At 37.4% G+C, this 144,179-nt stretch overlaps 1 protein-coding gene across 1 annotated transcript; it reads left to right on the top strand.

Annotated features, from left to right (window-relative positions):
* Positions 1-53,177: 53,177 nt before the first annotated feature.
* On the top strand, positions 53,178-114,344 carry LOC129364613 (E3 ubiquitin-protein ligase HECW1). Its single transcript, XM_055037371.1, has 30 exons — positions 53,178-53,267; positions 53,412-53,641; positions 61,947-62,268; positions 62,547-62,654; positions 63,797-63,891; positions 72,748-72,823; positions 73,406-73,575; positions 75,586-75,728; positions 75,863-75,963; positions 76,986-77,878; positions 79,180-79,741; positions 81,272-81,370; positions 82,479-82,632; positions 84,674-84,759; positions 85,285-85,391; positions 86,622-86,807; positions 93,636-93,770; positions 94,924-95,038; positions 96,731-96,827; positions 97,303-97,386; positions 97,941-98,047; positions 99,453-99,567; positions 99,663-99,776; positions 99,861-100,013; positions 100,740-100,838; positions 101,156-101,285; positions 102,896-103,042; positions 104,218-104,332; positions 110,565-110,763; positions 111,281-114,344. The coding sequence occupies exons 2-30, from the start codon at positions 53,612-53,614 to the stop codon at positions 111,390-111,392; spliced, it is 4,854 nt and encodes a 1,617-aa protein (XP_054893346.1). The 5' UTR covers positions 53,178-53,267; positions 53,412-53,611; the 3' UTR covers positions 111,393-114,344.
* Positions 114,345-144,179: the final 29,835 nt, after the last annotated feature.

The following is a 144,179-nucleotide window of genomic DNA, read 5'->3' as shown; positions in this document are numbered from 1 at the left end:
CCTCCAGTTTTCCTATCAGGCAAGCAGATTGTGGATGATGGAGTCAGCATGGGACTGACTCCATCATCCAGATGCTCCTGCACCTTCTCCACAACCCTGGAATGCAAGCCAGGAACTTGTTTCAGGATTTTGGTTAGGCCTGTGAAGAGGTTTTATTTGTATTAAATGATGTTTCTTTATGTGTCATATAAATGTAATGTTTTTTGAATCACAGTCAAGGTGTTTTTCTGTGCGGCTGGAAACGGTGTACAAACTAATGAAGCATGATGTGTCTACTGAAGTAAGTTTCCAGGGTTGTTGAACTTCCCCAGACAGTTATTTGGGAACTCGCTGTTTTTCCCGTGGCCTTCCCTGCATGGAGATAGAGTGTTTAGTTTTCACCTCCCATAGACAAAACAGTGAATGAGCATACAAGGTTCCGTATGTTTTCCTTTGTTTCTTTTGTTTGGTCTTTGAAGTTTGAGTCTCCGCCTTGGTAGTAAAGAGAGATGAATAAAGTAACTATGCAACTCTGGGTTCCTCAGAGCGGATCCTAATTTGTGCCTAATGCAGTATATTTCTTGCTCTCCGTCTGCAGATGTATTAAAGATTATTTTTGCTCCCTGACTTTTGTCTGGATCTCAGTCTCTGAATTGTGCACTTCACAGGCCTTTATCATCATCAACTCAGACAACTTCCTCAGAAGCTTCTTTACTAACAGGCAGCAGTTCAAGCAGAAGGACCATCACCACTTCTGGTTTGGCTCATCTACAAAGCACAGCAAACAAAAGCTCTTTAGAGATTCATCTGGGCTGGCATTTGCCTTCAGACTGCTCAAACCTTTACTTGACCTTCATCATAGGTCAAGTAAGCCACACCGCTATCAAAATTGTAAAGCATAACCCAAAGTTATATTGTATCTGTCACAATCACATTTCTTGTCTCAGTTTGTTTAGTGCATGTATGGCTCTAGGAACCCAACGATGTCCTAAATGTTTAATCTGCATTGCAGGCTGTCAGACATAAAGCCTCAGCAATCTGATGAGAGCAGCTGCATGAGCAAGCAGAACCACCTGAGAGGGAAATGTGCTAAATTTGCCACGGCTGGTTAGATAACAAGCCTAAAGGCTTTACAAGTGTGAGCTGAGGATTTTTTTTTTCTTTGAGCTAAACTTGACAAAAATGATATTGTGTGCTTCAATGTTTCATTACCAGACAGACTTCTGAACTATATGGGCCTTGAAACCAAAACTCTTTTGCATCACTAAAGAAGAAGCATTTTACTCACTAAATTTTTAGTATTATATTTTCATGTGTCATGTTAGATCAAAGGGACATTAGTCTTAGTTAAAGTCAAACTATACAAAAATGGGACATGTTTAACAAAATGAAGAGCTTTAATTTGACAGTCCACATGTCCAAAACTCCAAAGTTTCCTTTTTGATGAAGTTTACAATTAGACTGGTTATTCTAAACTATTTATGTTGCTATAGAATTAGCCTATAGCAGCATGTCTCTTACCATGTTTTCCTACTACTCTTTAATTTTGCATTATTAACTTTATGGTCTCATTGTGATTTGTCTCTTCATATAAGCTACATCTGTTCTGTTCAGCTGTGACATCTTCCTGGAGGCAGGCAACTGCTGAGCTACTGCTACCAACAACTTTGCCCTCTCCTTATAGAAATTGATCCACTTTGCCCTGTGTTTCAGTGTCCAATATTGTCTTTCTCCTAGACAAAGCTATTGATAAGCTTTTAGCACTTTTATGTACATTTTTCTCCCTTTCATCCTGTAGACTTCAAAACTGAATCTGACCTTCTGTCCATAGAGATGTTTCTCTAAATGAAGACACTAAAGGAGCTTCTACCCCTAATTACCTTTTTCTTACATATTTTAAAACTGCCATTATGTTGTGACAGTCTAAGATAATCTGTGAAAAGATCAATCTGCTCCACCTGTGCGTTGAGCTACTACCTTCATTTATTTAACCATTATTTTAGAAGGCTAAAAACCCACTGAGATAAAAAAAAAAACACTTTTTAAAGGGAATCATGGACAAGAGGCAACAACATATACAACACAAAAAATGTACAGATGAAAGAATATATCAAGCTAAAGCAAGTTCTTATCATTGAATCAGCCCGAAGAACTTTTAGTTTGGATGTGAAAACACTAAATGAGATAAATTCAGTCAGTCTAAATGAGGAGTCAGCAAAGTGAACAAAAGGCTTCTTATCCAGAATACTACTGCTATCTGAAGAAATGCACTGATCAGGAGTCATTGTGTACAAAAACAGGCAATAAGAGAAAGGTCTTAGTGCTGTTTTTTTTATTTGTTTTTTTGTAAAGGTTTTTGTTGGCTCTAGTGACCTTTATTTGAAAGAAGTTTGACAGGAAAGAGGGGGAAGACATGTGGCAAATGTCTCCAGGCCGGGAATGGAACCTGTGACTATCATAACAAGGACTAAGGCCTCCATATGTAGGCCGTGCTTTGCCCCAGTGTCACCACAGCACCGTGCTCTTAGCGCTGCTAATCATCCCTGTGTACGCACTACTCAATGTGCTAATGGTTTCTGCAGATCTCAAGTTTTCAGGGAGTTATTTCCAGTTGTCGTTTTTCTGAAACTTCCTATCTCACATTTACCAGCATATTTATGACACTGTGACATATTTTTCTTCCACTCCTCCCCTACCATCAGTCTCCTCCGGCCTTTCACCACCTCCGTGTTTGTTTAGGTGTGAGTTTTCCACCCCAGCTGACAGATGTGGAGGTGCTAACCGTCTCCATTTTCACACTCATCCGCTCTCATCTGCCAGGCCCTCGGGTGACACCGTGAGGCTCCACAGCCCCAGAGGCCCGCCTGCCACAACCATTCAACCATCAGCAATAGTTGGACCGAGACAATGCTTTGGTCTGCTACAGGAGGGCCGATGGAAAGCTGTTGGCCTTTGATTCAGTTAAGCTGGTTTCCTCAGCTTAGGCATAATTGGTGATTGGAGTTGAAAAACAAATTATTAACCATTTCAAAAAAACGAAGATTATGGTTTTGAATAAAAACATCAACCTGCTTTACTTTCTCCCCTTAATTAACCTGCATGAGAAGGTTTACAATGAAAAAGTTAAGTAAGTAAATTCAAAATTAATTTTAATGTTTTTTGTTTGTTTTGTTTTTTGTTAAATTGCAGAAAGAATGTTGGTAGATTAGACTGGGAGAGTGAACGTACAATCTTTATGTACAATTGAAACTTCAGCAATTGCAAAGGATCAATAAATGGATAATGTGAAGAGTTTTATTTGTATTAAATGATGTTCCTTTATGTATCATATAAATGTAATGTTTTTTGAATCATAGTCAAGGTGTTTTTCTGTGCAGCTGGAAACGGTGTACAAACTAATGAAACATGATGTGTCTACTGAAGTAAGTTTCCAGGGTTGTTGAACTTCCCCAGACAGTTATTTGGGAACTCGCTGTTTTTCCCGTGACCTTCCCTGCGTGGAGATAGAGTGTTTAGTTTTCACCTCCCGTAAACATTATAGTGAATGAGCATACAAGGTTTCGTATGTTTTCCTTTGTTTCTTTTGTTTGGTCTTTGAAGATTGAGTCTCCGCCTCGGTAGTAAAGAGAGATGAATAAAGTAACTATGCAACTCTGGGTTCCTCAGAGTGGATCCTAATTTGTGCCTAATGCAGTGTATTTCTTGCTCTCCGTCTGCAGATGTATTAAAGATTGTTTTTGCTCCCTGACTTTTGTCTGGACCTCAGTCTCTGAATTGTGCACTTCACAATAAAAATGGAGGGAACGCCCTACAAGGAAGAAAACCATCCAGTTAAAACTGTCAAAGCACAACAAGAATGACAGGCATGGAAGCTTGACGGGAAATCCGACTCTGGACTAAAGCAGTGAGAGAATCCAAAGTGATTGGGAGCTCAGGTTTCCAAAGTCCTTACTGCATATTCAGATGCAAACTCAACTGAAGAAGTACAATACATACAGTCAGCAGGCATGACTTATTGAACATTTCAACCATATTTTTTCAGATTACATTCATCCTTAACTCATAGTTTTTTGTTTTTTTTAAGTTGGCAAACCTCCTATATGTCTATCTTTTGGTGACCAGGACCAAGACTCCCCTGTTATTTCTTGTTATGGTAACATTTAAATTAGATTTAAGGAAATACAGAACTTATAGACATCAATGAACATGTTGGTTGAACAGAAACATGAGTTAGATGCCTAATTATAGAAGCAACAAACAGAAAATCTTTTGACTTTTGGTGACTTTCTATGTCCGTGTATGGGTGCGTGCACATGGGCGTGTGTGTTAAATGTATTTAGGTTGATGACGTGACCATTCTCCCCGCTTGAAGCGCCGTGTGATTCTGTTTTTTATGCCGTGTGTGACAGATGAAATTTTGCCGGCTGTGGAGCTAAATAGAATACTGATGAATGAAGTCTTTCTTACCCAGGTGTTTAATTTAGAATGTGAGTCAAAGCCGGTGACAGAGCACTAAATGAGCTATTTTACTGCTTTTTGTCTATAGCAACATGACTTCAAACCAGAATCTGAATTGCTCCCAATGAATCCAACTGAGGCAATAGGAAGGCTCTGAAAAGCATTCCCGTTTTTGCTTGGTGTTTGAAAATGAAATAGAAAATGTGATAGCAACACACACCATCACTCAGATGTAAGTGAACTGTAAGCACCGCTGCATCCAGTGGATATAATTAAAGGTTAATCCCTTCTATATTGTTTCCATATGCCTCAGCATCTCCATAATTGAACTTTCATTTTCCATAATTTTCTTATGTTAATAGGTTTTTAGTGTTTACAACTCCCTTTTTAAGCTGGTATTGCTTTGGTACAAGAAAAAAATATTTTGAGTTTGATTGCAAGCCATAACTGGAACACCTGGCTAATACCAAGATTTCTTCCTTTTTTGTTTTTCATGACTTAAAAAATGAATATGAAAAAAAAACTTATTTACAAAAATGCAAATTTCAGATTTCATTTGATGGACAGCTATGTAGCTATATCTTTTCATACATATTTGTGTCTGTTTTTGTCAGAACAACTTTAATTGTTATTAATCTACAATATAAATTACTTTTTAAGAGCTCTCCTCCATGAGTAATGGACAGAGTAATGGGGTGTTCAGTGCAGTAAGTCGTGTAGTAAACATCAGTGAGGCCACCATTTCCGTGATCTTCACTCAATTTGCCTGGAGACTCCTCCAGATATGTCAATACATCAGACAGCAACAAGTTTTCACCCTGCGGCTTCACAGTCAACATGTCACCATGTGCAACTTCTGGAAGTGCAACCCTGGTAGTGCAACTCTAGTGCATGCTTTTTGTAGGATTATTTTTCTTTCATATTATTGCTGTTTGTCACAAACCAGGAGTTTTTTCAGAGCTTTCAGATCAGCATGTCAGATTTCAAATAGCAAGTTCAAGGAGTATTAGCAACTGTTTGTTTGCTTCAATGCACATGATAGTTTTTTGTTGTTGTTGTGGTGGTGACTTTCAACCTGAACACTGAGGCAAAAGGCTTCTGGTCTAGCCTCTTGAAGCTCTTTCGTCCTTCCTTTGAAAATTTCAGTTCCAGATTCTTCATGTTTTTTTTCTAAACAGATGTAAAATTATATCCTTCTGACCTTCTGCCTGCTTTTGTTTCTTTTTCTAGCTATTTCTCATTATTGTAGTATATGTCAGACCTCCCTGGATTCTCTAAGAAGAGGTCGGTTTAAATGACAGCAAAGTTTTAGTTTTCACATAAATGGTAAAGCTTTTCCTCGTCACAAACTGACGTTTAAATTTCTCTTCTCCAAGAAATTATCCGTTTTAGTTTTGATTAAGAGTAATAGATCTGAAACTAAAGATGAGCAAATCCGGATCCTGTAAAGAAAACAGGGGAATAGCCCTTTATTCTGAGCGAATATGGAAGCTTCAAATCAAACATGCCAACTTCTGCTTTATTTCTCCATACTAACATATTATCTCACTCATTTGTTTTCTCATAAAGAAACAGTGCAAAAGACTTTAGTTGCAGGAACATCCAGAAGTGATGCTGATAATAATCTCTAGACGTGAAGCATGAAGCATACAAAACGCTTTTGATTTTTAAAGAATAGTAATAGAAACGTACACGTTATTGTAAATGACTTTAAGAGCTGGTATACAGATGGAAAAGATGAGTATTTTATTACCTTCCTAATATTGCTATTTATTTTCCTGGAGTGACACTCTTGACTTTGACATTTGACTATAGAACCACAGTATTATTCTGCAAAGGTCCAGAAATATCATCAGTTTGACAAGAGTTTCACAGCTGAATTTAAAGTGATTCATTCCTTTACTTGCTGACTGCTTTACGCCACTCAAGTACAATTCTCTTCTAAGGCATAAATAGTAGGAGAACCCACCCACCATGAATGTTTGGCCCTTTAACTTACATTCTTGGATTCCCTTTTTCATACTCACGACCTAGAAAGGTAGAATGGTTGCCAATTAACCCAATCACTTCCAAATACCACTAAACATGTGTAACCTCTTTAGATTGTGATCGTTGAGAAGCAGTTCTGCTCTCCTGACTTGGAATATCTGGCGGTGAAATGCAGACCCTTCAAGTTGGTGAGAGAACTCTCGTCCATTGTGATCGTGGCCGTCTACATACCACCGCGGGCTAATGCTAAGTTAGCATTAGAGGAGCTGTACTGCCTGATCAGCGGGCAGATGAACTCCAACCCGAGGCGGCCATGATTGTGGCGGGACTTTAACCACGTGGAACTGAAGGCTGTCCCAAATTCCACAAGTTCATAAACTTTCCCACCAGAGACATAACATTTTGGATCAGGTCTACTGCAATACCCCCGGAGCCTACAAGGCTGTAGCAGGTCCACATCTGGGCATGTCTGACCACATCTCAGTGGAGCTGATTCCTGTCTACAAGCCTCTGGCCTGCAGAACTAAGCCGACCACCAGAATAGTTCAGGTCTGGACTGAGGAGGCCTCCTCTGCACTTCAGGACTGCTTTGAGCACACAGACTGGAGTGTGTTCAGGACGGAGCAGACTTGGAGGAATACTCATCGTCCGTTTCTGTCCTATATTCAGTTCTGCACTGATGCTGTCCTCCTGTTAAGACCATAAAGTGTTTCCAAACCAGAAACCATGGCTGGATAGCACAGTACGGGCCCTGCTGAAAGCCCGGGATGCTGCCTACAGATCTGGAGACAGGTTGGCTTATAGCAGGGCCCGGTCGGAACTAAAAAAGGAATTAAGCAGGCCAAGCTCCAGTACAAACAGCGGATTGAGGAACACTTCATCAACAACAACCCCAGTAGCATGTGGAGAGGCATCAGGACCATGACAGACTACAAACACAGCACTCAGCTGACCAGCTGCGACCCCACCCTGCCTGACACCTTAAACAGCTTCTTTGCCCACTTTGACACGGTGGGCAGCAGAGAAGCTGTACATCGACCCCGACTGGAAGAGCAGTACCAGCCTCTCGTCCTGCAGCAGCACCAGGTGACGTCCACCCTGAGGAGGATCAACACCCGCAAAGCTACAGGACCGGACAAGGTGTCAGGCCAGACGCTGAAAACATGCGCCGACCAGCTGGCAGGAGTGTTTCTGGACATTTTCAATCTGTCCCTGCAGTTCACCATGGTTCCTGAGTGTCTCATGTCTTCCACCATCATCCCTGTACCGAAGAAGACGACCATCACCAGCCTGAACGATTACCGGCCCATCGCTCTGACCCCGGTGATCATGAAGTGCTTTGAGAGGATTCTTCTGAGGTACATCAGACACTTCATCCCTGCAGACCTGGACAGCCTTCAGTTCGCCTACAGAGCAAACCGGTCAACAGAGGATGCTGTCTCCATCACTCTGCACACAGCCCTGACCCATCTGCAGCATCCCAACACTTACGTCAGGATGCTATTTGTAGACTTCAGCTCAGCATTTAACACCGTCATTCCAGACAAGCTGGTGCTGAAGCTACTCAAGGTGGGGCTGCCTGCTTCACTGTGCCACTGGATCAGAGACTTCCTCACCAACAGGCCTCAGGTGGTGAGAATAGGTGGCTCAACATCGTCCCCACTGGTCCTCAACACAGGCACGCCACAGGGCTGTGTGCTCAGCCCAGCTCTCTTCACCCTGTTTACACACGACTGCGTTGCCATCCACCCCACCAACACAGTCGTCAAGTTTGCGGACGACACAACAGTAGTGGGTCTCATTTCAGACAACAACGAGACCCACTACAGAGAGGAGATTCTGCAGCTCACTCAGTGGTGTTCAGCCAATAACTTGGTGCTGAACACAGGGAAGACCAAGGAGGTCATCGTGGACTACAGAAGGTCCAGGAGGACGGGTCACACTCCCCTTCTCATAGATGGAGAAGAGGTGGAGCGTGTGGACAACATCAAGTTCCTGGGCCTCCACATCACCTCTGACCTCTCCTGGAATACAAACACCTCCCACCTGGTGAAGAAAGCACAACAAAGGCTCTTCTTCCTCAGGAAACTGAGACGGGCTGGACTTTCCTCACGGCTGCTCGTGAACTTTTACAGGGCGACAATCGAGAGCGTCCTCTGCCTCAACGTGACTGTGTGGTACGGTAGCTGCACAGCACTGGAGAGGAAACAACTGACACGGGTGGTGAGAACAGCACAAGGCATTGTGGGATGCCCCCTCCCGGACCTGGACTCTATTTACATGGGCCGGGTCAAGAAGAGAGCTGGATCCATAGCCATGGATTCCAGCCACCCGGGCCACAGACTGTTTGTGCCGCTGCCATCAGGCAAGCGGTTCAGGAATATACGGACTACAACAAACAGACTGAGAAACAGTTTCTTCCCCACAGCCGTCAGAGCCATTACTCCCTGCCGCCCCCTCCCACACATATCATAACCTCACATACACCCCCCCTCCCCCACACAGCCATATTGTTCTGCACTTGCACTGTCACATCATCTGCACTTTACCATAAGTGGACCTGCTGCTTCTTCTTTGGTGTGGTTGAGTGCCTTTAGTTAATTTTAGTTGTATATATTATTATTATTATTGTGTGTTTGTTTATTTAATATTGTATATTTTGACTTTTTGCACGGGAGTTGCAATAGAAATTTCGTTGAATCCTGTTCAATGACAATAAATGCTATTCTATTCTATTCTATTCTGCATTGTGTGAATAAGGAGCTAGGAGACACGATGAGATGAAAGAAAGTCTATCTGTACGAAACAGATTATGGACTAATATGGGCTAATCAGGAACCATGTTCAGCAGCTTACAAGGAATAATATTTCATGGTAGCATCAACCTAACAGAACATTTTACTGGAGCGTTAAACTCAATGAACCTATCTGGCGCCCATCACTCATGAACTAGCAACGAGATGTCTGTATTTACTATATTTAACACTGCCAACCACTGTTTCAACCATTATACATTACATGTACATTAAGGAGTTACACACGACTCGTGTTTTACCAAACTTCTGAATCTAAGTCAATTGGAACCTTAAAATGTACAGGGAAAAATTTATTCCCAACTCGTATTAGTTCAAAATGAGGCTTTACTCTTCCATAATTTTGTAATTCTATAATTAACTTGAAGATTCTTATTTTCCAATTTTTTTGTCTGGACATCACTTAAGCGGAGGATTAACAGCTTTTCAAAGCAGTTGGTAGCTGAAATTTGCTATGCTGCTCACTACCGCCCAGCCTTTATTTATCATTTCGACATGAAATTAGATCAGAGAACACAGCCTACCATTTATTCTGCTGCTGAAACCAACATTTCTTTAGCTATGTGAGGCAGGTGGAGATGGGGTGAAAGCAGTGAAGTGTAATTACTCTTTAAAAAGGCAGGTTAATGCACCCAAAGCCATCTGACAAGAACTCACACCTGTTCAAACGTTTAAAATCCATGTTCAATCAGAACAACTTTATTTTTGAAAAAAAAAATAATGATATTCACCTTTTTATTAGTATTTCACACAACATAATAGCAATTCCAACATTTAGACACCAACAAGGTTTAAACACCAACATTCTGTGTGAGAAAGTTTAACTTTCCAGCATTAGAAAACATTCCCTTTAGAAGTGATGAAAATCTGCATACTGTTCTCCTATGCAACACAGCTGTCTGTTTCTAGTCAAAATGCAATGTCTTCTGGGGCGGCGAGAGTGGGCTTACAAAGGATATTAGTTGTCATTACTATTGACTGCTATTGACTGATTCTTCTTTGTAATACAAATCAAAGGTTAATTTGATAATTATTTTTGTACATGTAGGTCAATTATGAATTTGAAGAAACTTAGCAGGAAAGTCTGGTTTGGTTAAGCTACAGACAATGATGAACAAAGGTTGCTGTTTTATTCACAACATGTAAATGTCTAGTTTGAGTCATTAGAGTGGATTCATACAAGGTTGGAGTATTTAAGGTGAAATGGGTCAGTTTGTTTGAACCAGTGTTATCCTTTACATGTATCGTGGCCCAAAACCTACTGTCAGTCTGAATGGGCAAAGAGTCATGAATGACTACACACACATATCTCCTTGATTCTGGGGAATTAGCTGTTCATTCCACTGATTAGACTGATAAAAATTTAGCATAAGTTCTCCTAAGAACATAGTAAAGATTTTATTTTATGCATTCACGGTGGATTTATCGCCATGTATTTTAATAGTTACAGCCGCCCCTGCAGTTTTTCAATTACAACTCTCCTTTAACGACACTGCAGTAAAGCACTCCTGTGAAGTGCTTGTTAAGCATGACTTAAGAGTCTTACTGTTGTTGCAATGCCAGTCCTTCAGTGACGAACTCAACAGAGAAAACAGCAGAGACAAGGTAAAGGACTGAAAGAATTTATCCAGAATGGAGGTCAGCAGGGAAGATTGTTCCACTGATGTTAAAGTTTGCTTCTGTCCAGTTAGAGATTGCCAATATTTTAGACAGAGTAAAGCAACTCAATCAGTAACAAACACGTTTTTGTGAAGTGAGCTTGGATAGAAATTCTACAAAGCAAAACTTAAGTGGATGGATTGTCCTGGATAAATAACATAACATATGCCAGCCTATTAAGATATTCATCTTCATTCTCTGGGCTTTCATAAGATGTATAAGATAATATGATTAACTTTTTATTTCCAAAACTGAAGTCAAGCCCTTTAGCCCAATCAACATCCAGTTTGATCACTTTAATCAGCTGATCGTACCTTGATATAAAATATTTTGCTTCAGTATTTTTTTAAAGCACTTTTGTCAGACACTGTGAAGAATTACGGACATATTTTGGAAAGTACATGAAAGGAATTTCAAATGGCTAAAAAGTCCTTGATTGATATTCCAGAGTTGTTATCGACAGAGGAAGCTTTCTGGAGAAGGATGAGGCACTTTCTCTGTGACTGTTTATCTATGTGGTTGTAGCGTGATAAAACAAAAATGTGAATACAAATGTCTCTAATACCCCATGTTGACAGTTCAGAGTCAATAGAATTTACCAGGGTAAAAACCAACATTTAACTGCTTGTTGGCCATTACTGAATTCATCTACAACCACCACACTTCCAGCATGTTGTAAGTATATCACTAATGCCTGTTTGTGCCTTTTGCCACAATCTAGTGGTTGGAACCAAATGTATGTCAAATTAAAAATGGTTTGAATACAGAATAAATGAATACATATTTATTCTGTCTGCTATAGTGATACTACTAATCTCTGCTTGAGTTAAAATGAGTTTAATATTTACTATATCTTTGTAATGCATTTAGTCAGTATGCAAATAAAATGTTAATGCCCTTTGGTGTCTTTGATGTTCCAGTAAGCTTACTTGTTAAAGAAACTTGTGAGGGAAGCCACATTTTCCAGCACAGTTTCTTTAATAATTAGGCCTCACTGTTACTTTCCTTTCTCTGCCCATCAGAAAACGGACCACCATGACTTATGCTAAAGGGAAGTAAAATTTTCTCATAACTCATATAATCCAAGTATTTCCATAGAGTCGTTGTGGATGAGGATGCTGTGGGCAGAAAATGTCTCCAGTAACAGTCAGTCTTGCAGCAAATTTATAGAGGCCTCTGACAGAAGCCTGTCGCTGTGCTGAATATTAACAGTTTAGCTTCCAGACTGCAGACTATACTTCAACATGTGCTGGATGACATCATCAAGCACATGATAGTATGCACATGATAGTGTGCTTGATGATGCATGGTTAGAAAGTCGGACAGAGAGATGTTGAAGTTGGGAATTTGATCAATGGAAGAGCTGGTTTTAATCTCCTCCTTCTCTCTCTGCTATTTGTTCCTGCTCCTTATCCAGGAAGCCTCCTTTTCAACTCAAGTATTATTTGAGCTTTTGAGATGGTAATCAGCTCCTTCCAGTTTCCTAAGAATTGTTACTTTTGGACAAAATTAAGAGGGATAAAGCCAATAGCAAAACCAGAGAAAAATTGTTCAAACATGCTGCTCCAACATGCTGCTACATTTCTAGAAAAGCGGTATTTAAAATGTAAAAGAATGGAATTAAATGAGTTTATTTTGTTTGTTTGTTTTGGCAAAGCATCCGATCAGTTCTGTTCTGCTTTGCAGGATTTTTCATTAATCTTTGGGTTTCCACTGAACAAAGTGAATCAAGGATGTTGTGAATATGGGAAAGACTCAGCAAATACATTTCTCCTATTCAAGCCTCAGGGAAGGCTTCAGGCTGAGAAGCAGTGGCAAAACTGCAGTGGTGGAACAGCTGTTGTCACTTCCTGTCTGCTTTCCTTGCACTCTCACTAACATGAACCATCTCATAGATTCCCAAATATTATCTATCCTTTGAAATATACACACTGGTATTAAAAGCTATGCTGTTTTGGAGATCTGGAGTTGTGCAAAACAAAGAACAATAGTAAAAGAAATCTGAAAGTTGTTTTTTTTGTTGTTTTCTTTTAGTAGAAAGTGGTCTTAAACGAGTGAAGAAATACTTCAGCCTCTCTAACAGGGCACACAGGGAGAGCAGTTAGCCAGCTGAATCAATATTAAAGCTTTATGCCTCAGGAGAAGAGTAAGGAGAGGCTTGCAGAAGGAGGAATGAGAAGATGGACGAAGAGCTTTTGGTGATTCATCATGGGCAGATGCTTTTCCTGGCATGAATGACTTTTAAGGGCTTCCCTCTGCTTAGCTGCTTGGGAAAGCACAGCAGCTGTCGGAGCGGAGTTTCCAATCGACACTTCTCTTGTAAGGTGTGTGTGCGTGTGTTTGCGTCAGTGTGTGAGGGAGCAAGAGAGTCCTCTACATCATGGTGATCTCTGTTCTCATGAAATCTGCTCACTTCAGCATTTGTTATTGAAGCAGAAAAGTTTTATAAAGCACCTGAAATTGGTTGTTTAAAATGAGGCTAACTTTGAGTTTCCCTGCAATGTTTTATAATTACCTTGTGCCAGTGAATCGTATCTATTTAACCTCTATCAGTAGAAATCCATTAGCTGTGGCTTAACAATTCACTTCCCATCACTTACTTCCAGCCTGTAATTTATTGGATGTTGTTTCCCATCAGCAGCTTCTCAGATAATGAGCTGCTGCTCATATTGGCTGCAGTCCTGAAGTGACTCTGTACTCTATCTGAAAGCTTCTATATGTTCTGTTGTTTCACACCATAACACTGATGTTCAAATCAAACACCTCAGAAAATACAAACTATATTATTGATTAAATAATTAGAAGAAAAATTATTGTATCATTTTTGTTTTAATCTATTCTCTAAAACAGCCATCTATCTCAATGATATGACCATCTGAGTGGTTTTGATTTTCAAAAGTGTGCAAAAGCAGCACATTTGACCTATTTGGTGTGATGGCGTGATGGATGGCTATCCATCATGCCAAGGATTTATATAATTGCATATTTATATTTTAAAAAATCTCTCACATGCACACACAAAGTGGGAGATAACTGGCATATTGGCACTACAAAATTGTGAAGAAAATACAGAATATTATATGTAATTGTGGTGGGATGGTGTTTCACCCTCCTCACTCTGCATACCAGGTGCAACAAGAAGTGCACTGTTGATTGGTGGGCGGGGCAGGTGCCTTTATAGCCAGGCAGGCCGCTGCAAGGTGCGTGTGTCTTTGTCTCCTCTGCTACATGCTGGCTGACTGAGTGGCCTGTGGTTTTGATCGGCTTACTGGAAATCCATTGTTTGCTGGCGTGGCATTGGCGGTTGCAGCTGGAGATTGTTGCGGCGTGTGGCTTCCATCTAGTCCTCACTTGTTGGTCCGCTTCCTCTCCGGGAAACTGTGCTTCCACTCCTGGGCACCAATTGCTGTGGGCATTGCAGCGCTTTGGACGCTCTGCTGTCTTGTCCTGTCAGTGTGGCGTGAGCAGTTCAGAACGGAACCTGCTGCTATTTTGGATATGTGGGCGTGACTCCTTCGGCCCTGTTGTGAGCGGCTTCTGAAATCGGACATCAGCAATTATTCCATTGTTTGAAGTGTTTTGTTTGTTTGCAGTCTGTGCTTATTTGTTATTGGATTTATTATTTTTTTGTTTTCTTTTGTTGCATGGCATGTTTTGTTTGTTCATTTATTTCTTTTGGAATGATTTAATTTGTCTTTATTTCAGAGAATCCCTTCCCCTTCCAGGGACCAAGTAGTACGCCTGAAATGTGTCTTTAAAAAAGAGAAGTGTTTTAAAGAAATTGTTTAATAAACTATTATATTTTAATCAGTGTTCTGGTGCGTCCTATAAATAAAAGGAACCCCGCCCCTCGGTCGGGTCACATAATGTAATATCTTACAATCTTACAATCATTGAAATATTTTTTTTTTTTGAAGATTAGTTGATCAGATATTTGACATTACATTTTACTTATCAACCACAAGCCTTTATGCCCCTAACTATTCATTATCTGCTGCTGCTCCAGCATGAGGCTAGTATGAACTCCTACTGGAGGAAAAGAAAGGCTCTGCAGGAAGTTGCAATGTTGTGATTGCATCGCTTGTAAATTTTGTGTGAACTTGCAATGTTCTCTACTCCATGCACTGTAAAATGTAATAAGTTCACTTTACTTAAAAAAAGGTTAGGAAACCGATTGTCTCAAAATCTCCAAATAAAGTAGCTAATTCATTTTAAGGTGTTATAGCTATAAATAACTATGTTCAGACAACTCAGATAATGTCAGTAAACCTGAGTGCCATTAACTCAAAATCATTAATTGGGTTAACTGTAAAATGTTCATTCAGACAACTCATGTAATGGCAGTAAACTTGAATATAGGTAACTCAAAATCATTAGTAAGGTTGACTATAAAATGTCAATTATGACTACTTCAATGTGTGAGTTACGTCAGTTAGGCAGTACTCATAAAAATAAGTTATGCTTACACGTTACAGCGTTCACATTACTTGCAAAATATCAGGAAACCGATTTCCTTGATATGTTCAAGTAAGAAGAACCAAAAGTGTTAAATTATTGAAACGAAGAGCCAACAGACAACAGTTTGAATGGAAAAAAATGTTTAATAATTAAACAAGTTTACCTTAAATACAGGCTTCTCAAGTGTCGTTACATACACACTAACCCAGAAACGTTTTCCATAAGCTTTTTTTCTAGGGGAGCCTTCAATCTAACATTGAATCCTTCAAATGGCCCACAGTCTTCAAAACGAATCAAAACGATTAAAAAAGAATCAAACAAGAAATAAAACTTATTTTTACAATAAGGGTAAAGGTATCAACGTTGATCCATAATGTCACATCACATTCATTCATTGCATCAGAAGATTTTTGAGTGATTGTATTTTTGGTTTTAGGGATTTATGTCCAAGTGAGAGAAGCACCCTTTGGATTAAGTCAAAGGTGTACTTCAGTTGTTCAGGGTACTCCAAATTCAGAGTATAAATAAGTCCAAAGAGCAAGCACATGGCATGCGGAAGATTTCCAAGGCCATTCATGACAAGACTTCCTTCCAAAATGATGAATGAAGACTCAAGGTGCAGTGAGTCAGGGGAGGCCAGCCTGTCCTCAGGAATGATTGTCAGGATCTCAATGATGGTGTGAGACACCCCCATTTAAGTTTGCTAAAAACCAGTGGAACTTACCATGACAAAACTTAGCTGCAGCAACCGCCGTATTGTTGACAGTTTGGTGCTTCTTTCAAACACTCATCAGTGGCCAACAGCGCATGTGCGTTCAATGAGAGCTGCCGAATGATGCCGAGTTTTCTGCTAGTTTTGCAGTTGCAACTTGCTTACTCATAACTCCAAGTTCGGGTTACTTGCTGCTGATGAGTTTGATTACTTGTCTCAGTAGAAAGTTGTCTTTGCTAAGTTTAAGTTAGTATAGTCAACAGAGTAAGCTGGAATGAGTTAAGGTCACTTTTATTTTAGAGTAAGATATACTATTACATTTTACAGTGTGGGTGTACATTCCTGCGAGTGTTCAGGATCACTTCCTAACGATCGCAAAACGGAAATTCAAAAACATAAATCTGCAACAGACAGAATGTTCTATTTGGTGTTTGTACATCCTTTTTTTTGTGGGAAATGTTTTTGTTTCGGTTTTTTAGTGTTAATTTCGGATGCACTTGAAAGCAATCCTTGCTCTTTGCTCCCGGGGCTGTTGTTCATTGGTTGCCATGGCAACAAGTTTGCGTATGACGTTCAGATTTTATTCAGAGAAAAATAACGATACAATCAACCGTTTTTCTATTCATTTCACCATGACAAACTGCATTTTTTTTTTTCAGAGAACTTGGCGATATTCAGAGCAATCATCAAATAGGATGAACTATTTCATAAATAGGAGCCAAAGTTTGTTAAATTTTAAATCATAGCTCCTATTAAGTCCAATTAAATTATGAACAATTATAAAGAGAAATTGACTTTGTTCTCCCAGACCCAAAAAACGTTTTGCCTCTTTAATATTTGCTATATTGAAAACACGTCATATCTCATCTGCTACGTGTAATTCAACAGGACAAAAGGTTTTGTCAAACAACTGAGGGACAGCTGTAAAATCAGAATCTCATAATTGATAAATACAAAGTTTGTACTGACAAGGTTTCATTTGGTTTACACAGAAGTTACTCATTCTGTTTTTGAAATGTTTAATAACATTATGATTGTTATAGAATCTTATGTTGATGTGATAATTCTTCACAAAAATATTATTGAATTGTGAAATTGCTTTCAACTGTAGGCAAGCATTCAACAAATATAGAATATAAATTAGAATATGACTGAAAAGTTCCTTTGTCAGCAGTTCCATCACCAAGTGATCAGCAAGCAGAGAAAAGTACGATGCAACCCAATTATTGTTTAATATGCCCACACTGGCTTTTCACAGACAAGTGCTGTTCCATCTCCCCACTGAGATTTTGTCAAAAGTTTTGGAGGACAAAGTGAGAAGGCTTTCATCTATAAAATCCATCATGGGAAATTAAGTGATTACTGGACCACAAGTAAGCAATGTTTCAGAATGAAGTTAAGCTTCTTCAATCATTTATTGGTAATTCTTTATTCCAGTATGTGCTTAGGGAGATGTTTTAATCCTGAATGCAGTTTTATTTGGCTTCAAAACACAAATGAAAAATGGAAATGCAAGACTGTTTTACCAGAGAAATCAATGGCTAAGTGATTAACATTAGGACATAGCTTTGGGTTACACACACAAACTGTGTGTGTGGAACCTGGATCCCAAAAGAAGAAATACTGTTTGTATGTAAGGGGCGAGGTGTAGGACTCCAGTGTGAACTGAGTCTAGATAAGGATTACGCATCTACTGGTAATGGTTAGGTCTACTATTAGGTTACAGAAATGAATGAAAGTCAATGCAAGCTGCAAAGTGGCACAGTTGGTAGCAGTAAGAGGGTCCTGGATTTGATGACAGGCCCAGGGTCTTTCTGCATGGAATTTTCATGTTCTCCCTGTGCATGGTGGGTTCTCTCTGGGCACTCTGGGTCTGTCTGTCTAATTTCTCCCTCGATGTGAGTGTTTGTGTTATTGTTTGTCCTGTCTGTCTCTGTTTTGCCCTGCAATGGACTGGAGACCTGTCCAGGGTGACCCCGCCTCTCACCTGTTGACCGCTAGGGATAGGCACCAGCAGTCCTCAACACCCCAGTGGGTGTAGGAAAATGGATGGAGAAAAGTCAATCTGAAGTTATTGTAAAGGTAGAATATCTACTGAGTGTGTTGAGTTCGGCCTTCAGATGGGCATGAGTTAAGTCCATAAGCACAACCAATGTTAGAAAGTCAAACAAACCAAAGAACATCAGATGTGTTTGTCTTATTTTTCCTATTTTTAATATTGTCTAGTGGAACAGAGATGGTGGGAAAATATTAAATTTGCCATAAAAAATGGACTTGAATTGATACAGCATAAATTATATGTCAGAAGTTGCACATTATTTAGCACTGTTACTAATTCCAGACAAAGTTCAAGTCTCTGTAAGTTATTATTTTGTCTCTCTTCTTTTTGGTAAAAAGATATAAAGATATATATTTCTTAACAAGAAAATGTGCTATTTTCATGCATCAATTTTAGTGGTATGAGGATCACTAAAATTGAAAACCACGGCATGAGGACAACTCACATTGGATTGGGCTCATTCTGCCAGTGTAAAGATGCATGCACTTTGCCCCCTAGGGCCACCAAATTCTAGTTACATTTGTGAAATACAATTTGGGATAATTCATCATAAATACTGTTGGAACTAAGTAAATATGTAAAATGATCAAAGAAGGCATATGCATCTTTTTGCCTCACTGTCTGAAGTTGACCAAACTTGTCTTGTTTTAGGCCAGTTATAATTAGTTGTCTTTTCTGACAACTGATCTTCTGTTCCACATGTGATTTTTAAGCAAACTGTACAGATACCCCAATCTGTGATAATGCCATAATTGTGGAAAGATTGGACACATTAGGAAAGCTTGTCGGGCTAAAGTGCAAAAGAGTCATGAAAAAAGTGTGCCAAGCAGAGAGACAATGTATGTGACAGTTGAGGAAGACCCAGAAGAGGAGTTAGCCATTTTGACTGTTAGTGCTGAGGATGATGAAAGATATAAAGCAACATTTGAAGTAGACAATGTTGATTTGGAAATGGAAATTGACACGGGAGCAGCAAAAAGTGTCATTTCACATCCTACATACTTGAAGGAGTTCTCACACCTGCCTTTGCAGCCAGCTAAAGTGAAGCTCAAAGCTTACAATGGAGGACGTATTTGTGTTTTGGGGCAGCTTGTAGCAAAAGTTGTATATGAAAACCAAGCAGTGGATTTGCCACTGTTGGTTGTTAAAGGAAATGGTGCATCATTGTGTGGCAGAAACTGGCTGACAAAACTCCAGCTTAACTGGCAGCAAATTAAGTACGTAGGTGAGCCAACACGCCTATCACTCAATGAGCTTTTGGATACTTACAGTGATGTATTCAAGGAGGAGTTGGGCACATTGAAAGACATCAAAGCTGCCATCGTGGTCAAACCTGAGACTTTGCCCAAATTTTGTAAACACAGACCTCTTCCATTTGCAATGAAGGAAAAGGTGGAAAAAGAACTCGAACGACTGGAGAAGAGTAACATTATTACACCTGTGAGACACAGTGAGTGGGCAGCACCGATAGTGCCGGTGTTAAAGAAGGACACTTCTATTCACTTATGTGGGGATTACAAGGTGTCAGTGAACCAAGCCCTTGAAGCCGATACATACCCTCTGCCACGTTTGGAGGAAATACTGGCAACTCTCAGGTGGGGAAAGTACTTCTCTAAGATAGATCTGGCAGCAGCCTATCAACAAGTACTGTTGAATGAGGACTCCAAGAACTATCAATACTCATAAAGGACTGTTTGCTTACAACAGGCTTCCTTTTGGAATCACTACAGCTCCGTCAATTTTTCAGTGCATTATGGAAAACATAATGAAAGGGTTACCAGTGGTGGTCTACCTGGATGACTTGCTCATCACTGGACGCTCACAAGTGGAACATCTGAGCAACCTGGAGAAGGTCCTGCAACGCCTTCAGAAAAATGGCCTGCGAGTAAAACGTTGCAAGTGTGAGTTTAACAAGCCACAAATTGAATATCTGGGACACGTTCTGGATGAACATGGAGTCCACCCTTCAGAAGATAAGGTGAGGGCAATACAGGATGCTCCTGCTCCTACTAATGTGAAAGAACTGCAAGCGTTCCTGGGACTTGTTAACTATTATGGGAGATTTGTGCCAATGCAGAGCATGGCCCTAGCTCCACTTTACAAGTTACTGAAGGACAGTGTGTCTTGGAGATGGACTGCACCAGAGCAGGCAGCATTTGATAGATGCAAAGATCTGCTGACAAGTGATCGGGTGCTAGCGCACTATGACTCCAACCTACCAATCACTTTAGCATGTGATCCTTCTGCATATGGCATCGGTGCAGTTATACAGCACACAATGCCAAGTGGGGAGGAGCGGCCAATAGCATACGCTTCCCGAACACTGTCTCCAGCAGAAAAAAAGTACTCTCAAATAGAAAAAGAGGCTCTTGGACTGATTTATGGGGTAAAAACGTTTCACCAATACCTATGGGGCAGGCATTTCACCTTAGCAACGAACCATCGCCCCCTGCTGATGTTATTTGGTGAGCACAAGAACCTACCTACCGTAGCTGCAGCACACATTCAAAGGTGGGCTATCATATTGTCAGCATATGATTACCACATTGTTTTCAAAAAATCAGCAGAACACAGCAATGCAGATGGGCTCTCTCGCTGTCCTCTGCCAGAAACAAGTGACACTGGAACAGCATCAAGTTCAAAGGTAGTACACTCACTGCTAACTGAGCATTTTGAAAGAGCTCCACTAAATGCGACCCGAGTCGCTCAGGCCACACGCACAGACATGGACTTGTCAAAGGTTTACCAGTATGTCATGGAGGGCTGGCCTACTGTCACAGATGAGAGTTTGAAGGCTTATTACAACAAGAGAAATGAGCTTTCTACTGAGATGGGTTGTGTTTTGTGGGGAACCAGAGTGATTATACCCTTGAAAATGAGAAAGAGTGTATTAAATGAGATTCACTCTGGTCATCAAGGAATCATAAAATCCAAGGCCTTAGCTCGCAAATATGTCTGGTGGCCAAATCTGGATCATGACCTGGAACAGGTCTGCAAAACATGTGAAACATGTCAGCTGGAACAGAAGATGCCACAGCATGTTCCGCTGCATCCTTGGGAGTTCCCCGGTGAATCCTGGAAAAGACTGACTTTGCTGGACCTTTCCTCGACAGCATGTTCATGATTGTATTCATGATTCATGATTCATATTCAAAGTGGTTGGAGGTGTTTCGCATGCCACACATCACCTCGCAAGCCACGGTGACGAAACTGAAGAGACTGTTTGATTCATATGGACTTCCTGAACAAATAGTCACAGATAATGCCACCACTTTCACTTCTACTGAGTTTCAGACGTTTGTGACACAGACTGGCATTTTGCACACAACAAGTGCACCGGGACACCCTGCCACAAATGGTTTGGCTGAAAGATATGTGCAGACATTTAAAGGGGGCATGAAAAAGCTGGCCAACCGCTCATGTAGCATTGAGGACAAACTTTCATTGTTTATGCTATAGTAGTTGTTTTCTGCCCCAACACAACAGGTCAGTCCCCAGCAGAAATGTTTTTGCACAGACACATCCATACCAGACTGGATTTTCTCAAACCTAACACCAAGGAGACTGTTCGCAGGAAGCAGTATCGACAAAAAGCTCAACATGACTGCACAGCCGTGGACCGTTCCTTTTCTGTGGATGATGCTGTGTATCTTCGCAAAACAGGGGGAGGAGTTCACAAGTGGATACCTTATGACAGGTTGTAAGACAAACTGGCCCAGTCTCTTATGAAGTAAAAGAGCAGTACTCCAACACTTTGCACAGACGACATGGGGATCAGCTTCGTACCCAAGCTGTAGCTGAACCAAATATAGAGGAACCTGAACTATCGACACAAGAGCAAAGTGATATAAATGTTGCACCTGAACAAAGTGCTGTGGACTCTGGGGTGCATCCTCCTGTTTCCCCAGATCCTCCAGGCGTTCATCACGACCACGGAAGACGCAGAAACGTTATCTTGAATAGCCTTCTGTTTATCTAGGCATAACAGTTATGCATGTTAAGTTTTGTTATTATTCATGTCACATAAAGGTTACATCTGAGTTAGATGCACAGGTAAACAGATGGAGAAAATATCTTGATTACCATGTAAATGCATATTTGGGTCATTGTTTGGTTCTACATGAAACTGCACTTAAGCTGAAATAAGTGACCTTAGTTTATTTCAGTTAATGGAGATAAAAATGTTATTGTTATCTAAAAGGGGGATGATGTGGTGTATTTACCCCCATGGTTTACTAGAGTTGGTACAGTCCATTGTATTCAGCGAAGTACAAGTTCTGTCTCTATGGTTACCCTGAACATAGCACAACAATAAAGAGTAATGGACGTAGCTTGAGCCTCCTCTGGTTATTAAGACACTACAGTAGTGGTGGTTGTGCTCTGAGACTAACGTGGAGTTTTGTTGCAGTACCCAGAACTGGTGGACCAGTAGGGAGGCTCACTGTGCTTTTTGTTGTTGACACTAATTACAGAAATTCACCCAACTAGTCTCCGCTGTGTGCTGTACATGGGGGAAGAAGTCACATAAAGCAATGTCAAAATATATTCTTGACTTCGGTAGAACAGTAATTTTATGCATTTAATTATGCTGATCTTAGCAAATATGATCAGCCTGCAGAGTTTCAATTGTAGAGTTTAAAACTCTTTCAAATTTTTAACAGCTGGAGCATGCACATTTCAACTAGGGAGAACTTTATTAGATGAAATGTCACAAAATGTCACTGTCAACATTAACATCATATTTTAGTGTCAGGGTGAGTTAAACTAGAAGAAAAATATAGAAGGAAATTGACCATGCAGGGTGTATTCCCTTACACTGCAAATATCCTCATGTTCCTTAGCTTTGTGGATTCTGTAGACAGCACCTGCCTGCTGTCAGAAAACACTCAAGTAGCCATTTTAAAAAGAACATGCTAATTTATTTCACAATTTATGGTGTTTTACTTGTGTGGTGCACTGCATGTTCGATCAAAAGACATGTGTTCCATCTCCTTTTGCTCTTTCACAAAACTGAAGGAAATCATTTCCACTTCTCTTTGATACACAGCCTAAGATCACAAATATTTGGATATCTCGGAATTTGAAATTCTTAGAAGAGAACCACAGGAAAAAGGTGATAGTTCATACTTTACCTCAAAACGGTGGAGGACCATAAAAATAGAGACGTTGTCGACACATAATCTTATTATACTGAGTCAAAAACCTCATAAAAAGAGCTTCTTTGTCCAAAATCTGCTGTAGCTTCATCTTTTCAAACCTCACTGTAAAACCCAATAAGTTAACTCAAATCATTTAGGAAACTTGATGACACCAACTGAAATAAGTTTTGTAACTCGAACTATGTGATCATATAATAGAACTCAAACTAATTATGACACGGCAAATCAAATGCATATGTTTGGTATGGTCATATAGTAATACAGTGTAGTGAGAAAGCAGCTCCAGAAGGAACTTCTTCATCCACATCAGCAACCAGAGCAACTTTGCCTTCATCCTGAAATGTCCATAGTCTAAATTATTGATTCATAATATTAATGTCAAAGACAAGGTGAGAACAAATACATTTATTAGCTGCCTTTGACATTTTTAGTTGTTTTTATATTTAACTGATAACCTTTCTTTTCATCCCAATGGAGAAATTATTATAATCTTCAAGTATAATATTGCTTTGCCTAAGAAATTGAGCTTACTGGGACAAATCACTGATGGAGCACTGAATAGAAAAATATTCCCACCATGGAACTACCCTGATACAATGCATTTGTGGGTTTGCTTATCATCATCTTCAGAACACTCATGAATTAAGAGCGGCATTCAATCAGAAGCGGGATTCAGTCGTGCCCTAAGAGAACTTCTTCAAATTATCCGGACTCATTCTACTGATAATCTGTGTCATTTCCAGCATGATGGCGCTCCATGTCACAAGACAGAACTGATAAAGTGATTCAAAGGTCATAACATTGAAGTCTTGGACCTGTATATAGGAAGATAACCTCTGAAACCAACAGGCTATGATCAACTCCAAAACTGAAGGAAAAAGAGATATTACTCAAAATTTGACATAGAAGTTGCATTTGTGAAAAGGTAAGAGGCTTAGGGTTTGTTAAGAATTAAAAAGAGGAATAACTTGATTTAGCTCGTGAATTCATTCCTCTGATCCCGGATTCTTGTGCCTTAATATGCGCAGTGAGAAAGAGCAGTCATACGACATCAGACTTCAGATATTCAGAGTTTTATCTAGAGAAAATCAATGCAAACAATAAGCATCTCACCCAGAAATCCAAAAGTCCAAGACATGACAAAACAGAAACAGTTGCCCGAGTTGAAAGTAAAGACAGAAAGTACAGACAGAAAATGCATTTTTCTGGAAATTGCGAACTCGGGCAGAAAGCAATTCAAATTCTCTGTTGCAAACAAAAACTTTTATAAGACTGTGCCTTTCTCTAAATTTAAATATATGCATTAGGAAGTGTGTTTTTTCCTCAAGGGCCTTCCCATTGATTTTATTACCTCTGGGGCCTACTGAAACACCCAGCTCTTCTCGTACCAGCCTCCTGGCCAGACTGTGATTTACGGCGTGCATCTGGAGCGTTATCTCTGCCTCAAAATGATTCAACAAGAAAGTAGTTTGTATTTTTAAACAAGCTTGCACAAAATCTAATGCTAAATAATGACTATAAGTTTGGATCTAAGAAGTAACTAATTCAAAACATGCTTAAAGAAGTATATTTAATTCTAATATAGATAAAATTATTTATAAAAAGTTTTAAGATCCTAGTGAACTTTTGAACCACGCTAAGGAATTTGTTAATTGTCTGGCAGATAGATGCCCTGTCTAAAGAGATTTAAGGAAGTCTCAGTCTGTCTTTCTTTAAGATCCTCCCTGTATAATTCATGTAAAATTTTTAGAGTGGCCAGTTGTTTTAGTTTGGATCTTTATCTAAGTTTGTCTTAATGTAAAAGGTTAGCCTGTGTACTATTGTGCTACTTTAAAATTCTGTTTCAACAGGTTATTAATAGTGCATACTCATATAAATGTCACTGTAAGTGTCAGTGAAATAACTTATGTTATAACTTAGTTTAACTTAGTTTATTTCTGATAATTAGGATGATGTATTAAGTTTGGTTCAAGTTCGAGTTGTGTGGAATAATTGTATTTTATGTCGTGTCGAACTGTTTGTCGGGAGTTGTCGCGAGATTTTATGTATGCGAGACTGTGAGACTTAAAGAAAAAAAAAAGGAAAAGAGGAGCAGAAGCCTGAATAAAGCTACAGGTAGCAGCTTTGTGGTTATCAGGTATTTTCCAATTATGTTTGTAATTTTTGTTAATGTATCGATTATAGTGTTTTAATTATTTGATATTTCAATTTAGAGTGGACGATTGAGTTAAGATAATTGATTTGTGAAAGCCCTCCGAAGTGGCAGGCGGCCATGAGGTAATTTGTCAAAACACGTGTCACCTGTTTTTTGTAAGTGTGTCTATGTCTAAAGCTGTTTTTTATTTCTGTAGTTTTCACGGCGTTTAATAAAAGAGCCCGTCAAAAGAAAGCCGTGCCAGTGTGTCACTTTGGAGTTACAGTCACATTTAAACTTTACAAATGCTTTTAGTTTTTATTTAGTGTATCAAACATGCTGTGCTATGCCACAGCATGTTTTTTCTTTACATTCAAAGTAAAGAATGTAAAGTAAAGAAAAAAAAAACTCTGAGGACAGAGTAATTCCGACCACAACAAAACAGTAAGTTTCCATTATTTACAAAATTTTAAATAGTAAATGTGTCAAGAACTGCATTTTTGTACATTTAAATGTCAATCTTCTTTGTGAAATTAAAGTAGTGAGTTGTGCTGGATAATATTCTGTATTTTTTACTTTTACTTGTCATTTAGAAATCTGGTGGGTAAAGGCTGACTTCATTTTGACTCGTTCTTTCAAGGCAGGAACTGAGTCGTTACACTTTGAGAGCAGCAGTTTTTCCTGCAGTGAGAAGGAGCGAAATCTAGATTAATTTCCACTTCTATTAATACACAATTGTTCAGAGAAAATGGGGAGTGTGGGTGGTGAGGGCAGAATTAAATAGCAGCATGATGAACCAGAAGGAAAGAGAAGTCAGCGCCATGTCTTAATGGACTACAGTGATCTTTTCTTACCATGAAAAAGATATTTGCTACTTTTTTTGCACATGGCAGCCTGATTGCAGAGTGCAGATTAATCCAGTCTGAATGAGTCCTTCACATGTTTGTAAGTACTCCAGCTTCCTGAAAATGTACCTATGTTTAAGATATTTTCCATCTCTAATAATGACATATTCTGTATAATTTAACTGAAAAATACAAATCTGTTGGAGAGAAAGTTATGATGAAGTGTTCATCATAACATGGATGGATGGATCTCTGTGGCAGTCAAAACTTCAACAAGGCAGGACTTGAAATTTCAGCTGAAACAAATTTAAAGCATTGAATAGTTTATTGAGAATTTGAATGAGATCAACAGTTGGACTTAGGACAGATAAATTGGTTAGTGTCTTGAATACTCTTGATGTAGTCATGATCTCAAAAGGAAAACCACTAACCACAAAATCTTTGTGAAGCAGGTGGCACAGAGTCTCTGATCCTCAGTGAGACTATAGTGAGCAGGGGGTAGTGAGGGGCCGTGCCTGGGTCCACGTTGCTGTGAACTGGACTCTGCAGAGTGACAGACACTGGCCAACAGCAATAACACTGGTAACACACAGTGGGCTAATTACAGGTTTACCAAGATCAACATAAACCTTCAAACAGGAGATTGATGTTGTCTGAGAGCAGCAGGGATCAGTGATGTAACAGTGACATACAGCGGTGCAGTCTCTGCTCCAAAGTGGTTCAGGGCACTCGGATGAAGTTCTTATTTTCGAGCTGATGACCACGCATGAAATCCATAAATTCATCTGGTCATTAATTGAACTGGTCTTTCCAGCAAGCCAGCTGGCACGTCGGAAAGGAAACGGATGTGTGACGCAGGTCCACTCAGTAGGTTTGACCTTTGATGTGAGACAGCTTGTCTCACTGGGAACACAATCCTCACTAATAAAGCCCAGAGCTCTGTTATAATAATTGATGGCACACAGGATGGATGACTTTATTTAAACTGTTTTGCTATTCTCCCAGCTTGAATGGGCAAATAAAACTATGTACTGCACCTGCACATATTTTGTTGAAATTCCATATTTTTTCAGGCTCAAATTTACAAAGATTTGAGAGTTTAGCCCTGGTGTGTCTGAAGTTTGGCCCAGAATTTTTTGTGTGTGCCTTAAGCAGACTTCAACAATGGCCTGCCATGTCAGATGGTTGTTACAGAAAAACTAAATAAAATGTTAAGGTGCAGTTTTCACTTATGTGAGAGCTTTCAAAAGACATACTACACTAAATGCTACTTAAAATAGAAAATGTGCTAATATTTTTTTTTCCTTCTTATTGACTTTGAAAGTAAAAATTATTACAGGCAATACGTGATATAGAGGTAGAGCGTGTACTGTCTGGTAATTGTCAATAAAAGGCCACAAGTCCTCAAAATAACCACAAACACTATGTGCCTTTTAGTGAAATGATTCTTGGGCATACCAGTTCATTAAAACTGGCTAAGCAAATCAGTAAGGAGCCATTTCTAACATACACACAAAATGTAGATAGTGAATAAACCCAAAAAATATCAGACTTTCATGATGTTCAAGGGGAATTTAGAGATGGATGGATGGATGGATGGATGGATGGATGGATGGATGGATGGATGGATGGATGGATGGATGGATGGATGGATGGATGGATGGATGGATGGATGGATGGATGGATGGATGGATGGATGGATGATGGATGGATGGATGGATGGATGGATGGATGGATGGATGGATGGATGGATGGATGGATGGATGGATGGATGGATGGATGGATGGATGGATGGATGGATGGATGGATGGATGGATGGATGGATGGATGGATGGATGGATGGATGGATGGATGGATGGATGGATGGATGGATGGATGGATGGATGGATGGATGGATGGATGGATGGATGGATGGATGGATGGATGATGGATGGATGGATGGATGGATGGATGGATGGATGGATGGATGGATGGATGGATGGATGGATGGATGGATGGATGGATGGGATGGATGGATGGATGGATGGATGGATGGATGGATGGATGGATGGATGGATGGATGGATGGATGGATGGATGGATGGATGGATTGATTAGTGGCCTGATTGATTAGTGGCCTGATGAAATATTAGACAGGTGAACAACTACATAAAAGAAACAAACGTATTCATAGCCTCTTGGAAAAAATGTCTCAATTCAGCCCGCCACCTGACACACTCTCATTGCAGACATGTAATGTCTTCATTCAGTGAGGTAACAAATTCTGTGGTGCTTGTGGTTTCAACGTGGACCAAACCCCAGAGCAGATGCATACAATTTGTTAAAGCACATAAAAGATCAACAGACAGAGAGTGAAAGAGAGAGACCTGATGAAAATGAAAGAAAAATCAGAGGCACACTGATCATTAAATCAGCCTCTGAGCTGCAGTGTGGAGGCTGCAGATAGAAGAGCCAAATCAAACAGAATGTATTTCTGATCAGAGATAAAACTCTCCATATTAAGAGCTGAGTGACAGGCTCATCGCAGACTGAAGATCAAGGCCATGTTCAAAGGCAGAGCTGGTTCAGGGGCTGTTAATATTCACATTAAGAATTCCACACACAGAGGGGCTTATGTTTGACAACAAGATATGGAGCAGCGCAAGAAAGTTATCAGCCAGAGTGTCAGCGGGAGGGTGGCAAAACAAATCCTCAGCAAAAACAGAGCATCTCGTAGCAGACACTGTTAATATGCAGTCAATATAATCTGACAGCTTCCCCAGTTAATCCAGGTCAACAATTAGAGCACTGAACTTTTAATGAGGAGAATCAGCTGGAAGTGTTAAACTTGCATTATCAGCAGTTTACTGAAGACAGAAGAAGCTTAAACTGCCTGAAATGTTGAGCTGTTGAGATTTCTTCTGGAAGAAAAAATGATGGCAGAGTGTTGTGTATGGCGTGACTGTTTCACAGCTGGAATAACATATGTCTAATATTGTATCTCAAACATCTGAAAGTATTGTTCTTCTATTGCTCAATGGAGAATGCAGAGCTGTGAATCACAGACCACCTTGAACGCTAATAGGTTTCTTTGCATGGCGCTCATGCTAGCTGCAGCGTATGGCAAAAATATCTTAGACTACTTACAATCATTCTTGTCTGGTTTGTCACTCCGACAGCATTACCACTCAGGATATAAAATGCTCCACCAGCACAAATTTCATAATGCAAAGTCATTCTGACAGAAAAAATGCTCTTCATAGAGACAGTTCCCTCTAAACCATATGCATCCACGGAGGTATTTTTTTTGTGACTACTAAAACTTGGCCAGTCTTTGGGGGGTTTTTTAGCTCTGCAAACGATGCCTGAAACTAGATCTGTAAGTTCTGGCCTATGAGTCAGTTTAGGCTAAGTTTAGTGTGCCTGAAGTCATCGCTAGGTTAAGTTTGCCTAAACAAAGACGTGGAGAGACCGTCTTGTTTAGTTCCACTGATCAGCTTTCAACGACATGAAAAAACATATTTTTATCTCTGACTTTTGAACCACATGTTTATGTTGGCCAGACAGAAGTTAATCTTTCTCATGTTCTGTATGAAATACTCTGGGAGTCTATGTTGATGAAAAATATAACTGTTTCTTGAGACATGACTATTGTGATATCGGGTGATTCAATGAAATGTGCTTTGTTTCATATCTGGAATTATTTAATCATGTTTTGACTGCATAAAAAAGTAACAGACTAAGCCACATGCCTGTTCAGTGGATCATTGGGAATCTGAAATAAAGATGAACTCCTAGTGGACAAATAGAAGCAGCTTTGCTGGCCATCGTTTGCAGATGGACGGTTTTCAGGCATACAAGAAACATCTGAATATAAAGATTAATGTAAAGATGAATATAAAGATTCTCCTCGGAAGTTTTGCATGTTAAAAAGAATGCAATTAGTTGTTTTGTAAAACTAATTAAAATTTAGTAGCTAAAGTCCCTGTCCTTCTATATAACCATTTGTATCCCTAAGATAAAATCAGTTCTGCAATGTTGTATGGAATCCATAAATATGACTTGACCTAAAACACAGACTTTTCCCAATTCTGTCTTTTAAGCTCATGGTACAATCTTTTTATAATACTTTTAGCAGGGCATTCCACCCAGTCCAGACTGCTGGACACACCACGGCGACTTTTAGGCTGAATAATTCTCTTATAATAATTATATAATAATCTCTTATACTAATTCCAAATTCAGAAAGTCATGTCTCTTCTCTGGGTTTCAAGGTCTGCTCAAATTCCCAAATGAATAAACTTATGAGAGAACAGATATGACTGGGTTTTGTTGGAGTTATGCACTAGTATTATAACCTTGATGGTGTCAACTGTGAGGGTTTCGATTCACGCCTGTGCAAAGGAGCAGATGAATTATTGAAGGTAACATCCTAAAAACCACAACATGAATGAAAACAAAACTCCAACTTAAAACAAATGGAGATCTTCAATTAGCTTTTAGACAGAAAAAGAAGTCAAACTGAAATCTAGTTTATAACATAATGGAAGCCTGACTGAATTAAGAATTGTAGAAGCCAGTAGTAATTAAAAATAGGACTTCATATGAACTCATGGCCACTCAACATATCTTGTGTTTTTTGCTCAAGAAATTATCTAAGGAATTCAATTTCTGATCAAACAAAAAACAAAAGAAAAAACTTGTAAAGGGATCAAAGAATATAATGCTGGCAAATGCCATTATATTTATGCCACTTTTGAATAAACATGAAAAATGTTCTGAATGATCACATAAGGGAAATTGTTGTATCGGCTAAATTTATAGGTGCAGATGAAATGAGTAAATTGGCCAGGTTTGATTTAGATTTTTACCGCTGACTCACACAAAAGCAGCATCAAAAATAACCAGGAGGCTTTTCATTATGACTCGGAGAGATTTATTTCCAAAATACATAAACCACTTTTGAACAATAGTGAATGAAGTTCAGAGATATATGAAGCTAGTTTCCACTAGATATGAGGACAATATACTTTGCATTATATGTGAGCATCCAATATGGACAGATTCAATTCAAATGACCAAGAGTACCCATGGTAAATGCATGAAACAATAAATAAACTGAGTAATGACAAAAATATGCATTCAAAATTTGCATTCTGATATTCTGAATGTTAGCAACCTCTGCAGTTAGGATTAAAAGCCAGTGTTCAAGTCATCACCTCGGGATTAACTTATAATTCTCACACAGTAAACTGAATTACAATCACTACAAAGCTTATGAACAAATGCAACTTTCACTGACAGAAATTAATCATGATAGCATGAGAGAGTCCAAAAGAACAGTTAACCACTCGAGTAGTAGCAGTGCCTTTTCTCTTTAACAAAATGTTAAGTCTTGTGTTTGATTTTATTTTTTAATATTAAAAATTAATCTTTTCTAGTTTTAAATGGTTTGAAAACTAGAAATGTTATTTTAAAGCATCTACTCTATTGATGTAGATGTCTGTTGATAAATGTTAACAGGCTTTTACAATTTAAACTACAGCTCATTTTTCAGAAGACTAAAGTATGAGCTATACAGAAGCTTAAACTCATTGATGACTGTAATATCATCAATTACACTCTCAAAAGTGTTTTTGGCAAATATATGTTGACTGTATAGAGAAAAAGTTCAAGTGGTGTCGATACTTTTTTTGTAAATGTACAGTATTTCAGACTGAAATGTAATTAGTTGAGTATAGATTCCAAAACACTTTGTATGCACTCATTTGGTAGTTTTGTTTATCTTTTTCCAGCTTTATGTTTTAATTTTTGTGAAAAACAACTTAGATTTAGACTTATTAAGACAAGCCAAACTTGCCTTAATAAGGTTGGATTTTAGCGAAATTTACTCATTTGTATTATTTCTGGATTTTCCACACTTCTATTTGCAGTTTTATTTTGAGCAGTAAAGTATTATGATAGAAGGTTCTCTTCCTCATACTGAGGCACTGTCTGGAACTTTTGCTGATGAGTTGTTCAGCGAGAAGGGACGAGCAGGGTGGAAACCTGCCAGATAGATCAGAGAAGAAGATGCCTGTCACTTTTATGGCCATGTTGTGAGGAGTCATTGCTCTACTAAAAACAGAACTCTAAAGTTGTCAAAGACGAAATGTGGCTACTCAGAGAGTTTTACAGTAGGAGTATAACAGTGAGCACATAGAAACTTTCAGCCCACTGGTCCAGAAAGGAACACACCAGCTCTCTGGTCAGGGTTAGATTCTACTTACTCTGCAATCAACCCATCCAACCACAAAGATTCTAGTTTATTTTTCTTCAAAGTAACTTCAGAAACATATCTACCTGAAGTTGAGCTTGTGGAAGCTCTTTTCTGCTTCGACTAAAATTATCAAATGGATATTTCTGACAAAATTGTAATCTCTGTCACAGAGACTTCAGGGGGTTCTGACAGGCAACTAATCAAAACAACACGTACCTAAAACTTGTCCACTCTAAGCACAGAAGTCATTAAAATTAATTTGTTCCAACACAACGGTTGAACAAATGAATGGTGCAGTTATACATAAAGCATTTATTAAAACTGTGACTTTCTGCATTGTTTCATTGGCCATCCAGTTTGGGACAAGCTTTGTAATGTTCTGTCAATATGGAAGCTTGACTTTATGACATCAGCAGTACTGTTCAGTGCTGCCAAGAGCTGCTTTCTTGTCCCAATGGAAAAGAAGTTAGTTTAAGAAACTTAATTGAATTGCTTCAATTAGTAACAAGTAAATCAATTAAGCATATCCGACTTAATTTTTTAAGTTTCACCAACTCCAGTTATTATGTCTGTACAATTAAATTTACTAAGTTTATCTAATTCAAAATATTATGATCATCCAACTCGATTTATTAAGTTTTTAAAACAACCAAACAGAACCAGGAGGAAGGACTTAGCTCTGTCATTCAAATGCACTTGCTGCCAAATGTGCTAATGTTGCAATAGGACAATCTTCTTTCACTGGCTTTGAGGGAAAGCAGCACCACACAAGAATGTGATTGACAGCGCTAAGATCCTCCTTTTGCCTCTGACTGGTTGGTTGTTTCTAGTTAGCAGTGGGAGCACTGGGAGAAAGCAGAAAGCAGAAGAGCTCAATCCAGTAACATGGACATAAGCTGTTTTCAAAAATAAAAATACATTTTTTAAAAGACAGCAATTTGTTAATTAGTTTAATTTGTCTTAGTGTTTTGCTTTTATCATCAGGTATGTAATGAATCAGTTTCTACCTTAAGTAAATGTGTAGATGTTTTCTGTTTATCTATCCAGGAGTTATAATAACTATAATTCAGCTGCTGTCCAAGTTCTATGCTCTTAATCCGCACTGAAAATTCGCAAAGCTCTTTGTCAGAAAAGGATTAGAGTATTTTTCGGACAATAAGCCAATAATTTCTTTTTTCCAACGTTTTGAAAAATGCGGCCTGTGTGGCTTTTCTGTGAATTCTTCTTCAACCACTTGGGGGCTATTCAGCAGGAATTGAATTACTTGAAGTCAAAATTGGAAATCAAAGAAGAAAGTACTGATTTTCATTTAGAATAAGCACATACTAGCAGCAGGCACAACGGAAAAATGTTTTCAAACTCATCCCCCCACATCAAGGGATCAAGACGAAGAAGTTCATATGATGCAGCTTTTAAGTTGAAAGTTATCGGTCTGGCAGTACAGATCATTAACCGCTGCACGAAATCTCGGTGTGAACGAATTTATTGTTCAGCATTGGAGACCCAGGACTTCTTCCTTAATAGCAGATGTATTCAGGGAGGGCCCTCCAAAGCGGAATTTCGCGATTGGCCAATACTTACATGTGAAGTCCATTTCATCCCCTAATCTTATCTTCGTCAGCAAGGGTTTAAAAATCAGTCGCTCACCTCTTCTGCTCTACAGTGAGAGGTATGATTGACAGACCAGCCTACTAGGTCAGATCTGCACGTTTCCAGTTAACGATATTCACCCCACTGTTGCCAACTCAGTGATTTTCTGGCTATATTAACTTTTTAGACAAAAACATTTTTTATATCAGCCAAAATAAAATTTGCAGATTAGGCTTTTTAAAGATCAGTAACCAGGAATCGGCTAGAAAACTGTAATCAGTGCAGCCCTACACCTACACACATATTCTTGACATTTTTTGATTACATACATTTCTTTGAACCATTACTCCATTAGCTAACATTTTAATTTATAGCAGGTGAGTCTTTCTCCCCTGGAATGTGGATTGGTACTGGACTGATTATGTGTCTTCAAATGATTTTAACAGAAGTTTCACATAACTTTGAAGTTAATGTAAAAATAATGTTTGTTTCAGCCACAAAATGGTTACGCTCAACAGCAAACAACATATCCCCAAGTAGGCATAGAGTAACTCATTGATAGCAGCTATGTAGCCAGACATAAAAACATTTTGCTATACAATGTCAAAAATTGAAAGGTTTTAATTATTGTTATCAAAAGTTATCATTTTGAAGCCAAAAGTACCTCAGAAATATACAGAGCCAACCATGAGAATCAACTCATTTAAAGTTAAAACTCAGTTTTACACAAACACAGAGACCTTATCGTTGTCAGGTTCTGTGTTTTTCTGTGTTTAATTCTGAGTTTCTGTGTCATGAGTTCTCCTCGTTGTCCTGAGTCTTCCCCTTGATTGTTCCCAGGTGTGTCTTGTTCTCCTGATTACCCTAAGTGTATTTAGTCCCTCCTGTGTCCTTTGTTCCTCGTCGGGTCCTTGTCGTCGTCGTATTGTTGTCAGATTGTCGTAGTTGTTTTTTGTGCCGCCCTTAAGACCAGTTGCTACCGGTGTGAGCCCTGGCTTCTGCTCAGCCGTGCTGCCTGGCCGCGGACTACTGTTTGGACTGTTTTTCTGGACTATTTCATTAAAATTATTCACTATTCACATTACCTGGGTCTCCAGCGCTTGCCTCACCAACTCACCTCCACCACCACTCCTTGACAATCGTATATTTTTCGCTGTTGAACTGGACCGTTCCAGGTTGATATCAAACAAATTTTCTACTAGTAGCTTTGCAAATCTTTTACATTAAATGTAATTAATTACCAATACACATTAAACCAAACCTTTATATGCTCAGGAAGCAGCCCTCAGCTGTATCCTTGTGGAAAACCGAGAGCAGCGGAGATACCAGCGGCTTACAGCCCGGTGCTGCTTATATATGTATGTTTCCAGTTTTTTTTTTTAAGACTTTGAGTGCAGCTCTTACTGAGGTGCACTCTGTAGTCCGGAAATACAGTAGTTACATACACAATAAGTACCAAATAGGTATTCCTCTGAGTAAAACTGTCGACTTTTTTATGTCACAAACTTTTCATATCGATTGTTTACTGTCCAGCGAGTTTTCACTGTGATCATGGTGATCTGGATCAAAAGAAAAAGAAAAATCACTCGTCGAGGCTGTGCTGAATGTTGATTGAGCTGGGGGTGTTGCTACAACATCCACATCAACACAGTTCATTACATGCAATTTATTAGTGTCTGTATCTGTATGTGAAATTAGTAATCTTATTCAGAGATGGTGCAACATCTGACTAGACGGACCAACTTTCTTTTGGTGCTGTGGCTAAAACATCCTTTATGTGTATCTCGTGTTGGTCTTTTCTCTCTGAAAATCTTATGTACAGGGTTGAACTAAGGAACACTGTATGCTCTTCCATTTGGCCCTGCTTGGGCTCAACACTTCTCCCTGCGGGCAGCCATTTTTATAAAACATCCACATATTGTAGGACTAGTCTGGCAACAAAAACTGTGCCATATAGGTTTTAAGCAGATTTGGAGTTTTGGCCTAGATTTTAACAACACTACCACTACCTGACACCCTGAGGTTTTCCCCTACAGTTGATTTGCAAAGACAGGCTCAGTGTCCCAAGTTGCCTCTGAATGGAGGGCAGAATTGTTCTTGGGAATGTACTCCTAAAACCTTTCAAAGTTTCTAAACTGCAAAACATTATGTCACACCAAAAGGAATACACTAAACTGTGACAAGTTTACAGGTTTTGTCTTGAAACAGTTTCCAGTTTTTAAATGTATTGAAAAAAAATTACCATTATAAAAATGGTATTATCAGTAGTAGTTAAAATATATAGATTTCTAGTGGATATAAGATAGTCAGATGCCAATCAGGACATATCAAATATCTGTTTTTTATTCTGCATAAAAAAAGCAAATAGCATCAGACAGTCACCTAGACTTACTAGGTTTAAAAATAACCATATAATATAAATTTTAAAAAGTTTGAAGTGAAAATATTAGCCATTTTTTCATCCAAAATTTAACTGTAGTGCACAAAAAATATCCCACAATTCTATTTGTGAATTGGAAATTTTAAACTTCCACATAGATTTCAGAAAAGCTGTCATTTTTTCTGCTACAATTAGGGCCAGAAATATTTGGACAGTAACACAATATTTGTGAGTTGGGCTCTGCATGCCACCGCATTGGATTTGAAATGAAACCTCCACAACAGAATTCAAGTGCAGATTGTAACGTTTAATTTAAAGGGTTGAACAAAAATATGTGATAGAAAATGTAGGAATTGTACACATTTGTTTACAAACACTCCACATTTTAGGAGCTCAAAAGTAATTGGACATATAAACATAACCCAAACAAAAAAGTTTTTTCTCAATATTTTGTTGCGAATCCTTTGGAGGCAATCACTGCCTTAAGTCTGGAACCCATGGACATCACCAAACGCTGGGTTTCCTCCTTCTTAATGCTTTGCCAGGCCTTTACAGCCGCAGCCTTCAGGTCTTGCTTGTTAGTGGGTCTTTCCGTCTGAAGTCTGGATTTGAGCAAGTGAAATGCATGCTCAATTGGGTTAAGATCTGGTGTTTGACTTGGCCATTGCAGAATATTCCACCTTTTTGCTCTCATGAACTCCTGGGTAGCTTTGGCTGTATGCTTGGGGTCATTATCCATCTGTACTGTGAAGCGCCGTCCAATCAACTTTGCACCATTTGGCTGAATCTGGGCTGACAGTATCCGGTACACTTCAGAATTCATCCGGCTACTCTTGTCTGCTGTTATGTCATCAATAAACACAAGTGACCCAGTGCCATTGAAAGCCATGCATGCCCATGCCATCACGTTGCCTCCACCATGTTTTACAGAGGATGTGGTGTGCCTTGGATCATGTGCCGTTCCCCTTCTTCTCCAAACTTTTTTCTTCCCATCATTCTGGTACAGGTTGATCTTTGTCTCATCTGTCCATAGAATACTTTTCCAGAACTGGGCTGGCTTCTTGAGGTGTTTTGGGGCAAATTTAACTCTGGCCTGTCTATTTTTGGAATTGATGAATGGTTTGCATCTACATGTGAACCCTTTGTATTTGCTTTCATGGAGTCTTCTCTTTACTGTTGACTTAGAGACAGATACACCTACTTCTCTGAGAGTGTTCTGGACCTCAGTTGATGTTGTGAACGGGTCCTTCTTCACCAAAGAAAGTATGCGGCGATCATCCACCACCGTTGTCTTCCGTGGACGCCCAGGCCTTTTTGAGTTCCCAAGCTCACCAGTCAATTCCTTTTTCCTCAGAATGTACCAGACTGTTGATTTTGCTACTCCAAGCATGTCTGCTATCTCTCTGATGGATTTTTTCCTTTTTTTCAGCCTCAGGATGTTCTGCTTCACCTCAATTGAGAGCTCCTTTGACCGCATGTTGTCTGGTCACAGCAACAGCTTCCAAATGCAAAACCACACACCTGGAAACAACCCCAGACCTTTTAACTACTTACTTGATTACAGGTTAACGAGGGAAAGGCCTTTTGAGTTACTTGCAGCCTTTGGAGTCCATTGTCCAATTACTTTTGGCCTCTTGAAAAAGAGGAGGCTCTGCATTACAGAGCTATGATTCCTAAACCCTTTCTCCGATTTGGATGTGGAAACTCTCATATTGCAGCTGGGAGTGTGCTCTTTCAGCCCATATTATATATAAATTGTATTTCTGAACATATTTTTGTCAACAGCTAAAATAACAAAACCTGTGTCACTGTCCAAATATTTCTGGCCCTAACTGTATCTGTTCCCCTGGCTGACAGAATAAATTTAGAGGATCGATCCAAAATTTCTTCATAAAAAAATTGTTCCTGCTGCAGATCTTCAGTTTTGTTACAAGCACGCAGTGCTACTTGGATGTTGTGAGTCCCAAACTTGGTTGTAATGCAACTTTGGGATGCTTTGTTTTCCTGATGGTAAGTGGTACATTTTTGTTGAACTTCAGCCTTTCAACCCATAGATCTTGCTTTACCAACCTTTGTACAGGATGTCATGTGGTCTCAGTTCTTGGTTAGAAATGGAAACACTTTTTTCAAACACAGCTTTAAAAAGTATTAAGTACTCAGCCTCTTTTTCTCTACTACCTAAGTTTTAAATATCTCACAGAGCACAGTCATAAAATATATCAAATAAATTTTGCCATAAGCTATTTGGTAGACGCAGCAAATATGTGAAAGAAAGTGATGTCGTCAGATGAAACCAAAATCTCCAGCCTACATGCAAAATACTATGTGCACCAGAAAAAAAAAACTCACACTACACATCATACTGAATCCACCGTGACCATTGAAACAGGGAATTATCATTCACTGGGGATAGTGATGGTAAAATGAAACCTCGTGAAACAATGAAGCTTCCCAGCTCATTGCTTCACCCAAAGGTTAAATACTCTGTGATTCATTCATTTCTCACCAGTGACATCTGCTGTTGAAACTGTGGCAGCCTTGTCATTCAGATAGACATACTTAAAACATAGTAAAAGCAATATTGTCACAAGGTTTTTGTCAAACTCATGTTTTGTAACAGGAAAGTCAATTTATTTAACTAATCTTTTTTAATAATTACAATTTTTAATGATTTAAAAAAAATCTTTAATATCCTGGAGTATGTTGACTGTCAGTGGTTGTTTTCTTTTGTTGTCGACTGATTTGACAATAGACATTTGTTTAGTGTATTCAGAGTGAAATGCTTGTTGGGGCAGACCGTATTCTTTGAGTTTTGATTTGCTTCCTGAAAAACTAAAATTCTTCAAAAAATATATTTTTCTTGGATTCCTAGTTGGCTCTCTGATCCCTTATATTTTACTCATAAGGACAGAATTTTACTCTTCCAACAGCTTTGGTCTGTTTCTGCTTTGCAGAACAAAGAAATAGTGGAAATTTCAAGAAGGTGAGGATTTTGGAGGTGAAAGGGTTAATTACTTTTTTTTTATTTTTAAGAATCTTGTGAGTTATCATCTCGAAGTATTCCCAGATGTAATTTTTTTTTCTTGCTGGCTTCATTTCAGTCAAATTTATTTGCATAGCACATTTCAGCAGCAATGCAGTTTCAAAGTTCTTTACATGATAAAACCACACAAATATAGTCATAAAATACACCATAATCAACAATTGAGAAAACGGGTAACAAACATTACATTTTGATGATTGCCATTATCAAAATCATTAATACACATGAACCACATGAAGTTGGTCAAGGTTCCTTTTATTTCGACCACTGCTGAAATAAAAGAGATATTCCTCTGATGCGCAATCAAATACAATAAGCCGTGAAGCAGCACGGCTCATCAAGCTTTTATTTTGAAATCCGACACGCAAAATGAAGCCGGTCACATGACCCGTTCAATGTGAGGCATCGTTTGTTGCCAGTCACGTGGTTTTCTTGCCTCGCTTAGATGCTTCATCTGACCCTTTTTACTTGTTTCAAGCCTGGAAGCCTGGCTTCTGATGGCCCATCACTAACTGGGGATGTTCTTCTTTGGGACTGACCCAAAAGCTGAGCAGTGTGGATGAACAGAAATGGTTACAGGAAACCCTCTAAGAAAACCTGACAGATCACAAAACAGTGGAACGACATTCCACCTTCAAACAGAGCAACTATTCTAAACACATAGCTACTAAACATCCACAATTTTAAACTGAAAAATAATTTGAATCCTTAGCTGTATAAACCACAACATTCCATAAATGCTGAATACATGAGTACTTCACACTTTTTAGATTTGTACAGATAAAAATGTCAAAAAATTCATGTGTTCTTTTCTTGCGACTCCAGAATTATCCAGTGCTTTGTGTACATCTGTCCTTCAAATTCCAAAGAAAATTTGATTTATTAAAATTTTAATGTGAAAATGCAATAAAGTTTATGGGGGACAAGTATTTTTGAAAGACACCTTTAAAGTGATAATTATATCATCTCGTGGACCACCAAAAGTAGTAGTGTGATCAGGTAAGATGTCAACAAATTAGTTTGTTCAAACACATATTTTACATGAAAAGTGAGCAACACTACAAGGTATGTGCTTAAGCTATTCATTTGTCAAACATTATTGCTCCCCTTTCTGCACAACTTTCACCTACTTTTGTAAGGTGCACACTCAGTTTTTTTTTCTGTGCAATGAGGTGTTATTAGCATTCAGTTGCCCTCACTTCCAGCTTGACCTCCATCTAAATTGGTTTAGATAATATGAATAAACCAACTCTTTTTGTCCTATCTGTCTTTGTTGTAGGGCTTTAATCGTGTTTCCAGATCTCAGCAACTATTTTGGTGGGAACACAGCTGAAAGGATTGAAGGTCAGAACCACAAGGTTAAGCCTCCAATTGTAATAAATTGTCATTAGCCCTCTCTATCTGAGAAAAAGTTGCAGTGTTGCAGACAAAACTTCACATAACTTTCAAAGCCTGTGTGCTGTGGAGAAATGGTGCACATAAAGCTTTTAGTGTCTCCAGGGGAAGCTGTGTGAAGTCTGATAAATCTCCTTAGGCATTATTACTAGAGTCAGCTTTGGTTAAAGCTGAATACTGAATGCATGGGAGAGAGAAGACAATATGTTGGTATGGGGTAAGAAGTGGTAAGCTTACCAGAGCTGTGTTGCTGCAAGCATCAAGGATAGGTAGGTGCAAAGCTGGCACTTAGAAATAGTGCCAGCTTTGGCTGCTACAAATCAAATCCTAACTAGTAGTTGTGATACACTCCCAACAGCTCCTCACCTAAAGTCATTTTTGAATTAACTGCATTTGTGTACATTTTTATAGTTATAGTTCATTTGTCAATAGAGGAAATGTTGGCAATCTATCACAACTACTAGTGAGTATTTGGTTTGTAAAGGCCAAAGTTGGCACTATTTCCAAGTGCCAGCTTTGCACCCATTCAGAGTAGATCAAGGTTGCTAAGGTAAAAAAAAAAGGAAGATAAAATCTATAAGCTTCGAGCAAAGAAGTCTGAAGAGGTTAAACAAAATTAAATGGCTGGCTTACTGAGCAGAGGCCACAAAGTGTGAAGGCTACAAGTACAGAATGAGGGAGAGACGAAGATGAGTGACAACTTGCTTTATCTGCAGCAGATGAACACATGGCCTGTAGTCTGGGTCACACAGTCCTGCTGGGAGATGATCAGGAGGGAGACATGTACAGATGGAGTATGGTGTCTGTTTTCTTAAACAACATTTGGGAGCCCATGTGGTGCATGAGCAAACTGTCAGCATGCAGTGCCAGAAATACACAAAACTTACTCCAGAGGCACCAATGGACCTCGACCAACTCTAAAACTCATTTTTACAGTCGATCATCAATCCCACAAAATGAAATTGAGGATTTAAGTTTTAAATGTCAGTTCCTGTAAATTAAAAAAAAATAAGAAAAAGAAGCAGGTAAAAAATAAATACATAAAACTTTTTTTTAATCTTGTTGTCAAAAAATAAAAGAAACCTCATTCAGTCCTTTAGGTGTGTTTTCAGTGTTGCTTAACACCAGCATTTTTACCTGCTCCATTGTGACAAACAAGTGTCCAACCTGGCTTTATAATTGGCAGCAGTGTGGGATCCCGATATTGAAGGATGGTGTGTTTCATCCACCCACTGAGCAGTCACACATGCAGCAGGCATCACATGTCCAACTAACTGCTGCACTGGAGTTGGAATTCAGCAGCATGTACTGCATGTTTTTCAAATGAGATTTGAAAAAGTTAAAGAAGTCAATCTTCAGTTCAGCGCTGGCTATCTAGGTCTCATTCTGAAAAATATGCACACAACAAATAGCTGTGTATCCAATGCCATTGATTTAAATATTTGTCTTATCATCCAACAGTGAAACACACCAGAGGTTACTCACTTGTGCACTTCCTAGCAGAAACTTTTTTCCCAAATTTCTTGCGATAACTGTATGTGTTAACCCACTACAGAATTTTGATGTACCATGTGCTTATTAGACTCATGTACTTATCAGACTCAAAGTAACTCAGCTTTAAGTAAACACACACGCACACACACGCACACCCCCACACACACACACCCCCACACACACACACGCACACACCCCCGCCCCCCCCCCCACACACACACACCCCCACACACCCCCATACACACACGCACCCACGCACACACACACACACACACAGAAAAAGTCTCATGAAACCTAACCAGGTATATTATAGTTGGTAGACTGTGGTGATGAGCTCTCTGAGAAAAGAGAGGAGATGGAATCTACTTTTATCTAAACAAAGGCCGGTCTTCTGTCATTTTTGACTCCAGGTCAAAACCTCCAGTAAACCTACAGACAGCTGGACAGCAGCTCACTGTGGTGATCACAGCTCAATCAATCAATCAATCAATCAATTTTATTTGTTATCACATTTCAGCAGCAAGGTATTTCAAAGTGCTTTACATCATAACAAACACAAAAACACAAAGTCATGCAACATAGAATCAACAATTAATACATGATATAAAGTCAAGTGCCATCATTAAATTTGTAATTGCTGTAACAGATGTGAAGCAAAAAACATCCAGACTCTCTCACTATTATTCTCTTGTCCTACCAGGGAAAGAGTCTGTGAACCACTGATGTACTGTGAGAAAGATGCATTTCTCGCAGTTTCCAGTGCAGCTTTTGGATTCTGACCACTATCTGCTTTGTCCCATTCCAATTTACTGCGAAAAACTGAAACTGGTTAGGAAGTGGACAGTGGAGTGTAAAAAGTTGTTACAGGAGCTGTTTTTGAATCTGCAGCACTAACCTGATCAGACTTGCTGACACTGACATCTTTCATTTTTTGATTACTAGTGTGTGAGGACAAAGTTCCACATAACACAAAAATAAAGCATATAGTTCATTACGCAGCTTCCTCAACTTCCTCCTGTTGTAGCGGCTTATGTCCATGTTGGTCAGCTTTTAGCTGTGATTGGCTGCTTGTATAAACTTGCTTGACATGGTAAAAAAAAACAACTCTAGATCAGAGTAAAGAATCCAAACAGGACAGAGGAGCCATGCCTGCTGTTGGCACAGTTCTAGTCGTTTTATGGCGTGAGGTAAGTCTTATTGAAACAAGATAAGGTCAAAAAAAGTTGTCCTCTCTCCGAGCACCATGTTACTGTGTTACATGTGGAATGATCTTAAAGCGGAAGGCGCTTTGTGAATAACTGAGCTAAAATTCTCAGACAAACATTGGAATTTGAGGAGTTAACTGAGCATCACCACAAGATGACAGAAATAGAATCATTTCAGTAAGAAATGCTCAAATTTTTAGATAATTTAAGTCGAGTTTCAATGCCCATTTGTTCACCTGGCTTCATACAGATATCAACAAGAACCCTAAACCAGACACACCAAATAGCATTCTCAGTGGGGTTCAGTTCTATTGTGAAGCCTCACTGCTTTAGGAAACCTGATGTGCAACTTTGGAAAAATGTAATTACTTAGAAGATATTTTTATTGAAAAGGACACACTGAAAATATGAAAAACAATATTTCCCAAGAACCACCACTGAGAAACTGTTTTAGACCAATATCTATTTAGTGATTTATTTTCTTTTTTAGTTTTAATTAATGGTTTTGCTAGTTTGTCAAACATTGTCACCCTCTTTTGTGTAGTTGTGTGTCACCATTTAAAGAGTGAGCACTTTAAATGAGAATAAAACAAGTTAGTAAATCCTGCACCATGAAAGTGTGGGGAACAGCAGGAATAACTATTTTTGCACACTGATTGCTGCATAACTCATGAAAAAGAAATGTATGTAATTTTAGCTTTCAACCAAAAAGATTCACAAACTATGTTTTCAGCCAAGTTACCGCCTTGTCAAGGGAAGCCCAACTCATCTCAATGTTCACCATGCCTTCAGGGAGAAAGTACAAATAAGTCTAGCATGTTCGCACAAATGAGTCAGAGTATGCAAAGAAATTAACTTGGATGGAAAAACAAAAATTTTGAACAATTTATTTACACCAAAGCAAATAAGCAGTACTGGAAAACTAACTGGAATATTAGTCTGTAAAGAAAGTTCATGGTAATTGTGGCATACCACCCCATTTTAAGAACAACAATAAATATTTCGAATCACAGTAACAGAAACACTAAAAAAAATTAACTACTTATTTGCTGTTTTTCTGCTGGAATTGTATGAGCTGCAAACAAACAAAGTTTACTATACTTAACAGCATTATTTCATATTTTGAATACCAGTATGTTCTCCTATATTGCTGGAGTGTGTCTTCATAGTCTGAAAGTAAAACTTTTCTTAAATTTTCACCAATTACATTCAATAATGCCAGTGTCATGCTTTGTGTGATAAAGTTTACACAGGGAACTTATAAATTTAAATATAAAGCATTACTGACCTTAACATTCTAGCAAAAAAACTTCAGCTTCTCACTAAAGTCAAAAGAGATGTGGGAAAAAACATAAAACCTTCATTACTGCCGTGGCTTTTAGTGCAGAAAGATTTTATCGAGTGTACACTGTCATCAGTGATGTCAGTAACGCTTTACTCTAATCCGATCATTTTTTTCAGAAATGAATAATCTAATGCATTACTATTTCATATCCAGAAATCAGATTAAAGTTACTTATCCAAATCACTGTGCATTACTATTTTCTTCAGCAATGTAATGTATTTCCTCTCTGCAGAGTGACTGTAATTTCTATGCGACAGCAGGCACGCTGCGACAGAAACGTAAACAATGGAGGGAGCTAAATTAAAAAACAGGAACTATTCTGAGTTTCTATCATCAACTACAATTTTTATAAGTGATTTTGGCCTTGTTTTTTTCTAAAATCGCAGAGTAAGACAAGGTGTGGATAATAACAAACTGATTAAACAACCCAGACAACTTTCACAGATGCCTCCTCAGGTAGTACTTCCTGGTCTTCTCATAAAGCTGCTTGGTGTTGATTGTCCAGTTCAGCAACAGATAAAGATATTTGTAGATCTGCACAATCTCCACCTCCTCCCCTCCAAACAGAACCAGTCTGGACTGCCTCTGTCTCACCTGAAGTCAATGACAATCCATTTCTATTGTTGTTTTTTTTGTGGTAAAAAACAACAAAGTTCCTCACCAGGCTCCTGTACTCTTATTTTTCTTTGTCTGTGATGCAGCCAATGACGGCAGTGTCATCAGCGTACTTCTAGATATGACAGGTTACAAAGTTATTGATAGGTATTTGTGACTCTAAATAGAAGAACAAACAGACAACGCAAGTGAATTTTATGAACGCTTTTGCAAAAGGAGAGAACCCAGCAAACCACTGCTTCCAGCCGTTCACTGAGCGCTCTGAAGACCCTTTGTTAGGGCTTTCTCTTTTATTACAAAGTAGATAGTAGAAAAGGAATGTGGAGGGAGGCAGATAGGAGTATCCCGAAGATACAAGTGGCTGCAGCTTCAAGGTCTGTACACAGCTGCAGCTCCAAAGTCTAACAAGTATGAGAGCTTTTCTCAGGGATGTGAATAATAAATCTATTATTACCAATGTAAGAATGATAACAAAACATAATTATTCTAACAGTTATAACAGAAGTTTGAGGTGTATAAACTTAAGAGGCTGGGTGACAACACCGACTCCTGCGGAACTCCAGCATTACTGACCACAGTGTCAAAATGATGTTTTTCATCTGTCGACGTATATACGTGACCAGTCAGGGATCCAATCACTTTCTGGCATGTTTTTCCAGAACATGGCTTGATTTTTTTTGAGTATCAAGTCACTCAAAAAATTCAGGAAGAGAATCCTTTTCCAGGTGTGAGTGGGCACAAGTGATGGCATCCTCATAATAATAAAGTTACTATCTACTTGAGAAAAGGCCAATTTCTTCTGAGGAAGTGAATAAATTTCTCTTTTTGACCAATATTTACCAATTCTAGCCTTGATGTCTTTGAACAACTTTTGTCTTCAGCTTTCATTATACAGAATTTATCTAAAAAGGTAACAAAACCTACACAAACCCTTCAAAGAACTACAAAATTGTAAAAGTTGATCAATTCAAACAGCCAATCATAATGAACTCAGATTAAATAAACCAATATGTATTACTTAAAGTTAGCTTCAGTGTGTGGTGATTCTCTTTGTTTTAATACAAATGAAAAATATCAAAACTTTATAATAGAATGAGAACATGTGATCAGAATTTTGTCTTTTATATTTGCAAAAAACTATAACCAAACTGATGTGATTAATAAAGTATTTTTGAATGTGAATTTCATCTGGTTTCAAAATATGCTCAAGGCATAAGATAAGTAAATCTCAAAATGAGAATGAGTGACATACAAGTATTACAATGAAATTTTAATCCTTGTTTAATAACCATCTAAACATTTGCTCAAATGAGTTAGATCTGATATTCAGGGAACAGGTCTCATGCACTGGTTGGAATCTGAAAACTTACCACATTCAGCAGAATCAAACTTTACTGTCAGAATGTTACTGCACAAAAACAAGTCCTGACTTGGTGGAAACTGATTTATGACAAGTTAAACTTCTAACTGCTTTTAAAGTCGGAAAGCCCCCTGCACAGTTTTGCTTGGAGAGTGTTTTTTTTTTTTTTTTTTTTTTTTTGCTCATTTCTGTTTAGAAAAAGCAGTGGTAAATGCTGCTGGCACTGACTAACATATTAGTCAACATAAAGTAAATCATTTTTTCTACTTGCCATAGACATGATTACCTGTATGGTGCATGTATCAGCTTTCACAGCCTGATGAGCTGTTAACATCCCTGTAGTCTTATATTTAGTGCAGTGAATTAGTCAGGAATGTTGGGCCAAGGTTTATGACCTCATCAAGGGTTTTCTGTTCAAAGAAAAAAGTGTTTTCTTCATCTTTTGATTTTACTCATTACAACATTTATCTGTATAATTAGTGTAAATTTACAACTTTTTTCAGTAACGAGTAATCTAACGAGTTACTGTTAGTCTACAGGTACTTAACAAAATCATTTTCCTTTACTGTCTTCTTTTGTTATTTAATTTTATTTCCTCTACATGTTTTGTCGACTGACCGATGTCTTAATGCAATAGAAACCTAAACAATGGAGGGAGATGCGCATTTTGTTGGTGGAAAAACAGGAACTATTTTGAGTTTCTGTTGCCAAGTTCGATTATTATAAGCGGCTTTGGGCTTTTTGGGTTTTTGTTTTTGTTTGTTTATTTGTTTTTTTTTTGTTTGTTTGTTTTGTTTTTTAATTGCTTGCAGATTTAATGAGTTGCGGGTTTCGCCTTTTGGGGCTCGTTTTTGAACGTGAAGTTACTCATTTGGGCTTGGAAATCAGCAGAGACTCATAATAAACCTCAGAATTTGTCCGTCATCAAGGTAGTTTTAGTCAGACTCTTCCTGTCCATCATTTCCAAGATGATCTGTCCTGCTTCGTTGAGTTAATGTCAAGTTAATATATTACCTCTGAATGACGTCAAGCTTCGTGTCACGCTCCAGAAAACTGCAAACATCGAGACTAATATGAACAGCGCTATGAACGTGAAAACAGCCACGAATGAACCAGTCCGTAAAGTTGTGCAACTAAACGACATTATAATTATTTATATGAAGATAAGTGTCACAAATCTGTGCAGCCGTCTGAGCTGCGTAGCCGCAGGAGAAGCTCTGAGAGCTGCGCTGTCACAGCAAACTCAGGGCCAACGCACAACCTGGATGCTGGGCCGCAGAAGGGAGAGAGTGAGTGGGATCTAAAATCCTATTTATAGCATTCCAGACAATAGAAACACAAAAATAAGCACAAATTACAAAATGATTCTTCTGTACTGTTGTAACCATTAAACAATTTCCCCTTTAGTTCAACCTTACAAGTGGAGATATATTGTTGATGTTACTATTATGAAATAACTTGCAATTAAGTAGTGGCAAAGATCAATGTAATTTTCACAGGAGGTGGAGCGTTCGCACCACTATCGTTAGCAACTGCTGAAAGTATCTAAAAAAGTTACTTTTAATGTAACTTCCAATTCAAGAAATCAGTAATTTAACTAAGCTACTTTTCAAGGCTAAACAGTAATCTGCTTAAAGTTACTTTTTGAAAGTAACTTTTTGAAAGTTAGTGAACTACTGAACTCTATCTTCTGATGGAAAACATCTTAGTTTTAGTAACATCTTAGTTTTATTTATTAAAACTAAGATGCTGAAATCAGGGTTCTGCTAGATGGAAAGCTATAGTGAGGCTCAGCCTTCAGCTATTAGGTACAATTGTTGTAGTCAGCTGCAGATTTCACTAAGAGTTTTAGGAAACAAATACATACTGTGATGGACCAGTTCCTCCCTACCGCTGACAGCAAGACACATGCACATATGAACACACAAACGAAAACAGGTGCACAATTGTGTCCCTATTTGAACGATAGTTACAGCCACTTTACCCTACACATTCACCCTTTCCTTCTTGCATTCCATTTTACTCCAAACTTGTACACACACATTTTATGCTGTACCACCAGCAGTCAGAACCTTATCCCTATTGTAACTGGAAACAAAACCTTGAGAATGAATGCTGAAGATAAAATGTTGTTTTTTGTTTGCACCTGTTTAGTTTATCTATAGATAAAATGACTTTTTGATTGTTAGCCTGACAGTGGAGAGGGGCTATGAGATTATAAGAAGAGTTTCCCATATTAATGCTCACAATAGTGAGGACCAGACCATAACAGAGATGCTCATAACTGGGCTAGAACTGAACAACACATTAACAAATCAGAGTGAGATTTGATGTTGGAGAAAAGGCATTGTTCATTTACAATTCACATTAGCAAGAATATAAACAGCTGTACCTAATTATATGGCCAGTGAATGTATTACAAGAGCTATGTGATAGGATGGGGTTGGATATTTGGTATGGTATTTGGGAACACTATGAAGATTCATGCAAGTAACAGCATCTCATTGTTTAATCACATTTCTAGATTTTAATTTTTGGGTATTTTTTGTGGTCTCCCTTAAATTGTGTTTTCTGTTGTGGCTGCATTTTCTAAATTTTAATTGGTAGGTTTATAGCAGCTAATGCTAGAAACATGAGCATTAGCGATTGGCTGGAAAAAAGTAGAATGAATTTTGAAGTAATGTAACACTAGCACCAGAAATAATCACATTGTTTGTGGTGAACTGAGGTTCTGTCATTCTGCCATTAATGGTGTTTGGTATGAAGATGTTTGAGGCACTCAGTTCAAAACCTGTCAGTTTTGATGTGCTTGATGTGTTACTATCACATTGAATCCAAGGTTGAGAAATAAGACTAAGACAGAGAAGAAAGGTTGGTAAACAACAGGAATTTTTAGTTGATTGCAGCAGATGCTGTGCATTGCAGCCTCTGCCAGGAAAAACAAGTTAAACCAAGAGTGCAACTAGTGACACTTAAACACAGACACATTTCTCCTGCTTATGTAAATAGAAGACTGCGCACTGGTGTGAGAGAGAGAGATGGATAAACCCACATAATGTTACAGAGAGCATATGGGAAGCCTTGTCAATACTTCCAAAACAGCTGGGGAAGAATGAGCTGCAGTAATCTTACTGTGGAGTAGAATCACATTGCCCTCCAGTGGTAAGATTACATAACACAAGAAAGACTTCAGGGATTCCTTACCCCAGCTGAGAAACCTTCCTCCTTTTGTTGTTTTTTTTAATGTGCTGACATGACTTATGAGTAAAGATTTTAAGAACTGTTTGACCTTATACAGCTTAATTCCTTTTAAGCAATTAGATAAATTAAAGCCTGAATAGTTTTTGACCAAAACAGTAAAGATAATTGACATTGACATTGTGTGTCACTGTGCAATGTGCTTAAAAATAGATCCATTGTGTCCCTCAATATGTTTTAAAGAATACTGAAAAACAATGTATAACATTACTTGAGGCAACATTCTCAATCCATAGAGTCATCCTTGACTAACTATTGCAAGACCAAATGAGTAGAGTCGAAACTTGCTTAAAAGATCACAGCCAATGAGGTACTGACACTGGTTTGCCTGAACAGGCACTTGAACCCTGCACCCTCTAATACTCCACTGGCTGACCTACACAGGCTTCAATTGAAAGACCTTTCAGAAGTGACTGACAATCTGGTTGACACACAGTACTAACCTAGATTGTTAAGAGGTAGTTCTTTCTCTTAAAGAGGAAAAAAGAGGAAAGGCCTCACTACTCACTGTGTGTCAACGTGCTGAAGTAAAGATTGGCTTATAAACTTAACTGTTGATCTACTCAATATGTTTCAAAGAATTCCAAATAAATTGTACAACAATATGGTAGGCATTATTCCTTATCCATACAGCCAATATAACGTTGACACTGGTTTGCTTGAACAAGGTCTTGAACCCTGGACCCTCATATGATAAGTATGATGTTCTACTACCTGAGCATACAGTGTAGAAAAGCGGCGTGATACAGTGGAGTAAAGCAGAACCTGGTTTCACCATCACTAAACTGGATTGTTTCGGTTTTAATTCAGGTTTTTTTTTTTTTCACTTAGCGTCTGAAACTCTTCACGTTTTTGGGTGTTTTATGTTTTAATACCAGTTAACTTGTGGTAGAAGACGATTTTATCAAGATCATGACACCATGGAAACGCCAACATATTTACATATGTGTGGCCTAGGCATAAGATAAAAGGTTATGTTTAATGCTGCTGATAGCAATGCTGGCAGCTCCTTCATCCTGAAGGAGATCCATCCAGAAGGTTTTGTGCTGCTCACCACAAAGCATTGCTGATGATGGAGTTAGAGCAATGCTTTCAAATTAAGTTGCTAAGCTTCAGCTCCCTGATAAACTGATCATAACTCACCATCTTGGTTATGACCATTAGAAGGAAGTTATGTGTAGTTTGATGCTAATCAACCAAAAGGTAAAAGTTGAAGCCTTAAGACACCTCTCCTCATCTGCATAATGAGGCAGAAATGCAAAAGTTTTAGTATGGACAGTTTGTGAGGACATTTTTGTTCCATTGAGAGTGAAGATTGGAAGGACAGGATACAATGATTGTTTTATATATATATATATATATATATATATATATATATATATATATATATTATATATATATATATATATATATATATATATATATATATATATATATATATATTTTTTTTTTTTTTTTTTTTTTTTTTTTTTTAAATGGCATCAATAGAACTGGTAAGCATAATTTACACTAAGTATGAAGTTAATATCAAGCCTTTCATCATTCTTGCCCACTCTGGTGCATAGCATTACCAGTATTAGTACATCATGTATGCAGAGTTTGAGCCAAAAAAATGGCCTCTATTAATTTCAATCAATAGGTTAACTCTCTGTTTTGGTAACAAAAGAAAATCTAGGATTTTTTGCACCATTGAAAGCAAGTCTACAACATGCACATCTAAATTAACTCATGGCAGACAAAATGTTATGTCTGCCATAAAACAGGGGACAGAAAAATGTAAAAATACATATAAACAAAAGGATTTTCTAGGTAGGCGAGGAGGATTCATAATTAATAATAATGATAACAGAGATACAAATGTTTTTATTTTTGGGGGGAAAAATATTTTGCTGCATTCGTTGGAACCTTGGTGGTCCCTAATTACATATCAATCATAAAATCAGACACTGACAACTCCCAGAACCAGAATTGGGTGTGTTGCCTCAGGGCAACATTGTGCTTCAAGGGGTCTAAAACACTAAGACTTTCTAATGTGATTATGAGAAATGAAATACAAATCAATCAAAAGCTATATTCATAAAAAAAAAAACTTTTTTTAATTAACCAGACTCACCAAACATAAAATAAACCATTCACTTTCATTAATGAATGTTACATTTGAGAAAATTACTAAAACGAACACATGTTTTTGTACGTGTATTTTTAGTGAAGTTAGAATCACTAAGGATGTTGTCTTCAGTTTTTTTTTCCTATTATATGTAAAACATCGAGAAGGAATTGCTTGCTGATGTGAAAAAGAGTGTATATCACATTTCTTGTTGCTTTTAGTCAGTAATAAAATTTAAAAAATTGGCTGTGATAATTATTTTGTAATCAACTGCATATCAACGCACTAGATTATTGTCTGAAGAAAACTGTGCAATGTTGTCCTGAGGCAACAAACAAAAAAACACAGTTTTAGCATATAAATTATTTTTAAAATGTCTTGAAATGATCTTTAATGTTTATTTACATACGCACAGACATGACAATATTTTTAGTTATAGTTACCCAAAATTTAAACATTAAGATAACTTAGAAAAAGAAGGCAAGGTGTACCATCCAACTCTGCTTAATAAAAAGGTCACATGAACCTCAATACCTCTTTTTCTTAGACAAAGATATGTCTCATGCTACTTTAAATCATTCCCCCAAAAAATAAAATAAAGGAGCAACGTGAGGTACAGATATGTGGTTTGTTACCTGAGGGCAACGCCATGCCATAGAGGGTTAAAAACATAATTTGTTAGAACTAAGCGAAAACAGAAAACATAAATCTGAATGTGACATTATAAAATATGAGGTAAATTTCTCTATTTTAAAATTAACTTGTATATTTATATTGATTTATGCATTGCGCCATTTATATAATTCTGCTTTTTTTTGTTATCATGCCAGTCCCATTCCTCCGTATCTCCATGGAGACCGGGCAGCGTAAGCGAAGGTGCAAAAATAACGTTTTCTGATTGGCTTCAGGAAATTGATGCACAACTAAATCAAGGTGGACTCCTGGCAATATGACCGGAAGCTCATCCTTCAAAGTAATTTATCTATGTATATATCTTAAGCGCCACAAATTAGAAATAAATTACCCAAAAGTAATTACAGATTATTTATATTCATTATTTACTGCATAATACCAACAGTGAATAAAGTTACTTGTGTTTTGATTGCAATTTTGCCAGTAAACGGAAGTTGAGCGTTGCACTGTGTCTAGCTTCACTGCTGGTCCTCAGAAAGAGGAAAGGATGTGACTCGAGCCTCGGTCTCATGCCCATCGGTCCAGAAGCGACGTTGTTTGTGTTCCGTTCTACTTTCGATATGGAAGCTGGTGTAAATTAGCGCGAGCCTCCTCTCCTCCAGTCCTTCTCCTAACCATAGGAGGATGATCCACCGGCAGATTCTGTTATCCCAGGTAGGCTGTCTCCATTGTTGCTGTGTAATGTTGATGCTATAGCATCATGTCAGCCTATTATGTCTCAGCGTTCAGCAGCTGCGGCCCTGCTCTCCGTTAACCGCATACAGCCGCTATGTGCTGGGCGAAGGATGCTTTGTATCATGTCGTTATCAAGATATGCAACGGGATATTTTTCTATAGTAACATGTTTCACATATAGACAATTTATCACAAAAAATGACAAGTAAATAAAATTATATATTATAATCAGACTACTTATCGCAAGCCAAGTATGGTGTTCCTGTTGCTTATGGTTCAGCATTATACATTAGTTAGCATTATATCAAACCGCACAAAGTCACTGGATCTAACACCAGTCTTCTAGTGTGTGAGGCTGAGAACATACGAAGTTGTGTGTGAAATGTGGCTGAACGCAGGCGCACAGCTCAGTTCAGGTCCCGAATAGCGTCATGTTTTTCTCGCTGGAGATGCTGCCCTAGTTTCTCCTGATTTGAGACTTAAAGGGAAGTCTGGGGAGAGGCTTCCCCTTCCCTCTTCGTGTGGGGATTCCCATTGTCAAAATCCTGTGCTATAGTTTATCAATAGCAATAGTTTCTTCACTGTGTCCTGATACATTGTTAGTAGTAATTAGTGTCATGTTTATGCATTACATTTCAATGTGTGTAGCTTTTGTTAATGTGGAAAGTACATTTGTTTTAGTCCTACTTTTTTTCATCAGGCCATATTAAAGAAGATCTGAATTTTTAACAAATACTAAAATCATTTAAATTTAACCTTAAGTGTACAGAAACATACACCAGAGTCCATACTGTTATTGTTGTTTAAACAAACACAAGCCCAAAGGGAAAAGGTCTTATCTGAAAAGTAAGTCCACTATCTGTTCTCAAGTAAACTTTAACAGCAAAAGTAGGCGCCATTACTTAAATACACTTTTAATTAATTGTTTTTAATTGTTTAATTAATAGGATTTTTGATTAAATCCTAAAATTAATAAGCTAAAGAAGATGCAAAACATAGCATAAAGAAATTGTTAAGACCCTGACTTACCAATGATATACTAACGAACAAAAGTCTGAGAATAAAATGTTACAACAAATGAGTGAAGCAGAAGTAACTTAAAGTATTGAAAATGCAAAAGGCAACAACACTTTACTTTGGAAGCAATTTAATAAAATACAACCATATTAAGAAGCATTAGAAAACTTTCCATACATGGCATACATATTACAAATAGTGCTGTCATGGCAAATAAATGTTATTTCTTATGTTTGATGGTCAGTTGAAGAACTAAGCAGACATGGCATCACCTGAAGATATTAATTATCCTGACCAGAAGGCACCTGTTGTCTGTTTTTTAATTAAACCGGTTGAAGAGACAAATGTGCAAATAATCACAAATTTGTCTAACTCGAATTGTACTTATCACCTTAATTGCATCTTTCTAAACAAGTATATTAATGTTCTAAACTATTGACACATTTTGTCAGTTTGTCCATTAGTACTTCTAAATTGTCCTCAGGATGTACATAAGTTTTGTACCAATAATTTCAGAAGGAAGACAGAAAGACTATTACCGACCCACATCACTTCTACCTCCATTACCAAAAGTTATTGAGAAAATATTTGGTACACGGTTGACTGATCATTTGGAAGCCAATCAGCTAATTTCATAATCAAAACAATAAAGAGAAAACAAAGTTGTTTTAAATTAGACTTTACACATTACATTCCAAAACAGGCTGCCCTCCTGCATGTTTTGTTACTTTCTCACATATCATAATTACAACATGACAACATGAGCTCAGACCTTAGCCACAAACTATTTGGCTTCACTGTAATATCAAACAATAAAAGTTGTGGACAAAACGCCAATCTGATTTAATCACTACCGCATTCTTTAGAAACTTAAATTCCTTCTCTTTGAGAGCTTTAGTAATTTATAATTAATATTTAAATGCTTACACACATTTATTAAGCAAAATGCTATGAAGCTGTGAAGCTCCACTCTGCAGCACTTTGCTTTTTCATACAATTTTTTGCAAAATTTTTAAAATGATTTTGCATACTAGTTTAAGACAATATCTGAGTTTTAAATGTTCAGCTGTGTGAAAAGCTCCTCACTTAACAGTAACCAAATATGTACTCATTTGTGAGTTGCACTGAGTTGTTTGTATTTAGTTTCAGTATATTACTGATGTGTGATATTCTATGTTTATATGTACACACATATAAGCTGTAAGTTAGCTGTAGCTATAAAGTCTTTGCATAGCATCCTGCAGACTGTTTCATGCATTTGGCTGCATTTTCCTGACAAATACATAGTCAAACAAATAAAAAATCATAACTTTGTTTGAATTTATGTCAAACCATCAAAGCAGAAGATTTTACAGTTTACTAAGATGGGACATACATATTTCTTTAAATGCAATGCTTGACAAAGACATAAGCAAAATTGCTGCACATCAGTCTAGGAAGAATAACAAGGCCATTTCCTGACCTGTCTATCAATCTGCAGGCAGGGGAAATTATTTTCAGAACAATCATCAAAAACATTTACCAATCTTCCCAGTACTGGATTTTCAGAAAATCCATGATGAGACCAGAGTTTACATTGCTTACAGAGATACTGGAACAAGTAGACATGTGCTTCTTACAGTCACTTGGACTGAGACAGCCGGTTTGTCTGTATACAAAAATTTGGGGACATATTTTTATAGATTAGACTTTATGTAGACTATGTCCTTATGAAAACAGAAAAAAAAATACAAAAAAAAAACAGCAGATTCACTTAGATAGCTTAAATAGAACAGAATGCCCCAGTGAACGTTCATGCCTAAATTGAGTGAAATGTTTAGGTGGGAAACATTAATGAAATGAAACAGTGTTGGAAGGAAAAAAAACATCCAAGCTCATTTCATAATGAAATGAGAGCCACATAAAGTTAAACTAAAAGGAACTTAAGAGGTAGATGCAGACACAATTGACCTCAACAAGAAAACCTCCAACCAGATGGTCTATGGTGCTTTGCTGTTATTCAGGTAACTGTTGTGAAATAGTGTGCAGAACCATAATAGTAGAACTGACAGCTGAAGCAGTTTGTGGACTGGTGAGTAACTATTTTCACAACTTTAGAGCTAGATTGGGCCAGACCAACAGCATTTTTGGCAAAGTTGTTTGGTGGTGTTGGTTTGAACTTGTGGCAGAAGAATATGTTGGAGTGAATGTAAAAATGTGTTTAAAAGACAAATAGGAGGCTAAATATATTTGAAAAGAATAACAGTGAATGGAAAAGACAGGAGGTAAAATATTTGTACAAAGGCAATGTGTTGAAGACAGTAGCTCTCTCGTCCCTAAACTATCCACCTAAAAACAAGTTAAATTATTGAAATAAATAATTTAAAAGTAGTTTTTTATAAAGTGCAGCACCTAGTGGAATGGGAGACTAACGTGAAGATTGAGACTATTGGAACCTCAGAGGCCATGTAGAAAAGGTCTGCAGGTGTTTAAAGTTTTGCATATCAAAACTTTAAACACCTGCATTACCGCTATCCACAAAACAGGTATATCAACTCAGTCACTCTTTGTATTTACAAGTTTAGAAATGTACAGTAGGGAGGAATAGATAGATGCAAAAAGGTTTAGCAAGAGAAGAAGAATATTCCATAAATGCCATCTTAGTTCCAAGATGATTTGAAGATATCTGTTGTACTTAGAAATAAATATTATGACCCTTTAGGAAATAAATCAAACATAGCTGTTCTCAGAGCAGATGTACTCCTAATAATTATTTTTTGCAGGAACACAGAGCACGTGAACTCTCATCAATGTGCATAAAACCATGTGTTTGATGTTTTACGTTTTAAGCAGATGTTGTTGTTTTTTTGTAAATGTAAGTTGCTGTTTCTTTGTTCTCTATGTCTGTGACTCTTCTTTGTTGCTCTGCTTGCCCACCTGTGTTTCCACTCATTTTTGATAATTAATATTTTCATCTGAACCAGATTAAATCTGAAATTATTATGACAGTCCAACATGAGAAAGCACATGCTTGACTCTCACCTTCTCCTGCCACTGCTTTGTGTTCCTGTGTTTTGTAACACACCACCCTTCTCCTCCCGCTTCCCTTTAGGTTTTGGTCTGCTTTGAGTTACCTGGTCGTTATGCTGATGCAGCTTGGTAGTTTCAAGGTCAGTGTCCCCCTTTGTCCTCCCCTCTCACCAGCTGTTTTCTTTTTGAATCCACACAAGCCTAGTTTTTTTACAGCATTGTAAGACAGTGAAACTTCATGATAGAGTTCCTAAAACATGGGGCTATATTCTTAGTGTCCTTACAAGATGTTTCCATCAAACCCTAAACAGGCCTGCTTCAAAAATATTTTTTTTTTGCTGCTGAAAGTGACCGAGCCAGGACGTGACAGAAATTCCCATATTAGTGAACAGAAGTGGTTAACCCCATTGCTGAGTGTGGTTGTTCCTTTCCCAAGCACTGTAACGGTTCCTCTTCTTCTACTACTTCTGTTGTGATTGGCAAATAAAATAATAAAACATTACCGCTATCCACTGGAAAGAACCAATCAATTATGTGGAGCAAAAAAAAAAAAAAAAAATAATAATAATAATAAAAAAAAACACTTACACTATTATTCAACATACAGTCGTAAAAATAGCATGTGGTAGTTTTTACTTTTAAAGTCTTGTTCGCACAAGACTTTAGAACATTCTGCAGAGAAGTAACAATGGATGGAGCCATTTCCGATTCTACAGTTTATTCTCAATGCGAGCCAACAGCATTGTCACAGGATCACTCACAACATGAAGGAAGCTAATAAAAAGAAAGCTCAGCTCACTAGAACAGCCTTTATTGGAGCATTGACTGCAGCTTCTATAGAGATGACTGGTGGATGTGTAGTCAAAACATGGAGTGGTCTGATTATGATGTGATTTGCTTCAGTGTCACAGACTCCTTTCACCTTTCATAATCATAATATACAATCATTGATTACGTCAAGATTTACAGTGTCTGGCCTTTTCTGGTGCAAAATTATGACAGTTGTCTCACAAACTTTAGTCTTTTAAAGTTAAAAGAGTTGCCTCAGTTTTATCAGAGTGTTTTTAATTTGTGTGTTTTTTTTAAACTGCACAGATCAAAAATGCGTAACTCTCTGCATTGGCTTTTAAAAGAACTGTTAGTGTGTGGAGCAAGACTGACAGCACCGTATTGGGCCTTTCTGAGGATTTGTCCAGTTCTAGGACGGTGACCCTACAGCGGCTGGTCAGTTATTTGATTCAGGCGTGTGGACCAGGAGGGCATCACCAGAAAAGCGAGGTAACACTGTTTAGATAGTTTTTCTTGATGTTGAGCTGCAATCCTTGTCCATTTTGACCAATCAGTCAAGACTGGCAGGCTTGTGCCCTGAACCGGCTTTCTAACTGGAGCATCCCCTCACCTCATCGGGCTTCCAGCATGGTGACCTATCTCGCTTGTTCTGACTGTTTCATACATGGACGATCTGGTAATGATGATGTACCAGGATCAAAGAATTTTGTTTAATTTAATTTAATTTAATTTAGTTTGTTTATTTGAATAGGACAGTGCACATTGATCCATAATATTCACAAACAAAAATCTACTTAACACCTCATTGTATAAGTCATAGGACAGAAGACAGTAACCATAGTTCTGTTTACACAAGAAATAACAGACACAAGCAATCTAGAATAAGACCCTCAACAACAAGCAGTGGAAATTACTATGAATGAGTACATAACTGGTTTGCTTTTGACCAATGTTTCTTTTTTTAAATGATATAGTTATCACTTTCTGTGTCCATTCTATCAATGTGTGCCTCTGATAGATGCCACATTCTGTGCCACATTCTGACTAAACTGTGTTTTGCACCTCAGCATGTTGCAGTCTCTCCTGGTTTATGATCTTTACCGTAGTGAAAAGGGAATGGTTTCTTGTCAGTGGTTTTAATTGTCCTCTTGAAGAGAGATATGATGGATTTTAGTATACGTGCATGATTCCAAGATATTTACATTTGGGAGAGAGAGAGATATGAAATCTCTCTTTCTTTGTTAATGATAACACGTGGTTCCCGGCATTCTGCTTGATGATGAGAAACAAACATGCAGACAGCTATGCAGTTCTGTAGCAATCTAGCTGATTTCTAATCTGGCTTAGAAAACAGTGCGGCTGATGAGTCCAGAACTGTTACTTGTCATTTGAGGCACTTTGGAAATAACATAACTGACTAGTGTAGTAATTAAAAACCTGTTTTTATTGGCAGTGATTATTGGTGACTCACAGACATGTTTCATCAGAGTAATGGATGGAGTACATCTTCTGGTTTGAATTCTGTTGAATGTCTTGCATTTTCTATGGATTTCCTGTATTTACCACCCACAGTCCTAAAACATTTGCATAAAGATTGAATTATTGACACCATTGGTAAATTAACAAGATAATTAAAATAGCCCAAAATAAGGTGAAATGCATATTTCTATAAGTTACAGCCACATTTATTATTATTACTATTATTATTATTATTATTATTATTATTATTATTATTATTATTAGAAATTATTTGTTCCTGACACTTCATAAATACATTTTTATCCTTCTCAGCTTCTTTGTTGGTTAGGGTCACTCTTCAAGAATCAGCTATCGGCTGCTCATCTTACTGCTGCTTTCAATACTAGATGCTTCAGATGAAAACCCAGCTGACTTGATGACAACAACCATGTGCATTATTATAGCTTTTAGCTTCTATCAGCACATGTATTATGTATTATTAATGTGAAAGTTTTTATATAAAATGCATAGCTATATTTTGAAATTTAAAATGTTTTCCACTCTGCAATATTAGCAAATAAATGGCATCCCATTGGCTCTCTCCATTTAATTCATGGGGGAATTGAAGGCTGTTCTAGATGACATTGCCACTTTCCAAATAACAAAAACAATAGAAGTACAGCTAGCTGTGGATGACTGACAGACTGAATTAACACACATTTAACAGCTTGCTTTGCAGCTGCAGCTCACGCTTAAGTTGCTGAATCATTTATCTTCACACATTGGAGATGTTTTGGCTACCACAAACTCCCAACACTATGCCTGGACCCCAAAATGTAATCATGCAGAAAAGGCTAATTTGTATTGCATGCATGTCCTCTATTTAATACTAGCATGTAAAAATTACACTTTTGCCATCACAGTGTGACTAGTATTGCTTATAAAAATAATTAATTGGACTAAGAGCAAGTTTCAGCAACTCAGAGAGAATATAGTGTCATGAGTGGTGTGTTTGAAGCAGGATCAATAGGGGTATTGTCATATGTTTTATGATTGAAAGGTAAAAATGTAAGACAGCTGGGGACCAAAATGAAATGGAAACTATGGGATACAACAGCAGGAACAAGGCACGTGGAAGCCACCATGTAGAAGAGGGAGTAAGTTCTTTGGTCTGATGACACCAAAATGGAATTTGGCCATCAGATAAGATGGTATGCTTGGTGGACACCACACACTGTATGTCTCCACTGTAAAGCATGGCAGTGGAAGCACAACACAGTGGAGAAGCTTCTCGGCAGCAGACTCCGGAAGTCTTGTAAAGGTAGAAGGTGAAATGAATGCAGCGACATACAGGGAAATCCCACAATCATATTTGATAAGTGAAAGCAATACAAAGGGTAAAACATACCGGGAGGGGGGTTGCTTTTTACTTCCATTGTAAGGTTCGTCCATCTTCACATACTCTGACAAGGTTTTCTATCATCAGGTCTAACAATGTGGTTGGAATGTTCAGCGTGATGTGCACTGTCACCCTTCTGAAATCTAACGATCAAGCTGCAATTTCAGTTTTATGAGACTTGAGCTTCACAACGAAGAGTTTCCTGGTAACAGATTCCAGTGAGTCACATATAAATATACTGAGTTAACTACAAGCATGATTCTATTTACTAATTAAATTCCTCTGACAGCTAAACTGAACTTAATTTTCTAGTAACATTAAAGAATACCAATGAATACCTTGAATGAATACCAATGAACACTGCTTTTGTTCATTTGCTTGTTTGGAAAAAAAAAAAACTATTAAACCTTTTTGTTCCACTTTAGACTTCCATTAGATAACATTCAAATGAAATGAATTAAAACAGAACAAAAAGTGGTAGAGTTTAAGGGGTATTAAGCTGATGCTGGCAGCTGAAGTTATTGACTATGTAGTTAGTCAATGAGATTTCATGCATTAAAATACCAACAAAAGATCCAGTCAATATATCTTCTGCTCCATATATTTATGCAGAACTTGTACCAGAACCGGCTCCTGAGCCTGGCTGCTATGGCCTCCCCGACCCGCAGTGGGCAGCGTCGCCAGCGCTGCAAAGATGCAGCGCGTCACAGCTGTGGTCCAGACACGTATGCAATCAACGGTTTGAACCAGGAGCCCTTTATGGTGGGGTTACAGCGCTCCACTAGTGACACCGACCTGGTCTCACCCGACACCCGCTCCACACTCATCATCAGCTCTGCCCACTACACCATAGGCCAGACTGAAGATCTGCTCATCAAATGGGACATCAAGGAGGAAGTGGATGCTGGAGACTGGATTGGAATGTATCTTGTTGGTAAATTAGATATGATACTTATTTTTATTTCCACTATTTCCATTTATTTTGTTCTTATTTATCTATATATTTCCCAAACAATGCCATGGTTAAACTGGCTTGTTTTATTTTGCGTAGGAAATTGTTCCAAAATTCTAAAGACAAAAAATGTTAAAGCTCATAAAACTGTTCATATCTTAGTAAGTTCAGGTGGCATCTGGTGTACAAGAGGGAAAAAAAATGTAAACTGTGTTAGTGGCCGCTCAGTGTGTAATAATCGGTTTTCTTTCTCTTTCTAGATGAGACTCTTTCAGAGAACTTTCTTGATTACAAGAACCGAGGCATCAGTGGATCGCACAAGGGACAAATAGTTTGGAAAATTGATTCCAGCTCCAACTTTAGAAACTGTAAGACAGCTGTGATCCTCAAACTGCAGGTTTAATATTCATTTTCGTCTAGAGACTAGAGAGATGCAATAACAAAAGATGACTTAGAGAAGAAAATTACTGATTAGCATAGAATTTGGAAAGGAGACCAGATAATCATGGAGATATATTGTGGAAGGAGCCAATGGAGACCAATGAAATCAATTGGCTATTCTCTATGTATAGTAAGAAAGAAGTGGAGAAATTACCCGAAAACCAGTGAGCCTAACCAAATGAAAATGATAATAACGAAGGGAGCTATGAGGTGACAGAACACAACTAAAAGCAAGCTAGCAGATGGAAGGATGGAGGAAAAATAAACAGAACAGGAGAAGATTAGAACTAAACAAAGGAAAAATCCTGAAAAGAACACATCTAAGTCTAAATGCACAAATAAGAACCCTAACAGAGACAGGTACAGACGACTGCATTTGCTGTTGCCTGTCTGTTTGGAGTTCTGAGTTCATTTGTGTCAAAACAGTGCAATTAAATCCAAAAGTGATTTACCCATGAGACTAAGTTCTACAGTGACAAAGAACCCTCTACTAGCTGCTTCAGTTTAGGTGGCATCTGGTGTACTTTAGCCTAGACACCAAGGAGGTGTATAATTTATTAAAATGTATGCTTTCACTTGGTGAATTTATCAAGCATCATAGAAGTATTTAATTCTCATGCTAATGATGCTAAGCTATACCTATGTTTAAATTATGATAAATTCCACCAAAACAGCCACCGAAATTACAATGTTTGTGTTTACTGCTCATTAACCCAGATAAACAGAGGATTAATGAAGATTTTTCACAGCTCATGCAGTGCTGTTGGGGCAACTACTGTCCAAGTGTCAGAGTGTGTCTGGTGAAAACAGACAAAAAACCCCATAAAGCTTTACTGTGACCCTAATCTCTCCATGTTCCCCCAGAACTGGGTTTTCCCATTTGCACACAGTTTGCAAATATCTTTAAAGTAGCACAATCACTTCATTTTAATTTGAATATGCAGTTTTAACTCATTTTTCTGTTCATCATTTTTGTGTTTCTTCTGTCTTTTTTGTCACATATACAGACAGTATCAAGCAGAGACCAGTTCAAAAACATTAATGTCTTGTCATGTTTTTTGTCACACAGCTGAGACCCAGGTCTGCTTTAAGTACTACCACGGTGTGACTGGAGCGCTGAGGGCCACTACACCCAGTGTGACCATCAAGAAGGGCTGCCCATCTGTGAGACTTTTTCACCTCATTCCTTTTCATAAAGCGATGCATGTCCAAATTGGCTAGAAGCCAAGCTCCCTATAAACACTACAATAAAACAGTCAGACACATCTTTAAAGAATGTTATTTGACCTAAAATCAGCAGAGTGAAACTGTTAAAGCTGAAGTAGGTAATATTTATAAAATTAGCACTGGAGAGAGCAAAGGGGAGGGTGTGACACAAATGCATGATTGGCAGACCCTCCTCACATCTTTGATTGACTCTTTCTGACCAGGAAAGGAGTATTTCTGCAGGTGGCGGACCACAGGGAGGAGACAGGAGAGATCAATTTGATCATAGGTTATTTTTCTCATATTATACTGTCACGACATAGTGGCAGTTTTAATAAATGTTTTTTTTTAAAAATAACATTTTTGACTTCCGGTTTGCCATGCGGTCAGGGTAGACGTAGCAACGGACGGCTCCGGTAAAATCCAACCTTTTAATTAAACTCACCCCACAGAAAGCTAATTTTACGCCTCCAATTAATATAAAAACTTTTTGGCTAGTGTTTTGATTATATATCCACTAGTAATGGCCGGTAAGAGCATGAAAGGAAGTAAAAAGAGGACGCTAGCTTAACGCTAGAAGCTATCACCGCACTACTTCAGCAGCACGGTGAGGATCTGAAGTCTGAGTTCAGGTCCTCTGTCAACATGTTAAGCTCCAAGCTGGATCAGGTGCGCCAGGCCTTGGAAGAACAGGCTGAACGAGTCTCCTCTTTGGAGCTCGAGGCAGAGGATCTGGGCCAGCTGGTGGCTAGCCTCGAAGACTCGTGTGCTGCTCTCCGTGAAGACAATTCTAAGCTAAAGGACAAGGTGACTGACTTGGAGAGCCGCAGCAGACGACAGAACATCCGTATCCTCGGCCTACCCGAAGACACTGAAAGTGGGCGCCCTACTCATTTCTTCTCCAACCTTCTCTGCAAACTTTTTGGGAAAGAGGTGCTCCCGACCCCACCAGAGCTCGACAGAGCACACCGCTCTCTGGCAGCGAAGCGGCCCGCAGGACGTCCACCTCGCCCGGTGATCCTCCGCCTGCATCGGTACCTGGTCAAAGACCTCATCATCCGGGAAGCCAGGAGGAGAGGAAATTTCGACTACAAAGGTGCGTCTCTTCGTATTGTGGAGGACTACAGCCCTGACGTGCTGGCCCAGCGGGCAGAATATAAGGACGTCATGGCGGATCTCTACAAGCGGGGCCTGAGGCCGGCTCTTCTCTTCCCAGCCCGTCTTCGCATAACGCAGCCCAACGGTGTCAAGAAACTCCTCGGTTCGGTGGAAGAGGCTCAACAGTTCATCAAGAGGCTTCCAAAACCACAGGAAGTCCAATAAAGGAGCAACACTCTGCCGGGGGTTTACTCCAGAAACAGGGTGGGCTGCTTATCTCGGGGCACAGCAGGTACTGTAAATATAGCCTGTTGTCATTTAACCCTACTCATAATGGTGGTTTGGGGTCTGGCCACCGTTTAGCTGTTGCTGGACTTTATGAATGGAGGTGTAGCTTCATTAATACCTGTTTTGTTCTGTCCCAACAGTTTTCAAAGCCTTTTTTTAATACCACTCCCTGTGGTTACTTTAAGCCTTAAACTTTATTGCATTGCTATTTTTTTATAGTGTTCATGGAGGCCAGAAAAAGGTGTCTTCAAAATCTTTATCACTGTGGGGGGTCTACACCTACTCCATGCCTACTAGGAGCAGTGGTTAGTTTGCTATTGTTAAGTCTAGTTCTTATTCTGAGGTTGTTAGCTACTGGAAGATTGGGTCTTTGAGAATGTTAAGTTTGAAGAGCTTGCTGCCACATTGTTGTTTTTTTGTTTGGCAGCTGTTTAGGTTTGGGGGGAATGTTAAGAGGGAGGATAAGGTCACCATCAGAGGTCTTGCAGGTTACTGTAATTTTTTATTTTCTTTTTCATCTCTTTTGTTCCATCCTCTGCCTGCCATATTCTTATCGTACCCGTCAAAGTAAGGTAACACACAAACTTTGAAATCATGAGTCAACACTTGCAATTTTTAAGCTGGAATGTAAAAGGTTTAAACCACCCAGTCAAGAGAAGGAAGGTTTTTTCCCATATTAAACGATTTAAAACGGATGTGGCGTTTCTGCAGGAGACTCACATCAGGAGCTCAGACGGGGGTCGTCTCCTGACATGTTGGAAGGGACAATGTTTTCACTCCCATTTTCAGGTGAAGGCACGGGGGGTCTCTATACTGATCAGCCAGAATACTCCATTCGAGGCCGAATGTGGTAGCTGATAAACAAGGCAGATTTATTATAGTTTGTGGGAAACTGTACGACACCCTGGTCGCCTTGGTCAATGTTTACGCTCCTAATACAAATGATGAGAATTTTTTTAAACAACTATTTTCTTCCCTACCTGACCTTAATAAATATTCATTGGTCCTAGGGGGTGACTTTAACTGTTGGCTGGACCCAGTTTTGGACCGCTAGTCTCTTAAAAGTAATGTCATAAGCAAGTCTGCATCAGTCATCCAAACCTTTTTATCTGAATATGGGCTGTGTGATGTGTGGCGTACTTTAAATCCAGACAAGAGGGAGTTCTCCTACTTCTCACATGTACATAAAACTTATTCGAGAATTGATTATTTTATCACTGATACTAAATGGCTACAGCAGATCCGTTCCTGTGACTATCAAAGCATAGTTATTTCAGACCACGCCCCACTTACTTTGTCACTGTCCCTTCCTCACTTCCCCCTAAGAACTGGACCTTGGCGTTTCAATTCAACCCTGCTGTCGGATGAAAACTTTGTACAGTTTATTCAAGATGAGATACGTTTCTTTTTTGCTACAAACTCCTCCCAAGAGATCTCCAGTCTTGTGGTTTGGGATGCTTTTAAGGCCTATATCAGAGGCCAGATTATTGCCTATTCAGCAAAACTTAAAAAACAGTCCACCCATGAACAGAACAACCTAATTCAACAAATCAAAGAGATTGACATAAAATATGCTCTGAATCAGTGTCCTGAACTGTTTAGAAGACGTATTGAACTTAAAACAAGGCTTGACCTACTGACAACACACTCAGCTGAACGCCTGCTTTTACACAACAAATCCAAATTTTATGTGCATGGCGACAAACCCGATAAATTATTAGCAACCATGCTTAAGGGCTCGAGGGCAAAGCAAACTATTTCTAGAATTCGAAAACAAGATGGCAGTATAGTCACAGATCATTGTCAAATTAATGATGCATTTAGAAACTTTTATGAGGAGCTCTACAGCTCACAATCACAAACCAATCCTAACATGACTGATGATTTTCTAGCTAAACTACACATCCCTGTAATTTCACCAGAACTTAAGAACAGGTTAGATGAACCCATTTCCCAGGCAGAAGTCTCCCTAGCAATAGCTTCAATGCAATCTGGTAAATGCCCAGGACCGGACGGTCTTCCCTCAGAATTTTTCAAACAATTCTCAGACTTACTCTCAGTGCAGCTCAGCTCCACTCTTACTGATTGTTTTAAACACGGATCCCTCCCTCAATCATTTTACGAAGCTTGTATTACACTGATTTCAAAAAAAGGCAAAGATCCTGTGGAATGCGCCTCATATAGACCCATCTCTCTCCTAAATACAGATGCTAAAATTTTAGCCAAAATTATTTCCCGTAGACTTGAAACTGTTCTACCATCAATTATTTCTAAAGACCAAACAGGATTTGTTAAAGGTCGACACTCGTATTTAATGTTAGAGGTTGCTTAATATCATGTATTCCAGTGCCACAGATTCGGATGAGTGTGTTGTCTCCTTGGACGCTGAAAAAGCCTTTGACCGGGTTGAGTTTGACTATCTTTGCTGTTCTTAGTAGATTTGGCTTCGGAGGAAACTTCATTTCATGGATTAAACCATTATACCCGCAACCGTCTGCCGTGGTTCGTACCAATTTTCAGACTTCAAAACCATTTAAATTACAGAGAGGCACCCGGCAGGGCTGTCCTCTTAGCCCCCTGCTTTTTGATCTGGCTATAGAGCCCCTCGCCATTGCACTTAGGACCAGTAAAGAGATATCCGGCATTTGGAGGAATGACATGGAACATAGAGTGTCGCTTTATGCAGATGACCTTTTACTTTTTATTTCCAAACCATCAACCTCACTGCCTTTTGTTCTGGATGTATTAAGTCAATTTGGTCAGATTTCTGGATATAAGCTGAACCTTACCAAAAGTGAACTTTTTCCCATAGGTAATAAAGCTAATACGTCAGAGTTGTCAAATCTCCCGTTTAGAATCGAAAAACAAAAATTCACATACCTTGGCATCACAGTGACAAAAAAACATAAACATTTGTTCAAGGAGAATTTGATCCAACTGTTGAACCAAGTGAAGGGATCCCTTACAAAGTGGACGCCCTTTTCCATGTCCCTTGTGGGGCGTATTAACTCAATTAAAATGAATATACTACCCAAATTTTTATACCTCTTTCAGGCATTACCTATTTTTATTCCTGGTACTTTTTTTAATGAGCTAGACTCAACTTTTTTGTCCTTCATCTGGCGGGGTAAACGCCCAAGGCTCAATAAATTACAACTCCAAAAACCTAAACAACAGGGAGGGTTGCCTTCCCCAATTTCCGGTTTTATTACTGGGCCGCCAACCTTAGATGCTTAGTGTTTTGGTATTTTTGTCATAACCGGGTGGCTGTCCTGACTGAGTGGCTATGGAGCTGCGCAGTGGTAATGATATATCCATCCCGGCTGTGCTCTGTTCCCCACTTCCACTCTCTTCGTCTAAAACCATTTTAAACCCTGTAGTGAAACACTCACTGAAAATTTGGGGCCAGTTTAGAAAATACTTTAAACTCCATGATTTTTCCCTCCTAAGTCCAATTGCAATTAACCACCTTTTTAGGCCATCTGTTCAGGATGGGGTGTTCTTAGAGTGGCACCGGAAGGGGCTTACTCATTTTAAAGACCTTTTCATGGAGAAGAGTTTGGCATCCTTTGAGGAACTTGGCAATAAATATGGTTTACCTAAATCTCACTTTTTTAGATATTTGCAAACCAGAAACTTCATTCAGTCTCACTTATCAGGCTCAGTTTCCCTGCCAGAGGACACTTTATTGGAAACTATCTTATCATTGAACCCGACTCGTAAAGGTATGGTTCGTGGCTTATAGTAAAATGTTGAGTTTGACGGAGACCTCCTCATCTAATCTTAAAACTTCATGGGAAGAAGACTTGGATATTACTATACTGGATGACACATGGGACTCTATACTTAAACTAGTGAATACAACATCTTTGTGTGCACGCCATTGTCTCATTCAGTTCAAAATAGTACACAGAGCCCATCTTTCCAAAAGCAAACTATCTTGTTTTTGTCCAGAAGTCACCCCATACTGCGACAAATGCAAAACTGCCGTAGCCACACTGGTTCATATGTATTGGTCCTGCCCCGCTCTGGGTCACTTCTGGAAAGATGTCTTCCGTACGATGTCTGGTTTGGCCGGAGTGGTGGTGACACCTGGCCCTCTCTTGGCCCTTTTCGGTTTTAGTGGAAAGGAGTTGCCTTTATCGGCTTCTAAACGAAGGGCACTGGCATTTTGCTCACTGCTAGCGAGGCACACAGTTCTGACCAGGTGGAGGGGTGCTGCTCCTACTCATAAACAGTGGATATGTGACCTTATGTCATGTCTGAAACTGGAAAGAATTAGATGCTCTCTTCAAACACTCAACTGGTAAATTTGAAGAAACATGGGGGCCCTTTCTCAACTCTTTTCAAAATATGCAATGATGTTCCAGATCAATTAGGTAAACAAATTTTATCAAACTTTGTTCCATTCTTGACAGGGATGGGAATGTAGTGCATTGGCCTTCTGAGCAGTGACCTGGGTGGGCTGAATGGGATTAAGTTGAGGGATTAATTAAACTTTTTTTTTTTTTTTTTTTTGTTTTCTTTGTTTCTTGTTTTTTTTCCATATATTATTCTATGTAGGATAAACACTTCTTTGTATTCGCAAACTGTATGTATGAATGGAAAGAAAAAACCTAAATAAAAATACAGTGATTAAAAAACATTTTTATGAAAAGTTACTGCAGATTTAACTACACTTGAGGACTGTTGTCAGCTTAGATGCTAAAGAGAAACTTTCAGAAACTTCTTTGGGAATCAGAGAATAGATTTGGCTGAAACCCATAGTATTTAGTTGATGCTTGAACATCCATTAATGGCTGAGTACTAACTGTTCTTTAGATTACAGAGAGAGGCTTTTAATAAAAATAAAAGATTTGTTTGGTTTTTCATTTTAAACTATAGACATTTACACCATATTATCAAAAGTATTCCATCTGAAAGTAGATCAAATGTACTGCAATGTCAAATGTGACTTGACCAATGTATGTGGAAGTGTTTGGAACACCTCAATGCAGTAATTTGGTTTGGTGAATAAATAAGACAGAACTTTCACAGAGAGGCTAATTAGTAACTGATTTTAGAAATTTTTACAGTAAATTCTTGTTGTCCTGTTGTCCTTCAAAAGTTTCCCAGTCAATGAGAGAGTGTTTAGCAGACAATTGAATTTCCATGGTTGCCTTGGCATTGTGCTGCTGTGTGCCTCTGGAAAATGCTGATGGATCCAGAACCTGATCTCTTCTTTCTTCCTGGGAACAGAGAAATATAAATAACTGCAACTGAGGAGGCAGAAAAGACAGGGAGCGAGCAAGCACAGATAGTACCAATCAATCCTGTCAACCTAAGCCTTCCAGTTGTTTGGAGTCCAGGGGCAGACAGCACTGTCTCTTCCTCATCAAAAGATGAAGGAAGATCAGGTGAAATGTAACAGAGATTGAAGAACATTGATCCAGTCTGCTTGACGCTTATTGTGGTTGGTCAGAACCTGTCGGATGGATGGATGGATGGACGGACGGACGGACGGACAGACGGACGGATGGATGGATGGATGGAAAACAAGGATATGCTCATAGTTACTACAGGACTTACTCAAGATTTTCACTTATCCTGCTTTCTGAAACAGGAACCTGATGTCCAATGGCCGTTGTTGTGAATAACTATAAATGGTAAAAAGGTCTGTACTTGTAAAGCACTTTATCTAGGCCAGAGGATCCCAAACTGATTGACACCAAACTGCTTGACACTATATTTATGCATTCACACACTGATGGTGGTAAGCTTCTACATTGCAGCCACAAAAAATGCAAAATAATTGTGGGTGTCATTACTGTATAATTATTGACTAAATTAGTAATTTAATTCACAATTACCAAGTTAGCTGATTATCAGAAAAATAGTAGCCACATAGTTCAGTCTCAGTTATTGTTTAAGAATGCGTGACTGATGAGGTTTTGGTTTTCTAATAATAGATGGCAAGACACTACACATGTATGGAATAAACACAAACACTTTGTCTTCAACATACAAGAGTTTATTAACACAAAGAACTTAGAAATTAGCCCAATTTAGACATACACAAATAAAGCATTCATTAGCCCAGTGTCGTCTCTATGTGACTGGCAGAGAGAAATCCAGTCTGTTGCCTCAAAACAACTGTGTGTACCTTCTTTGGCTTTGTGCGATCATTTTCTCAGTACAGGACCTTTTCATTACAGGTTGTCTCTGAACAATGGGTTTTTATTTTGAGCACAGAAAAACAAGATTGTGAGATGATTTACTCAGATGAGGTGTTCCTTTCAAGATATATGAATTTATTACATTTGCACAGAACAAATCCAATGTCTTGTTAAGACATTCAGGAAGTCATTGAGATCCATCAGTCTGGAAAGGTCTACAAGGCCATTTCTAGACCTTTGGACTACAGTGAGTCATTATCACTGTACTGATAAAGTTTTGACAAATGGCCAAAACATGGAACAGTTGCAAACCTCCCTAAGAGTAGCTGGCCAACCAGAACTGTCTCAAGAGCTCAGTGACTACTCATTGAAGAGGTGACAAAAAAAACCTAAAACTGCAGGCTACACTTGCTTCAGGTAAGGTCAGCAGTTATGTCTCCACCAAAAGAGAGACTGGGGAAAAATGACTACATGACAAAGTTCCAGGAAGAAAACCATTGCTGAGCAAAAATTACTCTAAAGCTTATTCCAGTTTTTCCAGAACACATCTTGATTATTCTTAAGCAAGTTGGCAAAACTTTCCATGGACTGATCTTGTGTAAAAGTAACACCACATTGCAGAAGAAGAACATGGTGGTAGTCGTGCGATGGTCCAGAGCTGTGTTGCTGCTTCAGGACATGAAAGATCTGCGGTGATAAATCTAAGCAAATACCTGCAGTCTACCAAAAATCCTGATGTAGAACATCTGGCCAACAGTTGGTGACCTCAAGATGAAACTACCTTGGATTCTGCAGCAGGAAAATGGTCCAAAATACACCAGCAAGTCTTCCTGTCAATGGCTGAAGACAAACAAAATGAGGGAAACTGACATACAAGATCAACAACCACAAATCCATCCACATACATGCAACAAACAGTAAAAACACCAAAACTAAAATAAATTGTTTTGAAGGGGATTTTTTTTAGCTTTGATGAAATGTGCTATACAAATAAACTGGCAAAAGTTTTTTCACAGGACACTGACACGATATGGAGATGTTCAATTAAAGATGTTACATTTAAAAGGTAGATAGTGTTGATGTGTTTTTTTCTTGCTGTTTTTAGCAAGAATTTTTATTTTCTTGCTGTGTCCCACTTTCATTACTATTAAAGATTTATACATCAGGTATGAAAAGACAGAGCAGGTTTAGTGGAGCAGAAAGAACGGGCGTATGTTCTTGTTCTTCACATAAAGGAACAGATCTTAACTCTTCCCATTTTTTGTGTCTTAAGGTATTAAAGCCTGTGGTTAGCCCTGAAGTGAACCATGGACTGGGGAATAGGAGACTCATTAACTTTTCTCTGTCAGGTAGACTGCTAATGTTGTTTAAAGCCTGTTTTTCTCAACACAACATCCTCATCAGGCCTTTTCTTTTTTCTACAGCATGTATATTTTGAACAGTTGAAAATGTGAAAGGGGTTCCCCAAAATGTGTGTGGTTACATACACAGTAAAAGAAAACGTCTTTTACCAGCAGCTGTGGTTGCTAGTATTTTACTGCAGTAAACATGGCCATACTATATCAGACATTAGAGTTTGACACACTTTTATAACATAATTTGTGCAAAACAGGTGTATAAATACTTTTCTTAGAAACTGTACACTCTAAATACTTGTGTGTGACCCAGCTGTGTTTTCTATACCATACGTACTTAGACAGAAATCTTAAATTGAACTCTTGAGCAGAATCACACTAAACCTTATTGAAATCAAATTATGTCTTAATATTTCAATTGCAGATGAGCTCATACCAGTAAGTTCATAGAGCCTAATTGGCTGGTTTCTGGTCAGTTTGTGGCTGAACACAGTATGATCCTTCTTTTTCATTATATCATTACATCAAGAGATTGCCCCTCTTTGTTTCTCTGTCTGTCTGTGCCCAATGTGTCAGATGTCCAGGCTGTTGGACTGAAGAAAGGAATGTTCTTTAATCCAGACCCGTACCTGAAACTCTCCATCCAGCCTGGGAAGCACAGTATATTCCCCTCACTACCACACCATGGGCAGGAAAAACGCTCTAAAGTGGTGTGCAACACAGTCAACCCACAGTGGAGCTCAGAGGTTTGCACACACACGCACATGCCCTCATCTCTGACAGTGCTTAACATATATGTAAATCAAATGTGTTTAAACAGTAACGTTTTTAAATAGATGACTATGTAAACCAATGGCTAACTGGGACAAGGATTAAATCATAATGCAACAATCAATCAATCAAGTTTATTTGTACAGCATATTTTAGCAACAAGGCAGGTCAAAGTGTTTTACATAATAAGAATGCAAAAATACACAGGCATAGTAAACAACATACTATCTGCAGTTGAGAAAACCAGTAAACATTCCATTTTGATGAATGCATCACCACAATTATAACTATACAATAGGATGGTGAATGTTTTACTTACAATTCAAAAGCAACTTTAAACAGGTGTGATCTTAGTCCAGATTTCAAGGAGGTTCAGCTGTTTCTGAAAGTTTGTTTGAGGATTTGTGTTGCATAGAAGCTGAATGCTGCTACTCCACAGTTGGTTCTGGTTCTGGTGTTGCAGAGCAGAACCCGAACCAGAAGACCTGGGAGGTCTGGAAGGTTGATACAACAACAGCAGGGGCCTTGTGTATTAAGCATGTGTATGCACAAAAAATGTGCGGCACAACATTTTACGCAAAAGTCGGCAGGTATAAAAGTTAACTTTGCGTCACAGTTTGCGTAAATATACGCGCTCTTTTTCCCTGGATTGAAAAGATGCGGCAGCAAAGCAAACTTTTTCTGTGAACAATATCAAACTACAAAATGTCAAAACTCATCTTAATACACTAAAATCTGACTCCATTCTGTAATTTAGACCAAGAAACATCAAACTCGATGTTTCTATTAATTATTGTAATATTTTATTGTTTAAAAGTAAACAATGAAACTGAACATCTTTTCTCAGACAATAACATAACACATTGTTATGCTGTTCTCCATGCTGAGTTCTGGATATATGAGGTCAAAGAAGAGTCAGTAAATTGAATTCATAAATTCCATTTATTGATACCAAAATACAGATGGCCCTTTATGATCTGCTATTTTTAAGAGCTAACAGTCAAAATGGCATTCCACAAAAGTTTCCTTTGTCTCTCTGAGAGACACAGTCCTGGTCTGTCTTCCCTCATCCCAGCTCTCATTTACCTTTCCTATCATGTGATTTCCTTTAGGTTTAGCTTCGCTGTAGCTTATCTACTAGCTAAAAGAGATAGAAGGAAAACACAGCATTATTTATTCTCAACAACACACACAAAATAAAAAAAAATAAAACACAAAAATCTAAATAAAATAAAATGGTAATTTTCCTCACTTGTCTAAAAGATGTGCATAAGAAAATGAAATGCATCTGCGGGGTAATTTAATTTTCACAAAAAAACACGGTTGGATCAGCAGATTAACGCCAAAGAGGTTTGATTATTTTAAGGTGATCAAGGTATGTAGATCACTATGATCAATCAAGACAGAGGGGAAATAAGATGTGTGATATTCAACATTTTGGTCTGATTCAACATTTTAACCAAGCCCCAACAACCAAGGTCACACTCTGGACCTCGTTATCAGGAAGGGTGTGAATATTTCTGATGTCTTTGTAACCTATGTTGCCCTGTCAGATTATTTCACTGTTATCTTTCAAAGCACAATCAACCAATCAATAAAGTAATTTTGTGCACGTAAACATGACTACTGTCTCACACTTTACAAAGGGATTTTCTTTGGTATTTTTGTATCTCTGAACTGTTGAGCAGCTAAGAGTTCCACATCTACACATCTATTTTGGTAAAATACTGTACATTTAAACCAAACCTTTAGGTCCTTTTGTCCTAGTAACCTTCATTGCTTTGCAAAAATATTCATATATGTTGGAAGTTCAAATATTTTGCCATTCACAAACAGTATTTGTTGAATTTTCTTGTGATAGTTTGTAACTAACTTGTGGATAATCATTACCTGTACTCTTTTTGCAATAATACAAATCAAACTTAAAATACATTTGAAGTACCATGTTGTAGGCAGTGCACCAACACTCTCATTGTTCTAAACAGAGATTCAACTTTGTGTCTCTGCCCACTGATGTCCTGGAAATTGAGGTAAAGGACAAATTTGCCAAGAGTCGGCCAATCATCAAGCGTTTTCTGGGGAAGCTTTCTGTCCCTGTCCAGAGGCTGCTGGAAAAACACGCCATAGGGTAACATATAGCACTTCCCCCTGTTTAATGCTTTTTAATCTGAAGATAACGGTCGCGGCTTGCACATTATTGTTTATTTCAGTTTTCCATCTTTGTTTATCTCCAATACTCTTCTAATGTTTGTCTGTGCACAGAGATCGCGTGGTGAGTTACTCTCTGGGTCGCAGGTTGCCAACAGATCATGTTTGCGGCCAGCTGTTGTTCCGCTTTGAGCTGACCTCTTCGATTCATCCAGGTACACATCATCCAGCAGCAGGCAACATCTTTTAATCTTGTTTATAATTTAGTGTTGGGTTTCACTGAGACTTTAAAGTAAACAACAACCTTGCCTAACAATCCAGATTTGTGCGTAAGGGGTGTGTTTAAAAGCTGAGTCGTATAATTTTTACCAACAGCTAAAGTAGCATAGGTCACATAAACATTAGTTCCCACTACAAGAAAAGTATGAGGAGAACAGAGTATCAAACTATCATATATATAAAAAAGTGATCTAAAATAATTTATAATTGCTCCATGTCTCATTATAATCGGAGAGCAAAGCGTGCAGGTTTAACTTAGTCCCAAAAATCCTTGTGCATTCGTAACCTGATCTGTGCATAAATGCACCTTTGTGTTTGTGTACCAGGCGACTTGTGCATACTTATTTAAATTTCTAGGTGTAGAAGAAGGTTTGTGAGGTTATAGTTAAAAAGTTTGTGTGTAGAAATTTAACGTTTGCAGAAATTGTAATTTTGTGTGTGTGTACTTTCATTTTGTATTAATAATTTCTTCATATTTGTGACCACATATTTACAAGGACCCGAAATTATGCACAAATATTCTTTTTACGATACAACTATACAAAGTTACACACAAAGATGCTTATATGAGTTGGAAATTCAGTATTACTCACGCACATATATTGTTACAACACTCACAAGTATTTTGAGACTATTTTCATGCCGTAGGATGCTCACTCTATAATAAAGAAGCCTCAATCATAAAGAAGCCCCTCTAGTCTTGTTGGCGAAAATGAAATTTGCTGAGAGATTTTAAAACTGCAATTTCAAAACTGCAATTTCAACCGCACGTTGATTGGAAAGAAATTACCAATTCAATCAGTTATGCTGTCACTATCACAGAAGATGTTCCTGTACAACTATGCCACTTATAAAAGAGATCAAAGTATAATAGTGTATGATGAGCCAGATTATCGATGCAGCTCTGATTCATCAATGGCTAACTGTACATTTAATGAACTGTTGATTTTGCCTGCAGATGATGAGGAGGTTTCTTTGGTCATGGAGCCAGCTTGCAATGAGGTGGAAACCCCTGCTGAAGGGAACCATGCAGCTGATGCACCAGATGACGACACACTGAGTGTGAGGCTCGATATGCCAGATCTCCCTCTGGACGCCTCTCTGGACACCGACACCTCAACACCAGCAGCACAGAGCCAGGACATCCCTCTAACTGATCGCCAAGAAGACAGCGGGGCTGCAAAGATGGAACCAGGAAGAGTGGAGGAGCAGAGCACAATTAGGGATGAGACCTCGGCTTTACAGCCTGAGGGAGAGCCAGAGGATAGGGCCTCACCTGAACAGCAGGAGGGCAATGGAGAAGAGGAGCAGGGAGGGGAAACTGGCGAGGAGAGCAAAGAGGCTGAGGGTGCAGCCCACCCTGAGTTAGACTCAGACTGCCCTACAGAGGCAGAGACTAATGGAGGGGCCACTGGTGTTGCTGTATTGGCTACATCTGTGGAGGCAGCTCCATCACAGGAAGAATGTGTAGACTCTGCCACAGGAGCCTCACAGGAGCCCAGTGAGAAAGGAGAAAGCAGCTGTGAACCGTGCTCCTGCCAGTCTCTGTTCTCCAACTGCAACTTCCAAGCTCCGTCACGGCGTAAAGCTCGGCCCTGCTCCCTGCCCGTGTCAGAGCTGGAGACGGTGATCGCCTCGGCATGTGGGGAGCCAGAGACGCCAAGATCACACTACATCCGAATTCACCACCTCCTGCACAGCCTCCCATCAGCCATACCTCCCAGCCAGGAAGAGGAGGGGGAGGTCACCAACACCACTGTGGACTCTAATGCTACATCCCCAACCCTGAAGAGCTCCAAAGAGGAGGAAGAGGAGGAAGAAGAGGAGGACACAACACAGTCCCCATCTCAGGTGAAATTGAATGAAGTTATATTTAAAGGAGAGCTCAGGAAAGCAACATGCAAAAGCCCCTATTGGACTTCAGTGCTGGGGCCAGGCTGAGCATAAGAACAGCATGTGTTGTTATGTTGAGAGGGTGGAGTAGAAGATGGGAGGGAGGGGCTGCCCAAGTGAACGATGCTGCCACGTGGGGCATTGCGTCAGCCAAGGTTGCCATACTCTGGGAGGCAAAGGATAGTAGGTTCTAGTTGAGGGTAGGGGGATGTTTATATCTATTCATGCATTTGTAAGTAACCCCTCCTCCACCTCCTCCACCATGGTTCTTGTTAGGTGATAGAGTGTTTATCTACAGCCTCAGAAGAGCGCTGATTTAGGTCTATAGATGTCATAGGAAAGGGAACGTAATGGGAGCAGAGCATCTTGTTTACATAACATCACGCAGAATTTGAGATAGCCATCCATCTAAGGCTTACACAGGGGGAGCCAGTTCAGATAACAATCGTTTTGGGTCAGACTGGCTATGTTAATTTTCCATCTACCTTAAAGTTTCACTGATAAATCTCAGTGTTGACTCCCAAACAGCCAAATTTCTAGTTAGTCCAGCCGAGCCAAGCTTGTATCTTCACCAAAGTGTGTTCCTTCCTGCCAGCGAGTTTCAGGTGCCACAATTGGTCTGCGACTCTCAGCAAGAATCCCTTCCAGTTTGCAATTCTGCTGACAGTTTCTGAGTTTAAGTGTTCACATCATGGAACATTCCCTGGTAGCCTGGAAGCTTATCAATGGTCCCAGTAGTAATTTATCATATATCATACTAACTTTCTATTCTCTAGAATAAAATATTTTTGTAGTGTGGTTATAACTAAATAGTTAACTATCAAATCCAAAACGGAAAAATCCTATTTTATAGCTATCTCCAACATCCTTGGCTGACAATATGGACAGAGAGTCTTCCACTTCCCCCCGGGATCCATAATGTATCCAACAGCACGTGTCACGTTGGGGCAACAGGGCTCTCCTTTGGTGATTCTTCTTGTCAAGAAAATTAGATCAATTGTATTGAGAGATCAGCGTAATTTGCAATTTTGAACGTATGCAAAGAGAGACTCCAAAAGAAAGACAGCACAAGACACAGAGCAAAAGCAGGGCAATCAGGTAGAGAGAACAGAAAAAAAGTGTCTGCCTTCACCGAGAGCATAGTGCTTACATATATTATATGTAATGTGGTAACATGAAATTGTTCAAGCAGTACACCTAACTTCACAGTGTTTTCTTACACTGTGAAATAACTTCAGGCTCTGTTTCTGTTCATGTAGGTCCCAGAGTGTCCAGGGTCATTCTGCCGGCGCTCTCTGCCCCGTAGCCTTTCCATTGAGCGCCTGTCTGAGCTGAACCAGCTGCTGGAAGGTGAAGGAGGACGAGGAGGACATGCAGTAACAAGAAGGATCTCTCAATCCTGCTTAGATAGTGAAGAGGGGGATTCTAACCTTGAAGGAGGGCCCAGGATGTGTAGCAGGACCCATAGACCTCTGGGCGAGAACGAGTGTGAGTTCTGTGACACATCCTGCTACAGCACCTCCTGCTACAGTACCTCCTGCTACAGCACCTCCTGCTACAGCAATTCAGGTCACGAGGGGAGGGGCCGCTTTTGCAGCTACAACCGCCTGACATCACTGGACAGCAACCGGCTCTCCGGCAGCACAGTCTTCTCCTCCCAGGACGAAGAGGAAGATGAGGAGAGCGCCTTTGAGTCTGTTACCAACCCAGTCCAGAATAACTGTCAGGATCCTGTTGGGGACGGGGGAGAGAGGAGGACTGGAAGATGGAACGAGGCTAGAAGAGTGGAGCAGGGAGAGCCAGCAGAGTCCGGACCCATTGGTGAGACTTAACATGAGTTTCTTGTCACCTTTTTCTGCTTTATTCATGAATTTGGAGTCGATCAAGCTGTCTGAATTTGAATTAGAATAAAACAAAGGAGGGGACAGGTGAGTGATTTCATAGTGGCTGTTTCCCTGCAGATTGTAGTGAACAGCAGAACCTGTCAGCCTACTTTGTATCAAATCAAAATATAATACTAACTTTCTATTCTCTAGAATAAAATATTTTTGTAGTGTGGTTTACAGTTTTACACTGTAGATCAAGACAGTTTCTAAATTTGTAAATTGTGTGGACTTTGGCTGCTGGCAATATAAAGGCATTTTTCCATGGATTTTGCAATTTTTAAGATTTTTACAAGAAATTTCTCTGTCTCCTACTTTCCATAACTGTAAAAAATATTTCCAATTTATGTTTCTTAAGTTATGGTAACTCATTGAATATTCCATGGTAATATGTTTTCCAGTCTTTAATTGTTGGTATTTTACATTTTTTTTTTATAGTTTTTTACTGTGTACCTAGTTTCCAAGTGTATCCCCTGCAGAAAGTTGAAATATTAGCAAAGCTGGAGAGTAGTAGGAGAATGTTGCAGAGTGAGGAAGAATAGAGTGGTCATAATATCCTCTAATAGCCTAAGTAACAGCAGAGATAGTTCAGGATAGCCTTAGCCAGTCTAACTATTAGATTTATCAAAAGGGTTTAAGCCTAGTATTAAAATAATTCAGCGTGTCTGCCTCACATACTAAGACTGGGAACTGGTTCCACTGGAGAGGAGCCTAATAAAGGATCTGTTAATATTCTACTTTTGGAACTTCTACACTGGTAAACCTGCAGTCTGAGAGGAAACGGTTCTGTTAGTAACACTAACTGTTCAGTTTTTTGTGTGGGTTAGAAGTGGGGCTGTTAACACCACTGTACATCTAAGTTTGTTGCTTGAGAGTTCTTGTTCTGTTTCTGCTTGTGGTCATTCATCTTCTCCTCATTATTGGAAGACTTCTTGAGTGCTACAATCATCAGATTGCATGAATTACATGTATGAATTACATTCATCCGCTTGTATAATTGTTCCCATTTCCCCCAGTTTGAGTACTCTCATTCCCATACATACCCCTGGTCACATATCCTGCTAGAAATAATATTATTGGAGCTCTTGGAAAAACTAATAGTTTTAGTGGGCATTTTGTCACCATATTCAGTGATAATGGAGGAAGGAGTTTGTTGAGTTAAGATCTTCATGACTTCCAAAATACAGACCCGATCCATGTAGCAAATGCACCTCAGAGGTATTTTGAAGGGCAGTTTGTTACAACTTTGGATAATTTTGCAACTGCAATATGTATTTTCTTTAGGTGTTTGAGAGTAGCACTAAATATGCAGACCAAAAACGCATATCAAAACTGGACACATTTACATAATTGTAATAAACTTGTCGCACCTTTCATTAACAACATTGAACAAGAAAATATATAATATTTTAAATAACTAATTTATTAATAGTAATCCCCAACCATATGTCTCTCTGATGTCCTGTAGGCTCAGATCTCTCCCCTCCTGTTGGCCATCTTCCAGTACTGCGATCCAGTCATGACTCAAACCATTTTCCTGCTGCCACTGACCCAGCCTTACCTCCAAGTAAGAACCCAGAGCTCCCACTCTTAATCTGGAGTCTTATCCTAAATTCCTGGTATGCTGGAAAATGTGCCTGCTGCCTGTGTGTTTATCCCTCTCCATTTCCTCTGTGTTTCACTCTTTTTCCTTCTCATCATACATCCTCCTACAACAATGCAAATAGCTTCATTCTGCTCACTGCTTGGAAATTTTACTGGTCTTATTAAGGAGTTTGCAAATGTCTGGACCCTGAATTAAATGTGACCAAGAAAGCAAAACTGTAATGCAAAAGGACATTTGTCATTCAAGTCCATCTTAGTGGTGAAGTAACTTTGTGTACAGAATAACTCAGCTTGGGCGTGCTGTGGTGGCGTAGGGGTGAGGGTTTGCACAACCCGCAATGGAGGCCCCGGCGACATTTGCCATATCTCTTTCCTGTCAGCCTACTTTGAAAGAAATACGGGGCACTAGAGCCAACAAAACCTTAGAGAAAAAAAAAATACAAAAAAGAAGAACTCAGCTTATTGCTGTAAACATGTAGATTTATGTTTTGGTCCAGTCTTTGTAAAAGATTTTCTGCAGTGTTAATTTCAGTGGGCCCAACATTTCTCCTGCCAAGCACTTGAATCAGATTTCTAGCAGACAAATAGACTATTTAAACCTTCATTTTAACAGAAGCTGGAACTTTAAAGGAAGAAAGGCCAGAAACCAAATTGTTTCTGAATTTACAATATCTTTTTAGAATTAATATCAATAAATAATTAAATAAATCTTTGAAAACACAAATTTAAGCTTGAGATTTTAGCTCCATTTGGCAGGATGTCAGACTGAATTAACATTGTTCCTCAAAATCTCAAATAAATGCAACCTGTAACATAATCTGTTTCACTTAAAGCCAAGTTAGGATTAAGTTCTAATCCTAATTTAAAATTTAAAAACTTACAAAACTCTCAATCCAGAGTAGTCAAGTCATAATATTGAATCAGGGCTTTTCTGGTCGGTTGTCTTCAAAGTTTGTGATGTTTAGGAACAGCAGTGTTCCAGTCCAGCTCAGTGGAAAGAAATTCAGAACCAACAACTGGATTTCAATTAGGTTGGTTGTCTGCTTTCTCTGCCTTCTCTGTTGCCTCAGACTGGGAAGCTCGTGTTGACAGCCATGGCAGGGTCTTCTATGTCGATCATGTAAACAGGACCACAACTTGGCAGAGACCAAGTAATGGTGCCAAGTGCAACCATGGCTTCCCTCGCTCGGGTTCTACACAGCAAATGGAACAGCTCAACCGGAGGTACACTGGGCAAAATTTATGCTCTGTCCTGCTTAAATGATATGTGCGTTAACATATAAGATGACATCCTAAACTGTAGTAAGAAAAAAAGATTTTTAAGCCTGAGAGAAATTTTCACAAACTTTACTGCTTCATTGTAAATTTTTTTGTATGATGTTTTAAAGCAGGACTGTCAAACTCCAGCCCTCGAAAGTCAGTGTCCTGCAACTTTTAGATGTGTTTTTGCTGCATCACACCTGAATAAAATAATTAGGTCATTAGCAAGGCTCTGGAGATCTTGTCTACACAAGGAGGAGGTTATTAAGCCATTTCATTCCAGCGTTTTGTACCTGTGGCACATCTAAAAACTGCAGGATATTGGCCCTTGAGGACTGGAGTTTGACATCTGTGTTTTAAAGAGTTCTTTGAAAAAAAAACTTGAAGTAAATTTCTTGTGTTTTTATTATTATAATCTTGTGTTTTTCTGAAAAACACAAGATTATAATGGTTTGGCACCATTCTCATATCTCATATTTACAAGCATGAAAAACTGACCTGCAAAAAGAAATCCCTCAGGATGAATGGAATAACTCATGTCTATTGGCACAATCCCAAAATGTTAACACAAGGTTTAGACTATTTTCTTGTGTAGTTTATTTTGGGTGGTGGGAGGGATTGCACTGTATGTTTCTTAATTTTTATCTTTTTTTGTATGCCTGTTTAGCATAAAATTCTAATAAAATTTTTTGACAAAAATTCAAATAAAATTTGCCTCATTCTCACCCTTCTTCACAACAGATCAGTGTTGTGCCAGAATTTTCTGTGAACAATAAAACATTTTTGTCTATTATTTTCAACTTTTCCCATCTGAAATTTTACCTGATTGGATTTTTCTCTTTCTATATTATTTTCATATCATTTTTCATCACAAAAACAATCTCTATCTGTTTTGAATAAAATAGTTTATATCAATGAAATGATTGCTTATACAGAAAGATTGACTTGTAATTAAGAAGCAAACCCTTAGTCAGGAGACGACTTTACATAGCAGGTTGTTGCTCTGAGATTTGCTGTATGTGAGAGGCTGTAAAAATCACCTTGATTTAAAGCAGACCTCACAATATACTCAAAAGGGATCTGTCACAGGAATGATGTAAAATGTGGTACACCATTTAATTTGATAACAAAATAAATACCCAACCACTCAGTATAAAATTTGTTGATTTTTAGCAACAATGATTTATTCAAAAAAATCTGAATACTGAGAAATAATAATAATAAGAGTTAGATTTAAATCACTCAGTTTCTATCAGCAAAAAACCTAAATAATTAAATGTCCAAAAATCTCAGTTCTCTTTTAAAGAGAATAATGTCTGCAAAGGAGTTCCATATCCTCAAAAAAACAGAACAAAGCACTGGAAGTATTTCTCCGTTTTAATCCAAAGTCCCAATCCAAAATGAAAAATCCCAAATGTCAAAAACTCCCCAAAAAAGATAAGAAAAAAGAGTGGAACCACCAAAGATCCCAAAAAAGAAAAGTAAAGTCCTGATCTCATCGGGAACAACTTTATTTCCCCTCGGTCCTCTTGCACTGGGCGGTGTTTCCTGGGTGCTAGCTCCAATCCGATTTCTAAATGCACGATCTGCAGCCTGGTGCGAACTGTTTATTGTATTTTCTTAGATTTTTTTGAAAACTCGTTTATAAAAACGCACACGTCCCCTTTTGTATTTACTAATTTCAACCACAATTTTAAACAGTGAAAATACGGAATAATATTAACAATGAAAAAACAGCAACTGTTCTAGAAAACATTGTGATACATTTACTTTTTAATGTACTTATTCAGAAAAAAAACAAACATAATGGTTATGTTACAAGCCTACCATTTTTTCTCTGAAGTGCTAACCTCCACTTAGCTTCTGGTGTTTCTTATTTTAGGTGAACTGCCCAAAATGCTTTAACCCATTCCCACCCACCTGACTTTTGGTCCTTTAATTCATCCCTTCACAGTGTACATACCATTCTTTCTGCTTCTGACGTGAAGCTATGATTCTCTCATAGATACCAGAACATCCAGAGGACCATGGCCACAGAGGAGGATAGTGGGAGTCGGAGTTCAGACGGTGAATCAGAGCCTGCTCAGACAGGTACCTCTTTCACAAACCTGTTTCACCAGCAGCCTTGTACATTCTGCGACTCCTTCTCTCATTCTCTGTGCCGTAGCAACTGCCACACCAGCGTCTGTGCTGCTCGCTTCTCCTCTTAGGTCCACACTTGTACAAGGGTTTGCTTGATGAAACCCTTTGAAATTTAAAGTTTGAATCGCCAAAGCTAACTCGTTCAGAATTAACTAACCCGGATAGACATGAAGATCACTTGGCCTTTTGGAAGTTGAAACCAAAGCAACATTTAGTGCTTTTACTAACTTAAAATTAATTGTGTTTATTTCTAGCACAGCAGAAGTAAAGTGTCACTAAAGGAAAGTTGTCTTGAAGAATTATAACAACTGTCAGTTTTGGCTTCTACATCAGCAGAACTTTTGGGGTTAGAATTATTTTGGTTTGCTTATTGCTTACCAGAAACATGTACCAAACACAGTGCAGCCATCATTCTTGTTCATTACTAAAGAATAATAGTTCTCTTTTTTTTTTTTTTTTTTTTTTTTTTTGCAGCTCCTTCCTCCCCAGTCAATCATAAGAAGATCACATATCTCCTTCAGTCACCAGCTGTCAAGTTCATCTCACACCCTGAATTTTTCACTGTGTTGCACAGCAACTATGTGAGTACTTCTTACACACGCACACAGCTTTTTGTGGAAATGAAATGTACACCATCTTTGAACTTATCAACAGAGATATTCAGGCATAACTCACAACATCATGTTTGAAGAAAACTTAAACACATCCAGAGCACCTTAGGAATAGCTAATGCTCAAATTAGCTCCACTTGAAAAAGTAGAAGCCATGGCTATATTAACAAAAACAACTAGCAGTTAAAACTATTCCATCAGTAACTTCACATTTTTTGTCTTTGGATTAGTTTCCTTTAAGTAACTTTAGTCTTGAGGTAATTTTCCTCAACAAGCAGAAGATAATCATTAAGACTAGGTTAGTCTCGGTTTCTAACAGTGGTGTACCTTGTTGCTATTTGAAACAGTCAGTTGAATAAAGTTTGATATTCAACTGATATTCAACTCTGATATCCGAAACAGAGGATATCCGACGTTTATATTCATTAAGTAGACGTTTATATTCATGCTCTTTTTTGAAGTCTGTTTACTCAGCAAGTCTTTCCTCTCCGCATGTTTTTTTGTTTTTTTTTATAAATCTTAATGAGTAAGTGGCAAGTATGCAAGAAACAAATGAGTAATGCAGTAATACAGTTACAACAAACGATTAACATTGTTTGTTCATGAAGTAAGGTTGTTAATTAAACAAATACACCAAAAATTCACATGAATTGTTTTGAAAGCCTCACTTTCTCCAGCCATGATTCAGTGCAGCTAATTGTATTAATTTTGTACCCAGAATGCATTGTTTTGGCGAATATAGAGCTTTCACATTATCTTCTGCCAAATATCACATTAGTATTGACCCTAAGCAATGACTTCACTTAATCCCACAAGGCACCATGACTTTGTAAGTGAGGAACAGTGAAATCAACTAAATTAAAGAGATATTAGTTGGTTGTTTTTATGACACGACCCAGAGTGGGTCGTGTTCCAAAGAACATAACTTCACATACAAAATGATCAATAGTGTGTTTGCAGATCTAATGTTTATGATCAGTGCATTAGGGTTACAATAACTAACTAATTACTAGTTATCAGTGACCACCATTGTTTTGTTTTGGGGTTTTTTTGTTTTTGTTTTTTTCGCATGTCTACATCTTGATTTTACAAAACAAAAAACTATCTAACACAGGTAGTGATCACACAATTATAGAACTGGAAACATACAACTTTCCTTACAGTCACTTTCTTAGTATTTCTTACTGGTTTCCTCCATAGGCAGCTTACCGTATGTTCACCAGCAGCAGCTGTGTGAAGCACATGATCCTGAAGGTGCGTCGTGATGCCAGAAACTTTGAGCGCTATCAGCATAACAGGGACCTGGTGGTCTTCCTTAACAAGTTTGCAGACACACAGCTGGAGCTGCCAAGAGGCTGGGAAATCAAGACTGACCCACAAGGAAAGGTAGACCACCCCCTCTCAAATTTCAGATTTTTGCCTTTCTGTCACACTTTAATGTTTGAGACCATCAAACATTAAAGTACATTTCAAATCCAACAGCCATAACCCAAATGTAAAGCACTATTTTGTATTGATTTCATTTATTAAAGAAAAAATCTTCCTTACACTATGGGAAACAATGATTGCCTCCTTTGTTAAATTATTAATGGACTACAAAAAGCATGTTTGATGGGTTTTACAGAGCCTTGCAGCAAGAAGGTTTGAATCCCAGCCTGAGTCTTTCTGCATAGCTTTTGTATGTTCTGTCTGTGTACACAGGCTTCCCACAGAGTGTGTGTGTGTGTGTGTGTGTGTGTGTGTGTGTGTGTGTGTGTGTGTGTGTGGGGGTGTGTGTGTGTGTGTGTGTGTGTGCGTGTGTGCGTGTGTGTGTGTGTGTGTGTGTGTGTGTGTGTGTGTGTGTGTGTGTGTGTGTGTTCGCGTGTGTGTGTGCGTGTGCGTGTGGGTGTGTGTGCACTGTTGTGTATTTCTATATTCTGTGCCTTCATTATTGAGGTAGCTTATCAGAGCTATAGCCGCAAGGTGGAAGCAGCAGAAGCCAAACCCATAAAACCTTTGGGGTGTCATGGTTTGATGGACAGAGTACTTCAAAGACCTCCTCAAACCCAACAGCATATCAATAACTCTGAGTCCATTGAGGAAGCTAAGGACTTTGAGTTGGGCCTCCTGGATGCCTCTGTGGTCAGAGGCATCCAGGCCTTGCAGCAAGAAGGTTTGAATCCCAGCCTGAGTCTTTCTGCATAGCTTTTGTATGTTCTGTCTGTGTACACAGGCTTCCCACAGAGTGTGTGTGTGTGTGTGTGTGTTGTGTGTGTGTGTGTGTGTGTGTGTGTGTGTGTGTGTGTGTGTGTGTGTGTGTGTGTGGGGGTGTGTGTGTGTGTTCGCGTGTGTGTGTGCGTGTGCGTGGGTGGAGGCCAGAGGAAGACCCAACCTGGCCCAAGAGGCTGAGGAGAGTGTTTCTGACTTCCTCCTGAGGTTGCTACCTCTGTGACCCAAACATGTGTATCATCGAATGGGATGGGAGTCAAAGTCCCAGCTGCATGATATTTAAATCTAGTCTCGCACCACCAAAACTAAGGGAACACGTCTTGAAGCTGCATGGAGAAGGGGAAAAGTAAAAAAGTGTTTTGTGAATTCAAAACGACAAAAAAGAGATTAAATTTAAAAAAGTAAAAAATGAAGTTATTATAAATTTTAAAATTCTTTTAAAAAATCAAAATTTATGTTTAATTAATAAAATAGCAAAAAAAATAAATAAATACTTTAATATATTTCTGGGGGCTGAAATACTTCATTCACTCTCTACTCTCTCAGTCAGTAATTCCTCTTCTGAGAGGGGAGATGAGTGAATTGAGTTTCCTTTATCTGCTGGGATTTACCCAGTCCAGAACTCAAGTAAACTCTGTTTAAGCTGGTTTTGACAAGAGACTCGCCTGGTTTCTGATGATCTACATCCAGATGTCCTACCCTCTTCCCCCTGTGAATTAGCCAGACTGAGCAGCCTGCAGTCAACTAGTTTCACAGAGCACATGTGAAATGGTCGCTCCTTCTCTTTTTTTTACAACTTGCACTTGTTACCGAACCAGGTTAGTTTAAGTGACTCAGGCGAGTCCCAAGGATGTTGTTTTAGATTTGGGCTAACGCAACCTATAAAACATTTTCTACTTTTTCTTCCCCAGAATCAAACATCATAGCTATTTTACTACCATCACAGAACTTTGAGGTGACTCATGGATTGAATGTCCACAACATCTTTTAGATTTTCTTTATGCAAAATATTTTATTAGTAAAGCAATTTTGCAAGAATCAGTGCAGCTTAATTAAGTAGCATAAATAATGAAGTAAGTAAAATCAATCATCTGGCCTATCTTTCCCTAATGCTGATACTAAGAACTGTAAAGGGGACCTTTTGAGAGAGACGGGCGAAGTATGGTGTTTCAAACCACATAACTGGCTCGATGATGAAGAAGGTGTTGCAGCAGGAGGAGGAGGTTGATTGACGAAGGCAGGAATCTCTATTGGTCTGATGAGCTGTCATCTCTGCATCGATGGTGAGGTCACACAGGACTTTATCTTTGCCTTGATCTTCATCTTTGACTTGGTCTTCATCTTTTCCTTTGGGGTCTTCATCTTTGTCTTTGGGGTCTGAACCCAGCCGATGAGAGAAGTGCGATTTGAAGCCACGGTTGCGGTTGGTCCCCATGCGCAGGACAGTCTTCGGCTCTGTGGCCCCGGCTCTTCTTCAGCTGCAGAGTTCTTTGTCCATCTCGATCTTGGCTTGAAGCTGCCTGGAGGATCCAACCAAAGATTCCTCTTTTGCTCTGCCCTTATATAGCGTTTATCTACCCTTATGGTGTATTTGCATTGGCTAACACTGTTGCTGTGCCTGTTTGGCTGACTGCTTGGACAGATGATCTTATGTCCACCGCTGTCTTAGAGACATTATGTCCTGATGTCTTGGCTAATGTCTCAGGGTTGCTCAACATTCCTCCCTTTCTCTGTCCTTTCTCTGACACGTTTAAGTTGTTCAACAATCTATGTCCTAATAAGGCATTGGTCATCTCTGCTTTCTCGTTAGTCCTCATTTTACCCCTAACCTTTCACCTACTATCTACATCCAACACATCATCAGTAATCTTTAATAGCAGTTACACATTTTACACCATTTCAAGTTCAATGTCAAAGTCACATTCATAACCCTTTTAGTTTCTTTGATTTAGCATTAATTTATAATTTTATGATAACCACAACTTATTACTCTTATTATAATCACAATGTGAGTTATTACAGATGTTCTGAAAAGAAACCAATAATAATCTATTATTGTAATTATTTGATACCAAAGTTACAGTTACTTGTTTTACTTGTAAGTGTTTCCACAAATGTAAGTATTGTTATACGTAAACCAATATTAATATAATACTATACTTTAAATCTTATCTAATTACTCAAAATGTTTAGATTTCATTCTTTAAAACTTTCAAGCTTTGAAACAAGGAATAGTCTCACCTATTTTTATACATCTGCAAGCTGGAAATTTACTCCCTCTTTTTCCAGGAAACCTGCTCTTCCTGTCTTATCTCTCTCTCTGACTATGTTTTCTTATGGTTAGATAGAAAAAGGAAGTACAATTAAAGCTAAGTTTGCAGGAGACAAAAACAACACACACCACCAGATTTATTTAATTGAAGTTTAAGTCTACTGTTGGATCTAGATGTCACTTGTGTGATTAATTTTAAAGATAACTTTATTTATTCTTTCTTTCTTTACTTTATTCAACAGACTCATGGTCCACAAGATACACAACAACACAACATAAAAAACAAGAGAAAATGAAAAAATTAAATACAATAAGTAGTCATAAAAAATATAAATATAAATCTTATAGGAGACTTGTATACCAATGTTTCCAAAGAGCCGACTGGTATCTTAGCGCACTAACAGAAGGCTGTGAGAACATTACAAGAAGATTGTTCGGTGAGTTACCCAAACGACACATAAACTTGTTGTATCAGATTTCTTAAAAGGGCCTGAAATGTTCTGACATGTGCGTTACAGAACATTTGACTTGCACTGCTGAACTTGGGTTTCTTGATCAAAATTCTCAAAGAGTCATTATAAGCAACCTTAAGCTTCTGCATACTAGTTTTTTTAAATTTCCACCACAAAGGAGCTGTATACAAGGATGTACAGTAAGCTTTAAACAGGCTTATTTTTATCTCATCAGAGCACATATGAAATTTCCTCCCCAGAACGTTTGCCTGGGCGTATAACATGCGACACTGCCTATAGATGTCATCATCATCAGAGAGCTGGTCTGTGATGTAGTGACCCAGATACTTAGTTTTGGAACAAACATCTAACTTTTGCCCTGACAGAAAAAAATCAGGGAAACAGAGTTGTTTGTCAGCTTTAGTTCTACAAACTAGTACAACAGTTTTCTTAGCATTATACTGCACATCAAATCTCAACCCATAATCAGAGCAGATATTCAATAACTGCTGAAAACCAGCACTACTGGGTGAGAGAACAGCCATGTCATCAGCATACATAAAGTGATTGACCAAAGTATCACCAATCATACACCCGGTTTTACAGAGGTTCATTTCTTTTGATAGGTCATCCATATACAAGTTAAACAAGGCAGGTGAAAGAAGCCCACCCTGCCGCACACCATTACTAACACCAAAGGAAGCAGAGATGTTATTTCCCCATTTTACATGCATTTTCTGGTTAGAGTACTAGTAAACTAAAATTTGTATAATAATATCTGAAACACCTCTTTTTTTTTAATTTGTCAAATAACTTATTGTGATTAACACGATCAAAGGCCTTAGAGGCATCAACAAACCCAATTAACACAGATGAATTTTTCCTTAAGTATGTTCTTACAGCTTCTTTCAGGCCGTAAATACAGAAATCCGTTCCCAGCTTGGCTTTAAAACCAAATTGATTATCTGTTGTACTAATAAAACTGATTAAGCCGACCAAGCAAAATTTTTTCTAATACTTCAGATAACACACTAGCCAAAGCTATGGGTCTGTAGTTATCAAGGCTGCCAACCTTATTAGTTTTGTCCTTAATTACTGGCACAAGGGTAACAGTGCAGATACAGATAGTAAGGAATCAGGCAACTGCCCATGGGTCATAAACCCAGAAAAACACATTGCAAGCAGCACAGACACTTTTTGGTTAGCATATTTCAAATGTTCTGTTGCAATGCCATCAGAACCTGTTGCTTTATTCTCACACAAATTCACAATAGCCTGCTGAATTTCACTAGGGGTTATAACCACATCATTCTTAGCAATGTTTCCCAGTCCATAGGGTTCATTTTATACACAGTTAAATAAGGCAGAATAGTGCTGTCTCCATAGATCAGCTATATTATAAGCCCCAGATATGCCCTCTATGGTATTGGGGAGTAATGCAGCAGACCTGTTTAAGGCTCTAACATCATTCCAAAAGCCAGTGGTGTTATTACAAAGCAGTTTTTCAGCCATGGAGTCTGCTCTCATATTCTGTTCACATTTGGAGATCTATCGAATGGCATATTTAAACTTTGCACTGGTGAGTTTTTTATAATCTAAGATAGTCCCATGTCTTGGTTTACCTGCCTGTACCCACATTTTATATGCCTGTTTAGCTTCTGCACGGCATCCTGACACATGTTTATTCCAACCTGGCCTGATGCTATTAGTCCTTCTGTATGTAAGGTATGGTCTTGTGCTCTGGTACAAAGCATCCACAATGCCATCATACATAGTATGGAGGTCAGTACAGTGAGAAATATCACTGCAATTAACATCTGAGCACATAATAGCTGGAAGAGAAAGATTTATTTTACTCAAAAGATGATCAGTTTTCATATGATATACGAGCAAGTCATCTTTAGAGAGTGTGGACCAGTTAATTTTAACTGTAGGAGCACTATTTGCCCATGGGGAGACATGGGGAGATTTTTAATATCCAACATCATTAAAAATGGGACATGATCCGACATTGAATACTCATATAGGATTTCTAATGATTTTACAACAGCATGGGCATCAGCAGAGCTAATGCAATGGTCAAGCCATGACGTATGCCAAGCTTCACTTATATATGTATAGCTTTCTGCAGGTAGCAGGAGCTGACTGGACAATAATAAACTATTATCATCACAAAACTGATGCATATGTTTGGCAAATGAGGAATATTCATCAGATACATCTGCATTCATATCACCTACTACATACACAGAGGTAAAACAATGGACATCAATAAAAGAGCTCAAGAAAGCAAGTCTATTCAAATAAATGTCTTCATTCTGAGGACACTCATATGGTGTATAGACATTAATAATGATAAATTATTTGTTTTCGATTTTAAAATGAACAGCAATACACCAGTCAACACCAGTTCTGATGACATTTAAAACTTGATCCAGCTTTTTGTGCCATAGAATGGCTACTCCTCCTGCGATATGACCCCTCACTGTACCCATAGAAAGATCCACAGTAGATTCACCAGCTCCACAGAAACAATCATTAATACAGTTCAAACTTCCCAAGTCTTGTTTTGATAAAAACGTTTCTTGTAAACAAAGAACGTCACATTCTTGCAACAGTTTATCCACAACCAGACGTCGTGCTTTATCTCCAGCTGTATCACCGACACACAGTCCCCGGCAATTGTAAGAAATAACACGCTGTTACTGTTAAACTAAAATCTCCAGCATGGGGAAGTGGCATGGATTTTCTTGACAGGGGCCAAAATATTATTTGTGAGCCAGAATAAAGTAATGTTGTAATTTGTTGTGAGTTCATGCACTGTGTTGGTTTTGTTCTTTGAGCAAGGTGATGTTCATGCATGACTCATTTTGTGCACCAGTAAAAAAAAAAAGCATATGCCTATGTCTTGAATTTTGAAAAAAATAATCATATTTTATTTATCACTAAAGAAGGGTTCAGTGAATGTGTATATGAAACTGGTGGGTTCGGTATCTCAAAAAAGGTTAAGGACCACTGATTCAGATCGTCTTAGTGAACCAGCAGTTAAAATAGAATTGAAACTTCAGTGTTAAAATGTGTATTGAATATTATACATCTGCAGCTTTTCGGTGGCCTGAAATATATTATTCTAGTCAATAACATAAAGCAATGCAACCAACTTTGTTTGAAAGTGTCATATCCCAATCAGAACTTGTCTGTTCCAGCTTTGCTTGGTTTGTAACCTTTCGCATCATCTAGGAACAATTTCACTTGAAAGAAATCTGCCTTTTATTTTTCTAGTCTTTCTTTGTGGATCACAACAGTCGAGCCACGACCTTCATTGACCCTCGGATCCCACTGCAGAATGGTCGACTGCCAGGCCACCTGGCCCACAGACAGCATCTGCAGAGACTCCGTAGTTACAGTGCTGGAGAGGTACACAGCCAACACACGTCTCATCTGTCTGTGTATCTCAGTACCTCCTCCAGGAGAATCAACGTTATCAAAGGGGAAATGTAGCTCCTCCACTGTCTGCATAAACCAATGAAAAGATATGAGTTTACTTCACTAAATTAGGTTTACACAAGCAGCCTATCAGTAATGGTCACCTGGAGACAGACTCAATATGCCTTGTTGCTCTGATGTCCTTCAGGTGGTTCAGCAAAAAAATATTCTGACCCAGTCATGTGGTGACAGGCCACATGACCCCATATTGGGATTAGATGACTGCATCATAATCATTTCTTGAGGACTTTGATATTACTAGAACGTTTGAAGCAGGAAGGAACCTCTCCCAGCTAGGTGTAGTATATTGGAGGAGCAGTTTATCTACAGCTGAGAAAAAGGATCAATTTAGATCTGTTCATTAGGAAGTCCATCTCTATGTTAACTGTCAGACTATATAACCAACACTCAAACAATCTCAATAAGTCTATATGACTCTTCTGTTCTTTGCACATTGTGTTCGCGCACTTTTCTCGGTAACACTTTATGTGACGGGTTGTGAATAAGACTGTCATGACACCGTCAAAAACATGACATAACACTTGTCGTGAACATGAGTAAGTCTTTATGAATATTTATGACTGTTGTCATAAAGGGTCATTCGGTAAATTATGACACTTAATACAAAGTTGACATTATTCAAAATGTCTTTGTTATGACAACTTGTCATTAACCAAGATATCATGATATAAGTTTGTTATAAAAGTATTACTGATTAAACTTTAAAAAATTATGTAGCTCTATGTTATTAAAGCTAAAGTTTTATCAGTAATAAAACTTTACAGTCTTGTTCACAACTGACAAATAAAGTGTTACCCTTTTCTCATTTTTTGTAAATACCTTGTTGTTGTTGTTTTTATTGTGTGTGTTTTTTTTAAGATTGTAGGGTATGTTTTGAATTTACAGGTAGTTTAATTGGATGTAGCTAGAGTGTGAATTGAATGTGTTCAATTTCTAAAACAATTTTTGGTCCAACAAATCAAAGAAAAATGAGACTATGAAGCTGTTGAAGTGACTCTCCAGCTGCCACCAATCAGTGACCACCAGTCAGTGAACAGTGTTTCCTGTCTTGGTTTGTACTCAGGCCTCTGAAGTGTCCAGGAGTCGAGGGGCATCTCTGATGGATCGACCCGGTAACAGCCTGGTAGCGGCCATACGCAGTCATCATCAAACTGACCCAAAGCACCCGACTACTATCTGTAAGTGCTGACATAGCGTCTTGTCCTTGCCATGGAACCACAGAATACAATACAGTGGGGCAATAAAGTATTTATCCAGTTTTAACAAGCTGAAAAAGATGTCAAACAGCTGCCATTGACACAGGTAATGAGTAGAGAAGATATGAGGTCTGTGAGAGCAAGACGTCTTGCTTATTTGTGGATGACCAAATGCTCATTTTCCACAATAATTTACAAATAAATTCATTAAAAAGTCCTACAGTGTAATTTCCTGAATTGTTGCCTCTCATAGTTGAAATGTACCTATGATGAAAATTACAGACTTCTCTGAAATAGGAGAACTTTAGCAGCTGACTAAATACATTTCCCCCACTGTTCATGATGTACTACTGTATATCATATTTTGTAGAATTTCTTCTGGATTAGCTTTTTTCCTCCCTTAATTCAAATTATCAGATTTCAGAAGGTAACTTCATGGTTTCAAAATTATAAATTTATTTATTTGAAGATATATTTCTTTGCAAATAATAGAATCATTCCAACTTGTTAGTTTATGCATTGATCAACAATATTTGCTTCAATTTCACTCCTGTCCTGATTACTGACTAATGTGTATTATCAAGAAATATCTTAAAATAACCTATTTGACTGCAAATAGTGGATTAAAGAATGTAAACAAAAACAACCCTCATCCCCAATCTCACATTTGCCCAAAACGTTTATTGATGACCCCCAAAATTTTAATGAAAAGTATTCCGTAGTAGACTGATGGGACAAAACTGGAACTTTTTGAAAGTTGTAAATTTATGTATTCAGTTACATCTGGCATATAACTGAATGAATAAATAAATAATAATGACAAGGACAACTGTCAGAGGTGGTGAGGCAGATGCTGAGGACCCAGGTTGGAGTGAATGATGTTTGTTTAATGATGAAATAAATTACAAAAGCATATTAGCCAAAGTCCAGGCAGCACAGAATGAACGGAAGGCTATGGCTCAAAACTGGTCGCAACTTGTAACATTGGAGATGTGACAAAAGACTTGACAGCAAGACAGCTTGACACAACAGATTCGACAAGGACCCGACAAAGAACAAGGGAGACAGGTGGGTTTAAATCAGGGCTGGGCAATCCTGGTCTTCGAGGCCCTGTGTCCTGCAACCCTTAGATGTCTCCCTGGTTCAACACATTTGAATCCAATAGCTGAATCACCTCCTATGTGCAGTCATGTTCTCCAGAGTTCTGCTAATGACCTCATTATTTGATTCAGGTGTGTTGAAGTAGAGATACATCTCAAATTTGCAGGACACCGGCCCTCGAGGCCCTAGAGAGACAAGTGTAACTAATCAAGGGGTAGCTCGGACAACACAGAGTCCACAGAACAGAGAAACCTAAATACAGTCCAAATCCCCTGAGTGGCTCAAAAATACAGACATTAGATAGAACTTGTTAAAGTTTGGATTTAATTTTGACTGAGATGATGTGGGCTGAGGTTAGTCTGGTAAATCCTCTATTATGTGAATTCTAGCAATTGTAGAATCAAGAGTAAGCCAAAATTTATCCAGTGATATGAATAACTCATTGCTGGCTGTTGCAAACACTTGATGGCAACAATAAGGTTTGAAAACAAAACAAATATTAAATCAGGAAACATTTTTAACTGCAACGAATACCAGTTAGCAGTTTGTAAGTGCTGTGTGTATCTGTTATAGCTTACAATGACAAGATAGTGGCATTCCTGCGACAACCAAACATATTTGACATGCTACAGGAGCGCCAGCCCAGTCTAAGCAGAAACCATGCATTAAGGTAAGCATAGACAAAAAGGGAACTACATCTGCAAAGTAATACCAGAAAAATTTGAGTTGTTTCTATAGTGTAAAATCCAGTATTGTAAAATTTATTTAAATTCAGTTGCTTGAAATGAAGAAAAAATATTTTAGCTCCAACATAATTTTTTTACACAAATTTTAGCTACAATATGTGCAGCACTTAACACACAGATTTGATATTCTGTTAATGTTAAAATCCCATGTTGTTATTATGTCAATAGTGCTAATGAAGGATGCATGGTAACTGAACGTTATTAGGCTTTTGTAGTTAAGCAGATGAAGTATCCCAAATATAGTTCATATTTATTTCATATATAAAGTTGAACTACTGTATTGTATAAATAATGTATTATTATTATTATTATTATTATTATTATTATTATTATTATTATTATTATTATTATTATTATTATTATTATTATTATTATTATTGTTGTTTCTTTTTAATGTAGAGAAAAGGTGCACTACATCCGGACAGAAGGTACTCAGGGTGTGGAGAAGCTATCATGTGATGCAGACCTTGTAATTCTGCTGAGGTAAAACTTCATAGGTCACATTTGCAGAGCTGGTACAAGTCATCACCTGTTCACAGAATTGAACTAGAATGTTCGACCAGTGCTACATTAGACATTTTTAAAACTGCCCTCATTTCTAAATGAGCTTCTCATATTGGTTTTGCTCAGCCATGTATTTATTGCTCTTTCTGAACTACTGCACATTCAGGTTAGGACAGGAGGAGGTTGAAGTGCTCTCACAGAATCAGGAGCTCAAACCTTTCCCAAAGTATTTTGCTATTCAGAAGTGTTTCTATGGAACAAAGAGGTCAAGCACAACTTGACTCACAAGTTGGATCTTTTTTTTTTTTTTTTTTTTTTTTTTACTTCCACGTGTTTGACAACATTAGAAAGCTTAGAATCTGCACTTTATAGATTCATAAATAACTCAAAACACCCACAGGCAGACAATCACAATTTCAGAGAAAAACCTGCATCAGATAATAATAAAGCTGGACTATCACCTTTTATCAACTTGACCAATGTCCATACGACTTTTTGGAATAATTCATCTGCTTCTGCATTTGTCTTTGCAGTTTATATGAAGAGGAAATCATGTCTTACATTCCGCCTCACCCTGTCCATCCTGGGTTCAGCTTCTCCCCTCGCTGTTCACCCGCTTCCTCCCCACAAAGCTCTCCTGGTTGGTTTTTTATCTGTTCATGTATCCTATTGGAGGCCACAGCGCATTTGTGCGCTGATGGGAGATTCTAAAAAAGGAAATTGGGTCACAGCATCAAACTTTAGTTTATAATTGCTCTTCTTTCTTTGCTGTTCTATTGTCTTTGGAAAAAACATAAAGTGAAAAAGCTGTCAGCACAAACCAGGGCAAGATGAATGTAGGCTTTAATGTCAAACTACTGAGCCAATTGGCAGGGAAAAAGTCTTTCATGCTAAACTAACTCTGAACCCAACGTTGAAGATTGGGTGTACTGGGTGTATTGTCCTGACTCTGCAACAGGTCTACTGCACAATATTGAATAATTGTTTCATGCGGAGGCACAGACAAGACAGACAGAAAACCTCACGCCAGTTTAGATTTCAGGACAAACATGTTTGAAGTTCCTGGATGGATTTTCAGATGTGCGCAAAAAGGACAATTTCATTATATGAACACTTGAGTTTTGATAAATTAAGTATCTGGAAATATTTGGGATTCAACCACCAAACACACATTTATTTATATTTTGGTGACTTTGCCCACATAGTTTTCAACACAGATCAACAGAAAATTGCAAAGATATTTTCCTGTCTGATTTTAAAGTGCCTCACAACATACTATTACTGACTCAGTGGAAGAGACAAACAAATCCTGAAATATTTGCACTGCCACTTCATGGACTAGTAGTTTTATTTTATTTCTAAAACACTCATGTTGGAATTAAGATTATTTCCTCATTGAAAATGCAAAAATTAACTCAAAGGGTTAGAACTGAACAGATGTGGATCATTAGCAAACCAATAATCGGTAGGCTAACAAGAGGTAAAAGCTTCATTTGGGACCTGAAAGACAAATGACTAAAAATAGATTCACAATGCTAAAGTGTTGTCGTTCATTTGAGTTGTGTTCTCCTAGTAGAACTGGTTAACTGGTTGTGGAGGCTGTTTCCCATCCCTCTGCCAGAGAAGGGATGAATGTGCTCGTTGTTGAGCTTGCAACCTCAAACTAGGATCTGATTCCACAGGAGAGGAGCCTGATAACTGAAGGATCTGCCTCCCATTCTACTTTTAGAAGCTCTGGGAATCAGCAGTAAACCTGCAGCATGAGAGTAAAAAGCTGTTAAGAACATATGTACCAATCAGACATCTGCTGCACGATGGAGTTTGGTTATTCAGAGCTTCTGGGAAATAATTTCTTCAGGTTGGTATCTATAAGACACAATGATCATAGTCATGTCTACATCAGGTGTCAAACTAAATACAGATAGTACTACTAGCTAAGCTGGAATATCCCCAAACAGCATGGAGGTGTTGTTATGAAGAATGTAAAGCCTGAAAATCCTAAGTTATTCTTTAAGCGAGGTTTTTTTTTTAATGTACCCCTGCAGGTCTGCAGAGAGCCAGGGCCCCAGCTCCTTATCGCAGAGATTTTGAAGCCAAGCTGCGAAACTTCTACCGTAAACTAGAGGCTAAAGGCTATGGCCAGGGACCGGGCAAAATCAAGTAAGAACATACACTCATCAGCTTGTTGTGACCTCAAACTGAAGCTGAAATGCAATGGGATCAAAGGAAGTGCTGTGTTTGGTGTGTTCTCACAGACTGCTGATACGAAGAGAACACCTGCTGGAGGGAACCTTCAACCAAGTGATGGGGTATTCACGCAAAGAGCTGCAGAGGAACAAACTCTACGTCACTTTTTTAGGGGAAGAAGGGTACGCGTTGCTTCGCCACTCCATATAGCTCTGTTTATGTTTCTGAACTGAATATGAGGACGGCCTTTATCTTGTCATCTTTAGATTAGATTACAGTGGTCCATCCAGAGAATTCTTCTTCCTGCTCTCCCAGGAGCTCTTTAATCCATACTATGGTCTGTTTGAATACTCAGCCAATGACACATACACCGTTCAGATCAGCCCCATGTCAGCTTTTGTTGAGAACCATCTGGAATGGTAAGTAGAGATTTAACAAATTGGGATTTAGGTAACTAAAAACTTTCACTGACTGTGACTAACACCAATAATCGACAATGCAAAAGCATTCAAGGTTTTAATGTGACAAAACAAAGTCGTACATAATTTTGAAGTAGAATAAAAATCTTACACGGTTTTTGAACATTATGAATAAATTACACAAGCATTCATAGACCCCAAACTGTACTCCTTGTGTTAATACTGTGTCCTGTCTTGGTGCAAAACCTATTCCTATTAAGTTGGAACATTGTGTAAAAATAAAAACACAATATGATGATTTGAAAAGAATACTTTTTAACCTATATTCTATTGAATTCACTACAAAGACAAGATGTTTTATGTTCAAACAGATATACTTTGTTGATTTTGCAAATATTCTCTTATTTGGATTTTGGTTCATGCGACACAAAGCAGTATCATGTATCATTAACTTTCCACTCAAAACTGCACTACTGGTCTCTCACATAAAATTGCAATAAAATCCATTATAATCCATTATCCATTGTGGTTGTAACACAACAAAATGTGAAAACAATTGAAGTTAAACATTGATTGACAGTCCTCTAGAAAATGCATATATACATGACCAGTCAGATGTGATGTTGGTGTTTTACTCTGTAGCTTCCCTTCTTTATACTATGAGATTGTGATTATATGGATACAAAAACTTTTTCATTTCATCTAATGCATCTGTGTCTGGTTCAGGTTCCGTTTCAGTGGCCGTATTCTGGGCCTGGCTCTGATCCACCAGTATCTGCTGGATGCCTTCTTCACCAGACCCTTCTACAAGGCTCTGCTCAGACTGTCAGTACAACAACATGCATGTGTCATTTTCATTCAATACGTACCACATGTAAAAATATTTCCATTTTGACTATGTCGTAAACCCTCATGGTAGATTTGAAATTTGACCAAGTCATACATGTCAATTTTTTAAATCACTGATCTTTTAGAGCTTAAGGATTAAACTATTATTTTGCTATTATTATTATAGAAAGCTGAAAATGTGCCTCATTTGAACTTCCCTTCTTTCCAAGACCCCAACATGTATGTTATTCAGATAACCTGCCTGACCCCAGTGCAGCAATGTGGACTGTCAGATTGTGCTGTGTGTCTTGCAGGCCCACAGACCTCTCTGATCTGGAGTACCTGGATGAGGAGTTCCACCAGTCTCTCCAGTGGATGAAAGACAATGACATCACTGACATCTTGGACCTTACGTTCACTGTGAATGAGGAAGTTTTTGGCCAGGTTAGAACACTTCTGCCTGCATCAATTAAAATGTATTAATTGACTAAAATCAATTAAATGTATACACAAGATATATATATCTTTAAGATGTATATATTCTTAGTAGATATACATCTGTAATCATAGATGCTAATCAAGTAATTTTCTTAGTTTAATGAATTTATATGAACTTGGTGTGCACGGAAAGGTTGTGCTCACTTGAGACTTTTCCACTAAGGTACCTCTAACCAGTAAGGTCTCGATCCACGGCTGCCCGATTAATTTACCATTAGCAAATCCGGTGAGGCTCAGCCCAGCTATTCTCCGATTTCTGTGCCTACTTCAGGAGTAGAACTAGCAGCACTGAGCAGGGTATGGGACTGAAACCATTTGATTAACAGCTGACCGCACTGACTGATTGGCTCATGATTTATGTCACTGAAAACAGCAAACAACATTTAGCATTTAACAAGTCTAATTATTGACGGCATGTCAATAATGCTCAGTATGGAGTTTATTTATGAGATTAATCACAAGCACCGACAGGAACACATACTGTAGCATTTACAGTAGAATGACTGTGAATTAGCAGCGCTGCAATCCGGAAAGCGGCTCTTAATATGGACTGTAATAAAGAAGAGAGACACACTGCAGATGTGGTCAGTTTTCTGACATTGCTGCTGTTTTGCGTCAACAGTGTTAAACACTAGAACTACATAATATTAACTTATCAATAAATAAAGTTGATGCATGGCTATTGGCTGCTATCGGTTTATATCTTTTGACTGCATTACCAAAATCCAAAAGGCTGCACATTTTAAAGCGCCAGAAAATAATTATATGCACAGTAAAAAATAATCAACTGATCTGAGCATTTATCTTTATTATCTTTGGGTCAGCAATGAATTTCTATAAGAAATATTCCAAAGAAATAACATCTCAACATCTCTAATTAGTTCAGTCACTATTTGTGGTGGAAAATACATTTTTACATGGTTAATAATTAGCTGTTAGTTGTTAGTTGTTACTTTGTGACACTGAATCATTTATTGAAATGAGCGTGTTCAAATTAATGGCATATGTAATTTAATCTGTGACTGATCTGTCATTCATTGTGTGAACACCAGGTTCTAAACAGCTGGTGTTCAGCAAATGCAGCAAATGCACTGTAAAAAAGTACATTCTAAAGTGTCTTGGCACAAAAGTGAAGCAGTCTCTGAAACAGTGCTTATACAAGTAACTCAGTTCAGTCATTCCCACAAAAGCTAAAACTTTAAGCACTTTTCAGTTCAAACAAGTTTGAACAGCCATTACATTCATGTGTCCTCAATCTCTGTGTAATGGTAACAGTTTTATATTAGGCCCACAGACCTCTCTGTGGGTCAAAGCATTGGGAAGCGAAGTATTCCCAATGCTTTGATGTGAGTGTGAAATGTTATTTAATCACTATTTTAAAAACGCTGCTATTATGATGAGTACAGCTAACACACTCCTGATGGAATGAGGTCTTCAATGCAAAACTGCCTAAAAATAGGTGGATCTGTTGGAGGGGTACATATTGTTTGGTATTATATCTGGTTTAAATCAGTTTTCTAAACTCGCCTTTGGAAACTTTGTGGCTGTGTTGCTAGGTGACAGAGCGGGAGCTGAAGTCAGGTGGCTCCCACCTCCAGGTGACGGAGAAGAACAAGAAGGATTACATTGAGCGAATGGCAAAGTGGAGAGTGGAGAGGGGGGTGGTGCAGCAGACAGAGGCGCTGGTCAGAGGCTTCTATGAGGTGAGCATGAGTCACTAAAACAGCACAGCTCTAAACTAAAAGGACACACTGCAAAAACACACAATGCATAATATGTTTTTTTTTAACTATAAGATGGTAAACTAGACTAAACTTCTCCTGTTTTTATGTCAGGATACTTTTTCTGTTTGCTAAATGTCATAATATTGCAAAAGATAATGTTTGTGTCTGTCTTCAAATTCAAAAATCTATAAACACTGAGATAATTATTTTAGCCATATCAAGGAGAGTCCTGATTATGATTTGCTTCTTTCTCTCTGACTGGTCTTTCTGACAACGTTGGACTGTTTTTCCTCTTCAGCTAACAAAATATCTATATAAAGGTGTTGAATATTTTAATACAGTATATTTGGTAAGTATTTGATTTCAACTTGATAAATTTTTGCTGAGGACTACAACATTAAGGTTCTGTGGGAAACTATGCTTGGTTCATGATGCGTGTAAACCAGGTATGATGCGTGTAAACCAGGTTTACATATGATGCGTGGATAACATCGGTGTCTATTAAAATCAGGTCAGAACTTAAAACTGGGAGATTAAATACTGAGGGTGTGGAGAAAGTGACAAAGGAGCCAGAAAATCTAATCAGAGACAAATGAGAACAGAAGCGAGTTCCTGTCCTGTCTACTTGTGCATGTGAATCTAAAACTCATTTGTCTGTCTCTCTTCTTTTCCTATTTGAAAATGCTTAGAACCTGACAATCCTAAAACAATCCTGAGCACAATGGAATAAACTAAGTAACTGATCGACACTAAAATGATAAAAAAAAATTCCAAATGAAACTTCAAGTTCAAATGCCTGCAGATGTTACCAGAAATATAGTTACTGAGTAAATATTCTGAAAGAGTTAGAAACTCCATTTGAGCTTTTAAATATTGATAAAAGAATGGCATTTATCAAGTTGTTTTCTTCTGGATAAAAAATAAAATTGGTCTGTGCACATGATTTGGATTTAAAAATAACTAACTTTTTAGAGAAATTATTTGTCATCTGTGTGAGAGTGAGCTGTAATTTGATTATATTACATTAAAGGTGTAAACAAAAATAAATAAATACAATTTCAAAAGGGTTATCATTCACAACTAAACTTTGATCAGGAATGCGACACATTGATTCTAAAGCGCTCGGCTTACGCCACCGACTATCTCCTGCTCAGGTGGTGGACTCCAGGCTGGTGTCGGTGTTTGATGCGCGGGAGCTGGAGCTGGTCATTGCTGGGACAGTGGAGATCGATCTCAGTGACTGGAGGAGCAACACTGAGTACAGAGGAGGTCTGTGTCATCTGTTCAGTTTCATTCCCAGATTTCAGACAAGATACATGCAACTCAAGTCACATTCTTTTAGACCTAGACACACTCATTTGTTTGCTTTGTTTTTTGTGGTAAAAAGTAAGAACCCTGTTGTTTCAGAGACTGCTTCACTTTTGTGCCAAGACACTTTAGAATGTACTTTTTTACAGTGCATTTGCTGTATTTGCTGAACACCAGCTGTTTAGAACCTGGTGTTCACACAATGAATGACAGATCAGTCACAGATTAAATTACATATGCCATTAATTTGAACACGCTCATTTCAATAAATGATTCAGTGTCACAAAGTTATAGAAGTGTCTGACAACTAACAGCTAATTATTAACCATGTAAAAATGTATTTTCCACCACAAATAGTGACTGAACTAACTAGAAATGTTGAGATGTTATTTCTTTGGAATATTTCTTATAGAAATGCATTGCTCGCCCAAAGATAATAAAGATAAATGCTCAGATCAGTTGATTATTTTTTACTGTGCATATAATTATTGTCTGGCACTTTAAAATGTGCAAACTTTTGGATGCAACAAAAGTACATGGGCATATGTAAATGAATTTGATGTCTTTTTTTCACCAGTTATTGCTTTTATGACCATCAGTATAAACAAACAATAAAACTGGAACTTGTTTATAAAATAGCAAAGTAATTAAACTAAAACAACAAAATTAAACAAGAACAACAGAGTGGTATGAAAAATATAATATTCAACTGTAACAGAAACACAGGACAAAGATGGAACGGTGCTGAGCAGCATCACAAAAAATGATCGGTTTTAATATGAATCACACATAGATAACTTTGGTAAAAGTAGAAGAAAACAAAGTAAGAATCAGATATAAATAAAGACAGGATAATTTAAGCATGTTTCCTGATATTATTATCTGGTTTCCTTCTCTGCTGGTGTGTCTGCTATTGGGTGTATTGGGTGTAGAATATATTTTAATCAAATATTCAAAACAAGGGATCATTTTGAATTAATTTGTTTTTGACTGCCGAAGGAGGAACAGCTTATCCTGCTCTCTCTCGTCCTTACTGATAACTCTGCCTGTGAATTATTTTTTAATTTTAAGGCGACAGTTTTTTTTATAGTTATATTTACATTATTGACATCTTAACTGGATTTTTCCAAACCTAAGGACTGGGGGATTTTCTTACTTTTATTTTCACCTTACTTTTCTTTACCTCCAAGTTAAACCAGGGCAAAATGCCTCCGGCTGACCCCAAGGTCATGAGCAGTATTTTACAACGACTTCAGTTTATAGAAATGAAGATTAAACTACTGGAGGTGAACTTTGAGATCAACGCTACTTGTGGAAATGAAACAACTCTTCCTCAAATCAACGGAGAGGTCGTTGATGGTGGTCGTTGATGGTCGTTCCAGGGTGAGCTGCACCGGGCAGCTCACCCTGGAACGCTCTGGGTGCCAAGCCGAAACAGGAGTCTCGCACTGCGGATCCGATGAGACGATTATCAGGGAGAACCCCGCACCTGGACGAATCAGGGTGGCCGGCTCTGAGCCGAAACCCACCTTCAACTTCAACACCTGCTCCGCCAAAGAAAGACAAACAAGCAGCTGCAACCAAAACGCCTCCACCGACCCCACGGACAAAGCAACCCGCACAAGCCTCAAAACATTCTGACTCTGTGGGAATCCCACTGAAAAACAGATTTTCTGCACTCCAGCCTGAGCCTCTGAGTGAAACTTCGCCTTCAAACATCAACAGTGAGGCAAGACCAACACATTGATCCCCCAAAGCTCCCAAGGACAAAGCGACCACCAGGAAAACTAAAGGTAACCCAAAAGTGCTTGTTGTTGGAGATGAGGCAGTAAAGGGAATCAGTGATGTTTGCAATCCAAGGAAAACAAGAGTGATGTATTTTCCTGGTGACACTGTGTCTGATTTAACCAACAAACTGCTCTCTCTAACCACTGATCAGCCAGATATTCAGACTTTAGTTGTGCATGTTGGAGCCAACGATCTGGCAAAGCAAAAGTCTGAGATTCTGAAAAAGGACTTTAACATTCTTCTGGACACTATGGGAAAACTGAGAATGAAGTTATTTCTCAGTGGTCCAATTCCATCACCTCAATGGGGAGACGAAAAACACTCCAGGCTGCTCACGATCAACAAATGGCTGATTAAAACCTGCTCTACCAGCTCAGTGACCTTCATCGATAACCTCTGGATCTATTGGCAGCGCTTTCACCTTTTTGGAAGAGGAGGACGCAATCCTAATAAACATGGGATAAAGCTACTCGCTGCAAACCTTTTTTATTTTATCAACAAGGACAGCAACAGGATCATCGCGTCAGAAGAACAGGCTCAAGGATGTCTGACTAGGATGGAACGCTCCCCGGATCAGGAGCACGATATTCCAAAACAAGCTGATAAATCGACTGGAGACGGAGCGACTGCTTCCCTCGCTCCTTCCCCCCTCCCTCACTGCTCTTCCAATCATTCACAGGATTCAATGGATACCAATGAAGAAATGTCTTCCGGACCAGAGTTTCTTAAATTTACAGATGGAATGAATCAACAGGTTCGCCTCGGCACGTCTCTCATTAGTACTCACGTAGCAGACCTCACTACATTTAAGCAACCTGCCCCTTACTTCCCAGAGGATCCATCACTCTGCGTTTCTGAGGTCTGAGGCCGGGGACCAGATATTATCTTTACACCTGTCTCCATCCAGAATGTGTCTGGCCCCCGGGTTCTGCAGAACAGGACATTACCTGTCCGGATCACTACAAGAAAATTTACAAAAACCAGAAAATGAAATACAGCGGTCCTAATTCAAACCTCAGAGTGATCCCCTGCCTAAAGGAACCTCAGACTGAAAATCTTTTGGCCTCCAAGCCACTTAAAGTAGCTCTTTTAAATATCAGATCACTTTGTGCTAAAGCTCTGTTAATTAATGATTTCATCACTGAGTATAATGTTGATGTTATGTTTCTGACAGAAACATGGTTGAATGACGATAATGACCAAATTGTACTCATTGAATCAGCGCCTCCTGACTACAGTTTTTTAAGTGAGAATAGAAAACATAAAAAAGTAGGAGGCGTGGCTTCTATATTTAAAAATACCATAAACTGTAGTAAAATCTCTTTCGGTCATTTCACATCTTTTGAGTATCTTGGAATTCAGGTTAAAGGCTTCAAACGAACTTTGACACTAACTTTATACAAAACTCCAGCATATGTGGAAAATTTCTTTACTGACTTGAATGATCTTCTTTCTCTCATATGCATTGATTATGATTGTTTAATAATTGTTGGTGATTTTAACATTCATGTGGACAAACCCGAAAACAGAGGAGCAAAAAAGCTCTCTGATATTTTAGAAAATTTTGGTTTAACACAACATGTTAAACAAGCAACACACACTCAAGGACACACACTGGACCTGGTTATCAGTAAGGGTGAATATTTCCAATGTCTCTGTAATTGATGTCGCCCTGTCGGATCACTTTGCTGTTATCTTTGAAGGTTCTTTATTCTTTGACCCACTTGGACAAACAGCTACTGTCACAAACGTTCTTTCACAGAAAACACAGCAGAAACATTTAATCAAATCTACTCTTCCTCCTCACCCTTAAGCTGTAATGATGTAGATCAGTTGTTAGATGATTTTCAGTCTAAAGTTTCATATATCATTGATTCCATTGCCCCAATTAAAGTAAAGGTTTTGACTGGTAGAAAGAAATCTCCATGGAGAAATGCACAAATAGTTCGGTCTGCAAGACAAGTCTGCCGCAGGGCAGAACGACAATGGCGTAAAACTCAACTTCACGTTCATCACAACATCTACAAAGAAAAACTACGTAACTATCACTTAACACTAAAACATGGAAGGGAGGCTTTCTTTGCAGATGTCATAAACAAAAACATCAATAATGCTCGAACTTTATTTGCAACAGTTGACAGGCTCACAAACCCTCCTGTGACGTTACCACCTGAATTCCAATCTAATGTTGCCTGTAATAAGTTTTCTGATTTCTTTTCAGAGAAAATCCAAAAAATCAGAGGATTAATCTGCACATTAACTTCAAAGCCAGAACCATTGCTGTACCAAAACAAAACAAATACAGAAAAAATGACCCATTTTCAACTACTTAATTATAAAACTCTAGAAGAAATTATAAATCAATTAAGTTCAAGCTCCTGCTGTCTGGATGTCCTTCACACACATTTCTTTAAGAAAGTCCTGCCTGTTATTGCTACTGATCTGATCCAAATCGTAAACTCATCGCTTACATCAGGTGTTTTCCCCCAGGCCTTGAAAACAGCAGTCATCAAACCACTGTTAAAAAAGAACAACCTGGACAAATCACTATTGCAGAATTACAGGCCAATCTCAAACCTCCCATTCATCAGCAAAGTTATTGAAAAAACTGTGTGTAAACAATTAAATAGTTTCCTCATGATGACCAACTGCTTTGACACTTTCCAGTCTGGTTTTTGTGCTCACCACAGCACGGAGACTGCCCTCGTAAAAGTATTCAATGATATTCATATAAATACGGACTGTGGCAGAACCACGGTGCTGGTTCTGTTGGACCTCAGTGCAGCTTTTGACACTGTCGACCACGACATATTACTGAATCGACTTGAAAGTTGGGTTGGACTCTCTGGTTCGGTGCTCGACTGGTTTGAATCCTACATAAAGAACAGGGATTTCTTTGTTTCAATTGGAAACTTCTCATCAAAGAGGTCAAAGGTCACATGTGGGGTACCCCAAGGTTCAATCCTAGGAGCCCTCTTATTTAATATTTATATTCTCCCACTAGCTCAGGTCATAACAGGAAATAATAATAGCTACCACAACTATGCGGATGACACACAGCTCTACATTACGATGTCACCAGGTGACTCTGAACCCATCCAATCACTGAATAAATGCTTAGAGCAGATAAATGTGTGGATGTGCCAAAACTTTCTCCAACTGAACAAAAATAAAACTGAAGTCATTATTTTTGGACCTAAAGAGGAACGATCTAGAGTCAATGCACAGCTTCAGTTATTACAGCTAAAACCTAGCGATCAGGCCCGAAACCTGGGAGTAGTGTGGACTGGACGGACTTGAACCTCCAGAGCCACATAAAGACAGTAACAAAATCGGCCTTCTATCACCTGAAGAACATCTCCAGGATTAGAGGACTAATGTCTCAGCCAGATCTAGAGAAACTCATTCATGCGTTTGTCTGTAGTCGCATTGATTATTGCAACAGCATCTTCACAGGCCTGTCCAACAAATCAATCAAACAGCTGCAACTGATCCAGAATGCTGCTGCTCGCGTTCTCACTAGAACCAGGAAAATAGAGCACATAACACCAGTTTTAAAGTCCCTCCACTGGCTCCCTGTAGCTCAAAGAATAGATTTTAAAATACTGTTGTTAGTTTACAAATCACTGAATGGTTTAGCACCACAATACATCAAAGATCTGCTGTTGTTGTATCAACCTTCCAGACCTCTCAGGTCTTCTGGTTCTGGTCTGCTCTGCATCCCCAGAACCAGAACCAAAAGAGGAGAAACAGCTTTCAGCATCTATGGACCAAAAATTTGGAACAAACTTCCAGAAAACTGTAAAACAGCGGAAACCCTGACTTCCTTCAAATCTCAAGTAAAAACGCACCTGTTTAGAGTTGCATTTGAAATGTAATATGTATGGATTTATGAATTTTATTTTTTTATTTTATTTTATTTTTTTTCTGTTGTGGGCAACGGGGCCCGGCGAATACCCGTGGTTAAACGGACGGCGGAGTCCAGCGGTAACAGGCGCTTAAATTCTGTGTCAAAGGGAAGGGGGAAGAAGGGAAAGGGGAGGGAAAAAGAAGGCGAAAAAAAAAAAAAAAAAAAAAAAACTTGGTATTTTATTCTATGTTGCATGTCTTTGTGTTTTGTATTTATGATGTAAAGCACTTTGAAATGCCTTGTAGCTGAAATGTGCTATACAAATAAAATTTGATTGATTGATTGATTAATCATTGAATTTTGGTAAAATGATCTTCTTTATAGTGTTAATGCTTCCTTAATTTGAAAGTGGTATTAACATCCATCATTTAAAATCATCCTTTGTTGTTTTCAATAGAGGAGTCAAGTTCAGGCAGAATAACTCTGATCATTTGAGAAGGAGAATTGTATCTCCAGGAGTTACAGCATTAACAATTAGTGTACTGTCCCTGCCAGGTTATCATGACGGCCACATAGTGATGCGATGGTTCTGGGTAGCGGTGGAGAGGTTTACCAATGAGCAGCGTCTCCGTTTGCTGCAGTTCGTCACAGGGACCTCCAGTGTACCGTACGAAGGCTTTGCATCCCTAAGAGGATCTAATGGCCTCCGACGTTTCTGCATTGAAAAATGGGGCAAAGTCACATCACTACCCAGGTATGTCAATGTTAAAAAAAAAGTTACACCAAAACATCCAAATTTGCACAGAACCATAAAGGCAGCACCCATCGGAACCAACTTAGTTTATCTGCAAAAAAAAGAGAGTTGGTTTGGGTTTTAATTAATCTTTAAAATATTTTGTTTAAAAAACATATATTTTATAAAAGCTAGACACCGCAGCTTCACCTAAATATCATCTGGGTATTATGTCGGAGCTAAACTGGTGTTTGGTTCAGATGAAGCACTGCTGCTTGCAAGATGAAGAAATCCTCTCATTCAAAGAGTCTTGCTGACTTCGGTTCACTTGCATTGTCCCCACTGAGCACTGAAGCATCAGCAAGAGAAAAACACAAAGCGGTCACTCTGAGCTATTTGATCAGTTTGTTTTCTGAAATCTTAGGGTGTGATTTTGAGGATGGTAAAACATCATGTATGCTCTTCTGAATCAATAAAATACCTCATTGCTAGCTGTCACCAACACCAGTCACTTTCTGTATTTCACTTTCTATCTTAGGGCTCACACCTGCTTTAACCGCCTTGACCTTCCTCCATACCCCTCATACACCACGCTGTATGAGAAGCTGCTCATCGCTGTGGAGGAAACCAGCACTTTTGGCCTGGAATGATCCATAGGAATCAAATGGTTTCACTCTGGCTTGGCCTGGAAGCTGAAGGAAGGAGAGCAGCCCGTGTTAGCTCCAAGTCTCGTAAAGATTTGTGAAGTGTAACAGACGTTTGATGAATTGGCTTGGCTCTCTGTACATCACTGTTGGATTCTCTGTGTTCATCTATCAGTTCACTAGAAGGAGGTTTCTGATTGCAGCCATGGGACGACAGTTCTAGTTTTATTAGTGGTAGTGAAACACCACATTGACTTTTCAAAACTCATTATGTGTATGTTTGTATGAGGGAATACAAGATTCTTATTTGCATGAACCAAAGTGGATAAACCTTCCAAAGAACCAAAATGCTCATAGTGACAAATAATAAATGGAAACCAGGCAGATACAATGTATATAACTGGAAAACAACAAAATAGTTCTCAAATGAGACTTTTACAAATCTAAGATTGTTGATATTGCCTGACAATGTGTTTGAATGTATCATTGATATTTAAAAAAAGATGATAAATTATAATAAATTATAAATAATTGTATGGTTTAATATATATTAGAGGGTAGTAAAATAGTGAAACTGTGAGCAAAAATAGGATGAAAAAATGGCAAGATCGCTGTTCATAGCTACATTTCAGATCATCAGATTTTACTTAAAAACTAAAAGCTGAAGAAATTATGGAATTGTGAACACGCTAATAACAGATTTCTCCACTAAACACAAACTGATGTATTCTAACACTTTAGGTGAATTATGGCTAAGTTCTTGGATCAAGCGAAAACCTCATGCGGATTATTGTTGAACATTAACTGGCAAATAAAATCTGAGAAGAAAAAGTTTAAACTTCTCTCTGCCTTAGCATCATATAAATTTTGGACCAAGATATATGCAAAGCTTCAGATTTTTATTTTAAAAAAACACCTCAATCAATGTTCATTTTATTTCAGTACTGTTACATAACAGGAATAAGCCACTCAACAGTGTAATTAAAATTATGCACCCATTTAAAATGCCATGAGTTTACTTAGGTCTTTCCAAACAGAGATTTGTTGTTAGTGAATTATGTAGAGATTAATTTATCTTAAAAAGGTAATTAGATATCAACAAAAATGTAACCTAAAATAAATCTTGGAATCTTCTAACATACCCATAGGTTAAAGCCATTCATTCGGGTTCTCTGGTTCTGCTCTCTGTGAACAATCACATTTGTGTTTTAGGTCTTGTGGATGCACTAAGAAATTGAAAATTGGATGCAAACACCCAAATCTGCAAGGATGACATCATGGCCAAATCCTGCTACATGGAGGTTCATTTGTCAAAATGCAAGAGCACCGATTTTCATTTATGAGAATGAATTCTTATTTTCTCTGATACATTGTGCAGTTCTCCCTCAAAATTCTCCCCTCACAGTTAAAAAAAAATCTAAATATTCAATGCTGTCGATCAGAATTTCTGATCTTATTTTTTTTTTCTTCTCTCAAATTTGAATTCTTTCAAAAATTTGTCTTATAGTTCACACACACACACACGCAGTCATAGCTGTGTATTTTAACAGGAAAGAACATTCATACAATAAAAGGCTTTTATTATATAAGCCGTTACAGTTCATTTCAGTGGACGGTTATAAACTCAACAAAAACAAACTATTTGGCTTTTGTCCCTACAAAGAATTGGTGTAATGCAGCAAGCTCTATAGCTGGTCATGCAGTTTTTTATTCTAGATTTCTAAGTTCAATGTACGTAGAAACATCAGCTGGAGACATACTTCATCTTTGAGAAAACGGCAACATTAAGGACAGCTGTCCTCCACAACAGTCCTCCTCTCTGAGCACTTTTAAAAGACCATGATGTCATTAAATCAATCTTTTCCAACTAAAGGGCTTCTGAGACCTTCTATGGAAACTTGGGGATCACATCGTCCAATAAGCATGCGCTCCATGGTTTGGCTGCTTATTATGTGGTCCCAAGCTATCATTGGGGGATTTCAGAAACCTACCAACCTGCTGAGGGATACTGCAACTTTGAACTGCTCTTGTTCTGTTTGAACAGGAACTGTCATGTTCTAGTCTTCCACAGATGGCTGCTTCATCTCAGACTGCTGTTGCTCTCTAACTTGTCACTATCAAATGTTTTGAATTGTTGCAAAGCAGCATGCAAATGTCCAAAGGCTCAAGATTAATGGACACACTTATCTTCTAAACCACTATGTATCGGAGCCCCATGACTAACCAATGTAATATATGCAATAACAGATACTTTGACTGCAACATGTACCACAGTCATCTTGTCTCTGACGGTGACTGACTGCAGACTCCTGCATTCATCCCCGAGTTTTTACTTCCATGTTTGAGTAATGATATGGTGCCTCAGTAACTTACTGCCTCAGACATGGTGTGTGGGGTTACTGGGATTCAAACCTGGCGTCATTTTTGGTCCAGTTACTTGTATGCTTATTTTTGTTTGTTAGTGTCTTCTCAGTCAGGTGGACTTGGCATTCTAGAGAGTGCTTGTTTTGTACATCATGTCTGATTAATATCATTTTGATGCTTTAACAAACCTAAAGATATCAGGAGTATTTATTCATGGACTTTGAAATGAAGAGGTAGTAAACTTACCATTTTACAATCATGTTACATATTTTACATGTAGTAAAAAAAGAAGGCGTGCAAGAAAAACTGCTCAAGTTGCAAATATCTGTCATTTTCATTGTTGAGATTTTTCTTGCAACAGAAGTTTGCATTTCTTTGTTATTTACATTGTTTTTTGTAAATAACAAGGAAATGTAAACTTAGTTTACTAATTACTAATTAGTTAAATTTTATTGTTTGGTTGATTTTGTTTTCTGTTTAAATACACTATATTGCCATAAGTATTGCTGTTCCGCCTTTTCACATACATGAACTCGAAGTGACATCCCATTTTCAACTTTGACATAATTTTGACTACCGTAACTCTTTGTAGCAATAACTCTTTGTAGCAATAACTGCTGCAACTCCTCTTGGAGGGTTTCCTCAAGTGCATCATTTAGCAACAGAGAATATTCATAGATTAAAAATAAAATAAAATAATAATTTAACCTATTCTCTCTTTCCCTAGTGCTGAAATTGTAGGATTCTAAACGGAGACTAAGTGCCTTAGTTCTCCCAGTCAGGCTGGATCTTTTGGAAACCCACTTGTCGATTTCTTGGACAGAATCCGCAGTTAAATTGTCTTCCTCAACTTGGTGATATAGATGACTTACTGTTACAGCACCACATGGTCATTCTCTCATAATTTTGATACAGTAGTAATCATACACACGTGTTACTCTATTTTCAAGATCATTGTCAAAATCACAACTTTTCATCCAAAATCCAATCATTTTGGATATATGCAATTATTTCTCTAATGATTGCATATTGGTTCCTTAACAATTAAGGGGCCAGTTATATCTTACGTTATAATCATCATCATCATAGTTTAATTTTAGCCAGTTTCTTAAAAGAAACATAAATCATTAATTATTTTTAATCGATTTCATAGTTGCACACTTCTGTAAGAGTAAAAATGCTCATCCATGATTTTTACTTCCCACTTTTATTTATTCAATAAAGTGATAGTACTTCATTCTTTAATCGGTCTGTGCATGGAAGTAAGTAATTGTCTCACTTGTTTTTGACAGAAATTTTGCATAGCTGTTGGAAATGTTAGGTATGGTCACTTATTCCATGAAATTTTATATTCTCTGTTTTTGAGTCAATCTAAGGGCTGCATAATATTTGGATATCCATTAATATTGACTTTATAGAAAGTTGGAGAATTCTTCACAGTATATCTGCTGACCCAACTGTGATTTCATCTGATTTATGGCTTCATAGGTTCCATTTTGTTCCAATATTAGTGACAGGTGACATCGGAATATTTAGTGTTAAAAATTCAGATGGACCTTATTACACAGGAGCTGCCCTTTTACAATAACACAGTGAGTGTGACCCATTTTTTCATGTTTGTAGAAGCAATGTACCTTTGTGATTAACTTTATTTACATATGAGAATGGAAGTAATTAGAATACCTGAATTCAAAGATTTATGCAAACAATTTTGGCTATATATATATTTCATACTATTCTGAGTTATAAAATGTAAATTGGTCCGAATCACATAGATGATATTCACTCGCTGGAATCTACATTTTGAAAAAATCTCCATAAAACTTATGCAATAGTGCATTTATTACCAAGGAAATCCATTTTAACATAGCTAAGTATTTTTGGAATGGAAAGCTGATTTTTGAAGGAGCATTGCTTGAGAATCATAATTTGTGACAATAACATTATTATCTGTCTCAAAACAGTTCTTAATGGAGATGAAGACCCAAACTATCAGGCATGGATTGACGAGATGTACTGTTGTACAGTCACTGTGCATTCCCCTTTAATTAGCTAACCCAGATGTTATTGTCATTGTAAATTGTTTTTTAAACAATCGTAGGCCCGGGGTGGAGAGGTGGACAATTGGACCGCATCACACAAATCAGAAATAGGAACTGTAAAGTATACACTGACAAAGTCTTTTCACCATCACCTAATTTTAGACAGAATCAGGTACAAATTTAGATAAGCAAAAGACTGGCTTAAAAACGAGCTGGCATGTCCACCAGGGGCCAATCAGAGGGCATCAGTGACAACATCTGAACTACAGCAACTGAGGAACCTACAGTAGCTGGAGCAGCTAAGAGTCACTGAAAATAGCATGAAAGGATCTAAGGGCCTGAAATAATAAAACAAAAAATTGGCAGATTGATATGTCATCACATGAGAAACAATCAGAACACCCTTGTTAGTACTTATTCTTTCAAAGAAAGTTTATTTCAATACTTTCTGGAGAGTGCATGCTATTTCTTTGCAGAGAAAAGGAAAAGTGGCAATAAAGAGAATGTTCTCTGAAAAATAAAATTTTAAATCTTGCAATAAACAAAAATTACAAGATGTTCCCTATTGTGCTTCACATTCAGAACTAATTTTTTTTTTTTTTTTTTTACAGTATATTTCCAGAGTTAGACCTGTGACTCACAGGTCTAAGTGAAAGTTGACCAAATCCACGATGGAATTGTCAACTCCATAAACTCTATAAAACTTATTTTCATTTGGGGTCTTATCAAGATCATGAGGACATTCATGATAAGAAGGTTAAAAGGGAAAAAAAAAACTACCAATAAATACACTGTTAAAAAAATTAATAAATAACTCAGGAATTCTTAAAAATGCATTCATATTAAAAATGTTTTCACATTGATGTAATTTGGCAGTACAGAGATTAAAACTGATCAATTATTATTGTGAACATCAACAGTCTTTAGGGACAAAAAAACACTGCCCTAATCTAATCTCATCTGATCTAATTCCTCTTTATCACAATACATTTCCAGATGTTACATAGCAATAAAAAAGACCAAGGGAGGTCAGGAACTGAAGACGTTCTGTGACAAAACTTTTGAGTCCTGGGCGAGTTTGAGACTCATGGCGATGGGAATGAACAGTCTAGGACAAATGGCTCTTGAAAAAATTAGAACTTGAACTTGCTGGTGTGAATATTCAGAACATTGTGGTGAGTCGGTCAGAACTCCAAAGAACGCAGAGTCGTACTCCAGGTGATTCAACTCGTACTTGCAGTTTATTTCTTTATTTTGGTAATTGTGTGTGGTTCTAGAAAATAAACAACAATACAGCATCAGTGTCTGTATAACATGACTGAAATAACATCACACATCTGAATAACTGCACTATCAATGATTCTAAATACCACGTTTCTACATACACGCCACAAAAAACCCACCGTGTTTAACTCTTAAGTGTGCACATGAACAGAGTGTTAAGAATAAAAAGAGGAGATAACTTGATTTTAGCTCGTTAATTCTCCTCTGATCCCAGATTCTTGAGCCTCAATATGCACAATGAAAAAGAGCAATCATACGACGTCAGACTTCAGATATCTAGAGTTTATCCAGAGAATTCAAATGCAAACAGAATGTCACAATAAGCATCTCACCCAGAAATCCAAAAGTCCAAGACATGACAAAACAGAAATAATTGCACGAGTTGAAAGAAAGTAAACACAGAAAATGCATTTTCCGGAAATTGCGAACTCGGGCAGAAAGCAATTCAAGATCTCTGTTGCAAACGAAAACTTTTATAAGCCTGTGCCTTTCTCTAAATTTAAATATATGCATTAAGAGATGTGTTTTTTCTCTGTGAGGGCTGTCTTAATGTTACTTTTACTACCTCTGCTAAAGAGCCCCAAAGGCAGATATATGGATTGTCAAACTGGGTCTTTGGCGTACCAGGCGTCTCCTGCAAACTCTCCCTCGTCTAAATTTACGACATATGCCTGTTTTGGTTTTCTGCCTCAGTGATTGAACTAGAACGTGTTTGTGTTTTACTGAAACAAAATCTAATGCTAAATACTAAATATAAGTTTGGATCTAAAACTAACTAATTCAAAACATGCTTAAAGAAAAATATTTAGTTCTAGTATGGATAAAATTATTTAGAAAAAGTTTTAAGATCCTAGTGAACTTTTGAACCACACTAAGGAATTTGTTAATTGCCTGGCAGACAGACTCCCTGTCTATAGAGAGTTAAGGAAAGTCTCGGCCTGTCTTTTCTGTAGAATCCTCCCTATAGAATTTATGTAAAATCTGAGAGTGGCCAGTTGCTTTAGTTTGGATCTTTATCTAAATTTATGTGAACGTAGAGTGTACTTTAACTTACTATGGTATATTTCATATGCATCAAGGCTATCCTGTGCAGTATTGTGCTAATTTAAAAATCTATTTCAACAAGAGCATGCTATTAATTAAGGGTAAAACTAAAATACTCCGCTAAATAAACAATATTATTGACAGCGAACATCACTTACTTGTATTTCCACGCACACACATCAAGGAAGGTAACAATAAACAGCAGCCGGTTAAATAAACAAATGCGAAGGTAGCTATACTCCTTTTCCACTCTCTTTTTTTCTCTCTTTCTTCGTCTGCATGCTGCAGCTGCTCTAAGCCCTGTCCCTTAATGGCTCAGCATGGCAGTTTGGTATACAGCCTTTTTCACAGCTCTAATGGGGAACAACAGCTCATTTAGAAAACCGTAGATTATCTCTTTGGCTTTGATTAATAAACTGAGATCTTTCATAACACTGGACAATGAAGAGGCCTCAAAGACACAATGAAATGGGTTTATTCTATCATCAGCAAAATCTGTCTTATTGGTTGTTACCTAGAACCTGGTCCAGTGTGACAAACATGAATCAAAACAGCTCCAGAAATGTTACAAAGTGATATTTCATTATGAAACCTGCAAGTTCCTTTAAAATCTAAACCTGAACAAGCCCATCAGTATTTGGTCACTGTGAACCAAATTACATCCATTCCAGCTAGGTGCCCATCTTGTTGTTGACCTTTTTATCCATAAAATATAAATAGAACACAGACTTTAGCTAACTTTGTATCCACTCAAAAATTTCAAGTTCCTGCAACTCAGTTGTCCCAGACAGTCTGCTAGAGTTAGAAGGTTGTGTTTCCTAAAAGGCTGTGCTGCCTTCCATCACAGCTTACAATTAATTATGTTTTCTTTTTAAGGATGATTTTGGCATTACTGGCCTTTATTCAATAGTGATATGACAGAAAGGGGGAGAGACATGCAGCAAGAAAACTGAGGAAAGGCGTCACATTTGGGACGGCAGTGTGGAGGTCTGTAGCTTCCACTCTAACCACTGCACCACATTTTGTTTTCTTAAAACATTTAAAAAAAACTTCCAATTGTCAGAGATTGACCCAACAATTCCCTCTGTACTTAGTATAATGACAATCATTTTATCTGACTTAAACCACATTGTTGTCACTGTGTATACTTGTACACACATCAAGGAAGATTTATGTAAATTTTGAGTAGTTTGTGAAAAAATTTATCAAGTGTTGTATTCCCCTGAGAGCAGATGGCATTGGGCTTTTTACATGTTTGCTTTGCTTTTATTTTGTTGCTTTTGCAACAGAAAATGTGATGACATTTTAAAATTAGTACCATTGGATGGTAAAATTATGAGATTAAAATATTTTTGCTAAGCCATTTAAGTGAGCTCAAGCACTTATTGAAATTAGAGGAAACTAATTTACAAATCACACACTCTTTCTTCTGTTGAAGCCTTATTCATATTTATTGCATCTCCACAAGAAAGAAAAGCTGTGATCCCATTGCATAGCTCGACCTTTATATCTTGCAAACTTTTCTACATACTGGTATATATAATTAGGGTGAGGCATTGAAACTTGCCTGAATGTTTTCTTTCCTGTGTTTTTGTTGATGATGATGATGATGATGATGATGATGATGATGATGATGATGATGATGATGATGATGATGATGATGATGATGATGATGATGATGATGCCTCATGGTGCTTGCTGTTCTATTATCTTGCCTCTGGCTGAATTGTTTTTTTTTTGTTGTTGTTGTCTTTTTGTTGTTTTTTATGTCACCTCACATATACCCACTGACTTTGTTCACTGCTTTCACTGCAGGCATTCTCAGTTGCTGTATCTCCTATGTCAACATGTCTCATCACAGCTTTCACTACTGCATATCCAGCTGGCGTATTCTATGTTTTGGAGGAAAATTGATGGATGCTCTTTGTCAACCATAAAAAGTCCACTCTTTGATACATTATATTCTAATGTTGATTAATGCATAAACATTTTTTTATTCATATAATCTACCACTATCACTGACCTGTAAATGTCAAATGAATAAAATAGAAAACCGTTTTGGTTTCAAAATAAAGGTTAAATGGATAACTGTAGCAACATTCATTTATTGATTTATTTTTAATTTTACTTTTTAAAGTCAGAATTCAACAAAAATTGTTTTAAAGAAAATATGATTTAATGGATGGAAATGTTGTGTGAGGTGATAGTGAAGCATGCAGAATCTTTTGTTTTTACTTTTGTTATACATGTTGTATGTGTTATATATTTGTGCAAAATTTTGAAAGGTGCAGTTCTGAAATAAGTGATGACGGGTTGCTAAATACTCAGGCTGTAGTAATATCCATCATGCCATACAACTATTTATACAGCCTTAATAAAATTATCACATTGTTACTGCGCTGCTGCTCTGGGGATTTATTCTACATGCACAGTTGAGTAGGAATATAATATAAAGATGTTAATCCAGGCATATATTTAAGCACTTGATCACTGATGAAGTGCTCCAAGGGTTGCAGAAGATTTTCCACTGGCACAATGCCATTCATTTGTGATCATACTAGATCACAATTAGTTTCTTGTCCTGGTTCACGCTTAAGTCCATTCACCCTCTTCCACTCTTCAATTCATTTCTATTCCTCACGAAGCAGTTTTCCATCCACTTCAAAACTCACACAATGGTTTTCAAGACAGCCATTGTTGAATCACGAGTTCATGGGAGATGTTGCTCTTCTTGATATATTATCAGCCTTTCTGCAGTTCGGCTTTAGATACAAAAGATGGTGCATGTACATCTAGTGGTACATTGTTCCAGTAACCATCATTGATGCTTGTAACCACTACAGAACAGATTAACTGAAGCTACACGTGAAAATGCTTTAGTTGGCATTTCTCCTACAAGCGCAGGAAAAGTCAAAATCAAGTTTGGTAGACCACTTTCCTCTCCTGAAGCAACTTCACCGGCACCCTGTAGAAGAACCAGCTGCATTGTGCCTCTTCATGTGAAAAAGAATGGGATTGATCACTCATCATTTTCCATCATGGAAAGCCCAACAGAGATGCAAGCACTGTTCATTATGTTGATTAATAAATATTTCCATATTTATTTACTATCAGAAGAGGGGATTGTCATGGAATAATTACAATAAATAAAATGCTGGTCCACTGGCAAGTGGTTGAAGTGAGGAGTGAAGATTGAAATAAATATTAAAAGAGTTCCAGAGTGAGGCAGAAAGGAAAGACATTCCTAGCTTAGATTTCCTATACTGCTAATCATTGTATAAAAACATACATGTTGTAAGCTGGCAGAGCTTAGTGAGCTGGGTTAGACTTGCATCCAGACTGGTTTAATTGTCTTATGAGCTCTCATAATTGTGCACAATGCATGAATAAACCTGATTGAGTGGTTCTACCTGAACAGTATTTGGAAAGAGGTTTTTTTCCACGACACGCAGGAATTAGACTTTGTTTATTTTTTAAACCATCAAAACTACAGCTCTCATTTCTATGCTGTTTCAAAGTGGGTTTTTCTAGAGACGGAAACAGACCTGCTCTCATTTCTGTTGCTTAGACATAAAGATCTAAGCAATCTTAATATTTTGAGCATGTGTTTTAGAAAGACGCAGGAGCATTCACGGAGAACAGTTCTGGGACTTGAAATTGAGAAGAGAAACTTATATCTAATCGCACAACTCAATCTAAAATCAGAACAATTCATAACAATGAAAATAAAGGAAAAAAGTAACATATTACCAGATGAAACAAAATGTTAAATGAAACATAAAATGCATATGTAGAACATGCAGAAAGGACAGGCATCTGTTTTTTTGTGAAACAAACATTTCTATAATTTGCAAAGCAGTTTAGGAAATCTAAGTTTGGATATTAGCCTAAACATATCAATAAATACATTACTTAAAAAAAAAAAAACAACATTACAAATCATCTTCAACATCACTGGAGGACAAAAAATCCAAGTAATTACAGTAAAAGTAAGCAATACAAATTGGAACAAGATGAAGGCGTGATCGCTGCCATGATCATGTCTTTCCTTTTCTTCCTCTCTTTGGAACTCTAAATATTTATTTAAGGGTGATTTGGCTAGTTTAGATGAGGAATTTGTCAAGAAACAATGTATTAGTAGAATTCTGCTTGTTACAAGAGTGACAAGAAAGATTACGTCAATAAACAAACAGTTTACTGACAGTTATATTTTAACTGTTTGATTTATCAATAGTTATCGCTATGTAATCGTTATATTAAGTAAATTATCTCTTTTTTAACTACTCGTTATATTATGAAAACAAGACAAACACCGTTAATATTTTAACATGAACCACAAAATAGTATGCACCAGAATATATTGTTAAATGTAATATTTTTTTTACTCTTCATGACTTCATCAGTTCTTATCCAGAGACAAGCCTGTCCAGCTCAGCATCAACATGAATTAAATTCGGTTTCTGTGGCTGGCTCCATCTCCTGTTGAAACTAAGAAGTGCAACAGAGTTGAGCTCAAGCTTTTTGTGCGGGCCATATTCAATTACATTTTCAGAATTGGCTGCGGGCCAATAAAAACTGTAAGTTTGGACACCCCTGTGCTATCTATAGTTCTTGATGATTTTGGGCTAAAAAATAAATATGACATAGGTCTAATTAAATAAATTATTAAATTAATTAAATTGGTTTGCTTTTGGATTTGAAGGAAAATTATGTTGACAGCTCCATTATCTATAATGCTCTAACTAAAGCTCACTTGATGCTGTTTCTTTATGGGTCTGCATCATGTTACTGTTACTGTTTGTATGATGTGACAATCTCCATGACTCAATTACTTTTTAACTATTTTATGATGGACTTCATTGAACTGTTCCCTGCTAAGGGGAAGAAATTTTTTGATTGTTATTATTGACATGTTTAGTCAATATGGAATGGAAGCTCTCAGGGACAGGTCCTTCCTTCCACTTCTACCTGTGATGATGCAAGGTTGTTTTACTGTCAAAACCGGTCGAATTCGCTTTCTCGAGTTTTTCAGACAGAGAAAGACGCATTGCCACGTCCTGCCGAGACGCCCCTCCATACCATCAAACCCGGTGACTGGATCATGAAACATTGGACTTCCACACGCTGGCAGGGATCATTTCACCTGCTTCTCGTCACAGCAGAGAGGGTGACGTGGATTCACGCCAGCCACTATAAGAGAGTCAAGACAACGCCCATCCTGGTGTCCACCAGTTGACAGAACATCAAACCGAGGAGGACGACGCACAACTTTTGGATGAGGAGGACTTCCTTTACTGCTGCTGATGATAAGTGCTAGTAACCTCTGACACTGCAGAGAGCTACGTTTCATTTTCTGGATCATCAAAATACCTTTGTTATTATTGGTGTTAAGTGCTAGTAACCTCTGAGTCCCAACGTTTAGGAAGAGGACAAAGACGCAACCCGGGAATACGGAAGACACGAATATAACAACAAACATTGGTTGCTCGTGTATGTCACAAAGGCTCCCCAATCAATGAACTTTTGCTGGTCCACTGGCAAGTGGTCGAATTGGGGAGTGAAGATTAAATAAATATTAAAAGATTTCCAGAGCGAGGACGAAAAGAAAAGACAATCCTAGCTTAGATTTCCTATACTGCTAATCATTGTATGTTACGTCCGCCAGGACGCCATATTTAAAAGGATTCAAAAACACATTCCCTTTATTCATATTTTTTTTACTTCCTTTAGGCTTTGTTTTCCTTCTCTACTTATTTTTCCTGTAAAGGAAGGAAAGAACCCCTTTTTCCATGTCCCAAAACATAAAAAAAAGTAAGAGAATCCCAAAAAAAAAAGTTCAACAGAAAGGTGGACCTGGTGAGCCGGTCCAAAGAAACAAAAAGGTACAGCAGGGGGCCAACCCTACACAGGGCTGTCGAAGCCCCTGCTAGTACCAGACTAAAGAAAGAAAATAGGGAAAAATAACATACAAACACAAAAGAACTGAAAAGAGGACAACCGGTCTCACCAGGCCAGAAACAAACAGAAAGCAACCAAAAATCCCCCATGGCAGGCAGGAGCCATCAGATGGGTCCGAAGGCCCCCGAAGTCAGAAGAGCCTCCACAGGACGCATCCCTCTTGAAGGTGGATGAGCGAGCGAAAGAGAGCGCGGCTGGGCGGGACCTCCACACCATCACAAACGCAGCCTATTTATAGGCTGTCCTCGCGCCCACCAATTAACAAAGCCAAACTAATTACAAAAAGAATCGCTGCACTAAAATATGTTAAACACAAAACCACTCAACTTAAACCAATACAAAATTATTTAAGAAAATAAAAATAATTATAAAGTGCCCACAGAACATAACATTGTATAAAAGCATACATGTTGTAAGCTAGCATAGCTTAGTGAGCTGGGTTAGACTTGCATCCAGACAGGCTTGATTGTCTTATGAGCTCTCATAATTGTGCACAATGCATGAATAAACCTGATTGAGTGGTTCTACCTGAAGAGTACCTGGAAAAAGTTTTTTTTTAACACGACACGCAGGAATTAGACTTTGTTTATATTTCAAACCAACAAAACTACAGCTCTCATTTCAATGCTGTTTCAAAGTGGGTTTTTCTAGAGACAGAAACAGACCTGCTCTCATTTCTGCTGCTTAGACATAAAGATCTAAGCAATCTTAATATTTCGAGCGCGTGTTTAAGAAAGACGCAGGAGCATTCACGAAGAACAGTTCTGGGACTTGAACTTAAGAAGAGAAACTTATATCTGATCGCACAACTCAATCTAAAATCAGAACAATTCATAACAATAAAAATGAAGGAAAAAAGTGACATATTACCAGATGAAACATAAAATGAAACATAAAATGGATATGTAGAACATGCAGAAAGGACACTGGAATTGTTCAAAACACTAAAATATACTGCTTCTCAGTACTTCTAAGCTGTTTCAAAGATTATGAAGCTGAACTTTCATGAATTTTCAGAAAATTATACAGTGGTGCATTTTTGACTTATTTCACTGAGAGAAAGCTTTTTTCGTCTTAGTCTTACTTTTTGACTTCTTTCACTGAGATCAACACTGGAATTGTTCAAAACACTAAAATATACTGCTTCTCAGTACTTCTAAGCTGTTTCAAAGATTATGAAGCTGAACTTTCATGAATTTGCAGAAAATTACACAGTGGTGCATTTTTGACTTATTTCACTGAGAAAGCTTTTTTCGTCTTAGTCTTACTTTTTGACTTCTTTCACTGAGATCAACACTGGAATTGTTCAAAAACTAAAATATACTGCTTCTCAGTACTTCTAAGCTGTTTCAAAGATTATGAAGCTGAACTTTCATGAATTTGCAGAAAATTACACAGTGGTGCATTTTTGACTTATTTCACTGAGAGAAAGCTTTTTTCGTCTTAGTCTTACTTTTTGACTTCTTTCACTGAGATCAACACTGGAATTGTTCAAAACACTAAAATATACTGCTTCTCAGTACTTCTAAGCTGTTTCAAAGATTATGAAGCTGAACTTTCATGAATTTTCAGAAAATTACACAGTGGTGCATTTTTGACTTATTTCACTGAGAGAAAGCTTTTTCGTCTTAGTCTTATTTTTGACTTCTTTCACTGAGATCAACACTGGAATTGTTCAAAACACTAAAATATACTGCTTCTCGGTACTTCTAAGCTGTTTCAAAGATTATGAAGCTGAACTTTCATGAATTTGCAGAAAATTACACAGTGGTGCATTTTTGACTTATTTCACTGAGAGAAAGCTTTTTTCGTCTTAGTCTTACTTTTTGACTTCTTTCACTGAGATCAACACTGGAATTGTTCAAAACACTAAAATATACTGCTTCTCAGTACTTCTAAGCTGTTTCAAAGATTATGAAGCTGAACTTTCATGAATTTGCAGAAAATTACACAGTGGTGCATTTTTGACTTATTTCACTGAGAGAAAGCTTTTTTCGTCTTAGTCTTATTTTTGACTTCTTTCACTGAGATCAACACTGGAATTGTTCAAAACACTAAAATATACTGCTTCTCAGTACTTCTAAGCTGTTTCAAAGATTATGAAGCTGAACTTTCATGAATTTGCAGAAAATTACACAGTGGTGCATTTTTGACTTATTTCACTGAGAGAAAGCTTTTTTCGTCTTAGTCTTATTTTTGACTTCTTTCACTGAGATCAACACTGGAATTGTTCAAAACACTAAAATATACTGCTTCTCAGTACTTCTAAGCTGTTTCAAAGATTATGAAGCTGAACTTTCATGAATTTGCAGAAAATTACACAGTGGTGCATTTTTGACTTATTTCACTGAGAGAAAGCTTTTTTCGTCTTAGTCTTATTTTTGACTTCTTTCACTGAGATCAACACTGGAATTGTTCAAAACACTAAAATATACTGCTTCTCAGTACTTCTAAGCTGTTTCAAAGATTATGAAGCTGAAATTACATTAATTTGCAGAAAATTATACAGTGGTGCAGTTTTGACTTATTTCACTGAGAGAAAGCTTTTTTCGTCTTAGTGTTACTTTTCCACTTCTTTCACTGAGATCAACACTGGAATTGTTCAAAACACTAAAATATACTGCTTCTCAGTACTTCTAAGCTGTTTCAAAGATTATGAAGCTGAACTTTCATGAATTTGCAGAAAATTACACAGTGGTGCATTTTTGACTTATTTCACTGAGAGAAAGCTTTTTTCGTCTTAGTCTTACTTTTTGACTTCTTTCACTGAGATCAACACTGGACTTGTTCAAAACACTAAAATATACTGCTTCTCAGTACTTCTAAGCTGTTTCAAAGATTATGAAGCTGAACTTTCATGAATTTGCAGAAAATTACACAGTGGTGCATTTTTGACTTATTTCACTGAGAGAAAGCTTTTTTCGTCTTAGTCTTATTTTTGACTTCTTTCACTGAGATCAACACTGGAATTGTTCAAAACACTAAAATATACTGCTTCTCAGTACTTCTAAGCTGTTTGAAAGATTATGAAGCTGAACTTTCATGAATTTGCAGAAAATTACACAGTGGTGCATTTTTGACTTATTTCACTGAGAGAAAGCTTTTTTCGTCTTAGTCTTATTTTTGACTTCTTTCACTGAGATCAACACTGGAATTGTTCAAAACACTAAAATATACTGCTTCTCAGTACTTCTAAGCTGTTTCAAAGATTATGAAGCTGAACTTTCATGAATTTGCAGAAAATTACACAGTGGTGCATTTTTGACTTATTTCACTGAGAGAAAGCTTTTTTCGTCTTAGTCTTACTTTTTGACTTCTTTCACTGAGATCAACACTGGAATTGTTCAAAACACTAAAATATACTGCTTCTCAGTACTTCTAAGCTGTTTCAAAGATTATGAAGCTGAACTTTCATGAATTTGCAGAAAATTACACAGTGGTGCATTTTTGACTTATTTCACTGAGAGAAAGCTTTTTTCGTCTTAGTCTTATTTTTGACTTCTTTCACTGAGATCAACACTGGAATTGTTCAAAACACTAAAATATACTGCTTCTCAGTACTTCTAAGCTGTTTCAAAGATTATGAAGCTGAAATTACATTAATTTGCAGAAAATTATACAGTGGTGCAGTTTTGACTTATTTCACTGAGAGAAAGCTTTTTTCGTCTTAGTGTTACTTTTTCACTTCTTTCACTGAGATCAACACTGGAATTGTTCAAAACACTAAAATATACTGCTTCTCAGTACTTCTAAGCTGTTTCAAAGATTATGAAGCTGAACTTTCATGAATTTGCAGAAAATTACACAGTGGTGCATTTTTGACTTATTTCACTGAGAGAAAGCTTTTTTCGTCTTAGTCTTACTTTTTGACTTCTTTCACTGAGATCAACACTGGAATTGTTCAAAACACTAAAATATACTGCTTCTCAGTACTTCTAAGCTGTTTGAAAGATTATGAAGCTGAACTTTCATGAATTTGCAGAAAATTACACAGTGGTGCATTTTTGACTTATTTCACTGAGAAAGCTTTTTTCGTCTTAGTCTTACTTTTTGACTTCTTTCACTGAGATCAACACTGGAATTGTTCAAAACACTAAAATATACTGCTTCTCAGTACTTCTAAGCTGTTTCAAAGATTATGAAGCTGAACTTTCATGAATTTGCAGAAAATTACACAGTGGTGCATTTTTGACTTATTTCACTGAGAGAAAGCTTTTTTGTCTTAGTCTTATTTTTGACTTCTTTCACTGAGATCAACACTGGAATTGTTCAAAACACTAAAATATACTGCTTCTCAGTACTTCTAAGCTGTCTCAAAGATTATGAAGCTGAACTTTCATGAATTTTCAGAAAATTACACAGTGGTGCATTTTTGACTTATTTCACTGAGAGAAAGCTTTTTTCGTCTTAGTCTTATTTTTGACTTCTTTCACTGAGATCAACACTGGAATTGTTCAAAACACTAAAATATACTGCTTCTCAGTACTTCTAAGCTGTTTCAAAGATTATGAAGCTGAACTTTCATGAATTTGCAGAAAATTACACAGTGGTGCATTTTTGACTTATTTCACTGAGAGAAAGCTTTTTTCGTCTTAGTCTTATTTTTGACTTCTTTCACTGAGATCAACACTGGAATTGTTCAAAACACTAAAATATACTGCTTCTCAGTACTTCTAAGCTGTTTCAAAGATTATGAAGCTGAACTTTCATGAATTTGCAGAAAATTACACAGTGGTGCATTTTTGACTTATTTCACTGAGAAAGCTTTTTTCGTCTTAGTCTTACTTTTTGACTTCTTTCACTGAGATCAACACTGGAATTGTTCAAAACACTAAAATATACTGCTTCTCAGTACTTCTAAGCTGTTTCAAAGATTATGAAGCTGAACTTTCATGAATTTGCAGAAAATTACACAGTGGTGCATTTTTGACTTATTTCACTGAGAGAAAGCTTTTTTTGTCTTAGTCTTACTTTTTGACTTCTTTCACTGAGATCAACACTGGAATTGTTCAAAACACTAAAATATACTGCTTCTCAGTACTTCTAAGCTGTCTCAAAGATTATGAAGCTGAACTTTCATGAATTTTCAGAAAATTACACAGTGGTGCATTTTTGACTTATTTCACTGAGAGAAAGCTTTTTTCGTCTTAGTCTTATTTTTGACTTCTTTCACTGAGATCAACACTGGAATTGTTCAAAACACTAAAATATACTGCTTCTCAGTACTTCTAAGCTGTTTCAAAGATTATGAAGCTGAAATTACATTAATTTGCAGAAAATTATACAGTGGTGCAGTTTTGACTTATTTCACTGAGAGAAAGCTTTTTTCGTCTTAGTGTTACTTTTTCACTTCTTTCACTGAGATCAACACTGGAATTGTTCAAAACACTAAAATATACTGCTTCTCAGTACTTCTAAGCTGTTTCAAAGATTATGAAGCTGAACTTTCATGAATTTGCAGAAAATTACACAGTGGTGCATTTTTGACTTATTTCACTGAGAGAAAGCTTTTTTCGTCTTAGTCTTACTTTTTGACTTCTTTCACTGAGATCAACACTGGACTTGTTCAAAACACTAAAATATACTGCTTCTCAGTACTTCTAAGCTGTTTCAAAGATTATGAAGCTGAACTTTCATGAATTTGCAGAAAATTACACAGTGGTGCATTTTTGACTTATTTCACTGAGAGAAAGCTTTTTTCGTCTTAGTCTTATTTTTGACTTCTTTCACTGAGATCAACACTGGAATTGTTCAAAACACTAAAATATACTGCTTCTCAGTACTTCTAAGCTGTTTGAAAGATTATGAAGCTGAACTTTCATGAATTTGCAGAAAATTACACAGTGGTGCATTTTTGACTTATTTCACTGAGAGAAAGCTTTTTTCGTCTTAGTCTTATTTTTGACTTCTTTCACTGAGATCAACACTGGAATTGTTCAAAACACTAAAATATACTGCTTCTCAGTACTTCTAAGCTGTTTGAAAGATTATGAAGCTGAACTTTCATGAATTTGCAGAAAATTACACAGTGGTGCATTTTTGACTTATTTCACTGAGAGAAAGCTTTTTTCGTCTTAGTCTTACTTTTTGACTTCTTTCACTGAGATCAACACTGGAATTGTTCAAAACACTAAAATATACTGCTTCTCAGTACTTCTAAGCTGTTTCAAAGATTATGAAGCTGAACTTTCATGAATTTGCAGAAAATTACACAGTGGTGCATTTTTGACTTATTTCACTGAGAGAAAGCTTTTTTCGTCTTAGTCTTATTTTTGACTTCTTTCACTGAGATCAACACTGGAATTGTTCAAAACACTAAAATATACTGCTTCTCAGTACTTCTAAGCTGTTTCAAAGATTATGAAGCTGAACTTTCATGAATTTGTAGAAAATTACACAGTGGTGCATTTTTGACTTATTTCACTGAGAGAAAGCTTTTTTCGTCTTAGTCTTATTTTTGACTTCTTTCACTGAGATCAACACTGGAATTGTTCAAAACACTAAAATATACTGCTTCTCAGTACTTCTAAGCTGTTTCAAAGATTATGAAGCTGAAATTACATTAATTTGCAGAAAATTATACAGTGGTGCAGTTTTGACTTATTTCACTGAGAGAAAGCTTTTTTCGTCTTAGTGTTACTTTTTCACTTCTTTCACTGAGATCAACACTGGAATTGTTCAAAACACTAAAATATACTGCTTCTCAGTACTTCTAAGCTGTTTCAAAGATTATGAAGCTGAACTTTCATGAATTTGCAGAAAATTACACAGTGGTGCATTTTTGACTTATTTCACTGAGAGAAAGCTTTTTTCGTCTTAGTCTTACTTTTTGACTTCTTTCACTGAGATCAACACTGGAATTGTTCAAAACACTAAAATATACTGCTTCTCAGTACTTCTAAGCTGTTTCAAAGATTATGAAGCTGAACTTTCATGAATTTGCAGAAAATTACACAGTGGTGCATTTTTGACTTATTTCACTGAGAGAAAGCTTTTTTTGTCTTAGTATTACTTTTTGACTTCTTTCACTGAGATCAACACTGGAATTGTTCAAAACACTAAAATATACTGCTTCTCAGTACTTCTAAGCTGTCTCAAAGATTATGAAGCTGAACTTTCATGAATTTTCAGAAAATTACACAGTGGTGCATTTTTGACTTATTTCACTGAGAGAAAGCTTTTTTCGTCTTAGTCTTATTTTTGACTTCTTTCACTGAGATCAACACTGGAATTGTTCAAAACACTAAAATATACTGCTTCTCAGTACTTCTAAGCTGTTTCAAAGATTATGAAGCTGAACTTTCATGAATTTGCAGAAAATTACACAGTGGTGCATTTTTGACTTATTTCACTGAGAGAAAGCTTTTTTCGTCTTAGTCTTATTTTTGACTTCTTTCACTGAGATCAACACTGGAATTGTTCAAAACACTAAAATATACTGCTTCTCAGTACTTCTAAGCTGTTTCAAAGATTATGAAGCTGAACTTTCATAAATTTGCAGAAAATTACATATTGGTGCATTTTTGACTTATTTCACTGAGAGAAAGCTTTTCTCGTCTTAGTCTTATTTTTGACTTCTTTCACTGAGATCAACACTGGAATTGTTCAAAACACTAAAATATACTGCTTCTCAGTACTTCTAAGCTGTTTCAAAGATTATGAAGCTGAACTTTCATGAATTTGCAGAAAATTACACAGTGGTGCATTTTTGACTTATTTCACTGAGAAAGCTTTTTTCGTCTTAGTCTTACTTTTTGACTTCTTTCACTGAGATCAACACTGGAATTGTTCAAAACACTAAAATATACTGCTTCTCAGTACTTCTAAGCTGTTTCAAAGATTATGAAGCTGAACTTTCATGAATTTGCAGAAAATTACACAGTGGTGCATTTTTGACTTATTTCACTGAGAGAAAGCTTTTTTTGTCTTAGTCTTACTTTTTGACTTCTTTCACTGAGATCAACACTGGAATTGTTCAAAACACTAAAATATACTGCTTCTCAGTACTTCTAAGCTGTCTCAAAGATTATGAAGCTGAACTTTCATGAATTTTCAGAAAATTACACAGTGGTGCATTTTTGACTTATTTCACTGAGAGAAAGCTTTTTTCGTCTTAGTCTTATTTTTGACTTCTTTCACTGAGATCAACACTGGAATTGTTCAAAACACTAAAATATACTGCTTCTCAGTACTTCTAAGCTGTTTCAAAGATTATGAAGCTGAAATTACATTAATTTGCAGAAAATACAGTGGTGCAGTTTTGACTTATTTCACTGAGAGAAAGCTTTTTTCGTCTTAGTGTTACTTTTTCACTTCTTTCACTGAGATCAACACTGGAATTGTTCAAAACACTAAAATATACTGCTTCTCAGTACTTCTAAGCTGTTTCAAAGATTATGAAGCTGAACTTTCATGAATTTGCAGAAAATTACACAGTGGTGCATTTTTGACTTATTTCACTGAGAGAAAGCTTTTTTCGTCTTAGTCTTACTTTTTGACTTCTTTCACTGAGATCAACACTGGACTTGTTCAAAACACTAAAATATACTGCTTCTCAGTACTTCTAAGCTGTTTCAAAGATTATGAAGCTGAACTTTCATGAATTTGCAGAAAATTACACAGTGGTGCATTTTTGACTTATTTCACTGAGAGAAAGCTTTTTTCGTCTTAGTCTTATTTTTGACTTCTTTCACTGAGATCAACACTGGAATTGTTCAAAACACTAAAATATACTGCTTCTCAGTACTTCTAAGCTGTTTGAAAGATTATGAAGCTGAACTTTCATGAATTTGCAGAAAATTACACAGTGGTGCATTTTTGACTTATTTCACTGAGAGAAAGCTTTTTTCGTCTTAGTCTTATTTTTGACTTCTTTCACTGAGATCAACACTGGAATTGTTCAAAACACTAAAATATACTGCTTCTCAGTACTTCTAAGCTGTTTGAAAGATTATGAAGCTGAACTTTCATGAATTTGCAGAAAATTACACAGTGGTGCATTTTTGACTTATTTCACTGAGAGAAAGCTTTTTTCGTCTTAGTCTTACTTTTTGACTTCTTTCACTGAGATCAACACTGGAATTGTTCAAAACACTAAAATATACTGCTTCTCAGTACTTCTAAGCTGTTTCAAAGATTATGAAGCTGAACTTTCATGAATTTGCAGAAAATTACACAGTGGTGCATTTTTGACTTATTTCACTGAGAGAAAGCTTTTTTCGTCTTAGTCTTATTTTGACTTCTTTCACTGAGATCAACACTGGAATTGTTCAAAACACTAAAATATACTGCTTCTCAGTACTTCTAAGCTGTTTGAAAGATTATGAAGCTGAACTTTCATGAATTTGTAGAAAATTACACAGTGGTGCATTTTTGACTTATTTCACTGAGAGAAAGCTTTTTTCGTCTTAGTCTTACTTTTTGACTTCTTTCACTGAGATCAACACTGGAATTGTTCAAAACACTAAAATATACTGCTTCTCAGTACTTCTAAGCTGTTTCAAAGATTATGAAGCTGAACTTTCATGAATTTTCAGAAAATTACACAGTGGTGCATTTTTGACTTATTTCACTGAGAGAAAGCTTTTTTCGTCTTAGTCTTATTTTTGACTTCTTTCACTGAGATCAACACTGGAATTGTTCAAAACACTAAAATATACTGCTTCTCAGTACTTCTAAGCTGTTTCAAAGATTATGAAGCTGAAATTACATTAATTTGCAGAAAATTATACAGTGGTGCAGTTTTGACTTATTTCACTGAGAGAAAGCTTTTTTCGTCTTAGTGTTACTTTTTCACTTCTTTCACTGAGATCAACACTGGAATTGTTCAAAACACTAAAATATACTGCTTCTCAGTACTTCTAAGCTGTTTCAAAGATTATGAAGCTGAACTTTCATGAATTTGCAGAAAATTACAGTGGTGCATTTTTGACTTATTTCACTGAGAGAAAGCTTTTTTCGTCTTAGTCTTACTTTTTGACTTCTTTCACTGAGATCAACACTGGAATTGTTCAAAACACTAAAATATACTGCTTCTCAGTACTTCTAAGCTGTTTGAAAGATTATGAAGCTGAACTTTCATGAATTTGCAGAAAATTACACAGTGGTGCATTTTTGACTTATTTCACTGAGAAAGCTTTTTTCGTCTTAGTCTTACTTTTTGACTTCTTTCACTGAGATCAACACTGGAATTGTTCAAAACACTAAAATATACTGCTTCTCAGTACTTCTAAGCTGTTTCAAAGATTATGAAGCTGAACTTTCATGAATTTGCAGAAAATTACACAGTGGTGCATTTTTGACTTATTTCACTGAGAGAAAGCTTTTTTGTCTTAGTATTACTTTTTGACTTCTTTCACTGAGATCAACACTGGAATTGTTCAAAACACTAAAATATACTGCTTCTCAGTACTTCTAAGCTGTCTCAAAGATTATGAAGCTGAACTTTCATGAATTTTCAGAAAATTACACAGTGGTGCATTTTTGACTTATTTCACTGAGAGAAAGCTTTTTTCGTCTTAGTCTTATTTTTGACTTCTTTCACTGAGATCAACACTGGAATTGTTCAAAACACTAAAATATACTGCTTCTCAGTACTTCTAAGCTGTTTCAAAGATTATGAAGCTGAACTTTCATGAATTTGCAGAAAATTACACAGTGGTGCATTTTTGACTTATTTCACTGAGAGAAAGCTTTTTTCGTCTTAGTCTTATTTTTGACTTCTTTCACTGAGATCAACACTTGAATTGTTCAAAACACTAAAATATACTGCTTCTCAGTACTTCTAAGCTGTTTCAAAGATTATGAAGCTGAACTTTCATAAATTTGCAGAAAATTACATATTGGTGCATTTTTGACTTATTTCACTGAGAGAAAGCTTTTCTCGTCTTAGTCTTATTTTTGACTTCTTTCACTGAGATCAACACTGGAATTGTTCAAAACACTAAAATATACTGCTTCTCAGTACTTCTAAGCTGTCTCAAAGATTATGAAGCTGAACTTTCATGAATTTTCAGAAAATTACACAGTGGTGCATTTTTGACTTATTTCACTGAGAGAAAGCTTTTTTCGTCTTAGTCTTATTTTTGACTTCTTTCACTGAGATCAACACTGGAATTGTTCAAAACACTAAAATATACTGCTTCTCAGTAATTCTAAGCTGTTTCAAAGATTATGAAGCTGAACTTTCATGAATTTGCAGAAAATTACACAGTGGTGCATTTTTGACTTATTTCACTGAGAGAAAGCTTTTTTCGTCTTAGTCTTATTTTTGACTTCTTTCACTGAGATCAACACTGGAATTGTTCAAGACACTAAAATATACTGCTTCTCAGTACTTCTAAGCTGTCTCAAAGATTATGAAGCTGAACTTTCATGAATTTTCAGAAAATTACACAGTGGTGCATTTTTGACTTATTTCACTGAGAGAAAGCTTTTTTCGTCTTAGTCTTATTTTTGACTTCTTTCACTGAGATCAACACTGGAATTGTTCAAAACACTAAAATATACTGCTTCTCAGTACTTCTAAGCTGTTTCAAAGATTATGAAGCTGAACTTTCATGAATTTGCAGAAAATTACACAGTGGTGCATTTTTGACTTATTTCACTGAGAGAAAGCTTTTTTCGTCTTAGTCTTACTTTTTGACTTCTTTCACTGAGATCAACACTGGAATTGTTCAAAACACTAAAATATACTGCTTCTCAGTACTTCTAAGCTGTTTCAAAGATTATGAAGCTGAACTTTCATGAATTTGCAGAAAATTACACAGTGGTGCATTTTTGACTTATTTCACTGAGAGAAAGCTTTTTTCGTCTTAGTCTTACTTTTTGACTTCTTTCACTGAGATCAACACTGGAATTGTTCAAAACACTAAAATATACTGCTTCTCAGTACTTCTAAGCTGTCTCAAAGATTATGAAGCTGAACTTTCATGAATTTTCAGAAAATTACACAGTGGTGCATTTTTGACTTATTTCACTGAGAGAAAGCTTTTTTCGTCTTAGTCTTATTTTTGACTTCTTTCACTGAGATCAACACTGGAATTGTTCAAAACACTAAAATATACTGCTTCTCAGTACTTCTAAGCTGTTTCAAAGATTATGAAGCTGAAATTACATTAATTTGCAGAAAATTATACAGTGGTGCAGTTTTGACTTATTTCACTGAGAGAAAGCTTTTTTCGTCTTAGTCTTATTTTTGACTTCTTTCACTGAGATCAACACTGGAATTGTTCAAGACACTAAAATATACTGCTTCTCAGTACTTCTAAGCTGTTTCAAAGATTATGAAGCTGAACTTTCATAAATTTGCAGAAAATTACATATTGGTGCATTTTGACTTATTTCACTGAGAAAGCTTTTTTCGTCTTAGTCTTACTTTTTGACTTCTTTCACTGAGATCAACACTGGAATTGTTCAAAACACTAAAATATACTGCTTCTCAGTACTTCTAAGCTGTTTCAAAGATTATGAAGCTGAACTTTCATGAATTTGCAGAAAATTACACAGTGGTGCATTTTTGACTTATTTCACTGAGAGAAAGCTTTTTTTGTCTTAGTATTACTTTTTGACTTCTTTCACTGAGATCAACACTGGAATTGTTCAAAACACTAAAATATACTGCTTCTCAGTACTTCTAAGCTGTCTCAAAGATTATGAAGCTGAACTTTCATGAATTTTCAGAAAATTACACAGTGGTGCATTTTTGACTTATTTCACTGAGAGAAAGCTTTTTTCGTCTTAGTCTTATTTTTGACTTCTTTCACTGAGATCAACACTGGAATTGTTCAAAACACTAAAATATACTGCTTCTCAGTACTTCTAAGCTGTTTCAAAGATTATGAAGCTGAACTTTCATGAATTTGCAGAAAATTACACAGTGGTGCATTTTTGACTTATTTCACTGAGAGAAAGCTTTTTTCGTCTTAGTCTTATTTTTGACTTCTTTCACTGAGATCAACACTTGAATTGTTCAAAACACTAAAATATACTGCTTCTCAGTACTTCTAAGCTGTTTCAAAGATTATGAAGCTGAACTTTCATAAATTTGCAGAAAATTACATATTGGTGCATTTTTGACTTATTTCACTGAGAGAAAGCTTTTCTCGTCTTAGTCTTATTTTTGACTTCTTTCACTGAGATCAACACTGGAATTGTTCAAAACACTAAAATATACTGCTTCTCAGTACTTCTAAGCTGTCTCAAAGATTATGAAGCTGAACTTTCATGAATTTTCAGAAAATTACACAGTGGTGCATTTTTGACTTATTTCACTGAGAGAAAGCTTTTTTCGTCTTAGTCTTATTTTTGACTTCTTTCACTGAGATCAACACTGGAATTGTTCAAAACACTAAAATATACTGCTTCTCAGTAATTCTAAGCTGTTTCAAAGATTATGAAGCTGAACTTTCATGAATTTGCAGAAAATTACACAGTGGTGCATTTTTGACTTATTTCACTGAGAGAAAGCTTTTTTCGTCTTAGTCTTATTTTTGACTTCTTTCACTGAGATCAACACTGGAATTGTTCAAGACACTAAAATATACTGCTTCTCAGTACTTCTAAGCTGTCTCAAAGATTATGAAGCTGAACTTTCATGAATTTTCAGAAAATTACACAGTGGTGCATTTTTGACTTATTTCACTGAGAGAAAGCTTTTTTCGTCTTAGTCTTATTTTTGACTTCTTTCACTGAGATCAACACTGGAATTGTTCAAAACACTAAAATATACTGCTTCTCAGTACTTCTAAGCTGTTTCAAAGATTATGAAGCTGAACTTTCATGAATTTGCAGAAAATTACACAGTGGTGCATTTTTGACTTATTTCACTGAGAGAAAGCTTTTTTCGTCTTAGTCTTACTTTTTGACTTCTTTCACTGAGATCAACACTGGAATTGTTCAAAACACTAAAATATACTGCTTCTCAGTACTTCTAAGCTGTTTCAAAGATTATGAAGCTGAACTTTCATGAATTTGCAGAAAATTACACAGTGGTGCATTTTTGACTTATTTCACTGAGAGAAAGCTTTTTTCGTCTTAGTCTTACTTTTTGACTTCTTTCACTGAGATCAACACTGGAATTGTTCAAAAAACTAAAATATACTGCTTCTCAGTACTTCTAAGCTGTTTCAAAGATTATGAAGCTGAACTTTCATGAATTTGCAGAAAATTACACAGTGGTGCATTTTTGACTTATTTCACTGAGAGAAAGCTTTTTTCGTCTTAGTCTTACTTTTTGACTTCTTTCACTGAGATCAACACTGGAATTGTTCAAAACACTAAAATATACTGCTTCTCAGTACTTCTAAGCTGTTTCAAAGATTATGAAGCTGAACTTTCATGAATTTGCAGAAAATTACACAGTGGTGCATTTTTGACTTATTTCACTGAGAGAAAGCTTTTTTTGTCTTAGTATTACTTTTTGACTTCTTTCACTGAGATCAACACTGGAATTGTTCAAAACACTAAAATATACTGCTTCTCAGTACTTCTAAGCTGTCTCAAAGATTATGAAGCTGAACTTTCATGAATTTTCAGAAAATTACACAGTGGTGCATTTTTGACTTATTTCACTGAGAGAAAGCTTTTTTCGTCTTAGTCTTATTTTTGACTTCTTTCACTGAGATCAACACTGGAATTGTTCAAAACACTAAAATATACTGCTTCTCAGTACTTCTAAGCTGTTTCAAAGATTATGAAGCTGAACTTTCATGAATTTGCAGAAAATTACACAGTGGTGCATTTTTGACTTATTTCACTGAGAGAAAGCTTTTTTCGTCTTAGTCTTATTTTTGACTTCTTTCACTGAGATCAACACTTGAATTGTTCAAAACACTAAAATATACTGCTTCTCAGTACTTCTAAGCTGTTTCAAAGATTATGAAGCTGAACTTTCATAAATTTGCAGAAAATTACATATTGGTGCATTTTTGACTTATTTCACTGAGAGAAAGCTTTTCTCGTCTTAGTCTTATTTTTGACTTCTTTCACTGAGATCAACACTGGAATTGTTCAAAACACTAAAATATACTGCTTCTCAGTACTTCTAAGCTGTTTCAAAGATTATGAAGCTGAACTTTCATGAATTTGCAGAAAATTACACAGTGGTGCATTTTTGACTTATTTCACTGAGAGAAAGCTTTTTTCGTCTTAGTCTTATTTTTGACTTCTTTCACTGAGATCAACACTGGAATTGTTCAAAACACTAAAATATACTGCTTCTCAGTACTTCTAAGCTGTTTCAAAGATTATGAAGCTGAACTTTCATGAATTTGTAGAAAATTACACAGTGGTGCATTTTTGACTTATTTCACTGAGAGAAAGCTTTTTTCGTCTTAGTCTTATTTTTGACTTCTTTCACTGAGATCAACACTGGAATTGTTCAAAACACTAAAATATACTGCTTCTCAGTACTTCTAAGCTGTTTCAAAGATTATGAAGCTGAATTACATTAATTTGCAGAAAATTATACAGTGGTGCAGTTTTGACTTATTTCACTGAGAGAAAGCTTTTTTCGTCTTAGTGTTACTTTTTCACTTCTTTCACTGAGATCAACACTGGAATTGTTCAAAACACTAAAATATACTGCTTCTCAGTACTTCTAAGCTGTTTCAAAGATTATGAAGCTGAACTTTCATGAATTTGCAGAAAATTACACAGTGGTGCATTTTTGACTTATTTCACTGAGAGAAAGCTTTTTTCGTCTTAGTCTTACTTTTTGACTTCTTTCACTGAGATCAACACTGGAATTGTTCAAAACACTAAAATATACTGCTTCTCAGTACTTCTAAGCTGTTTCAAAGATTATGAAGCTGAACTTTCATGAATTTGCAGAAAATTACACAGTGGTGCATTTTTGACTTATTTCACTGAGAGAAAGCTTTTTTTGTCTTAGTATTACTTTTTGACTTCTTTCACTGAGATCAACACTGGAATTGTTCAAAACACTAAAATATACTGCTTCTCAGTACTTCTAAGCTGTCTCAAAGATTATGAAGCTGAACTTTCATGAATTTTCAGAAAATTACACAGTGGTGCATTTTTGACTTATTTCACTGAGAGAAAGCTTTTTTCGTCTTAGTCTTATTTTTGACTTCTTTCACTGAGATCAACACTGGAATTGTTCAAAACACTAAAATATACTGCTTCTCAGTACTTCTAAGCTGTTTCAAAGATTATGAAGCTGAACTTTCATGAATTTGCAGAAAATTACACAGTGGTGCATTTTTGACTTATTTCACTGAGAGAAAGCTTTTTTCGTCTTAGTCTTATTTTTGACTTCTTTCACTGAGATCAACACTTGAATTGTTCAAAACACTAAAATATACTGCTTCTCAGTACTTCTAAGCTGTTTCAAAGATTATGAAGCTGAACTTTCATAAATTTGCAGAAAATTACATATTGGTGCATTTTTGACTTATTTCACTGAGAGAAAGCTTTTCTCGTCTTAGTCTTATTTTTGACTTCTTTCACTGAGATCAACACTGGAATTGTTCAAAACACTAAAATATACTGCTTCTCAGTACTTCTAAGCTGTTTCAAAGATTATGAAGCTGAACTTTCATGAATTTGCAGAAAATTACACAGTGGTGCATTTTTGACTTATTTCACTGAGAAAGCTTTTTTCGTCTTAGTCTTACTTTTTGACTTCTTTCACTGAGATCAACACTGGAATTGTTCAAAACACTAAAATATACTGCTTCTCAGTACTTCTAAGCTGTTTCAAAGATTATGAAGCTGAACTTTCATGAATTTGCAGAAAATTACACAGTGGTGCATTTTTGACTTATTTCACTGAGAGAAAGCTTTTTTTGTCTTAGTCTTACTTTTTGACTTCTTTCACTGAGATCAACACTGGAATTGTTCAAAACACTAAAATATACTGCTTCTCAGTACTTCTAAGCTGTCTCAAAGATTATGAAGCTGAACTTTCATGAATTTTCAGAAAATTACACAGTGGTGCATTTTTGACTTATTTCACTGAGAGAAAGCTTTTTTCGTCTTAGTCTTATTTTTGACTTCTTTCACTGAGATCAACACTGGAATTGTTCAAAACACTAAAATATACTGCTTCTCAGTACTTCTAAGCTGTTTCAAAGATTATGAAGCTGAAATTACATTAATTTGCAGAAAATTATACAGTGGTGCAGTTTTGACTTATTTCACTGAGAGAAAGCTTTTTTCGTCTTAGTGTTACTTTTTCACTTCTTTCACTGAGATCAACACTGGAATTGTTCAAAACACTAAAATATACTGCTTCTCAGTACTTCTAAGCTGTTTCAAAGATTATGAAGCTGAACTTTCATGAATTTGCAGAAAATTACACAGTGGTGCATTTTTGACTTATTTCACTGAGAGAAAGCTTTTTTCGTCTTAGTCTTACTTTTTGACTTCTTTCACTGAGATCAACACTGGACTTGTTCAAAACACTAAAATATACTGCTTCTCAGTACTTCTAAGCTGTTTCAAAGATTATGAAGCTGAACTTTCATGAATTTGCAGAAAATTACACAGTGGTGCATTTTTGACTTATTTCACTGAGAGAAAGCTTTTTTCGTCTTAGTCTTATTTTTGACTTCTTTCACTGAGATCAACACTGGAATTGTTCAAAACACTAAAATATACTGCTTCTCAGTACTTCTAAGCTGTTTGAAAGATTATGAAGCTGAACTTTCATGAATTTGCAGAAAATTACACAGTGGTGCATTTTTGACTTATTTCACTGAGAGAAAGCTTTTTTCGTCTTAGTCTTATTTTTGACTTCTTTCACTGAGATCAACACTGGAATTGTTCAAAACACTAAAATATACTGCTTCTCAGTACTTCTAAGCTGTTTGAAAGATTATGAAGCTGAACTTTCATGAATTTGCAGAAAATTACACAGTGGTGCATTTTTGACTTATTTCACTGAGAGAAAGCTTTTTTCGTCTTAGTCTTACTTTTTGACTTCTTTCACTGAGATCAACACTGGAATTGTTCAAAACACTAAAATATACTGCTTCTCAGTACTTCTAAGCTGTTTCAAAGATTATGAAGCTGAACTTTCATGAATTTGCAGAAAATTACACAGTGGTGCATTTTTGACTTATTTCACTGAGAGAAAGCTTTTTTCGTCTTAGTCTTATTTTGACTTCTTTCACTGAGATCAACACTGGAATTGTTCAAAACACTAAAATATACTGCTTCTCAGTACTTCTAAGCTGTTTGAAAGATTATGAAGCTGAACTTTCATGAATTTGTAGAAAATTACACAGTGGTGCATTTTTGACTTATTTCACTGAGAGAAAGCTTTTTTCGTCTTAGTCTTACTTTTTGACTTCTTTCACTGAGATCAACACTGGAATTGTTCAAAACACTAAAATATACTGCTTCTCAGTACTTCTAAGCTGTTTCAAAGATTATGAAGCTGAACTTTCATGAATTTTCAGAAAATTACACAGTGGTGCATTTTTGACTTATTTCACTGAGAGAAAGCTTTTTTCGTCTTAGTCTTATTTTTGACTTCTTTCACTGAGATCAACACTGGAATTGTTCAAAACACTAAAATATACTGCTTCTCAGTACTTCTAAGCTGTTTCAAAGATTATGAAGCTGAAATTACATTAATTTGCAGAAAATTATACAGTGGTGCAGTTTTGACTTATTTCACTGAGAGAAAGCTTTTTTCGTCTTAGTGTTACTTTTTCACTTCTTTCACTGAGATCAACACTGGAATTGTTCAAAACACTAAAATATACTGCTTCTCAGTACTTCTAAGCTGTTTCAAAGATTATGAAGCTGAACTTTCATGAATTTGCAGAAAATTACACAGTGGTGCATTTTTGACTTATTTCACTGAGAGAAAGCTTTTTTCGTCTTAGTCTTACTTTTTGACTTCTTTCACTGAGATCAACACTGGAATTGTTCAAAACACTAAAATATACTGCTTCTCAGTACTTCTAAGCTGTTGAAAGATTATGAAGCTGAACTTTCATGAATTTGCAGAAAATTACACAGTGGTGCATTTTTGACTTATTTCACTGAGAAAGCTTTTTTCGTCTTAGTCTTACTTTTTGACTTCTTTCACTGAGATCAACACTGGAATTGTTCAAAACACTAAAATATACTGCTTCTCAGTACTTCTAAGCTGTTTCAAAGATTATGAAGCTGAACTTTCATGAATTTGCAGAAAATTACACAGTGGTGCATTTTTGACTTATTTCACTGAGAGAAAGCTTTTTTTGTCTTAGTATTACTTTTTGACTTCTTTCACTGAGATCAACACTGGAATTGTTCAAAAACTAAAATATACTGCTTCTCAGTACTTCTAAGCTGTCTCAAAGATTATGAAGCTGAACTTTCATGAATTTTCAGAAAATTACACAGTGGTGCATTTTTGACTTATTTCACTGAGAGAAAGCTTTTTTCGTCTTAGTCTTATTTTTGACTTCTTTCACTGAGATCAACACTGGAATTGTTCAAAACACTAAAATATACTGCTTCTCAGTACTTCTAAGCTGTTTCAAAGATTATGAAGCTGAACTTTCATGAATTTGCAGAAAATTACACAGTGGTGCATTTTTGACTTATTTCACTGAGAGAAAGCTTTTTTCGTCTTAGTCTTATTTTTGACTTCTTTCACTGAGATCAACACTTGAATTGTTCAAAACACTAAAATATACTGCTTCTCAGTACTTCTAAGCTGTTTCAAAGATTATGAAGCTGAACTTTCATAAATTTGCAGAAAATTACATATTGGTGCATTTTTGACTTATTTCACTGAGAGAAAGCTTTTCTCGTCTTAGTCTTATTTTTGACTTCTTTCACTGAGATCAACACTGGAATTGTTCAAAACACTAAAATATACTGCTTCTCAGTACTTCTAAGCTGTCTCAAAGATTATGAAGCTGAACTTTCATGAATTTTCAGAAAATTACACAGTGGTGCATTTTTGACTTATTTCACTGAGAGAAAGCTTTTTTCGTCTTAGTCTTATTTTTGACTTCTTTCACTGAGATCAACACTGGAATTGTTCAAAACACTAAAATATACTGCTTCTCAGTAATTTAAGCTGTTTCAAAGATTATGAAGCTGAACTTTCATGAATTTGCAGAAAATTACACAG

Source organism: Poeciliopsis prolifica, unplaced genomic scaffold (assembly GCF_027474105.1).
Source record: "Poeciliopsis prolifica strain line A6 unplaced genomic scaffold, Auburn_PproV2 SCAFFOLD012, whole genome shotgun sequence".
NCBI classification, from domain to species: domain Eukaryota; kingdom Metazoa; phylum Chordata; class Actinopteri; order Cyprinodontiformes; family Poeciliidae; genus Poeciliopsis; species Poeciliopsis prolifica.
The sequence above is the reverse complement of the archived record's forward strand: the minus strand, read 5'-3'. Positions and strand labels throughout refer to the sequence as shown.

Bases quoted from the DNA above. Each gene is read 5' to 3' on its own strand.
- LOC129364613 (XM_055037371.1), top strand. From the start codon at position 53,612: ATGATCCACCGGCAGATTCTGTTATCCCAG. The intron at 53,642-61,946 runs GTAGGCTGTCTC...ATATTTATGCAG, and splicing joins GGCAGATTCTGTTATCCCAG to AACTTGTACCAGAACCGGCT. The intron at 62,655-63,796 runs GTAAGACAGCTG...TTTGTCACACAG, and splicing joins CAGCTCCAACTTTAGAAACT to CTGAGACCCAGGTCTGCTTT.